The 122,585-nt window shown below is 42.7% G+C and overlaps 1 protein-coding gene across 6 annotated transcripts; it reads right to left on the bottom strand.

Moving 5' to 3' along the window:
• Positions 1–3,940: 3,940 nt before the first annotated feature.
• Positions 3,941–112,438, bottom strand: LOC108715283 (F-actin-monooxygenase mical2-like). Of its 6 annotated transcripts, XM_041560996.1 has the most exons (35): positions 112,264–112,438; positions 93,307–93,654; positions 82,653–82,860; positions 80,833–80,949; positions 78,246–78,347; positions 75,639–75,794; positions 73,340–73,440; positions 71,811–72,068; positions 71,504–71,619; positions 70,476–70,602; positions 69,444–69,534; positions 69,202–69,349; positions 67,730–67,929; positions 66,672–66,775; positions 59,447–59,515; positions 56,173–56,322; positions 54,411–54,629; positions 53,318–53,419; positions 52,222–52,359; positions 51,362–51,433; positions 45,950–46,051; positions 44,487–44,673; positions 43,841–43,923; positions 42,398–42,497; positions 26,667–26,832; positions 25,508–25,677; positions 25,009–25,083; positions 23,056–23,135; positions 21,652–22,660; positions 16,606–16,685; positions 14,075–14,167; positions 13,452–13,545; positions 7,582–7,681; positions 5,578–5,651; positions 3,941–5,322 (listed from the first exon to the last, which is right to left on the bottom strand). In XM_041560996.1, the coding sequence occupies exons 2-35, from the start codon at positions 93,568–93,570 to the stop codon at positions 5,087–5,089; spliced, it is 5,391 nt and encodes a 1,796-aa protein (XP_041416930.1). In that variant the 5' UTR covers positions 93,571–93,654; positions 112,264–112,438; the 3' UTR covers positions 3,941–5,086. The 6 variants fall into 6 exon arrangements, with proteins under 6 accessions (XP_041416930.1, XP_041416931.1, XP_041416932.1 ...); XM_041560997.1 differs by lacking the exons at positions 51,362–51,433; positions 52,222–52,359 and having other exon boundaries at positions 112,264–112,437; XM_041560998.1 differs by lacking the exons at positions 45,950–46,051; positions 51,362–51,433; positions 52,222–52,359; positions 53,318–53,419; positions 54,411–54,629 and having other exon boundaries at positions 112,264–112,435.
• Positions 112,439–122,585: the final 10,147 nt, after the last annotated feature.

Consider the following 122,585-nt stretch of genomic DNA (forward strand, 5'->3'; position numbering starts at 1 on the left):
TGAAGGTGAATTGCCCTTTAAACTGCGAGTCTTAGTTCTTATCTAAAACTGTTACAAAAGTATCTATGTATTCCGTGCTCTGCCAATTAAGTTAGAAATTTTGTATCTTTTTCTAGTTGTTCAGTACAGCGAATCAAAGAGAAACCTGGGACATTTCAGTACAAATCCGGGACTGCGGGTTGAGCTGTCAAAAGCGAGACTGTCCCGCTCAGAACAGGACAGTTTGGAGGTATGTACGCAGGAGACACAATACTTTTTTAAATTTACCAATCTCCATTGGTCCGGTCCTGATGATGAAAATTTGCGCGAATTAAGGGGAGGGGACAGTCATAGGAGCAATGAATGGCAGCAGGCCTAGGGGTGCCCACTATGTAAATCCGGCCCTTCATGTATTTCTATTTGCTCTCTGCAACAATAAAGTGGAGGAATAAAAGTCAAAGGTATCTGAAACCACCAAAGGAAAAATAAGCCAAACCGAAAACCTGTAAGAGAACAAATATGATTCCGACTCTGAGGAGGAAGAAGACCACCAGGTAAACTTTAAAGGAGAATTCAACCCTTTAAAAAATAAACCCGTACCCCCCGTGGAAATGCCCCATACTTTATACTTACCCCTTGGTGCAGTTTCTGGCATCCGAGTTCCACGCAGCCATCTTCCCGGATCTTCATCTTCTTCCGGAAGCATTCCAGTGCATGCGCAGTTGTCATAAACCTGCAAATTGCTCCAACTGCGCATTCGCCGACATGCCGATCTCCCACTCAGCTTTCTGAAGACCCAGAAGATGGCTGCGTGGAACTCTGATGCCAGAAACTGCACCAAGGGGGGGGTAAGTATAAAGTATGGGGCATTTCCTGGGGGGGGCAGTTAGGCAGGAGGGAGGGGGTTGACGTGGGGTGGGGGTATGGGTTTATTTCCTAAAGGGTTGAATTCTCCTTTAAAGGTAAGTTCTGCTGAGCACCAATGTTCTTTTTATCCTTAAAAAAAAAACCCTGGCCACCAATGTTTTTCCCTACTGGGCAACCCTCCTCCAGACCCCCCTACCTCTGTCATCACCCCCAGAGTCCCCAGCCACTAACCCCCTCCGAGCCCCCCCTTACCAATGCAGTAGCTGGTGCTGCGATTGGGGCTGGGGGGACGCAATAAGGGGTAGCGTGGGGCGTAGGCGGGTGGGGGTCTGGGTCAGTGGGACCCATGAGGTAGAGTCCTGCGTGGTACCAATTTATAAGACCCGAACCTGCAGCCCGCGACCCGAACTGCAACCCACATATTTAGCCACTTTGATCTGCTAAACCGACCTGGACCCGCAACCCACCGACCACTATCAAACTGGAAGTGATGTCATCAAAAGTAGGCGGGGACAGATAAAAGTTTTGGAAAACTTTAAAAGGAGTAAAATATAGCCGACCCGCTGCAGGACTCTACCACGAGGCCTAGGGGCCCACCGAGTTTTTACCTGGTGTTCCATCAGCCCAGTCTGACCCTGGGTAACATGCTCTGGGTGATGATAAAGTACCACAAAATAGTTTGACCTATGCCCTTAATTGACCAAACCACTTGCACACCCTCCCTAAACTCCTTACAAAGCAGCAGTGAGCTCTGGAACAAAGAGACCCTTGGCGGCCTCCAGCCACTTCTACTGACCATGAGCAATAAAACCAGAAGGTTGTGTGGACCTGTCACCCAGACACAAAAATCTGTATAATAAAAGTCCTTTTCAAATTAAACATGAAATCCAATTTCATTTTTTTATTAAAGCATTCATAGCTGTTGTAAACTCATTTAAAAATTTCAGCTGTCAATCAAGTATTGTCTGCCCCTCCTCTATGCCATGGGCATAGAGGCGGGGCAGATAATTACTTTCACTTTCCATTCAGCACTTCCTAGATGTCACTGCTCTCCACACATTCCCCTGTTCTCTTCATCATTTAATTGTGTAGCCAGGACATGGGGATGGACATCAGGTCCCTCATTCTGGTGCACAAACAAGATTCTGAGATGATGCAAGGCTTGCCTTAATAACAGTGTCCACAAAATGGCTGCTGCCTGCTTGCTATCATTTTGAATTCCCAGACTGAAGGAAACAAAATTCAAATAATTTACAGTATATAGTGTAATTAAAGTTCATTTTGCTTGACTAATGTGATAAAATAGGAATAATTTTTTTTGGGTGACGGGTCCCCTTTAAGGAGGGTGCAGGTGGGTGCTAGAGGGTATATACAGGCAAGTCAGGCAGAAGAGAAGTATAGGAATAATGTTGCCAATTCATTCCCTTAAACTGAATGCAAATAAAATACCAAGTTCATTCAGGGTATTAGTTTCCCATTACTGCCCCCCAAATAGCATTCGTATTTATTCAACTCTTTGCTCCTGGAACATTAAAATGTTTTTTGGAATCTCAATTCCTAGGCCTTTCACTACTGCTAAACACCTGCCCCTTCCAATTATTTTATGTCTGATCGTTTTCTGCCAGAATTGGCAATAAGCTTCCAAAGGAAGGTGGGCCCAAATATAGGATTATTGGTGTGTATAGGAATTGGAAGAGGCTGTCCCCATGGCTACACAGCAGCTTGTTTATATAAACTATAGTAGTACTTATCTGTTATCTACTGTGTATCCTGTGCTTGAATGGCTGTCCCCATGGCTACACAGCAGCTTGTTTATATAAACTATAGTAGTACCTATCTGTTATCTACTGTGTATCCTGTGCTTGAATGGCTGCCCCCATGGCTATACAGCAGCTTGTTTATATAAACTATAGTAGTACTTATCTGTTCTCTACTGTGTATCCTGTGCTTGAATGGCTGCCCCCATGGCTACACAGCAGCTTATTTATATAAACTATTGTGGAGTTTCTGAAGCAAACACACCAGTTGTACCACTGCAGCACAACACCACATTATATTGCCATTTCCTTTAAACACTTTCATTGTTGGTGTTACTGTTCCTTTGAATGCACTGTTTTAAAGACTATAAGCCACAGAGAGTCCACAGAACCTGATTACAGAACCACCTGTCTCCTCACCAAATACAGGTGTAACATATGTTTCGGTCAGGACATCAGCCGCTCTTTCTTCCATACAAAGCCCTCATTTATTGGATAGTGAAAAGGGCAGGGTACAGCCCACAAGCAGACACAGCCACATTGTACTCTTAACCCAAACAGACTCACGGTCAGTGGAGTCTTCCTACTTTCTTTTGTCCTTACTTATGGATCTGTTTGTAGCAGCCAGCAACTAACTAGGTTGTCAGGGCAACTGCACCCTTTTAGCAAGAGCATTGTTTCCAGGGAACACAGAGATTCTCCAACGAACAAATGACATGTCACAATAATATTTATTGCATAAATTAAAACAATTTCAGTGTTTTTTCTGAACTCGGCGGCTTATTGCCTGGTTCGAGTTCATTTGCTTTTGAGAGCATAAATTAAAATAAAACACACAAATTCTATTTTGTGTTCTAATGTGTTATGTAGGGGGAGGAGTGTGAAACAGAGAATGGGCACATAGAAGGAGTCATAGGCTGAATCGCTGTTTATTAGCACGTGTTTCTTTTAGGTTGGGGGGCTCAAGAAGCTGGCAGGGTATAGGCAGAGATGGGTGCTGGGTCTAGGGGAACCTAGCTAAAAGAGCTGCATAATGGGGTACAGAAGTAAGGGCCAATAGCTGCCCCCCTGGATTATACTGTGTCTGTCCTATCTGCTATGTAAATCTATACAGCCCAGTTTGGAGTGCAGTGGTGTAAACGTTTATTCACCTCTGTAAGGAGCTCCCACAGCGGCCAACATCAATGCATTTGCCCCCAGAATAACACACAAGTTAAACTGATTGTGATAAGGGGAAACGTGTTCCCATCAGTTAATGGTGCTGCTCCAGCAGAATACTACACTGAAATCCATTTTCAATTCATTTTTCAATTACATTTTTTTTTATAGATTTAGTATTGAAATTTGACATGTTTTCTAGGTGCCCTCAGTCATGTGACTTGTGCCGTGATAAACTTCAGTTACTCTTTCACTTCAGTTCTTACTCCTCATAAATTGCCACAGAGAGCAGGTCTTTGTGGCAATTGTTCCTCACCTTAAGAAACAGCAGCCCAGTTTAATAGCATGGAGTGCCAATGCAGGAATATACAGTGCACCAAGGTTCCTGTTTGGGTCTTCATACAATGCAATTTTCTGGAGTGATAGAAATGTAAATGTATCTGTTATTTTTTTTATCATTGAATTCCACCCATTCAACTGCCACAGGTGCCGAATACTGTTCCCCGAAGCTTGCAATCACAGTGCAATTATTACACAATAAATCAGAAATAGTCACATGATACAAACTTGGAAATGGCTTAAGTGAAGCTCAGCCTTAACACTGATGTCAAACATAGTAGGCACAACAAAACGTGCAGCAGCTTATCCACTGAGCTTAAATAGAGCTGAATAATACATAATTTACTGTATATATCACTGAAACTGATATTAATGTTATGGGGTGGGGTACTAAGTTAAGGTTCAGCATGAAACAATTACATTCATAAATTTGTAAAGATTAGTTTTCCAGCTTCTCAACTTTCCAAGTTCAGTCGCTAATGAACTACAATTCCCAGAAGACTTTTACATTGTCTCTTAGTTGCGGTTGATTTCCAACCAGTGGATTGTGTGGAGGCCATCCCCCTCTTCATTAATTAGGGATCCATTCAAGTACATCGTGGTGTATGCCTAATAACGATGCTGCAGTACTAAGAGACACACAATTGCATTGTGCTCAGGGCCGGATTTACATAGGGGATGCCCCTAGGCCCACTACCATTGGTCTTCCCTGTCCCCTCCAGTGGGACAGGAGCAATGGGGATTGGCGTTTCCACAGATCCGGGCCTGATTGTGCTTGACTCTTGTTCCAATGAAGTCCAATAAGGCAAACGGTTGGCCTTGACCAGATCTTACCTCAAACGCAAGGGTGTCTCCTGGATTCACATTGGTAGATATAGACAAAAGAAGGCAGGGGAACTTGGCCCAATTCTACCCAGACTCCCAAGCTTCTATCATTATGAAGACTTTTCAAGTCAAAGATTGCAGACCCCCCCGAATCCCTCATTTTAGTTTTCAGGAAATAACTCCTTATAAGTAGGCAATCTTTTCTTGTGAATAAGGCTCATTTTTAGCTCACGGTCTTTAGAAAGTTGAAGCCCTTGCAAGTTCCATTCCACCGAACGCTCCTGGACCCTTTGTTCTTCTATAGAAGTCACCAGCTGGTCCCTCTGCTCAATAATCTTCATCATCTCTGCAAAGAGCTCCTGCTCTTCCTCATTATCTGCTTCGTCTTTCAGTGCAGCTAGATTGAAATAAAGATAGACTAATTTTTCAGGTGCTTACAATCCATGCTATTTTTGTGTAGAAAGAATAAAGTATGAGGGAGGTGAAGGGTCTTTTAGTTTTTAGTCTTCATGCTGGTAGGAGACATCCCGAGACATGTGCTACATATGTATTGCGGAGTTTACAGATATGCCAATGAAAAGGAAACGGGATCTTGTGTGGTGTTGGTCTGTTTGAGAAGCTATAACAATAAGTTTTCCTTGTGGTCACTTACGGTCAGTCAGCATCTTCTCTCTGAGTATCTGCTCCAGTCTTCCTTGTTGATCTTCAAGCTCCAGTTCTCTGGCCCTGTTAGTTTATATTTAAATATAAAGACACATTAAATTACTAACAAATATAAGTTTAAGGGAAAAATTTCTAACACCTTCAGCACACAGATAGCAGTATAGACCAAGTGTCAGATCATTTCACTAATGTGCCCAAATATTACTGCTATGATTACTTGATTCCTGTAATTTAATGTTAATGGTTCAAAGAATGTCGGGCTGAATGGTCGGCCCACACACATTTTCACCTAACCAAATCTGGCCCTTGTTGCAAAAAGTTTGCAACGATATAGTGCAACACTCATTTTTTCCAATAGTCGGATCAGCATGGTCCCACCATAACCAAACTTTATTCCAGCATCACATCCCCCCTAGATTTCTATTTGCCAAAAACTGGCATTTTGAAGCTTTTGAACTTCTTTCTCCACCACTTCTCCCCTTCCTTGTGCTTCACTTTCTCCCATATTTTCATAATGTCCCGCACTCTCACCCTTCCGCCTCGTCATACGTTCCTCTTCTCTCCACACTGTTCTGCTGCTCTTCTCTGCTGTTCTGCATATTGTGCCCATCATCACTGTTGGAATGGGCCTCCAAGAGCCCACCAGAGAGCCTGACCTTGAGGGCCAACTCTCATAACACTTACATGTAGAAAGCTCTATGTTCTCTATATATAATGTTCATTGATTGATTTCTCCTAATATTCAGGAAGGAGGTGACACTTGTTCTGATCTAAAATGTCTGGTTTGGGGTTCTCCAATTCCATTGATTGAAACCAGAGACGGAACTAGGTGGGGGCGGGCCGGGGGCGGGCCGGGCCCCGCCCCCCACCCTCGCCCGTGCGGCGATGCAGCCGCTGCAGTGGGCGTGTGACTGCCGGAGGGCCCTGCGGGGGTGCGGGCCCTGGCCCAATTGCACCCCCTGCTCCCCCGGTAGTTACGCCACTGATTGAAACAGCTAATATTATACACATTAGACAAACATTGGTTGACCACAGCCCAGGGCACACCAGAGTTGAAATCTCAGGCCCCCCACTCTAGTCATTTACAGAATTCAAACCGACGCCAACCTGTTTCCTTGCCCACCCACCTGCTTGCACACCTTGCTTGCACTGGTGGGGTGGCAGAGGGACATCTACATTTCCCAGGAGCAGACCTGGGTCATCAGGGTCTACCTGTTGTTTTCCTGGTGTACCATTGGCCCTGGTTGACTAAATATATACAACTGCCCTATTAACATTGCAATTACAATTAGCAAATCTGGGAATAACCAAATGCTTGTCTAGAGTCCGATCTAGGTCAATCAATGATATGTTTCTCCAAAGTGATCATATCCCAGTAGTTAAAGATGACCGCCCAAACCATCAACGTGAAACACATCAATCAACAACCCTAAGTATAATGGCCAATTGCAATTATTTAGGCGACTCCTGTCTACAAATCTCTGTATGAGATTGCCCATAAACTACCCATGTTCAGAGCTGATGCCGGAAATAGAAAAGTTAAAACTGATCCCCCTGCTGTCAATTTCCATTTTCCTGATAGCAGGCCCGATAACAAATTCTCATTACACCCACTGCGTATGAGCTTGGAACAAGTCTTTCTCTGGCCTGGGAAGTTAAATGACAGCGCTCCTGTGGAATATTTATATATTTCTCCCTACCAGAAAACATGCGTCAAAACAGATTACAGGCCTGAGTTAAAGGCAACAAAGCATTAGCTGCCAACGGAGTGAACCTTTGGGGTCCTGCTATGCTAATGGCAATATGAGATGCAGGTGGAAACATCAATTTAAGCCAATCAAGGGATCTGCATGCAGGAAGCCAGACGGCTGCATATCTGGGCAATTAATAATTTCCTACATTTATTTCCCACATTCATCCCCTCCCCAGTCTGATCCCTACTGCTAAAATATATATATATATATATATATATATACACCGCATTTCAACTTACGTGAAGAGGAGCTCAGCCTCATAACGATTTAATTTATTCTTTTCCACTGCGATTTGGAACCATTCATGTAGAAGCTGTGACTCACTGTGTGCACCCGAATCTGTAGGAAGAAATAAATGCCTGTAATGTATGAAGCGACGAGTTCTGGTCGGCACCGCATTATACAAATGTTCAGCATTCAGATTGTTTCCAGTTCCAGCATAGGAATAACTGATCTTATTTCTACCCCACCTGGGGGAGTTTTACGGCTGGGTCCCTCAGCATCAGACAGGCCCCTTGAGGGTAAAAACACTAATGTAACAAGTACATTAAGTACATATTATGGTGATGTACTCAATAAAAATATAAGGATATTGGAAGACTGCAGCATTGTGCCTTTTTATGGTCACAGAACCCCTCAGTGATGTCTAATATCCTTATCATTTACAGTAGGGGGAACATTATCCCTTATAAAACATGAGTGATACTCAGAGTTCCCTGTATAACTCAGCCTGTAGCCTTGTGCCTTTATATGGTAACAGACCCACTCAGTGACTTTTAATATCCTTATCATTTACAGTAGGAGGTACATTATCCCTTATAATCTGAGTTCCCTGTATTACTCATCCTGCAGCCTTGTGCCATTATATGGTCACAGAACCCCTCAGTGACTTCTAATATCCTTATCATTTACAGTCGGGGGTACATTACAGAAACTGATAGCGGAGTCAGTAACAGGGTTATAGAAGCTAGGGGAAAGCACAGCAGGAATAAAGTCACTGTATTTTCACTCTGCTAGAGAAATAACACTGAATGCGCAGCCACATTATAAAAAAGACGGAGATGGATGTTATCGGTTTCTTGTGAGCTGCGCAGCGATGCCCCGGTGACCCCGCTCTCTGGAAACCATACTCTATATAAATGGCATTTTGGGGATGATTCCAAGATACAGCGCCAGTGTATAGGGACTATTGTGCGGCCTCATTGTGCCCCTGATACTTCACTGCACTCTGTTTCACCCACATACACTCATTCGGCTCCCTGCTTAATGAATAACGACAACGACAAAAGGCGACAAAAGGCCTATTCATTCCTCACTCCTATAATTATCCCGGCAGAATCGCATAAATGTCATAGAAGAGTTGTGTCATGAGCCCGCGCCTCCTATTTGCCTATTCACAGGCTCATTTCTTAGCTGATCATTTCCTAATTATCCCAGCATTACCTACTCGCCAATTGGAAATGTATCACTTGAGATAGCGGCAAAGCCTGATCTAATAAGGATCGGACAATGAGCCCAGCCGCCAGACCTTTTATGCATAATGATATAAAGAAAAGAGTCTTAACCCTTTGTGGTGCGTGGGCAGGAACGAAACAAAGGACCGTAGCAACCCAAGTATTTGTAATTAAGGGGAGCTAATGGTTCCAGCTTTTGCCTTCTTGCCTTGTTCTGTCCTACCTTGAACCTTTCCTCCTTATCCTTCCTTGTTCTGTTCCTGTCTGGTCTTTCCCTCCCAGTTCTGCTCCAGTTCTACCTTTCACCTTGCCTTAACCTATTTCAGCCTTGACCTGACCCCTGCCTGTTCCTGATTTCTGCTTCCTGTTCTACCCTGTACCTTTCCCTGACTTGACCTTGTACTTACCTTGCCTCGCCTGTTCCTGATTCTTGCTTTCTGACCCTGCCTTGTACCCACTCATCTCGCTCTGCATCTTGCCCTGCCTTTTCCAGTCCTCTCTTGCTATCCGGCTCTCCAGTCCTTTCCTGCTATCTGCTCTAGTCTCCTTCTGCACTCTATCTGATCTGATCTACGCCCGCACCGTCCTGTCCCATTCAGTCTGTTCCTGTCCTGAGTCTTCACCCTCTTCATCCTGCCTAGTCCAGTCCTGATCTTCGCCCTCTCCGTCCTGTTCTGCTCTGCACCTTATCCAGTCTGACTCTTCGCCCTCATCAACCTGTTCCTGCCTTCCCTAGGGCCCAAGGAGGACCGGATCACAATGCATCTGATACGGGCGGGCGGATCGCTGGTCTGCATACACGCACAGATATCAATCGGGAAAGCCCGTTGGATGGCCCCACACACAGACCAATAAGCTGCCGTCTCGGTCTGTCGGCAGCTTTTATCAGCATGGGGGCCTTAAAGGAAAACTATACCCACAAAATGAACACTTAAGCAACAGATAGTTCATATCATATTAAGTGGCATATTAAAGAATCTTACCAAACTGGAATATATATTTAAGTAAATATTGCCCTTGATGGTCTGTGTGCTGTCTCAGAGATCACCTGACCAGAAATACTTCAACTCTAACTGTAACAGGAAGAAGTGAGGAAGCAAAAGACACAACTCTGTCTGCTAATTGGCTCATGTGACCTAACATGTATGGTTTGTTGGTATGTTTGTGAGTACAGTGAATCCTACGATCCCAGGGGGCGGCCCTTATTTTTTAAAATGGCAATTTTCGATTTATGATTACCCAATGGCACATACTACTAGAAAAGTATATTATTATGAAAATTGTTTATTTACATGAAGCAGGATTTTACAAATGAGCTGTTTTATGCAATATCTTTTTATAGAGACCTACATTGTTGGGGGGGGGTATAGTTTTCCTTTAAGTTGCCCTTCTCTGTACCCTCTCTAGTACCATAATGTCCTGTTTGAGTACTGGAGACCAAAACTGTACAGCATATTCAAGATGGGGCCTCACCAGTGGTCTATAAAGTGGAAGAATGACCCCCTCCTCCCGTGAATCTATGCCCCTTTTAATACAGCTCAAGACCTTATTTGCCCTTGATGCTGCTGACTGGCATTGCTTTCTACAGCCAAGTTTATTATCTACAAGGACTCCAATGTCCTTTTCCATAAAGGATTTGCCTAGTGCAGTCCCATTAAGGGTATAAGTGGCTTGGATATTTTTACATCCCAGGTGCATGACTTTACATTTTTGAACATTGAATCTCATTTGCCACTTAGCTGCCCAGATTGCCAGTTTGTCAAGATCCTGTTGCAAGGATGCCACATCCTGGATGGAATTAATTGGGCTGGATAGTTTTGTGTCATCTGCAAACACTGATACATTACTTACAACACCCTCCCCTAAGTCATTAATGAACAAGTTAAATAAAAGTGGACCCAATACCAAGCCCTGAGGGACCCCACTTAAAACCTTACTCCATGTAGAATGTTAATGTTCCATTAACAACCCCCTCTGTACTCGATCCTGTAGCCAGTTTCCTATCCATGTGCAAACAACTTCATTAAGACCAACAGACCTTAGTTTAGAAAGCAGTCGTTTGTGGGGCATGGTATCAAACGCTTTTGCAAAATCCAAATAGATCACATTTACTTCCAAATAGGAAGTGACCAGTTTGAGTCACGAAATGCGTCAAGCCATGATCCCCCTGCCTGCAACATCCATGTGTTCATATCTTGTTTTTACTTGAACGTCTTGAATAAATTTGAAGTTTTATACACCCTTGTTCTATGGATCCAGTGACTATGGTTGGCTGTTAGTGTGCATTGGATATTTCGGCACATTTACTGCCCCCCCCACTGTCCAGCATCTTACTTACCTCATCATAAAAAGCAATCAAATTTGTCTGACATGACCTATCCTTCATAAAGCCATGCTGATCGCTGTTCATATTGCCATTCACTAGGACAAAATTGTGAATGTGATCCCTTACTGTCTCCATCTTGCCCTACTATCTCCATCTTGTCCTACTGTCTCCATCTTGTCCTACTGTCTCCATCTTGTCCTACTGTCTCCATCTTGCCCTACTGTCTCCTTTTTGCCTCACTGTTTCCATTGGTTCCTGATACCTCCATATTGTCCTACTGTCTACACCTTCTCCTACATTGTGCATTGGGTCCTAAATTATCCATCTTGTTCTGCAGTTTCCATCTTGTCCTACTGCCTCTATTGTTTCCTACTGTCTCTTCTTCAAATTCTCTCTATCCTGCCTCACAGTCTCCAACTTGCACTACTGCCTCCATTTTTTCTACTGTTTTTTTTATTTTCAAAGTGTCTTTCTCTTGTCCCTATCTTGCTCTGTTGTATCCATTGGTTCCTTTATTCTCCATCTTGCCTTACTGTCTCCATCTTGTCCTACTGTCTAAATCTTGAACTACTGTCTCCATCTTGCTCTACAATTTCCATCTTGCCCTACTGTTTCCACTTGTCCTACTGTCACTATCTTGTCATACTTTCTCCATCTTTTTTTATCTTGCCCTACTGTTTTCACCTTGCCGTACTGCCTCAATCTTGCCCTACTGTCTCCTCCTTGCCCTATTGTTTCCATCTTGCCCTGTTGTCTCCAAATTGCCCTACTGTCGCCATCTTGCCCTACTGTCACCAGATTGTCCTACTGTCACTTCCCTCAGCACCCAACTGTCACTTCCCCTCACTACGGGGTAACTTAAGCACCATATTTTCAATCGAAATACTTTTATTAATTGGTGCTATAACTTGTGAACACTGTATATTATGTCAATATGTATGAATGAATATATATATATATGTATATCCATTGTTGCTAAAAGAGTTACAACCGCAGTTTATTCTGACAGGGGCCATTCTCCATACAGATTGCATAATAACACATAAAGCCATTACAGCAGCCGCACAAGTAACCAATAATCTTTACTCAATTAGTAAATGATTGTTCTTAATTATTATACTCGCCATGAGTGAAGTATTTTCAGCCTGGGGTATTTTAAGGGGAATCATGATAATCTTTCAATAATATATAAAATGGCAATTTATGTGCAGGGGTGGGGGTGGGTCAGAACTTTCCAATGAAAATCACACATTCAATATTCCCATTTGCTCATAATTACACAGTGAAGTGAAAGGAATAGCCTTAATTTACTGATTTATGATTTAAACAAGAAAATGCAGATGGATTAAACTCCAGTGCGGAACAGACAAATTAGACCATTAAAACCATCTCATTGATCCAATAAATAGCTGGCCTTCTGCCTAAATATCATCCTCCATGTATCCCTCATTAATATTACAGCAAATTTCAGCTGCTGATGCCTTTTATTGAGCAATGTAACAGGGTTTGGTGGATGAGGTGCAAAGATTAGAAGAGATAATAGTTTCTGAAGGCAGGTCAGCTAAATCTCCAATGTGCTGCTAATTCAATTAGAGAAGGAAGGGACACAGTGCATTGTGCAATGTCTAGACCCCTAACTTCTCGACAACTATATATGTAGACCCCTTAAGTACCCCTGTACAGGTTAAGGTGCTTCTATGGTCAGACAGGGATAACATAAGTATTACCATGATTATTGGTGTAAGGGACTGAGACACAGTGTTGGAAGGGTTACTGCCTGCCCTGCTCTCATTTCCCTACAGAAATAGGGATTGGTAGTACTAGATAGGTACCTAATATATACTATAGGGACAGAAGCAAGAGGAAAGTGTTGGAAGGGTTACTGCCTGCTCTGCTCTCATTTTCCTACAGAAATAGGGATTGGTAGCATTAGCTAGGTACCTAATATATAAGGACAGACAATAGAAGAAGGTGTTGGACGGGCTTTCATTTTGGCTAAATAAATAGCGACTGGTGTCATATATAAAATGTTTTCTCTATTTCCTAGTGCTAGTGGGCACTATTACATTATACACTTATATATAACAGCAGAAATAATAATATTTAGGGTGTTCACTTAAAATTGTTTAACTACTTTGTTTGAGTCTAGCACAGGTGATAAAGGCCTCTCCTGTCTATAAGACATTAATGGCTTTCTTCCAGAAATAACAGTGTATTGTCTTTGATAAAGCTCCCAGCATGCTGAGATATAGGCCTGGGCATTCTGTTGAATAACACCCGGACAGACGCAGTTTGGTTCTTCTCTCAGAGCCGTATAAAGACACCATACCTGATTCCCCGCGCAGAGCCTTCTCCAACTTAACTCCCTGAATCTCCAGCGCCCGCAGTTTTTCTTCCGTTTCCTGAAGCTGCCGCTGTATCGTCTAAAGGAAAAATAAAATTACTGGATCTCCCTAACACAATAACGCTGTTTATTTCTGATACATCAGTGATGTTACACTGTCTGCAATTGTTAAAATGCCCCACTTGAATGATATCAGCAACCTTGTGCCTTTATATGGTCACAGAACCCCTCAGTAACCTCTAATATCCTTATTAGTGATGTGCGGGTCGGGTAGGTTCGGGCCGACCTCGCACCTCCAGTTGCGGGTGGCAGGCGGGTTGAGGCTGAGCCCTTTTTCCTGCTCTCCTCGTCCACCACCTTGCACTGTCTGTCTGCCGGCTTCCTTTTTTTATAGACATGTGCCTTATCGCCCCACCCCTTTTTGTGACATCATCGGCGCAGGTCTATAAAAGGAACCCCCAAAGTCGTGGGCGGGCGCAGGCTCAAGGAGGGCGGATTAGGGTCAGTTGCGGTTCAGGTAAAACTCGACCCGCACATCACTAATCCTTTTCATTTACAGTAGGGGGTACATTATCCCTTATGATACATACCAGTGGATGTCCCCTCACCTGAGCTTTGTGAAGTCTTTTCAACTCTTCTTGCTTTGCTTTCTTCTTGGCTTCTCGTTCCATTTTCCTCCTGTGCCTTAACTCCCGTGAGGCCTGGTGGAAAAGTAGAAGGCAGAATGCTATTGCAGCCATTTTCACTGTATTTAGCATAGATATAGCATCTTTTGTCTTCTCTTCATTTAAAAGAAATGTGCCTAAAACAAATTTATGTCCCTCATAGGTCATGTGATGCTTGAAGAAGACTCTTGTCTATAATAATAGCATAATAAATTTAATTCTAACCACAAAATTAGAGACAATGGGCATGAGGGAGATACTACCTGTTAAATGACAGTGCACGTGTGCTATTGCGCTGGTAGCCTATAGATGGCGTTGCTTAAGAGCTCCAGATGTTACACAAAAAGCCATTTGCGTTCCAGGACAGGTAAGAATATTTATCCTGATGTGGGTTCTGGGGTATTATACATGGAATTGGCCCTGTATTTATCCTGCTGTTGTTTATGGATATTATACATGGAACTGGTTCTGTATTTATCCTGCTGTGTGTTCTGGGATATTATACATAGAATTGGCCCTGTATTTATCCTGCTGTAGGTTATGGATAATATACATAGAACTGGCCTTGTATTTATGGGGTATTATTCATGGAATTGGCCCTGTATTTATCCTGCTGTTGTTTATGGATATTATACATGGAACTGGTTCTGTATTTATCCTGCTGTAGGTTATGGATAGTATACATAGAACTGGCCTTGTATTTATTGGGTATTATACATGGAATTGGCACTGTATTTATGCTGCTGTGTCTCACGGGGTATTAAACATGGAATTAGTGCTATATTTATCCTGCTGTGAGTTGTGGGTTATTAAATTGGCACTGTCAAGGAATATGTGTAGCAAATGAGGACAGAAGCCAACAACCCCACTTTCCCTGTTCCGTCCCCATTTCCCAGGCCCTACTACAGACACACTCCACCTGTTTCCTACTTTGCTGCTAATGGGAAGACCCAAGAAAGATGCATTTGCGAAGGGCCTTGAGGGAACTGGGAAGCAGCATGCACTTTCATCACAAAGCCACAATACACAAAGTGTTCGGGGTTAAAAAAATCATCGAAACTTTCCATCGCTGCAGAAGAAAGCATCACCCCTTTATTACAGGGATTATTAAAGGCAGCTGACGTCACAATGGATGAAAAGAAGAATGTGTTGATGGTTCTGTACATCTTGCACAATGTTATTTATCAAGCCATCCTTGAAGATGGGGAAAACTACAGTAAGTGCTTTTAAAACAACAATGGGGCTATTTTGTATAAAGAGTTGCCAGTGCTCCTTTCTTTTCTCCCGGTGCTTGGTTGCCATAACTTTCAGTGCTGCATTAACCGCGTTTGCCTCGCACATTGTTGCCCCCCCCTTTTACCATCTTTATACAAGCTCTGTTTTTATGCTGACAAGTCTATAGTCTTCTCGCATAAACGTTACATTATGTTAAATGCTTTCCTGATGGCTTCTAAGACATGTCAAGGTTACACTTAAAGTGATTGGGAAGTGCTTTCCTTGTAGGCCCCCCAGCACTGAGGCATTTAGCTTCACAATCTGTATATGTGTGTATATGGGGGGCAGAATTATTTTATAGTCTATTTAATAGCTGAATTAATCAAACTGACATCAATGGGAACTTATTTGTGGAAATCCACTGGTTACGGATCAACAGGGCGAGAAAACACCTGGACTTCTGCCCTGTGCTTTAGATTCTGTGTTCCTATAAAATGCAACGGGACGCTCAGTGACTGGGGCCCAGTAAATGTTTGCTCAGTCCCATTCAACCCACTACTGCACTGGTCCTGCAGTTATTCCTTGTTCCAGTCCCTCCATCCACTTTAAATGGATCAGTGATGAGCGCAGGACCCAGGGGTGTCCATGAATGGCAGGAGGGGCACGTGCAATGCCTGGAGGGTCCCAGACATGGTAAAGGGCCTGGGGGTCCCTAGTTAATGCCCTGATGTTTACTATATTTAAATGTTAGGAAATAGGGGTCATTAACCAGTGGCAGACCTGGGGAGGGGATGAGGGATACAGGGCTCATTTTGCTGAAAACTCGGAATGACGTTTAATGGAAGTGACGTCACATGCACCCATGTGTGTAACGTCACTTCAGTATGTTGGGGGTGATACTGATCCTAAATACAGCCCCAGGCCCGGACTGGCAATCTGTGGGTTCTGGCAAATGCCAGAGGGGCTGCTATAAGGTGCCATAGAAAGTCAGTATTTAGTGGGCTGGTAGGGCCTCTCATGGGCTGATTTGGCCTCTGTGTACCTGAAATACCCTGTACCTAGACCCCCTGTGTTTTACAGGTAGTTTTAAAGGGGTACAGTCACTACATACTGTAATCAGTCCCAGAAAGGAAGTGTAGGCAGGTGTGAGCCCCAGGAAATACATTCCCCCGTGCCAGTGCAACAGACTATAGAGCTCATATACAATACTAATGGCTGGCAAAGTGCAAAACCCAGACGTAAATATAATTCATATTTACCTTTCGGGAGTAGGAGTTGTTGGATGTTAGTTCATCCTCCGATGAGCTGGAATTCTCTGTTGCCTCCTTCAGCGCCAAACCTATGATATCAAATCAGAAAGCCATAAGCGCTCTCATTAGAGACAACCTGTCCATCAGTGCACCTGCCCGGCTTGCCATTAACTACACGTCTGAGACAGGCCCAATTTTGGATTGAGTCCAAGCCTCCAGGCTACGCCCCCAGCCCCCCCTCCGTCTCCCTATTTTATTTTTCCTGTAGATATCACGCCGGGACGGCTGAGTCCATAAACACCAATTAGGCAGCCTGACAGTTTATAAAGGCAAAGTCTCTAATTAAAAATACATGTCTTAAGTTCGTCATGTTTCATAAATAATTGTGCAAGGCTTAGCCGCTCCGACATAATTGAATGTTTAAAGGAAGGAGAGGGAATGCCCCCCGTGCCAACTCTTAAACAAATTACCCTCGTGTTCTCTGTACCATCTGGCGGCTTTTACTACATGACATCTGCTCAGTGTGAGACGAGTGGCGTCGGGCTGTCTGATGATATTGTACAAACACACGCACTCAATGTATCTAGAAGTATTCCGGGGAACAAGGTTTTTATCGCAACCGGCGCTACATAAATATTTCACTCACACAGTCCAAACAAATGTCACATTACGGGAATATCACGCCGTTGCACAGGGGGAAGCAGGGAATGCTGGTTATGAGATGATGCTACATGTCTCCTCCAGAGCAGTGATCCCCAACCAGTGGATTTTGAGGAACATGTTGCTCCCCAACCCCTTGGATGTTGTTCTCAGTTGCCTCAAATCAGGTGCTTATTTCTAAATTCCAAGGTTGGAGGCAACATTTGGTTTAATATGAAACAGTTGTCATGCCAAACAGAACCTCCTGTAGTCTCGAATAGACAGTCCACATAGGGGCTAAAAAATACCCCATCACAGGCGTAATTGGCATCCCTATTTTTCATGCTTGTGATGTTCAACTCACTAGAGAGAAGTGGTGGGACTAGGATTCAGCTGTCATTGGGGGCTGGGTGTTGTACTGGAACAACAACTAAAGGGCAACAGGTTTTTGGCCATCACTGATATAAAGAGGTATGGCCATTGTTTTGTCCTACTAGGGCTCAGTGTTGGACTGGGGGGGTCTGGGCCCACTGGGGCTGCCACATCAGGTCCCCCCCTGACCCAGCGGCAAATCCCTATGGGTCCCCTGCCCCAGCAAATCCCCCTCTGTCCTCCTTAAAACCCTCTTTACCAGTGCTTCCCTTCTTGCGCGTTACTTCTAATTGTGATCAGCGGGGAGGTCAGAAAGAAGCACAGGTAACAGCTGTAGGGAGAGGGTCTGGACCAGTCCGACCTTGCCTGGACTCATTTGCCCGTGGGCAGTAAGCCATAGCAACCATTTAGTGATTGACTTTTTCTTCAGCCAGCTGCAGGTAGAACAATGAATGCAACAATTTGATTGGTTGCCATGGGTTACTGCCTGGGGCAAATCATTTTGCTCTACTGTGACCCTAAATTTCTATAGTCACTTTCTTGCCTGCTGTCTCCAATATCCATAATTTCTTACTTTGTTTATCTTTCCCTGCGGTCTCCACCTTCTCAATCTCAATCTTCTTCTACTATCTTCTTCCTTCCCTACTGTCTCCATCTTGTCCTTGTGTGACCATCTCTCCATCTTGTCGTACTGTCTTCATCTTGGCCTCTGCACTCTATCTTGTCCTACTCTCACCATCTAGTCCTACTTTTCTTTGGCATACTGTCATACTGAATGGCCTTCATCTTACCCATCTATCTCCAACTTTTCTTTCTGTCACCATCTTGGCTTGCTTTCTTCAACTTTCTCTTGTGTCTCAATTTTGGTCTACTTACTCTATCTTGTCCTACTCTCACTATTTAGTTCTTCTTCTCATTATTGAACCCTACTGTCTCCACCTTGTCATGCCATCTTCATCTTTCCCTAGTGTCTCCATGTTGACCTACTCTCACCATTTAGTCCTACCTTTATTTATCTTTGCCCCCTGTTACCATATTGCCTCTCTATCATCTTGCCCTACTATCTACATCTTACCCTGCTGTCTCCATCTTGTCCTACTGTTATCATCATTCTCTACTGTTCCAATCTTGCCCTACTGTCATCATCTTGTCCTACAGTCTCCGTCTTACCCTACTGTCTCCATTTTGCTCTACTGTCATCATCTTGTCCTACTGTCTCTATCTTGTCCTACTATCTCCATCCTGCCCTACTGTCTCTATCCTAACCTACTGTTTCCATATTGTACTACTGTCATCACCTTGCCCTACTGTCCACATTTTGTAGTACTGTCCACACCTTGTCCTACTGTCACCATCTTGTTATGCTGTCATAATTTTGCCCTACTGTCATCACCTTACCCTACTATCTACATCTTGTCCTACTGTCCACATCTTGTCCTATTGTGTCCATCTTGTACTAAAACTAAAAGAGGGTGGTAATGTTATAAAAAATAAGGTTTCAACAAAGTCTAGTAAATAACTGCAGCCAATCAGAAGGTGGCTTTTACTGATCACCTATTTGTTTCATTGCAGGCAGCTTTCGCTACATTAACCACATAGTCAGGACATTCCAGGTTACCATTATTACATTATTAGTTTTGATGGAAAGGAAGTGACTGCAATTAAATAAATTGCTTGGGAGATGGAAAAACAAAAAAAAACTTCTGAAACCTTGTTTTTACAAAGAGAAACTCTTAACAAACTCCCCGCATGACTGCAACAATCCTTTTCATTTATTTACCAGCATTTAGTTACAGTCGCTTTATCTCTTTTACCGTGGGAACAACTGTGCCGACCTGCATGGACCTTTTTACTTCTGCATGCGAATAATTGATAGAAGTGACAAGGTCCGTGCAGCAAGGTCCCTGCGTTTTGTTCTTAAAGCACTTAACGTAACAATTAGATTGCTTCTCGCGTATAACAGTCGAGGCCGGAGCAGTGATATATTGTGCATTACATTTACATAAGCTCTCCCATAACAATATGATGATCTGAGGATTAGCTTTGCCTTTCTTTTTACCAGAGAAAAGAAGATTTAAACCCTTTCTCCAAAATACCTGTGAAGCTGCCTACATATAACTAAATCATTTCCTAAGGTCCCTGGGCTGATGTTCAGATCATGTTAGGTTTGTTGGGGGAGGGCAGCATCAAGGGGTTGAAGAGGTCCACATTCAACTGGATTTTTAAACTTACTCCATAGATACCTGCCTGTAGGCTTACAACCATACATGGACCAATAGTCTGCTGACTTGGTCTAGAGCCAGTAGTTTTTGTTCTAGTCCCACCCTGTACTTGAGTCACAGACTCAAGACAGACTCCTAGCCTTTCCCTCTGTAAGCTGCCATCAGTGTGTTTCAGTCCCACCCACTGCCTGGGTTACATAATCCCTTCCCCTCCCATGTAGGCTGCTATCAGAGTGTTCTAGTTCCACCCACTGCTTGGGTTACAGACTCATTGACCCTTCCCCTGTAAGCTGCCATCAGAGTTTTCTAGTCCCACCCACTGCTTCACTCACAGACTCCCTGTCCTTCCCCTGAAAGAGTGTTGCTGTTTTTGATCTAGTTCCACCCACTGTTTGAGTCACAGACTCACTCCATGCTTCCCTCTATAAGCCGGGACCAGAGTGTTCTGTGTTCAAGTTTTTTTTTAGAAAAGGTCAACTGAATTTCACATATAGTCATTCTTCCATCCCACCCCAGCTGTGCACCATTACATACTCTGCCAGTATCCCACATCCTTAAAGCCTTAATTTCTTCACGGCACTCATATCTGACCTTCAAGTCTCTTAGGAACCCCAGTGCCACTGATGGCCCCTGCCTAGAGTCCCCATCTGATGGCAGCCTTGGCTTCTGGAATCCTTAAACCATTGATAAGATGTAGGCCTATACTGGGATCTAACAATCTAATCAATGTCTAATAATATAAATATACTGTTGGACGAGGACTGCATGGGCCAGTTGATGCAGTGGCCTGCTTAGGCCTACTATTCATCTTGGGCCAAACAATCAGCTCCAGCACAACATGGCTACATCAAGCAAAGATCTGTTCATTTGGAGACCAGCCAAACTAGCAGATTTCATATGTATGGCCAGCTTAAGGCAGGCATTAGGACAATCCAGAGGCAATGAGCCAAATAAGAATTGTTTGATCAGAAGTCAATAATCAGATCACATAAGTGGTCTATGCATGGGCAATAGTGGGTGTTACTCAACAGGATTTTCCCAATATCTGACCCAGCTCTAACCAGAAATCTTTTAGGGATGCCATTGTTCTGGTCCCATATACAGTCCAGTTGGTTGGCCCATTTATGACCAACCAACTGGACTGGCATCTGGAAATGTTAAAGTAGCTCTCCAAAACCTAAACCCTGACTATATGAGCATGTTGCCAAGTAATCTAGGTACAGGCAGTGAGCAAATAGGATAGGGGTTATTCTAAAGGATTGTAATTGGTAAGGCTCCTATTTATATTATATAGAGAAGACAACCCACTGGAAGGATCAGACCGGGGTTCTTGGATTCCAGGGCCCATGCACAGCTGCTCTGAATTCTCACCTGACCGTGCAGAAGAAGGAACATTCGAAGCAACTCTGATCAGAAGTCAATAATCAGATCACATAAGTGGTCTATGCATGGGCAATAGTGGGTGTTACTCAACAGGATTTTCCCAATATCTGACCCATCTCTAACCAGAAATCTTTTAGGGATGCCATTTTTCTGGTCCCATATACAGTCCAGTTGGTTGGCCCATTTATTACCAACCAACTGGACCGGCATCTGGAAATGTTAAAGTAGCTCTCCAAAACCTAAACCCTGACTATACGAGCATGTTGCCAAGTAATCTAGGTACAGGCAGTGAGCAAATAGCCTAGGGGTTATTCTAAAGGATTGTAATTGGTTAAGTACCTATTTATGTTATATAGAGAAGACAACCCACTGGAAGGATCAGACAGGGGTTCTTGGATTCCAGGGCCCATGCACAGCTTTAACAGCTCTGAATTCTCACCTGACCGTGCAGAAGAAGGAAGATTCGAAGCAACTCTGGGTTCTTTATCACTCAGTTTCCTTCTAAAGCTCCCAAAAACACTCCATGTCTCATTGGACGAGGCATGCAGGGAGTCCTCTGAGGCCTTGCTCTTTAGCCGCAGTGATGAAAACAGAGAGTTTTTCCTGCTTCTATAAGATGCAATGCGACTTGTGCCATCATTCTGGTTCTCTTTAATACTGACGTTGGCCAACATTCTGGGTATGTCATCAAGTCTAACACTTGAGGGGTCATGGTGGATTTTTTGGGAATGCCTACTCTCCCATACTCTTCCTTCATCTTGACAATTAATTGTGTTGCTATGCATTGTGGAGGACAAGCAATCCATCTCTGTGCCATTGGTGCCATATTCAAAATTGCTGCAACCTCTTCTAAAAATTGAGCTGGGGAAGTCAAAATAATTGCCCTGTGACTCGGGCCTGACTTTTTGGGGTGATTTCTTGGGTGATTCTGGGGCAGAGCTGATTGATTTTGTGAATGATCTTTTGATTGCATTAGACAAAATAGCGAAAGTGGATTTTTTGTTCTCGGTTTCTCCACTTGGATTGCAATTGGTCTGTGAAGATGTTCGTTCTGTTCTGCTCCCCACAGGAGCTCTGGGTTCTGAGCAGCTCCACTCCAGAAGATCGGATTTCTCCTCCTTAGAAAGTACCAACTTTTTCAGTGTTGGGTTTTTGGTACTGGTCACCTCTAAATTCATGGGGTCTCCGTGGTACCTGTGGCCTGTTTGCTCTGCACCTTTAGATTCCCTTGAGCCATGTTGATTATATTCCCTGTAGGTATTAACCTCCCAGTTGTGATCTGGAACCTGCTGCTCAGCAGTTCCAGGCAACCCAATGCCATTATGTGCTGTCCTGTCCTGCTGCTCTTTATAATGAGGAACATAGGAAATTACTTCTGGGTTCCTCTCCTCCCTGCCCAGAGGATTTGAAGACTTCATATTCCCATTGGGCTCATTTCTCCCAAAAACCTGCAATGAATTAAAAAAATATGTATGTACAGTAGGTACCTCAGGATTGTAAATTACTACTGGTATCAGCTAGGATCTGTGCAGCCACTGGGACAGAATTCTCTCTTCTACAGATAGCTAGAATCTGAGCTGCCATAAAACAGGACAGGACTGCTGCTTCCAATGGGGATCAGATAGGATCTGTGCAGCCACTGGGACAGAATGCTCTATTATACAGATAGCTAGAATCTCAGCTGCCATAAAGCAGGGCAGGACTGCTGGTTTCAATGGGGATCAAATAGAATCTGTACATACTGCCAAATTTCTAGTTTGATGTCATCTCATCTAATGTGTAAGGTCTGAGACCCAAGTGATACATTATATCAAGCAGAACAGTGGAACCCATAACAAATTACCTCTTCGTCTGGAGAACTGCCCGGGCTGTAACTTTCCCTTGAGGCATGAGTTGACTTTTTGGCAATAATCAATGGAAAAGCTGAAAGGGGGAGAATGAAACAAGTAATGAAACAACACAGGAGTTTGTCTATCTAACAGATAAAGACCACGTATTTATTCAGTGATACAGAACAGCCAGAGCTGAGCCTCTTCGGCCCTCCCAGGATATCATTATGAAACAATGTTTCTTAGCCATAGTTACATTGTATCAGCAGCAAAATAGACATTTAACTGTGTTTTCTCCACTAGGGGGTTCCTCTGAATGCTTAAAGCCTCCAGGAGGTATATTCTACCCAGCAAGTGGTATTAAATCCCTAGGCCCAGTGTCAGGCCAATAATAAAGAGGGTAGGGTGGCAACACATGTTGTTGAGATACAACTCCCAGCCTCCTTCCATTGTCTGCTCAGTACTGCACCGATACTTGTTGGGGATGAATTGAACAATTTTGTGTGTCAGCAGGGGCCACAGTCACAAAACAGCCAACGTTCCAATTGTATCACATGTTTGGCTCTTTATAGAACACACTCAACCAGAAACGATACTTTGAAGAAGCCACTTCCATTCACTGTGCCACAGGAACTATGCTTGGGTGCTGTAGATAAACTCTCGTGAAAATACAAGTGGCTCCTTCAGACGTGACCTTTCCCAGGGTGCAGAAAAACTATTTCATGCAACATATTTCAGATTCTTTTGCTGGAGACTGCTTACAGATGCTCCAAAACTGAATTATCTGGGGGAGGAATTCTAGTAGATACTGAGCTCCCCCTTGTGGACATATTTTAGTTTGCTATAAATGGTGCACTGGCTGGCAACATTCCTTCTTCATATACCCCCCCCCCCCCCATGTTACAGGGGTCTGTGCACACCATCCAATTATCTTCCTTGAGACTTATTAGACTGTTTGTCTAAAATCTTCATATATATTCTTAGTATGTAAAATATCATAACTTAACAGCCAAATCTGTGCCTGCCCATGAACAGAGGCATAAACTGCAGCCCCGATTTGCACAGACACAAGAGACAGGAGCATTTTGTGATGAACCTGTAGCCTGAGCAGCAAACTCACAGGGAATTATTATTATGGGCAGCATTAGGGCAAAGAGCATATTGTTGCCAAGACTCTAGGAAAGTCACAAATACATCCATACACCATTATGAATACATTTCATGTGCAGACATAGGGGGAACCTTGTTAGAAAACTCTAGGTACCCAGGCTCCCTGGCATGATATGGGGCACTTTCTGGAAATCTCCCCCTAAGTGGACTTCAGGCTGGGTCCCTTTAGCTCATAACAAGGTTACAGATATATAGAAACATTGGGATAACAGTCACCCCACTATAATATCAGGGGTACCCAGGGTACAAATAAGCATCATCCCAAATCTCCCCCTATGTGGCCTTCAGGCTGGGCCCCCTTAGCTCATAACAAGGTTACAGATATATAGAAACATTGCGGTAACAGTCACCCTGCTGTAGTTCCAGGGGTACCAAGGCACAAATAAGCATCACCCCAAATCTCCCCCTATCTGGCCTTCAGGCTGGGCCCCCTTAGCTCATAACAAGGATACAGATATATAGAAACATTGGGGTAACAGTCACCCTGCTATAGTTCCAGGGGTACCCAGGGCACAAATAAGCACTCATCCCAAATCTCCCTCTACAGGCCTTCAGGCTGGGTCCCCTTTGCTCATAACAAGGTTCCAAATATATAGAAACATTGGGATAACAGTAACCCTTCTAAAGGTTTCAAGGGGGACCCAGGGCACGATTAAGCACTCACCCCAAATCTCCGCCTAACTGGCCTTCAAGAATATTCTATAAATGTGGCAACTGTCACGTCTATCACAAATCTATCACGTCTCTGTTCTATATGTACAATATGCGGCTGCAAACTGAGAGTTAATAGAACTTACTCGACTGAACCTTCTTTTTCCATCTGTGATGCTTGCTGGAAGCCACTGACTGGTTACTTTGTGCATGGACAGTTGCTACAAGGAAAAAAACAATTAAATAATAAGATAAAATAGCAAAGAGAAATTCAAGGAAACTGATGGAGAGGATTGGGAATTGCCTGCCCTGGCTGCTGAATGAGTGAACTGGTTGGTTATACTTCCCCTTTACAATTAGATCTCAGCAGTCTACATCCTTGTAACTGGCAGCCACAGCTGTCAGTTGAAAGTTATCTGGAAGCTGCAGGTATTTTAAAAAGTTGAAGAGATGGATAGAAATGTATTCTCCTGTTAATTAGAGAAGCAGGTATTCTCTATAATGTTATGACATCAAATAACCAGGAGGGGGCAATGCTGGCTAAAGAAAACCTCCTATATCCAATACAGTTGTAAGATTTCTGGTGGAGATTCTGCCCACTACAGACAGTCCCAGAGGTTGGGCACTCGGCTCATTCCGACTTACTGGTATATGGTGTTGACTGGTCGCTGTACTCCTGACTAGCATCATTCCTTGTTGCCGTGCCTTTGGCTTGGGTCAGCTGGTGGCCGGCAATGCAAAGGGATGGTATTCTCAAGGGTTCTTTACTGTGATGATTTGGGACATCTTCAAACACTTCACATTCTATGTCTGAACTAGAAATATGGGAAAAAAATTACTGAATTAGTCATCAATGGCTCCCAATGAGCTCACTGGCAGAAAAAAAGTTTTGGGGACAATTAATGTTCTTTTATTTTCATTCGTCAATATTAGACAGTAAGAAGTTTATCTGATCGAGCCTCCTCAGTGGGCAGAGATACAAAGCTGGCTGCAGTACTCACCTGTCTTCAGTCCCTGCTTATCTGTTCTACTTCCTGGTTCTGTGCTCAGCCTCTAGGGGGCACTGTTATGGGACCTTGACAATTAGCTCAAGCCAGAAGTGTTTGTGTTTCCACCTACTGGTGAGCACTGGGCATTACTACTGTAAGTCTCCATGACCAGGAAAGCAGGATAACAAGATTAAGGAGTTTTTTTTAGATATTTTAAAGATGAACTTTACATTCAAGCAAAGACTGGAGTCGCTGTAACCGTGTATAAACATCATGACCATTAATTATACATTTGGGCAGGTGCTGCCATATTATTCCCTTTAACAGTGGAGCTCTTGTAGATTGATTTTCAAGAATCTTTCCAAATTTTTACAGGATAAGTAAACCTTTAAAATAAGTGAATATAAAATTGGGCTATTCTAAGCACTTTTGTCATTTCCATTCATTATTTATTTTCTTTTAATTCCAAGATATTAAGGGATACATGTATTGTTAATATGAATGAATTTTGCTCCATCTAGAAACCTTTCTAACAACTTTCCTATGTAGAAGAACATCAGAGCAGCCTCCTTGACTACTTGTGGTCAGATTGGTGGGAAACTGACCAGCAGGTGGTGCTGTTGGAGCAAAATTCATTCATATTGCAGTACATGTTTCCCTTAATATCTTGGAATTAAAAGAAAATAAACAATGAATGTAAATTACAAAAGTGCTTAGAATAGCCCCTCATCAATTTTACATTCACTTATTTTACAGGTTTACTTATCCTTTAATAAATAGGCTTTTGTTTTTAAGACTTTTGGGGTGACCGGTACCTGCTCTCATCAGTCATGACCATGACCCGCTCGGCCAGAAGGTTGTGTCCTGCTCCTTCCACTTGAGAAGCGATCCGAACAGATTTCCACTCTACCGATGAGACTCTTCTTCTAAAGTCTTTAAACTGATGGTTCCCTCGGGACTTCTTAGGTGAAGTGGGTTCATCTGAGCATCAAAAATTATGATTAAGAGAAGAAATAATAAACTTATACCAATATTGCATTTAGCTGGTAATGGCAGAAAGGATGTCTCGCTACTATACCTGATATCTTACACTGTCCCGTCCAAGAGACTATTATTCCACTGTTACTATAGGCACCATCTCTCCCTACTATACTTGCTATCCCACAGTCACAATCCCTTCCTAGAGACTATTATCCCACTGTTACTATAGGCACCATCTCTCCCTACTATACCTGCTATCCCACAGTCACACTCCCTTCCCAGAGACTATTATCCCACTGTTACTATAGGCACCATCTCTCCCTACTATACCTGCTATCCCACAGTCACACTCCCTTCCCAGAGACTATTATCCACTGTTACTATAGGCACCATCTCTCCCTACTATACCTGCTATCCCACAGTCACACTCCCTTCCCAGAGACTATTATCCCACTGTTACTATAGGCACCATCTCTCCCTACTATTACCTGCTATCCCACAGTCACACTCCCTTCCCAGAGACTATTATCCACTGTTACTATAGGCACCATCTCTCCCTACTATACCTGCTATCCCACAGTCACACTCCCTTCCCAGAGACTATTATCCCACTGCTGCTAGAGGCACCATCTCTGCCAGTGCCTACTATACCTGCTATCCCATATCACACTCCCGTCCCAGAAACTATTATCCCACTGTTACTATAGGCACCATCTCTCCCTACTATACCTACTATCCCACAGTCACACTTCCTTCCCAGAGACTATTATCCCACTGTTACTATAGGCACCATCTCTCCCTACTATACCTGCTATCCCACAGCCACACTCCCTTCCCAGAGACTATTATCCACTGTTACTATAGGCACCATCTCCCCCTACTATACCTGCTATCCCACAGCCACACTCCCTTCCCAGAGACTATTATCCCACTGTTACTATAGGCACCATCTCTCCCTACTATACCTGCTATCCCACAGTCACACTCCCTTCCCAGAGACTATTATCCACTGTTACTATAGGCACCATCTCTCCCTACTATACCTGCTATCCCACAGTCACACTCCCTTCCCAGAGACTATTATCCACTGTTACTATAGGCACCATCTCTCCCTACTATACCTGCTATCGTGCAGTCTTCTAACACTACCTTCATGGGCATTGCTAGTATTCCTATACTATCATTGGCTACTATTATTTGGACACGCTGATATAGAAAACTATGGGAACATAACATGTCAAGCTGAGTCAAAGTTTATGCATGTCAGTGAATTACTTGTATTTTGTGACATCTATACATTGTTAATGGTTCCTTGGCAGGATGTGTAGGCTTTGTATAAATACGTGAAAGTACAGAGAAGCAGCGAGTTATTTGTGAACAATTTAGTTTTCAAATGAAAAGCAAAAAGATGTTTCCTTGTACTGAAGTCAGAGAGATGGAAGTGATTCATCCAGTTTGATTATTATGAATAGTCTGCACTAACTTGGCTTTGGTCAGATGCCATGCAGATAGGTTAGATGTGAAGTGTACCTAAAATATAAGTAGTGTGCAAATTTCATTTTATTTTCCCTCAGACAGTAATATATGAGGGTATAGCTTATTCTTTGCCCAGAACATTCCTTCTCTGTATATTTGTATTTATACATATGGGAGAAGGGAGGTGCCATATTGATTCCATTAGCCAGTACAGTATGAGGGTATAGCTTATTGTTTGCCCAGAACATTCCTTCTCTGTATATTTGTATTTATACATATGGGAGGAGGTGCCATATTGATTCCCTTAGGCAGTACAGTATGAGGCTATAGCTTATAGTGTGCCCAGAAAATTCCTTCTCTGTATATTTGTATATATCCTTTTTTGTACAAGTAAGCAGAATAGGAGGCTACAGGGAGTCTAGAAAAGGCTTTGGCCAAACTGTGAGGCAACAATGAAATCTTAGGCAAGGCTGAATCTGCAGCTACAGCTAATATGAAACAATCCAAAACGACCCAGCCACTTCTAAATGTTTCCATTTGCTCAGAGAAAAATTTTGGCTTATTTTGTTACCTACTTTTCAAGGCAACTAATATATATACTACAGCTAATATCTTGCATTTGAGACAACAGCACCACTTGCTGATCAGTTTGGCCAAATGGTTGTCTGAAAATGTTTTTCCTGAGAAAAGACTGGGTCATACTAGAGCTGCAACTTCAAGGGCCCTCCTTGCAACCCCAAGGACCCTCATCCCAATGCCCCCCAGCACCACATACTTCTTACCTCATTCCTTCTACTTCTTTTGCGGCTGGGATCATGGGAGAGGGGGCTGCCTAAGAGGGGGAGCAGTCCAGGGCTAATGTGGCCCATGCGTTGCTCTACTCAGAATATTATGTTATTGAGCAGAGAAGAGTCATCTGGTCAGTTCTAAGCGGCACAACATCACAGGACCTTTATTTTCTAAACTCGTTTTCAGCCAACTGGGTGGCACTGTTTTATCATTTATCTAGTAAACTAGACAACATTAATGTAAATTGCATACGTTCTTATAAGAGCCGTTTTGAGGGTTTACATTGCCTTTAAATATATGAAAGCTGTTTTCTATAGAGCTGTGCTAGTACTAGCACTGGATGTAACAGAAGCAGAATGATAGAACAGAATATATATTATAAATATGAATACATTCGCGGTAACTATAAGCAACGCCCCCAAGGAACCGTCTCCCAGTATAACTGGGAAATATATGTTTTAGGCTTAAGGATAACTAAAAGATAACTGCAATACGGTAGAGGCAGGTCAACTGGCTCCTGACAGAATTGACCCTAGTGTGTATGTGAATGTGATAGGGACGTTAGATTGTAAGCTCCACAGGGGCAGGGACTGATGTAATATAAAGGATACTAATACTAATAATTTTGCATTGCAGAGTGGAAGGTGAATATATTAGAAATAAATCAATTAATTGTACGTAGGCCAAAGCCTGGTGTCAGCGAATGCGGCTAACGTTTCCTACAGGTTAAGGGCCCTCAATGAGAGGAAGGTGCTAATCCAGAGGTGTGATCTACTAATCCCCTTGTAGCTAAACCATTAGTGGAGGGTACAGCTCATTCCCTCTCAGGGTCTAGTGGCAGCCAAAAAAACAAAAATAATTTCGGACTTTCTGTTCCTCATAAGGGAGGGGTCAATGTTTGAAGGTTCTCCAAACCAGTTTTGCTGGGGTGCCTAGTGAATACATAAGAAGCACAGCGACATCACCTCCCAGTATATTCACCCCGTCTCACCCAGACCACACCCTATTCCTCCCGAACCAGAATCCACCCAGACCATGCACCCTGTCCCACCCTTGCTGGGGTAGAAAAACAGATGACAAGTTTTCTGCAGTCAGTGAGTATTGCTTATTGAACATATCTGCTCCCTTCTCCATTTCTAAGCTTTAAAACTTTGTTCTCTACTCGCTGGCAACCACATAACCAGCAGTGACATCATCATACACAAGAAGAGTCATCATCCCCATACACAGGAAATTGTTATTAACAGAGAAGTCTCATCATCTGAATGTGGAGAAAGGTAGAGATTTTATAACTCCCAGCCTCTGCCATACAGCCGCCCCCTTATCAGCATATTATACCCACAACCAATACCAGGGTCAGACTGAGGTGTCCGGGGCTGAACTCAAGGGACTCCTCCTGGCATTTGCCCCGCACCCCCACCCCTGTGCATGACCCCCACCTATACCCTTTGCCTCCCTCCTCCTTAACTTTACATCTGACTGTCCAGGCAGGGGAGCGAGCTTGGGATCCAGGTGGGGTAGTGTGTTTGGGGTCCAGACAGGGGATCATGCTTGGGGTACAGGTGGGGAGAATGCTTGGGGTATAGGCAGGGGGTCATGCCTTGGGTCTGAGTGGGGAGAACAAGCTTGGGGTCCAGGCAGGGGATCATGTTTGGGTTCTGGGCGGGGAGCATGCTTGGGGTCCACAGGGGATCATGTTTGGGGTCCAGGCAGTAGATCATGTTAGTGTTCTGGGCAGGGGGAGCAAGCTTTGGATTTGGATGGGGGAGCAAGCTTGGAGTTCAGGTGTGGAGGGGGGGTCATCTTTGGAGTTCAGGTGAGGGAGGGGTCATGCTTGACATTCAGGTGGGGGGTCATGCTTAGGGTCTGAGCAGGGGTGAAGGCCTGGACCAGGTTTTTCCTGGTGTCCCGCCAGTCCTGTCTGACACTGACAATGGGGTCTTCGTAAGTGACCCCTTAACTGTTCCTGTCTGGCAGCTAGTGAATGGGACATTGTTTGCTGTGGTGATGCAGTTCCTGGTACTGAATCTATCACTGTATGACGAAGTATATACAATATATATATATATCTTTGCCTTTGTTTATAGAAGGATTTAAGCGTGCCCATTGCATGGAAGTGTGTATGTATATATATATATATATATATATATATATATATATATATATATATATACATACACACTTCCATGTAATGGCCATGCTTAAAGGAGAAGGAAAGGTTCAAACTAAGTAAGCCATATCAGAAAGGTCTATCTAAAAATACCAGTAAACCCCCAAAGTAATGTTGCTCTGAGTCCCCTGTCAAAAGAAACACAGCATTTCTTTCCTTCTATTGTGTACACATGGGCTTCTGTATCAGACTTCCTGCCTTCAGCTTAAACCTCATTGCCCTGGGCAAGAGCATGCTCAGTTTGCTCCTCTTCCCTCCACCCTCCCTTCTCTACTGTAATCTGAGCCCAGAGCAGGGAGAGACTCAGGCAGGAAGTGATGTCACACCACATTAATACTGCAGCCCCTATCCTAAACAAACAGAGAGTTTCTAGAGCTTTGTACTCAATAAAATGCCTCTGTAGCTTTCCTTCTCCTTTAAATCCTTCTGTAAACAAAGGCAAAGATGTGCATCCCAAGAGCCCTGTTACCCCCCCCCCCAGATCTGTACAAATAAAACACAGCTGGAAGGGGTCCCGTCATATACATCGTCCAATTATAGATATGGGAGATAAATCCTTCTATGAAGTATGAACATTACGGCACAAGCTGCACAGCTTCTATAGTTAAAAAGTAAGAACCAATCAACAGCAATGGTCTATTGATCCATTAGAATGATTAAAGTCAAGGTTTGATTGGCTGCTGTGGGTAATGGACACATTCACACATATGTCTTAAGAACAGTATCCTGACTGAAATGTTGACATATATAAATGTAAAAATATAAATATTTTCCTTATATATAAATCCCTCAGAGTGCAGCTAGCTTGACACTCCATTTATGCATACTGATGGACAATAGGTGCATATATTTAATTTATAGTTTTAATTTATTGCTTCATATTATGGGGAAGCACCGCTCTTTGTTTTATGCACCATGGTTAGATTGTTAGCTCAGCAGGGGAGGAAGGACCTCTGGTTGGAAAATTCCCACCTGCCGCAGTGTGTGTATAATTAGTAATGCTATATAAAAATAAGGATTAACTACCGCGTTTCACACTCTCCCCCTGTGATATTTCCATTGCCCATAAAGCTGCTGCTCCTTGGATTAGATCCATATGTTGCACCAGGATCTGCATTATAGGAGAGATCTTTCATTCTCACACTATAAAACCCAAAGGTCAGATGCTTATTTCAGACCTGGGAGTAAAGTTCAAGGGATTTCTTCTGTGTTTCATGTAATCTGACATGTTTGTTTCTATGTATAAACAAGGCTTAGAAATTCTTTTCCATAGGGGGCAAGAAGGCATCCAGTGAGTCTGGAGGAAAGGCGGTTTCACCATCAGAATAGGAAGGTTTCTTTGCAGTAAAGGCAATCGGATTGATTTAATATTAATGGGGTGGATGTTATGGAATTCTCTACTAAGAGAGTTGGGTAATTGAGTAAGAGGTAAACGAGTAAGAAATCATGGGAAGGGTATAATTCTGTCATCAGATTTTAATTTCCTGCCCTCCCCTAATTGGAGCAATGTTTTGGTACACTGGTACTGTAGGACCTGGAATAACTTGTTTCAGTAAATCTGAAATAAATGACAATTTTGACATTCCAAGTACAAAGCCTCCGCTGAAATGTTAATCTGAATTGGAACAAAGATAGTATTTTGTGTCTTAATTATATTTTAATTGCATTCTGTTACCCGATCTGTGCGAGGCAGGATATTAGAAATATAGGTATATATTACCTACCTTGTGCCCTGGAAAAGGATAAGGTTTAGAGAAAATAACACATAAATACTTATACAAGACAAGGTTTTAAAGCATAAGCAGATAAGCTGATAGAGAAGGGGTGCAGGAGATGAAAGGGTGGAGGCACATCAGGTCATCAGACAGACAAGACAAGAACAACATTAGGATGGTCGGACATAATGGAGCAATTTGTGTTGGTCTGGCATTAGTGGCGTGGGGATATCAAAGGGACTCAATTACATACAGACAGACATCAAAGCACAACAGCAAATGGGTATAAAGAACATTGATCATTATCTCCAGAGTATCTTCAAGCTTGTGGCTAAGGGCAAATACTCACCCGTTCCCCACCTTGATGCTTTCTCTGATTGAATCCAATAAAGTCTCTTTGCTGGAGCACGAGTGAATGCCACACGCAATATGGGGCTCCCTGTTGATGATAATCCAAGCAACTCAATCAATGGTGCAAGTGTGGTCATGCTCAATATGGGCAGATTTTGATGGTCTTCCTCTTGATTTTTTCTACTTTTCTCAGCCACTAGGGACTCTAGACTAGATTCCAAGACGGATGTCATCACCACTTTCTTATTTTTGTCTCAGTCATTGGGTCTTTTTGTCTCAGTCATTAATAGATAAGTGTATTATCTTAGACTTAACTGGGAGTTGAAACCCCCTAGGAGTCATCCATAACATAGTAACATAATAAGTTTGGTTGAAAAAAGACACACGTCCATCAAGTTCAACCCTTTAAGTCTATATATAACCTGCCTAACTGTTAGTTGATCCAGAGGAAGGCAAAACACCCTTTTGAAGCTTCTCCAATTTTCCTCACAGGGGGAAAATTCCTTCCTAACTCCAAAATGGTCCAAAAAAATGACCAGTCCCTGGATCAACTTGTAATATGAGCTATCTCCCATAACCCTGTATTCCCTCACTTGCTAAAAAGCAATCCAACCCCTTCTTAAAGCTATCTAATGTATCAGCCTGTACAACTGATTCAGGGAGAGAATTCCACATATTTACCTCTCTCACTGTAACAAACCCCTTCAGATTATTTAGTCGTAACCACCTTTCTTCTAAAAATAAGTGGGAGTTCTAATTACTTAAGGTGACTTACTTTACACTCATAGTAATTTTAGTTGCAATTGCCACCTTTAGGAATGTTGGTCCCCAGTTGACCCAAACCAGTACCAGTACCTCAAATCTGTTCCATACAGCTAGGCAACTGCTTGAGAGGTACCAAACCCCAGGATTAGCTTTAGGATTTAGTTTGATTTTTGGTTTGAAGTCAATATGCTCATTAGACTTAGAACTGTGCCAAAACATTGTGCCTTAACTCTAGACGGCATTGGCCATATTTAAAGGAACACTTTTGCATCCTTCACAAGTTTGCCCCAAAATTTTCAATAAATCTTGCCTTGGAGGGGGTAAAACATTCAGTGCTGCTTTTCCCTTGAGAGAACATGGCCTCATATAGACTATGAATAGATTTAGTTTCCCTTTAAACTAATGTTCCCAAGGTTCTGGGTAATCACATTTGTAGACCATTATCTCCACACCAAGATGAGGAACACAATAGAATACTGCTTTACTGCAACGTGTAGTTGAAATGTGCTCATCTAACGCTACAGTTCTCTAATGTTGAGCCAAGAGGGCATGGTTCCTCCTGCGGGTTGGACACAATTCCATACTGACCAAGCCAAAGCAAGAGATAAAACGAGAGGATGACGATTGAGCGTCCCAGCTGCAAGGCTTTCAACCCAGCATGATAGGTCATTCGTTTTGTTGTTTTAGCGCAACAAGATCCATCATCTGAAACCCACATTCCAAAGGGCCATTGTGTTTGGAAATATCAATCAGAACAAGCAATACTTTTACAAGCAATAATTTTTTTGTACATTATTTTTATTCCCTCCTGGGGTGAGAAGCAAAAAAAGAAAAGAGAGGAAAGTGGGCAGCAAGGAATGAGCGATTGCCCATTGCATCTCTTATGTTTGAGAAGTTCTAAGTTAGTGGGACACATGTATGTTATAAAGATCAATGTGATCCCTGCAGTGATAACGACCATTAAATCAGTTCAAGTTCTCCCTGCTGACAACTCTCTAATTTGTTTTGCTTTTCATGCTGAAACAAGTTACAGGTTTTAAACATTTACATGAGGTCCAACAACATTCTCTGTATTGATTTCAAGAGAATATTTAATGGAAAGCATCTTGGCTAGCAGGTATCTTTAGTTTTAATGTTATAAACAATAAATGTATCCCCTACTGTAAATGATAAATATTTTAGAAGTCACTGAGGGGTTCTATGACTATATAAAGGCACAAGGCTACAGGATGAGTTAAACGGGGAACTCTGAGTATCACTCATGTATTATAAGAAATAATGTACCCCATACTGTAAATGATAAGGATATTAGAAGTCACTGAGGGGTTCTGTGATCATATAAAGGCACAAAGCTGCAGGCTGAGTTATACAGGGAACTCTGAGTATCACTCATGTATTATAAGGGTTATTGTACCCCCTACTGTAAATTATAAGGATATTAGAAGTCACTGAGGGGTTCTGTGACCATATAAAGGCACAAGGCTGCAGGCTAAGTTATACAGGGAACTCTGAGTATCCCTCATGTATTATAAGGGATAATGTACCCCCTACTGTAAATTATAAGAATTGTATAAGTCACTTAGGGGTTCTGTGACCATATAAAGACACAAGGCTGCAGGTTGAGTTATACTGTATGGATTATAAGGGAAATAAATGTATGTATATGTTGATATTTGATTGGCAGATGGCAAATTAAGACATGTTGGTGAAGATGTTAATTAAGGTCAAATAGTAGAAATATGGACAGGAATGTAATAATTGTAGGTATTTGTACAAATTAATTAAAATGACAAAGGAAGAGAGGAAACAAACAGGGATTATAAACTAACATATTTATTTTTTTACAGATCAGTTTGTCATTGAGTTGAACAGAATCCAGCGTGCGCATGGTACATTGTCATCGGAATTAAAAAAGATTAAAAAAAAAAAGAAAAATATTCACTTCATATGATAAAACGTGAATTAAGATTGTAAAGAAAGGACTTTTCCCCAAAACCCAGAGAGAGATGAGAGGAAAAACAGTCCATATGGGAAAGAGTCTGTAACAGAGGAGACAAAAGTAGACAGAAAAATGAAGCCGGGACTGATGGATTGAAATGAAATGAGTTTCCTTCAATAACACGGCTATAAATCATGCAGATGCGTGGGAAACATTGTAGCACAAGCGACAGTCACGAGTACGGCTGTGGATACGAGAAGTGAAAAAATCAGCTGTTCTGATTGGTGGCTTTCTATTTGATTCATCCAATCAAAGCACAAAAAGGTGTTTGTTTTTCATTGGAGATTTAAATTTCTGCAGGTGGGACACACTGTGCACCTACCTAAGCAACGTAATGTGAAATGAATGAAACGTGAATCTCCAAGATGAAAGGAAACAACTTCACTATTAAAGATTGTGCAAACCAGTGAAATACAAGTAATTCTATAACTGCAGTGTCCCTTTAAGAGCTCTAACTGGGGGTCAATATAGTTTAGAAAAAGGCACAATAGACCGATTTTTATAACTGGAATTTTTTTTTCTTTTTCCATTAAGTATTTCTTCCAAGGATCAACTTTTATAGCAAGTTCATGGGTATCTCCTTTCCCTTCTACAGGGTGTGTCTGTCTGTTATACCCAAGTCATTTCTAACCCTGGGAACAATACTGTTTGTTTTAGGTTTGTTGCATTATGTACTGTATAAAGATTTCTTTTATTCTGTTGCTCGGCGAGACCATTGACTCTTGCCGAGACGTCGGTGCATGTCTGCCAACACACCGTCAATGTGATCAGAATGAGAAGGATCTTTACTAGCAGGTAATGTAAATACAACATATAATAACCCTCTTCTGTTCTCTCACTTGAACGTTAAAGGGATCCTGTCATCGGAAAACATGTTTTTTTTTCAAAACACATCAGTTAATAGTGCTACTCCAGCAGAATTCTGCACTGAAATCCATTTCTCAAAAGAGCAAACAGATTTTTTTATATTCAATTTTGAAATCTGACATGGGGCTAGACATTTTGTCATTTTCCCAGCTGCCCCTGGTCATGTGACTTGTGCCTGCACTTTAGGAGAGAAATGCTTTCTGGCAGGCTGCTGTTTTTCCTTCTCAATGTAACTGAATGTGTCTCAGTGAGACATGGGTTTTTACTATTGAGTGTTGTTCTTAGATCTACCAGGCAGCTGTTATCTTGTGTTAGGGAGCTGCTATCTGGTTACCTTCCCATTGTTCTTTTGTTTGGCTGCTGGGAGGGGGAAAAGGGGGGTGATATCACTCCAACTTGCAGTACAGCAGTAAAGAGTGATTGAAGTTTATCAGAGCACAAGTCACATGACTTGGGACAGCTGGGAAACTGACAAAATCTCTAGCCCCATGTCAGATTTCAAAATTGAATATAAAAAAATCTGTTAGCTCTTTTGAGAAATGGATTTCAGCGCAGAATTCTGCTGGAGCAGCACTAGTAACTGATTCATTTTGAAAAAAATGTTTTTTTCCATGACAGTATCCCTTTAAGGACATACTGACAGCTCCATAATAACAATCCTGGTTCTATTCTGCCCCCAGTACTGGTGGGTCTACAGTTGTGACTCTTGGCTTAGATTGGATCAAGGAAGCAAATCCTTCACAGCGTTGAATCGATGAGGGTGCTATTCTAAGAACTTTTGCAATTTTAATTCCAAGATATTAAGAGATACATGTACTGTTAATATGAATGCATTTTGTTCCAACAGCACCACCTGCTGGTCACTTTCCTACCAGTCTGACCAACAAGTAGTCAAGGAAGTGGTCAGACTGGTGGGAAACTGACTAGCAGGTGGAGCTGTTGTTACAAAATTCATTCATATTAACAGTACATGTATCCCTTAATATCTTGGAATTAAAAGAAAATAAATAATGAATGTAAATTGCAAAAGTGCTTAGAATAGCACTCCCGTCAATTTTACATTCACTTATTTTAAAGGTTTACTAATCCTTTAAGGGGGAATTTTGAGTAAAAATACCCAGTGGGGCCACAAGATAAGCAATGTTCACTGTTGAGGCAAGAGTTAGAGAGATACCATATGGTCCATTCTAGTACCTTTTGGGTAAAGGCATTCCTTTTCTTAAGGCAAGACCTCAGCCAAGGAAAATTCCCATGGGCCCTTGCTCATTCCCACCATAGGTCTATATGACACCTATTGGATTTATCACTATGTGGGACCTTGAGGTTAGGTTGTTGGGCCCTAGGAGGCCTAGTCTGACATTGGCTAAAGGAAAAGCTTGATTTTATCATAGTTGAGGATACAGCCATTCTGCTTGTTGAGAATATTCATAAACCATAGAGGACAACTCTTATATAGAGGGAAGCACAAAAAATAAAATGGACTCCCTCTCTATGTGTCTGTACCCATACAAGCCCAAAGAACCCAAAACCTGCCTGGTGATGATGCACTCAGAGCCTCCATTGGAGTATTAGAGTGGACAGCTCTTGTCAAGGGCCCTATGGCAGACAGATGTTCATATATGCAGGTTGAAAGTGGCAGGGTGGCAGGCTCACAAACAAATGGGTGGCAGGGTGTGGCTTGTATAGGTAAAGGGTATGACCAAGTGTGCCAAGTATGACCAATTTTACTTAGTTGGCACCACCTAGGGGCTAATATCTCTCAGACCTTGCTTACAAAGTAGCAGAGGACCCCTTGTAATTGGGTCTATATACTTCAGCAATAAAATTGGTTTGTTACCAGTGTCAGACTGGGAAACCAGGGGCCCACCAAGTAACCTTAGACCAGGGGCCCACTCTCACTACTATTATTCTTCCTCTCCTCGCTCAACCTCTATTTTCCTAGTCTCTTTTCTTTATATACTATTATACTATAATCTATTATTCCATCTATTAAGCCACTTAGTTCTCATTAAAATCAAGAATGGCCATGAAATAGGCCAAATGTCTAACAGCATGAGGGCCCACTGCTTGGTACCCAGACTCTTCCTGAAGGCCACATGGTTTATTTATTTTTACCTCACATGCTATGTTGCTACCTGCTGACATATGGTCTATATCTAATTGAGTAATATGGCTGAGGGTTAAAAAGCTACCCTATCTGCTTTGTGATAGGACCAGATTCTGCTGCAGGAGGAGAGCAGAATATGGAAAGGCACATGCAATTGGAGATACAGTAAGGATAATGTTACAATGTCCCCCTTATATTAAAGGTATCATTCATTGGTCTGTGTTGTAGCACTTAACTGGCTGCTTAACATAAGCCAGGTCAGGCCCTCACTTTCAATTAGTAGCACATGATGTTATATAAAGACAATAAACTATTGGTTGTTATGGGTGTCATTAGTAGAAACATGCAAAAAGTGAATTAAGGTTGCACAAATCGTCAAGCTTTGTTACATTATTGACTTGTTACACACCAGACAAAACACAAATTGCTCCAAATATGGTTAACAAACAAAACAAAGGTGTTAGTGGTGCATCAGATGCCCATTAAGGGGTTTATTAATTTGCAAATCACAAGACTTATGAGCGATCAAATCACCTGCGAGTGACAAGGCGTCAGCCAATGAGAGGATCTAATAGTGGAATGTTGAAAGGAACTAAAGGCAGTGGAGGGAAATAGAGAAATAGGGAAGATTTTGAGAGAGAGATTAGAAACTGAAAGATGAAAAGAAACAATGCAGAATATGGCAGTGATTCAGATAAATACAGACAGGATGGAAAATAACAGAAACATAGAAAATGCCCATTTTACCAACCTTATTGCAAATTTCCCAATTGCTGAAATGACTGAGCGATGAAATACAAATGGTAAGTACATAAACACATTGCTTGGCCATTGATCAAAGCCAGGACAAATGTCATTTTGAAAAGAAAAAATTGTTTGGATCCCCTTGAAATGTACAGTAAATAAATCAAAGGCAGCTGATTCTCATCCCAAGTCAACAACTAGATCCTGTTACAGCATCGGAGATTAAGGGGTCACGGACCTCATAGGGTTTCTATGCTTAAAGTTGTGAGTGAAGGAATGTTACAGTAACACAAGGAAACAATGTTGTAATGTTATTGATATTTCCCTTGTGTTTGCTGTAGTATTTCCTAAAGAGATACATTGCATCCCCATTTCCTTAGTTTAGTAATAGCGGTGCTATTTAGGTAAACTAAGGCAAAGTCCACCTTTCCAGCTGACAGTCTCCTGTCGGGGACTACCACAGGCGTCAGTGGAGGCAAGTTTGGGCGATTTGTCCCATTTACCCTTGTCAGTTCCCAAACTGAACATGGGAAATGTAACCTTCACCCTCTCCAAATTGTAAGACAAAAAAAGTTCAAACATTCTAAATATTATAGAATTGTCGAAATGTAATAGTAAAAAAAAAATAATAAAAGTAGGGGTTACCTTCATTTTTCCCATAAATCCATAATTTATGTAGAATGCCTTCGCAACGGAAGCAGTAGGGCAGCTCCAACCCATATAAAGGGCATATTTTCCCCTTAAGAAGGAGTCTGCAGTTTATGTCACATACTCCGAGGTATTGTATGTTTTGCAAGTGAGAAATGTTGAGACCACAAAAACAACACACAAATCCCATAGATTGCTCTCGACTTGTGAGGCATTAGGCTTGGGGGAGGGGGGGGGATAAAACTGCGTCCTAAGGTTCCTGCAGAACCAGAACTTTTCTACAATACCATATTTCAGAGTCTTTGCTGTTCCATATTCTTAATTTAGATTTAAATGTTACTCACTATTAATAGGTAACTCCACTCACATTATAAAAAAAAATATTTAGCATAATGAAAGAAACTCTGGTGGAGTTTCCCTTTAATTTACTCCTTTGGTTGCCGCTTGTTTAATATATATCTTATAATGAAGTATTAAAAATCATTAAAGTACAAGTGCATTGAAGTCCACTCAAGACTCTATAAACATATAGCAATACATAGGGGCTCAGTGGCGATGGTAGGGTGATCATTTCAGGAGAAGACCAGAGGATCATGGTCAGTCTATTTCAAAAATCTCCTAGACCAGTGCCGTCCAACTGTAACCATAGAGATGGACCAGTTGTTCCCTATGCTACGTGTTTGATGGCTGGATTTTAATAAAATGTTGATGTCCAAAGAGGTCAGTGGGATTGGAGATCATAAAATCTCATGGCCAATTTCAGACTAAAGTTCTCCAACTGGACCTAGACCATCATCTTCTGTCTGGCAATCAGTATTTTTACCGCAACAATGGATCACACCAGACTTTCATTACATTGTCCAATGCTCTGGCAAACTATTTGAGGGATGTTCAGAGAACCTAATTCCTTAGCTCAAACCCTCCAAATAACCCCTTATTTGACTATGATCATTGGGTAACTTGATCTTGGTGCTACTGGGGGTCATTTTAAGTTGTCAGTCCATGCCAGAAGGCCATCAAACCAAAACTACTATTGCCTTACATAGCCTTATCTTCCAGTTGAAGTGCGCTGGAGGAGTAAGGCTGGAGGTTTGTGTAGCATCACAGAGAACATTCTATGGAAAGTGTTGCCTGTTAACCTCAGTGATCTTTGGCTGATTCCATGAATGCTAGAAGCCCATCAAACCAAAATTAGTATTGGCAGCCTTTATTCCAGTTGATGTGCACTGGAGAAGTAAGGCTAGAGGTTTAAGGTGCATCACATAGAACTTTCTATGGAAAGTGTTGCCTGGTAACCGACAGTGATCTTTAGCTGATTCTGTGAATGTGGAAGCAAAGATAGAAACTTAAAAAAACACTTTTTTTGGTCAACCAAACTGTAAACCACTTGGTAGCAACCCAACATTTCTGAATGAGGCTGCTCCGTACAACAGCTTGGGGACATCCCTGTAAACCACAACAAGATGGCTTGGTGCATATGGCAAAGTGCAAACCTAAAACTTCTCTTCCCCTTAAAATCTGGCGAACGTGTCCAGAAACCTACAAAAGGTCACCATCACCAGAAATGTAAAGGAAAAGCCATTGTGCAGCGCAGCAGAAAGGCAACAGTCACAGGGGAGGCCCCTCTAGGAAGGTGGATTAAGTGTTTTTGGACCACAGTGTGCTCTGCACTTGCTGCACTATATCCTGAACAGAGGGGCCTGCCTCATGGTACATAAGGGTTAGTACCTCTAGCAGAGCATACATAAGCGGGACCCCCACGCTCATCAGTTCATACATGTAGGCATAGCTCTGCTCGTTGTTCCTGACATGGCGATTGGCATCTTGCAACACACCGCGCATCCAGTTTGACAAGCGGCTCGGAATGGCAAGCAGATCCCGTGTCACCATAAGCGGCCAGCATAGCGTTTTCCTACATAAGGAAGGAATGATACCTGGAGAGCTTTCCCCGGAACTGCTGCAGGCGCTGTATGCACTGTCTGTGGCCACTTCAGCAGCTTCTGCCTCACTGCTTTTCCACGTCTTGTCCTCCTCCTGTAAAGCAGATAGGGGAGATGCTCACAAGGGGGCACATCATGCAATAATACCATGTTCAATGTGGTAAGTGGTGTATAGGTGCCCCCTACCAAAAAGTCATGCCAACTCTCTAGTAGAACAGGTACCATTAGTAATCATGGACCCCCATACTATTAAATTAACAACCATTCCCCCAGGTGACCCCATTTAATATCTCACTGGTCAACAGGGGCCCCTGGGTGGTATGCAGAATGGGTTTTTGTTGGAGAATATTGCACCACAACATGTTTCGGGCTAGGCCCTTTATCAAGTGTTGAAACTTGATAAAGGGCCTAGCCCGAAACATGTTGTGGCCAATTTTCCCCAATAAAAACACTTTGCAGTCATAGTTACTGCCTTGGATTTGTCCTGCTTTCTACTATAATATATGACCGTGTCTTTTCGGGGTGTGGACACAGGACACCCCTGCAGGAAATTCCACCTGCATTCGTGAATGGTGAGCTACAGTATACTTTAATTAGTGTATGCAGTATGGGGTCCCAATGAAAAGTAAAATACCCCTTCAGGGTTGGACTGGGTTAGCAGGACACTGGGAGAAAAACTCAGTGGGCCCAGCCGACCAGGACCTGCTCCATGCTGGATACCAAGCCCGCTGGATACCGTGGATACCCACTCCCAATCACATCAAGGTAACCTAGGTAAGCATCCCCAGACCTTGGCAATTATGAAAAAACCCAACCCAATTATCCAACCAACCCCAGCCCACCCCTGTACATGCCCCCTCCCCATCTGACCCTTTTATCTCTTGGGGTCCCCTCTGCCACAGGGCACCTTACCAAAGTGTCCCTTAGAACTGTAATGTAAAACCCATTGAAAGTTCCCAGGCCAGCACAAAATAATAACATTTGCCAAGAAGTTGCCCAAAATAGAACAAGCTGCCCCTGTTTGCAGAAACATGGAAACAGGAGAAAGCTGCACATCCCAAATGGAGGAATCTGGGGGGCTATAAATGGCAACAGCTGTTTTGGAAAATTGCAGGGAACTATAAAAAGCAATAGATCAGCCGATTGGGTCACTGGGGCAAATAGTTTTATTGGTCGGGTTGTTAGAGCTAAATATAAAGCAGCCAAGGCCCAGGATTCTGCCCCAGCAAGGAGTAGCCCTACCCCCAGAAGGATGTAAGGGCTAAAGATATTGGTCAACTGCTTTGAAAGTTGATTGGTTGCTAAGGGTTACTAGACCTGCATGAATCCTTGTCTGCTATTATAATTTTATAGGGGTGTATGTCTGGCTAGAGAAAATCTCAGACCCCCTAGTACTTTACATTTTTACTTCCTTTACATTCTCTCTTCCAGTCTCACCTGCACCTTTGACTCTGTCCTGCGTTTCCGATGTTTGTTCTTGGAGAAAGAATGCATGAAGTGCGGCTGGCAATAAAATTTACCTGCAAAACATCGAAAGGAAATCCCTTTATAAAAGCATTGGCCATGCTATTGCTTGCCTATGTTACCCAGCATCCTCAGCATAACAGATATAGAGATTAGAACATCGGTTACTGCTTGACATCGGTGTTACAAAGATGATACATTGTACAGAGAAAAGGTGCATGAAAAATTATTTTCACATCACTCATACTAGGGTCCTCCTGCTCAAAGAAAGGAGTCACAATAATTAGTCCATTGGTCACCTGTGCCCCTGGATAGAGACTCCTGCCAACAAGTAGAATGGGACCCCAATGAAATAAAAGGCCATTAATACACAAACATGCGCTTTTAAGTATCTTGGTGCCCCCTACCCCCTTAGCAACGGCTAAAATGTCAGATAAAATTTACACCTCCTTGCATATAGAGTCTCTGGGTGAGAACACAGCTGAAGCAATATAACTCTCAGTCTGCTTATAGCACTCTCAGTTGCTACACTCCATAGGACAGTTCTCTGTAGGTTGGTCCTGGGCAAGCCAGAACATAATGCCTTTTCCCAGGTCCCCTATACAATATATGAGCTTACCTTCTTCTACATTGAAGACGTAATTCCCCAGCCGAATACTGGTGGAACAGAAGGCGCACTTGAAACACTCTCGGTGGAAAAAGTGCCCCTCGGCGCTCAGCCGTTCCACCACATAGACGCGCCTCTTGCAGAAATAGCAGGTGTCGCTCCCTCCAATATTGGCAGGAAACTCTTTTCGTAGTGACCCCTGTGAATACACATTAAACACAAGTTTATATTTAGGTTTATATTTCAGCCAAGGGACCCAATGAAAAGGGGAATGATCTAGCACAGGAGGAAAGGGGGGTTCATTTTGTCGTTCTTCATGCACCGACATCAGCACCCTCTATACCTACAGTATATAGTCATATGTCCATTTAAGCATTCCCTATTTTGGCAATAATGAACATATGCAAGTTTTATTCTTAAAAGCTGATGATATATCTTCTAGACTGTAAGCTTTAAGGATCAAAAGTCTGTGATTGGTGTTGATTGTGTGTGTATATATATATATATATATATATATATATATATATATATATATATATATATATATATATATATACATAGTGAATAAAGTACCCCCTCTTGTAAAATATAAGGATATTATAAGTTACCGAGGAGTTTCATGACCATATAAAAACACGAGGCCGAAGGCCGAGTGTTTTTATACAGGTCATGGAACTCCGAGGTAACTTATAATATCCTCATATTTTACAACTGGGGGTACTTTATTAATTATAATACACAAATTTTAGTGAGTCATGTGACAGAAATTACATCACTAGTCACCGTTTATAACTGATGACATCACTACTCACCGTTTATAAGGATATAATTTACAAGATATTCATGGCTTTTGTGTATTATATATATATATATATACACACCTGAGGAAGGCTCTAGTATTAGAGCCGAAACATTGTAATACATTTTTCTTTTTTTCACCTTTACAAGTCCTGTGAGTGCGGTTTTTCCAACATTGTGTTATATATATATATATATATATATATATATATATATATATATATATATATATATATATATATATATATATATATATATATATATATATATATATATATATATATATATACCATGAACCAATTGGATTATATGGTGCACAAGACAAAGTGGTAAGTGCAACTCTAACAACTGGTCTGAAAGTGGAAATCACAAGTGTAAATCGTGGTATATGTGATAATTAACCCCCAAGGTACGTGACTACCTGTAGTGTTGCTGTAAATGTGAGTGCAATAGTGGAGGCAACAACACTTATGGGAAGGGAGCTGAGTGCACCATAAAGGACTGTGCCGTTTATATGTCATTATAGAGCTGCTGTGTACGTTGCAATCTAAAGCAGCTTTATGCATGAATTTTAATCCACAGATTTTTGATAATGAGTTTTAACTACAGAGTTCCATTCATACAGGCAGAATGCTGCTGGGGTGGGGGCAATATACTCTCCCACATCTGCCTCTTACCGAATCAGGAGACTTAGGTTTAGGTTTGTGATCACACATATAAAGATTGACAAGAACTTCAGCCACAGCGCCGATTCCGCTGGAAACCTTTCCTACAGTCATCTACCCGGCAACAAGGAGAGGAAGGAAAAGAAATGACAGGAAGTTATGAAAAGACGGGAAGTAAAGAATAAAAGGAAGTCAAAATGTCAACAAAGAAAGGAAGGAAGCAAGGAAAGGACAGAAAGTTGGGTAATTAAAGGGAAGAAACAAAAGATTACACAAACATATGAGGAAGTCAGGATATGATAGGAAGTAAAGTAAAGCAGGAAATTCAGAAGGTAAGGAAGTAAAAAAGTAAATGAAAGAAAGACATAATAAAGACAGGGCAAGAAAAAAGAAAGGAAAAGGACTAAAAGCCAAAAAAAATACAAATAGTAAAAACAAGAGATAAAGAAAAAGCAGAAATTCAAAAAAGAAAGAAAGTATGAAGTAAAAGTAAAGGTAGTAGATCAAGAAAATGGAGAAGAAAAGAAAACGGAATCTAAAATATAAGGAAAGTTGGAATTAATATAAAGAAAGGAGGTCAGAAAAGTACAAACTGGAAGGATGAAGAAAAACAGAAAAAGAGGAAGACAAAAAAAATAAAAGGAGGATGAGAAATAACCAAAAACAAACCATACTATCAAAGTGTCTGGGCCTATGCTGTGGACACCAATATTGGGGTGTTGGCATAGCAGGCCCTGGTTATCACCACGTGGGGGTGTTTCATTGTCAAGTCATACCCCCCACCCCACAACCTACTGGAGGGCAATAGGATCGCCAACAATTAAAACTAATCTAGTAAGTTTGGACAGTGGGAAGGTATCAAGCAGGTAAAAGCAAAAGTGGCTAAAGGTGTGTGTCCATCACTATTGCAAAAAGAGTTTTCCATGCCGGGGCAAGAAAGCAGTCTGATTAATGGAAAACAAACACCAGAAACATTATTTTCCCTTTAAATGACAAATTGGAAAAACGGGACAAGCATGCAGCAAGCCTTAGAGTCAGGAACATTCTACTGGATTCCTGCCTTTCTACTGATCTTAAGTGGGGTCTAAATAAATTCTCAATTTGATAAGTAGCTCTACTTCATTACCCCAGTCTAAATATACCATTTATTAATAATGTACCCCCTACTGTAAATGATAAGGATATTAGAAGTCACTGAGGGTTTCTGTGACCATATAAAGGCACAAGGCTGCAGGCTGAGTTATACAGTTACATAGTTAGTTACATAGTTACATAGTTAAATTGGGTTGAAAAAAGACAAAGTCCATCAAGTTCAACCCCTCCAAATGAAAACCCAGCATCCATACACACACCCTTCCCTACTTTTAATTAAAATTCTATATACCTATACTAACTATAGAGTTTAGTATCACAATAGCCTTTGATATTATGTCTGTCCAAAAAATCATCAGGGAACTCTGAGTATAACTCATGTATTATAAGAGATAATGTACCCCCTACTGTAAATGATAAGGATATTAGAAGTCACTGAGGGGTTCTGTGACCATATAAAGGCACAAGGCTGCAGGCTGAGTTATACAGGGATCTCTGAGTATAACTCATGTATTATAAGAGATAATGTACCCCCTACTGTAAATGATAAGGATATTAGAAGTCACTGAGGGGTTCTGTGACCATATAAAGGCACAAGGCTGCAGGCTGAGTTATACAGGGAGCTGTGAGTATCACTCATGCATTATAAGAGATATGTACCCCCTACTGTAAATGATAAGGATATTAGAAGTCACTGAGGGGTTCTGTGACCATAAAAAGGCACAGGGCTGCAGGCTGAGTCCTAATTTCAGAGCTACCATGGGCTTTATCTACAAGGAGTTTGTATCAGTTTTTAGCTAATGATGAAACACATCCTAATGAATGAGTATTAAAGGAACCTAAGACGGTAAGCTCCACTTGGAAAGGGACTGAAGTGAATGAGAAACTATATCTGCAAAGAGGCTGCATTAAACTCTTGTTTAAATAAAGGATTATAATCGTAATATAGTGAGTAAATGACTATCACATTTTAACCACTAGGTGGAGCTCTGCATTTGCCACAGACACTTTTCTGTTGACTGGTGCATGCGGTATGGCAGCTCCTAAGAATGTTTATAGATACAAATATACAGAGAAGGAATGTTCTGGGCACACAGTAAACTACCCCCTCATATTGTAATGTTATCTAAGAAAATTGGAGATAACTCACTTTATGAATGGAGGCTACTATTCCTATACAGACCGCTCTAATAACACAATAGGCTAAAATCTAAATTTTTTCTGATTTCACTTCCTGGAGCCCAAGTCTGATGCACTTTCAGCTTCTCACTCATTTCCTCTGGCAAAATGTGCTACAATGAGGGGCATGTCTTGGAAAGGATCAACATTCCTCTCAAAACATTCTCAGAATGTTTGGATCCTGGTTACAGTAATTACGGAATATTCCAACATCCAGAAACCAAAACACTAGCCATGTTACACTCTACAGAACATCTGGGATCTGGGTTTTTATGTAACCTCACCTCCACGAGGTAGGAGGTGCCATATTGATTCACTTAAACAGTACAGTATGAGTGTATAGCTCATTGTGTGCCCAGAACATTCCTTCTCTGTATATTTGTATTTATACATATGGGAGGAGGGAGGTGTCATATTAATTTCCTTCAACAGTACAGTATGAGGGTATAGCTTATTGTGTGCCCAGAACATTCCTTTTCTGTATATTTGTATTTATACATATGGGAGGAGGGAGGTGCCATATTTATTCCCTTAGACAGTACAGTATGAGGGTATAGCCAATTGCGTGCCCAGAACATTCCTTCTCTGTATATTTGTATTAATACATATGAGAGAAGGTCGGTGCCATATTAATTTTCTTAGACAGTACAGTATGAGGGTATAGCTTATTGCGTGCCCAGAACATTCCTTCTCTGTATATTTGTATTTATACATATGGGAGGAGGGAGGTGCCATATTTATTCCCTTAGACAGTACAGTATGAGGGTATAGCTTATTGCGTGCCCAGAACATTCCTTCTCTGTATATTTGTATTTATACATATGGGAGGAGGGAGATGCCATATTAATTTTCTTAGACAGTACAGTATGAGGGTATAGCGTATGCATACCCAGAGCATTCCTTCTCTGTATATTTGTATTTATACATATGGGAGGAGGTGCCATATTAATTCCCTTAGACAGTATAGTATGAGGGTATAGCTTATTGTGTGCCCAGAATATTCCTTCTCTGTATATTTGTATTTATACATATGGGAGGAGGGAGGTGCCATATTAGTTTCCTTAGAGAGTACAGTATGATGGTATAGCTTATTGTGTACCCAGAACATTCTTTCTCTGTATATTTGTATTTATACATATGGGAGGAGGTGCCATATTAATTCCCTTAGACAGTACAGTATGAGGGTATAGCTTATTGTGTGCCCAGAACATTCCTTCTCTGTATATTTGTATTTATACATTTGGGAGGAGGGAGGTGCCATATTAGTTTTCTTAGACAATACAGTATGAGGGTTTTGCTTATTGTGTGCCCAGAACATTCCTTCTCTGTATATTTGTATTTATACAAATCCTAATCTTAACAAGTCTGGAGTAACTATCTATTTAGATACCTACAAAGGATTTTCCATGATCCATAAGCATACAGTAAATCCCACTCCCTTATGAGTGACAGCTGGGGGCTAGAGGTCAGAGACTCACCTTGCATCACAGGAAGAGCTGCCTGGATGTTCTTACTTTGAAGTAAGACTTATTGCTTTTGGGCAAAGTTCCCTCAAAGAATAAAGAGACAGTGGCCCTTTAATTGATGCCTCTGTAGCCTGTGCCTAATGGAACTAGTGAGCTAACCATGTTCATTATTATAATATTATGGGAGGGGGGTCCCCTAGCATCTATAAAGCAGGTGCAGGTTCTGCGTTGCCTCACAAAGCCATTGTTGCTCATAAACAGCAATATGGTCTAGTTATAATAAACAGAGACTATTGTATAATGGCAGCATCAGTCCCAGCAGCAGCTTCCCCGATTCAGATAAATTCAATGCAAGTGCACAGGAAGGAAAATGAAGGGACTGGTGTAGGAAGATAATCATTCCCAGGGTGCAGAACCGGTTAACAGAGCTGCTCAGGAATATAGAATCTGATATCTGGCACTGGGAAGGTCTGCAGTTGGGACATAAATGGATTTACCAGAGGCCAAAGGGAAAATCTCCCTCAGCAACAAAAATTCTGAGATCAGCAGGAATGAATCCCTAGGTGTTTATTGTACAGACCTTAACCTGGGAAGAGTCACTGCTGCTCTACTGAGCTACAACTGGCCACTGCACCACTGTAGGGCTGGTTTAGGATAGGGGCTCCCAGATACAGAGGGGGTGTTTCTGACCAGTAGCATGCTGGGAGTTGAAGCTGAGCAACAGATTGGTGGCCAACCCTTGAATGCAACCCTTGGCTGGGAGCTGCCATACTGTTTGTCTTAGAGAAGGCTATCTCGGGAAATCAGCAGAGCGACTCCATGGGAAAGTGGCTGCCCCTAAAACCCCAAGAGCGCGGGAAGTGTCCATTTGCGTGACTGCATCGCAGCCAGTCCCCATTACTCCCATTCCCAGCATTCAGGATGTGCATCAGTAGATTGCAGGAAAGAAAAGCTTCCTGATCAGATGAGCAAACCTGAGACCCGGAACACCAAGACCCCCTATAAAGCATACTAAACCTAGAATATTCTGCTTCCACAATAACCTATTCCCTTATTCTACCTACTCTCTGACAAAAGAAATAAATAAATGTGCGTGTTTCGCTTTAATTCTCATTTGCTTTACAAAACAACAGGGGGTTCGGGGAGATGTGCTGAATCTAGGGTTGCCACCTGGCCGGAATTTTACTGGCCTGGCCAGTAAAAATGATGGTTGATCCCAATGTTATTAATAGGGAAAAAAAAATATATAGGAAGGCTGGTATATTTTTCCAGAAAAGGTGGCAACCCTAGCTGAATCAGGGACTGTCAGGGTTATATACACCCTCCCTGGGGCACGTATGCAGGTGCGTCAGTTCATACAGGAGTGACTTGATAAAATCACTGTTGTTATGGTTGTTAAAGAGACAGTAACACACTAGCGGGTCCTGTGTCAAACTCAAGGCTCAAAAACAGCTGCTTAGTAAGCTTGTCTAGTTTAAGAGAAAAAAAAGATTACTTCCCCTTTAAAAATGACTTTGCCTCATTAATTATATAATGTTCAAGGTTTCCAAAATCTACTGGACCCTGTTACTCAGGAGCAGCGTTAGCAAGCACATATAACACACAGGCTTGGTTATAAAGGTGTCAATAGACTGTCTGGCCAGCAAACAGGTTAACCCACAAAATTCACTCCAGGCAAGACCAATACCTGTTCTGGATCAGGGAAAAACAGTCTCTGTTTAGCAGCTTGACTCTCAGTGTTACCCCCCAGCGCTATAATCTAGTGGAGAGACAGAGGAGATGTTGAAAAGACAAGCTGCAAATCTGGCTGGTGTTGGGAAAGGATCATGGGAAATGTGGGGCTTGTTTGGTAGGAGACACGGGGCAGACTTGGGCTTCTCTTAGCTCTGTGCCAAGGTGATTTCATGCATTACTGACAATCCCACAAAATGCAAGTAATGTAAAGCCTATCCTGCTAACTGTGCAGGTCCACTTATAGTCCGTTCCAAGCTGCTTTTATGGATCGTATTCTTTGCTGTTGAAGGAAGAATTGGCAGCTGTGACTTCTTATCTGTGTTCCAAAGATCTATCCTTAGCTACTTGCCCCCCATCCCATGCACCATCTAGGTGTGCTCTTGCATGTGCATGCAGTTGTGACATCTGAGCAACTCATTGTGACGTCAACTCCAACAAATGGCAGGAAGAAAGTGAACTCAGGGCTTAAGGTCCCCATACACAAGCAGATATAAGCTGTGACAGATTAAGTCTAGCTTTCCCAATCAATATCTGGCCAAAAATCGGGCAGATGTCGATCAGACAGGTTTAAAAATCTGTCCCGTATTCTGCTTATTGTGATCTGATCATTAGGTCCTAGGGCCCACGATTGGATCAGCACAATATTGCCCACCTCTAGGTGTGCATATCAGGGAGAGATCCGCTCATCCGCCAAACAAACGGATCTTTCTATGTATAGGCTTTACAGCATTATTGATTTCATAAATGGTTTAGTCATGGTGTTTGGGGAAAGGTTAGCCATGATAAGAAAAGAAACCCAGTGCATAGAGATACCTTTTTAGTAGGCACAGAAGAGGGGGATGATTCGGAAGCAGATGAAGATGAAAGAAGAGGAGGCGGATCGGGAGTTCGGGAGCTGTTGTAAGGGATTTGGGGTGAGTGATGGGATAAGCCATGGGAGGGAAGTTTATTCTGTTTGGAGCAGAAGGACAGGAAATATTAGGTGACGGGGTCAGAAGGATTTCCCCAAACTCAACAAAGGAACAAGCTGCATGTGAAATAGACTGAAATGTACATTCTGCCAGACTTCCCAATATTATTATATATTTATATATCCCTGTGTGTTTATGTCCAGAACCTCATTGTTCTGGCTGTTACGGACCCGCTCTATAAACAGCCTGACTGCAGCAGAACAAGATCCGTGCTCTGCTGCATCTCTCACCCCATGACTTCAAAGTCTCATTACGTAAATATCCCTGATCCCTCGGAGCGACGGAGCAATCGTAACAGAACACCAATTAAAGGGGAACTGTCACTAATATACATAGGCTGTGTTATGATGATACTTTATGATGTAGCCAATCATTTTCACAGTTTTTTAGCTTTTTATTCAGCAGCTCTCCAGTTTGCAATTTCAACTGGTTGCTAGGGTCCAAATTACCGTAGCAACCCTGCAATGATTGGAATAAGAGACTGGGACAGGCCTGAATAGAAAGATGAGGAAAAGTTACAAAAACAATACATTTGTAGCCTTACAGAGTATTTGTTTTTTTAGATGTGGCAAAAAAGAAAAGGCAAATTAAAAAAAAAAAATGTAAGAAATGAATAAAAGTTGCTTAGAATTAGCCATTCTAAAACATACTAAAAGTTGACTTAATGGTGAACCTCCCCTTTAATAAGGCTTGTGCCTCCCCTGGAAACATAAGATTAATTTCAAAATTCAGCAGGTAAAATGGATCTCGGTTGTCATGACCCAACCAATAATTTACTTGTCCAGTCAGAGAGATTAAAAACAGACCTTCTCAACGGTCAAAGTCTTTCGCATCTATATCAGGAATTCTCCACATTCCACGCTCAAGGGAAAGTAAACTGTATTTTGGATACATTTCAGACTTAGCAGCCGCGTCACTGTGGGCCTAAATTTATTCACCTTGGGCAAATCCACAGAGCTGAACAAGGAGGCCAGATGAGCAGCCTTCTCCTTTATGTTCTTTTTCTGAAACTCGCTGTTTAATAAATTCTGAGCCCGTTTCTGTAGCAACAGGGAGAGGGAAAGGAAGGAAGGAAAGAAAAGAGAAGAGAATTGTAGCACAGGAAAGAAGAATAACTACAATGAGAATAAAGATCAAAGCTACAGGAACGCTACTGCCAAGAGATGAGAGGCCGATACTTTACCTGACCAACGTGGAAAAACTGCCGAATGCAATATTAACGTATATTATATATGTGAAATTTGAGGGGTGCTTAACTCTCTGCCTTTAAGCTGAACTACAACTCCCAGCATCCAAACACAGCCTTTTCTTTTGGAGCACTAATACTAATACTGATCCCTGGGTTTAAGTATAAAGCAACAGAAACAGAGCCATCACAAAGGGAAAGTGCAACTCAATACGGAGCAACCAAAGCTTACTGCAGTTATCAGTGTACAGAGGGCTTGGGCCTGGACCTTCCTCACCGAACAGACCCAATATTCCTGCGTCCAACAAGAACCCCACCCCCAAGGAACAGCCCATAGCTTATACAGTAACAGATACCATAAAAATATGGCAGCATACCCATTCCCCTGTACTAAGGACAATTCAGCAGGAACAGCCCCTAAGTTTGCTCATAGCCTGTACAGAGAGATTCAATAAAACTAAGGCAGCATAGGTATCTCCCCTGTACTAAGCACAATTCAGCAGGAACAGCCCATAAGTTTGCTCATAGTCTACAGAGAGATCCCATAAAGCTATGATAGCATAAATATTCCCCTGTACGAAGTATAAGCAACAAAAAGGATGCTAGGATGTGTAGTTCATCCACAGCTGCAGAGATATAAGCCCTAGATAACACAAACACACATTGATTATCTCACGGTTGAGCCCCCTAGGGAATCCGATACAGAAGCATTATGACTTGCTAAGAGTTGTCGCTATGGGTGATATTATGGGGTTACACAGTATAATAGCAATGTGATTAAATGGCACAGAATTAGGAGACAAAGCAATGAATGAAGGCAAAGGGTGAGCTGGGGGGTTATTCACCTGCTGAGTTTTCTCTTCAAGATCTTGGAGGCGTTGGAGAATGTTAGAGAGGAGAAGAGCAGAGGGACAGGCAGAAGAGAAAGATTCACTCCTTTCCAGGTCATCTGGGTGGGATTCCACTCTCTGTACGACCCTCAGCTCACGAGTCAGTTTAGCCAGTGCAAGCCTAGACTGTACGGGTGGTCTGACCACCGGCTGTGTCCTACCTACTGTCTGGAACTAGGGAAGAAAGTGCAAGTGAATAAAAGGGATTGTGCAGGCCTTGGGAGGTCCAACACAGTGCAATAAGCATGCATGGGCATATAGGCCATTGACCCCTCCGGGGCTGCCACTTGGGGGGGGGCAATACTTCTATCAGGGGTATCAGTTGGTTTGTTGATTGGGCAGAATTTAAAAAGTCATCTGCCGATGCACCACTGTCCATTTAGCCCACAGTGTAGGGACTTATAGTTCCACTTAATGTGGCAGCTAGATGCACTAGGGGGGATACAGGGGTATAGGGGACATTCAGATCTCTATTGAAGCCCCAAATGATCTCATCATTCATGGAGCACTGCCCTCCACCATTAGAAAAGTCCTGCATGCATTAAAGTCGTACCTGCCTTTCAGGCCTGGACTGGCAATCTGTGAGTTCTGGCAAATGCCAGAGGGGCTGCTATAAGGTCCCATAGAAAGTCAGTATTTAATGGGCTGGTGGAGGCTGGTTGGGCCTCTATGTAACTGAAATGCCAGGGCCTATTTTAATTCTCAGTCCGGACCTGCAGTGCCTTTTAGTCTCAGGCTGCGGCGGGCTGGGGGTTGGATCCGGCTTAGCAAAACAAGGGTTAACGGGAGGAGGATCAGTAGGGGGGGTGATCTACATCAGAGAGGCTTAAAGACTCCTTCATGGATGGACAGTAAGGCAGAGAAACACATGATTAGCGAGAGCAGCAATGGTTAACTAGCAAACCTTTCAACGTTACTGAACTACAACTCCCAGCAAGGTTGGTGGGAGTTGTAGTTGGTAGCAGCCAGTTGACCAAGCCTTCGCAAAAGAGAGTACAAGAGAGATTAATATGAACAGAAAAAAGCAATGGAAAGCGACCCAACAAAGGCCAAGTTCTACCCTCTGAAATGTTCCATTAGAGTTGAACACAAACAATGTCTAATTATAAATTCCTCTGATTGCACTCAATGTAATTAAAATAATGAACTGTTGCTATGAACTGCATAACAACCAATCAGCAGCTAGGTCTAGGGCACTTAAAAGAACGAAAACAAGTCAACATCTGGTTGTTATTGGTTGCATAGTAACCAATAAGCAGTTAGGGTTTTTTTTTAGTGCAGATGGAATAATGAAAGTTAAAAACAGGTTGCTATGGATTACATTATGCATAGCAACCAGTAGGCAGTTATCTTTCTTTAGTTTAGTGCAGTTAGAATAATGGAAGCTATTGATTGGTTGCTATTGGGTGCATAACTCATTTTTAAATGTCTAGCACATTATAAGAATAAAGGGGGAATCTGATTGGTTGGTATAAACCCCCCAGTCTGTTATTCAACATCCCCATTCATTAAAATGTCGTTCTTGTCCATGGGAATGGCTGTACGGAAATGGGTTAATAAGTCCCAGAAACAGTAACAGGAAAACTACTTAAGCTCCATTTGCCAAATTAGATTGCTAGCTCTCTGGGACAAAGGTGAAATCTTCGTTGAAAGAAACATAAAAGGGATGAACATTGTAACTGGCAAACTGGGCTGGAGATGATCTCCCATCTCTTACCTGTCGCCGCAGTGACGTATTCGGGGCATTTTCCTCGAATTTGGCAAGTAGCTGCGTCGCCATGGACTTCACTTTGTTCTGATTGATGACCTCTTTGGTGTCGTTGCACTCGTTTCCCGAATTCACATTTCTGCTTGGGATATTGGGGGGCTGCAAAACATATAGCAGAAGGGTTGCACTTAACTAGTGGGTATTTTGTCATCCTCAGTTGCTACGTTCCTGTGTGAAAGGAGGTTCCTGTTCTCCTACTTTGTTCTTAAAGAGGAACAGCTGAAAATGAAAATAAACTCACAACAATGGCAAGTGAATCTGGAGCAGCTCCTGCAACCTTGGGTGGGGTAACCTGAGTCCACCTGTGCTGCTGTGTTTACAGATTCATGGTGCCTATCAGGGGCAGGCAGCATGAGCCCTATGGTAGAACTGGGAAACCAGTCATGAGGTTGAGGGAACATTATAAACCTAGTTGCCAAAAAAATCCACAAAGGAAGAGTCAGATCTACAGTAGAGATATCGATTTCCCAAATCAAAGCGTGCAGATTTGGGAGGGCCCATAACTCCAATGTGCTATCCCCACTTTATGATGTGAATGTGAAGCCTTTACGAGGGTCTTTGATCCCAGGCATAAAACAGGGACCTTAAGGAATTCTAAACACAATAATTTCTTGGCTTCTGCGAATCCATTGCAGGCCAGTAAATAAGCCCTTTCACAGTAAGCTCTGATTCCTGCTCTTTATCAGGGGTAGACAGCATGAGTCATTGGGAAGCACTAGGGAGAAACACTCTAAGGTTAGAGGAACATCATTTAATATATATATAATACACAAAAGCCATGAATATTCTGTTAATTATATAGTGAATAAAGTACCCCCACTTGTAAAATATAAGGATATTATAAGTTACAGAGGAGTTTCATGACCATATAAAAACACGAGGCCGAAGGTAACTTCTAATATCCTCATATTTTACAACTGGGGGTACTTTATTTATTATAATACAAAAATTTCAGTGAGTCATAATTTCACAGCCTCGCCGCACCCCCACCTAATGGTTTTAAAAACTAGTGGTGAGCACAACTTTCCCTTGTTTGTTATAGTTATACAGGAGCAGTGACCAGCTCCATGTTGTAGCTCCCACCCTCTCCAACTACAGTCAGGTGATCCCACTGGTGTCTAATAAAAGGGCAGCCAAGTTTGGGAGTTTTACTTTGAAAGCAGCTAGTAAGTTGCAGGTAAAACATAGTCGTCCCTTTGTAAAATATATAATGAAACTATAGAATTCTTAATGAATCAGATGAAAATTAAGTGTAGGACTGGCCAGATATGGGATGACAGTGACGTAGTTGGCCAGCTTAAATATATTGCAATATATGGACAAACAATCCCTGTTTTGTTTAAAGGGTAAGGCATTTTTCAGTAGCAGTATGCACAAAATGTCTCTGTCTTAAATATATTGATAATGGGTTGAGTGCTGAGGACTTTTGTAATTGTCTATATATATATATATATATCTATATATATCTATATATATCTATATATATCTATATATATATATATATATCTATATATATATATATATATATATATATATATATATATGTATAAAAAAGTATTTAGTGAATGCTAGTGTGTTTAGAGAAGAAATGATCCCCACCTATTCCCAAAATGCGCCTAAACACTGCAAGTGTTGAACGATAGAATTTCGTGCTGTCTGAGAATAAAGCAATAGCCTGTTGATAAATATTCACTGGGTACAGGATTATTTCTCCTTCATTACATATGAAAACGTGACTGAGATAATAACATCAACGTAGTGTGATAAACATCATGAACCCCTCTATTCACCCGCTGAAGGAAGGATACGCTTGATGCCAATTTATTCTCTTTATATAAGGAGATCTCTTTGCCTTTATAAATAATACAGTATGAGGGTTTAGCTTATTGCTTACCCAGAACATTCCTTCTCTGTAAATTTGTATTTATACATATGGGGGAGGTGCCATATTGATTCCCTTTTAGACAGTACAGTATGAGGGTATAGCTTATTGTGTGCCCAGAACATTCCTTCTCTGTATATTTGTATTTATACATATGGGAGGAGGTGCCATATTGATTCCCTTAGAGTAGACAGTACAGTTGAGGGTATAGCTTATTGTGTGCCCAGAGCATTTCCTCTTTGTATATTTGTATTCATACATAGGGTAGGAGGTATGGCATTAGGATACTTGTGTCAAATTGTGATGCTCAGAATGTTTACAGTAGCAGTGAAATTCCAAAGCTCAGCACAAAATCGAGGAGCAGCTGTCATATGGTTTCGTGCAAAGGAATAAGGATTCAGGGAGTGCTATAAAGGCCCTGGTGTTGTCTTCCTAAATATTTCCAGTGGTTTAGGATGAATGAAATCCTGGATAAAGTTACAGTTCCTACAAAAAATCAGGTCTGCACACTCAAACACGAATCTTTAGACTCAGGTGGTAAGATTGAAATATGTTTTACTAGTTAAAAAGAACAAGCAAACAAAAAGCATAATGTTTAACAAAAACAAAAAACATTTCACATGATGCTAATATACATACCACCCTTAAGGTACAAGCAAGGCAGAAAAGAAGACTACAAGGAGCGAATACACCTGCCAAAATGAGAACAACCCCAACGTTTCGGCAAATAGCCTTTGTCAAGGGGATTTGAGTGTGCAGACCTGTTTTTTTGTATGTACTATATTTGGTTGCTCTGTAGGGGTGACCTAAAGGTTATTTTGCACCTCCCACTGCATTGTTTTCTTTTGTATATTTTGAATAAGGTGTGCCCTCCATTTATCTGTATTTCCATAAAGTTACAGTTCCGAAAGCAGTGAGCTGGTGTAACAGAATTCAGCTGCCGCCTCTTGCTGGGCTTTGTTTTTACATGTTACAGCGGAGAAATCCAATGCAGAATATTCTGGTGCATGCTGGGTTAAGCTGTGAGAGAAGCTCACCTTTGAATTAATTGTTAGTGTCACAGATGGTAAGTTTTGTGGTTGCAGCAGCCAGAAACTGATTATGTGCTTTATGGCTAAGATTCTAGCTATCTGTATAACAGAGCATTCTGTCCCAGTGGCTGCACAGATCCTATTTGATCCCCATTGGAAGCAGCAGTCCTGCCCTGCTTTATGGCAACTGAGATTCTAGCTATCTGTATCACAAAGCATGCTGTCCCAGTGACACAGAAACAATTTGGATCACAGTATTTTTGTTAAAGAAAAACTGTAGTTTGTCACATCACTATTCAGATGCACCAACCTCTTCAAAGCAACGGAAGATTGTCCTTCTTCTCTTGTTCAGTTCACTGTCTTCTGACGTCTTTTCATCCTGGGCAGCAAACAGAGGACTTGCATTAATATTATATAAATTATATATATCTGTCATCTATGTATCTCCTCATACAGATCTGAGCTCAGTTTACACTGAAATTATCCCTGGTGCTAATCACTTCTCTCTGCTTTCCAATACTCCTGTCCCAGGCTCTTCTAAGCACACTGGGAGCGTGTAAGGATACACAATGCTGACACCAATGCAAAAGTTGGTCCAATGTGCATTTCAGTACCAAAAAGCAAGATAAAAAATTATCTGCAAGAACCCAGTGTGTATTTAGTTCTTACTTTGAAGTTCCTCATGAATTTTCCTTCCCACAAAGTTTTACTAATCTTTCTTCCCCCTTATCTGTAACTGTAACCCTTTTATGAGCTAAGGGAGCTCTTACCAAGGGTTTGACCTGCATGGTGCACTTGAAAAGAATAGCAACCACTATACTAGACCCACCTGATTCAGATCAGAACATTAGAACCTTCACTAGGTGTATTTAACCAATAGCCAGTCAGTGCAGTATAATATCCAAAGGGCAAAACTTGAAGTCAACCAGAACATTGGAAACTTCACATAACAAGACTATACTGTAGACTACATAAGTACTTGAATATTCACAGGATGGCCAACCTGTAGCCAACAAAGAACTCTAGATGATATTCAGAGCTACACTGGACTCTATCCAACCAAATCATTAAAATTCACATGTCTAGGCCAACCTACATCCATACATAGCATTAGAATAATGACAAAGCTAGACCAACCTCCAGCAACCCAAGAATCAATTGAGAGAGCATTATAACCTTCATGGAATCATCCCAAAGCATGTTCTAGCCAGCTAGAGCCTTCACATTTCAATATTCATCATACAGACAGTGGTCAACCACAAGAGGAGAAGGCAGATAAAAAGAGTGCAAAGAACATCTTCAGCTCTATGTGCTGGCATCACTCTAAAGGTACCCTAGAAGGAACCACCCAAGAAGATACATTCCTGGAGGTACACGACAGATGCAAAGTGCCATTAGTGCATTATCTCTAGCATGAGCTAGGCGTTTGGTGATTGGGTTTATGTTGAGATCTCTACAAGTCATTCGGGGAGAGCACCTCCCACTGTTTTTGGTTAAGGAAGCTAATAGCCTCAACTAGATGGCACGGCCTGAGTGGCCTATACTGTTTATGAACACGTCATATACATTTACCATCGGAGGCTAAGAAAGCAAATTAGGAATAGTCGTAAAATGAGATCACCCTTATCTGCCGCATGTGCACTTCCTTGTATGGAGATATAAACCAATTTGTTTTTGTTGCCATGGCAATCAATGGTCTGATCACAATGTCAGGATGCCTATAGGTCTTTCAGTGTGAAGTAACTCAAGATGTAAGATCAAAGGTGTAATGGAGTCTACTGACCTGCTCCAAGATGGCGTCCAAAATGGCGATTCCTCTTCCCTGCACATGGCTCCGGGTGGTCGCAATCATCCTGCATCATCTCCTTCTTGCCCTGTGATTGGTCGCCGGCGACGGAACGGACGCCGGCGTCAGAATCGGGCGCCGGCGTCAAGGCGTCAGCGTGGGGACGCTGGCGTCTGCGTCTGACGCCAGCGCGTCAATTTTGGCGCCAATAGACTGGACTATAAAGACCCTCATTTCCATCCTGACCTTGCCCAATTATAGGTCTATTTCATATAGTTCCTGGGTGCGATATATTCTGTTTTGCTTATCCGTGTTTGAACCTTGCCTGTTATCGACTTTGAATCTGTACTGCCTGTCTTGACCATTCTGCCTGTTTTACGACCATTCTTTGATAAACCCTTTTCTGTACCGCGAACTTGGATTGTTGCCTTCTCTTTGGTCCTTACTTCAACTGCGCCTTCGGGCATTACAGTATAATTGGGCCATGGACCCCTCGGAGGAGGCCCAAGTACCCCTCGATGTCGGAGGGGCCATTCGGGGATTGGCTTCTCGCATGAAATCCTATGAAGCCCAGCAGTCTCAAATTGGCCAGGCAATTGATGTTATCCTGGAGAAATTGACTGCCATGTCTCCAGCGGCTCCTGCGGCTGTGCCTGTTCCTGCCATTCCTGCTCCTCTCCAGGTGTCTGAACCTCGTGTTCCCGCTCCACCTCTTTTCAGCGGAGACCCAAAAGCTTGTCGTGGTTTTATTAACCAATGTGAAATTCAATTCACTCTGCAGCCAGGCCAGTTCGTCTCCGAGCAAGCCAAGGTTGGTTTTGTCATCTCCCGTCTGCAGGGGAAGGCTCTGGAATGGGCGTCTCCCCTTTGGGAGAAGAGAGACCCGCTGATCGACAACGCCGGGGCCTTTCTCCAAGAACTCCGGACGGTGTTTGACGCTCCTGGTCGTACTACTGCAGCCTCGGCTCGACTGTTCCAGCTTCAACAAGGCACTCGCTCAGTTCCCGAGTATGCCATTGAATTTCGTACCCTGGTGGCAGAGACCTCCTGGAATAACGATGGTTACCACGCGGCCTTTTACAACGGCTTGGCTATACGCATTAAGAATGACCTCGTTTCCCGGGAAATTCCTTCTCGGTGGGAGGATCTGGTGGCCTTGGCGGTGAAGGTGGATACCCGGCAGAGGGAGTTCCAGCTTGAACTCGACCGAGAGCGTACAAAGAGGTACCCCCGGTTCCAACCTTCTTTGGCCCCCCGCTTCCAGAGACCCCTGCTTTTCAATCCTGTTCCCCCTGAGCTTCCTCCTGCTCCTATGGATTCTGCTTCTTCCTCCTTGCCGGCTGAAGAACCCATGCAGATTGGGCGGGCCCGCCTGTCCGAACAGGAGAAACTCCGGAGAAGGGCTGCCGGCCTGTGCCTCTACTGTGGGGGTAAAGCCCACTTTGCCCAGGAGTGTCCAGTGAAGCCGGGAAACGCCAAAGCCTAGGTAAGCTCGGGGAGACTTACCTGGGTGGGATTTGTCATTCTCCCCATTCTTCTACTCTACGTTTCCTTCTTCCGGTGCAGATCCAGTTTGGCTCTTTAAAGTTTTCCTCACAAGCCTTTCTAGATTCCGGTGCTGCAGGAAACTTCATGGATCGATCCTTTGCAAGACGTCATTCCATCCCTCTCCAACCCTTGGCAGTTCCTCTTCGTGTCCTGGCGATTGATGATCGTCCTCTGTCGTCTGCCTTCGTCTCGCATTCTACTCAGGAACTTTCTTTTAAGGTGGGCACCTTGCATTTGGAGAGATTATCCTTCCTCCTCATTGATTGCCCTTCCACTCCGGTTGTCCTGGGACTGCCATGGTTATGTGCACATAATCCAGTCATTGACTGGTCCACATTGCAAGTTTCCAGATGGAGTCCTTTTTGTTTACAGAACTGCCTACCCACTGTTCCGGTTGTCAAAATTTCCTCTGTGTCCTCTAATTCTTCTCTTCCCTCTGTATACCAAGCATTTGCCGATGTGTTTAACAAGTCTTCTGCTGAGATTCTTCCTCCCCATCGGCCTTACGATTGCCCAGTGGAACTTCTATCCGGCTCTATGCCCCCCAGGGGCCGCACCTACCCTCTCTCTCCTTCGGAAACTTCTGCTATGAAGTTATACATCCAGGAGAATCTTCAGAGAGGATTCATCCGTCCTTCCACCTCCCCTGCCGGTGCAGGTTTCTTCTTTGTTGAGAAAAAGGATGGTAGTTTGCGGCCCTGCATCGACTACAGAGGACTCAACAAGATCACAGTTAAAAACAGGTACCCTCTTCCTCTTATTTCTGAACTGTTTGATCAACTTAGGGGTGCCAATATCTTTACAAAGCTGGATCTTCGGGGGGCATACAATCTTATCCGGATCCGTGAAGGGGACGAGTGGAAGACCGCCTTTAATACCCGTGATGGACATTATGAGTATTTGGTCATGCCCTTTGGTCTCTGTAATGCTCCTGCGGTCTTCCAGGAGTTTGTTAATGATATTTTTCGGGATTTGTTGGGTCTATGTGTGGTCGTTTATCTGGATGACATTCTTGTTTTTTTCTAAAGATCTTTTGGAACATCGTGCCCAAGTACGTGAAGTCCTCTCCAGACTAAGGAAGAACAATCTCTTTGCTAAATTGGAGAAATGCACTTTTGAAGTCTCGTCTATTCCTTTCCTTGGCTATATCATTTCTCCTCTAGGTTTCAAGATGGATCCTGCCAAGGTGTCTGCAATCCTGGACTGGCCTCTTCCTACTAGTGTCAAAGCCATTCAGAGGTTTGTCGGCTTTGCCAATTATTACAGACAGTTTATAAAAAATTTTTCTTCTAGACTTTCTCCAATTCTGGCCCTGATTCGTAAGGGGGGCAAACCTCAACACTGGTCTCCTCAAGCCCTGGAATCCTTCAAGTCCCTCAAAGAGGCCTTTTCTTCCGCTCCAATTCTTCGGCACCCAGAACCTCTACATCCCTTCTTCATGGAAGTCGACGCCTCTGATGTCGGAGCTGGAGCAGTTTTATCACAGAGATCCATTTCTGACGGTAAACTCCATCCTTGTGCGTTCTTTTCTAAAAAATTTTCTGCCCCAGAACAGAACTATGATGTGGGGAATCGTGAACTACTTGCCATCAAATTAGCCTTGGAGGAATGGAGACACTTACTGGAGGGTTCTTCGGTTCCTGTGACGATTTTTACCGACCATAAGAATCTTGAGTTCATCCAAACCCTCAAACGCCTGAATCCCCGGCAAGCCAGGTGGGCACTTTTCTTTTCCCGTTTTAATTTTGTCATTACTTTTCGTCCTGGCTCCAGAAACAGGAAGGCCGATGCCTTATCCAGAAGCTTTATTCCCGAAGATTCTGTGTCCGAGGAACCTGAACCTGTGGTACCCTCCATCAAGATTATTGCTGCCTTGTTCCCTTCCTGTGCCTCCCAATTGTTGTCCGCTCAAGATTCTGCTCCTGCGGAAACTCCTCTTGGTGTTGCTTTTGTCCCTCCAGAATTTCGTCTTGCTATTTTGTCTCAGTCTCATAGTTCCAAACAGGCCAGACATCCTGGAATTCAGAAGACGACCGAGCTCTTATCTCGTCTAGTATGGTGGCCAACCTTAAGAAAGGACGTTAAAGATTTTGTCTCCTCATGTTCCACGTGTGCTGTGTCTAAATCCGGACATTCTCCTCCAAGGGTTTTCTTCTTCCACTGCCCATCCCATCTCGACCCTGGACTCACCTCGCCATGGACTTTATTGTCGATTTGCCCATTTCCTCCGGCCACACTGTCATTTGGGTTGTTATCGACAGATTCAGTAAGATGGCTCATTTCACTCCTCTCCGCAAACTGCCTTCTGCTCCTGAACTTTCAGAACTGTTTATTAAACATATTTTTCGCCTCCATGGCTTCCCAGCAGAAATTGTGTCCGACCGTGGTCCCCAATTTGTGTCTAAATTTTGGAGGTCACTGTGTAATGCTTTAAATATCTCTCTTCAATTTTCTTCTTCTTATCATCCCCAGTCCAATGGTGCCGCTGAACGTGTTAACCAGGCCTTGGAGCAATTTCTTCGTTGCCATGTGTCTTTGTGTCAAGACGACTGGTCGGACCTTCTTCCCTGGGCGGAGTTTGCCCATAACAATTCTTTACATTCTTCTTCCCAGAAATCTCCTTTCTTCTGTGTGTATGGCCGGAACCCATTGGCATTCCCTCAGGATCTCTTACTCACAAATGTTCCTGCTGCTAATGATCAAGCCGCTCATATGCTGGCCATCTGGCAGGCCACCACTGCTAATCTGGAAAAGAGTTCATCCTCTCAAAAGAAGTTTGCCGACAGGAAGAGAATTGCCGCCCCACCCTATGCTCCTGGTGACAAGGTCTGGTTGTCTACACGGAATATTCGCCTCAAGATTCCCACTCCTAAGCTTGGTCCCAAATTCATCGGTCCCTTTCCCATCATCGAGGTCATCAACCCTGTGGCAGTTCGTCTTCTTCTTCCTCCCGAGATGCGGATCCCTAATGCCTTTCATGTGTCTCTCCTTAAACCTGCAGTGTCTTCCCCCTCTTCTTCTTCCACAGCTCCTGTTGTTATCGATGACCATTTAGAATTTGAAGTCAGCAGGATTCTGGACTCTCGTTTTTCCAGGGGCGCTCTCCAGTACCTTGTTGAATGGAAGGGTTTCGGTCCCGAGGAATGCTCTTGGGTGAAAAAGTCGGATGTCCATGCCCCCATCCTTGTTCGCAGGTTTCATAGGCAGTTTCCTTCCCGTCCTGGTCCCGGTGGTCCTGAGGCCCCCCCTAAGGAAGGGGGTACTGTAATGGAGTCTACTGACCTGCTCCAAGATGGCGTCCAAAATGGCGATTCCTCTTCCCTGCACATGGCTCCGGGTGGTCGCAATCATCCTGCATCATCTCCTTCTTGCCCTGTGATTGGTCGCCGGCGACGGAACGGACGCCGGCGTCAGAATCGGGCGCCGGCGTCAAGGCGTCAGCGTGGGGACGCTGGCGTCTGCGTCTGACGCCAGCGCGTCAATTTTGGCGCCAATAGACTGGACTATAAAGACCCTCATTTCCATCCTGACCTTGCCCAATTATAGGTCTATTTCATATAGTTCCTGGGTGCGATATATTCTGTTTTGCTTATCCGTGTTTGAACCTTGCCTGTTATCGACTTTGAATCTGTACTGCCTGTCTTGACCATTCTGCCTGTTTTACGACCATTCTTTGATAAACCCTTTTCTGTACCGCGAACTTGGATTGTTGCCTTCTCTTTGGTCCTTACTTCAACTGCGCCTTCGGGCATTACAAAAGGAGCCCGAGTTCCTTTCTGCGTATCGTTTTCTCCAGGAGAAATGATCTTTGCTGGGAGTTTTGTGTCTTTAACAAGGGGAGACGTGTGAAAGTAACGTAAGGAGACATTACATCAGAATGTAGGTTTAGGGAACAACTTGGGTTCCCAAGGCGGACTAACTGATCTGTAATAATGAATTTACACAAAAGCTGGCTTTTTGCCACCAACGGCATAAGAATATGTTCAGTTACAGTACATCTGTCTGGCACATTTCATTTTGGAATATACAACACGTAATGTTTATGGCACTGTGTCTGCTACTTTTTAGAACCCTCCTCTCCAAAAGTGGCATCAAAATGTCCAGGATCTTCTCTACTGCCCAACTGCTATACACAAACTCCATCATGGACTTCATTCTTATGCACCATCGCAGGCAGACCTTAAAATTAAGAGAGCCCCACCTTTGGAACCCGCTTTCTTGGTAGCGTTAAGTTGAGGTAATTGTTCACTATTAGATTGGATGGCTTGGATGATCGGGTGTCCCCGTTATCTCTGCTCATTGTATCTGCAAAGACAAGGATACAGATATTATTACAGCTTCCATCTTGGTTCTGGTTTACAAGACAAGTTTCATTTGGTCACATCTTAATTTGTAGCTCATTGGAGAGTCAGTCCCCTATTTTCCATATTTTGATTTGTATGTCCTAAGTCTAGAAGAGGACATGACTAGAACTTGACTTAAGATGACTTTCTTTCTACTGGCTGACCATTGAAGGATACACAAATGTCTGTCACCCAAGTGAGAATCGTTATACAACACCAGTGTCAATCTAGACCTCCTCCACCTAAGGTGCACTCTATGCACCATTGGATATACTAAATGGGAGTTGATGGGATTGGGACATTCCCTGGTATTAATAGAGTCCAGTCCGACCATGTACATTTGTTAAGGAGGATGCTGGGAACAGTTGGAACCCAATCAATAGGTTGTATGTTGCTTGAATATACCCCACAAGGATCAAGATTTAACACAAACCCCTTCCCACATGGCTCTACTTGTAGGGGTTGCTTGCACAGTTTGGGTCCTCTCAATCAGACCCATGTACAATAACTGCTGCAGTCATTTGCTGCCATGATAATCCAGACTGATCAGTAATAGTAATAGATCTGATCCTCACTTCTTCCATAGGGCAGTCAAGTTCTGTGGGCCCCAACCTTGGGCTGATATTGGGTCAACTTGGTTGGCTTGTAAGTTTGGAAACAGTGTTACCTGACCTTAGTGCAAATTATATTTCAATCACAAAGTCTTCTATGGAACCCTTGAACAAGCTGGGAGCCATACAACTTCCATGGAAGGTCAACTCTGGCCTATGATTTCTAGACTCCTGGGCAGAACAATGCCTAGGATTATTTTACAGAGACACCAGCCTTGATGTCTAAACTCATTTATAAACTGATTATTCAGTCCAAAAAGCCCTTTGATGTCATTTCAAAAGAAGACCACTAATCAGTTACATACCGACTGTCCTTAGAGGTGCGCCCCTAAATAATTCATAGAACTTGGAGAGGTAGAGCACCATGCTGAGCTTATCTGGCTCCTCCGTGGCCACCATCTCTTTGCCTGTTGTCATGGGAGAGATTCCAAATTCTCTCTCTGCGATATCAAATGCCAGCTGGTTGTTCCCCACCATGTCTTCTTCATTCAATGAGTTGAAGTCACTGAAAAAGAAAGAGAATCACAGTCAGACAGTAAAGAGCCTGCTATCCCCTGGTGTAAACGGATCCATTTGAGCAAAATAAACAAGTGACTACATGAAAGGCTGGAAGGGCTACTAAATCCCCTGCAGTCTATTAGTGTAGCTGTTTGTAGTAATAATGAGGAATTATATGGGTCTTTGCCCCTGGCATGGAACATGCTATGGGATGATTCAGTGCAGAACTGTATAAGTGGGAGATCCTGGGGGGGGGGGGGTTAAGGAAGTTAAAATGTCACAGGGATAAGTCTTCTACAGGAACACAGGAACTACTCAAACATTCCTGAAAATGTTTTCCAATCTTAATCTCTAATCTTAATAAGATCTGGACTGGAATCTGTATATTCTGGCTAAAACCAAAGGTGCTATTTCACATGCCATGGAAATTTTTTATATGACCCATGGGTGTTGTTTGGACCCTATTTTATCAACGATGCCAAGGTTTATTCTGATACTATCGGTATTCCCCTGTACTAAGCACAATTCAGCAGGAAAAGTCCCCTAAATGTGCTCATAGTTTGTACAGAGAGATCCCATAAAACTTTGGCAACATAGATATTTCCCTGTACTAAGTACAATTCAGCAGGAACAGCCCCTAAGTTTACTCATAGCCTATACAGAGAGATCCAATAAAACTATGGCATCATAGGTATTCCCCCATACTAAGCACAATTCAGCAGGATAAGCCCCCTAAGTTTGCTCATAGCCTGTATAGAGATATCCCATAAAACTATGGCAGCATAGGTATTCCTTTGTACTCAGCACAATTCAGCAGGAACAGCCCTTAAGTTTGCTCATAGCCTGTACAGAAAGATGCTATAAAACTATGGCAGCATAGGTATTCCTCTGTACTAAGCACAATTCAGCAGGAACAGCCCCCTAAGTTTGCTCAAAGCCTGTATAGAGATGTCCCATAAAACTATGGCAGCATAGGTATTCCCCTGTACTAAGCACAATTCAGCAGGAACAGCCCCCTAAGTTTGCTCATAGCCTGTATAGAGATGTCCCATAAAACTATGGCAGCATAGGTATTCCCCTGTACTAAGCACAATTCAGCAGGAACAGCCCCCTAAGTTTGCTCATAGCCTGTATAGAGATGTCCCATAAAACTATGGCAGCATAGGTATTCCCCTGTACTAAGCACAATTCAGCAGGAACAGCCCCTAAGTTTGTTCATAGCCTGTACAGAGAGATACCATAAAACTAAAATCCTTGGTACGAGAAAGAGAGTACTTACACAAGTTCTGGGCGGAACCGGTGAATAAGGGCGCACAACGCAAGGCCGCTTTTCCACGAGCTGGTGAGGTTGGCGACGCTGACATTTCTATATCCCGCCGTTTGCTTCTGACACCAGACCAGAAGTTTGTTGGGTCTGACATCAGACTCTGCAGAAGAGACATGTTGAATAGTAAAAAATAAATTAATTTGTCAGCTTTTCTATATGGAAATAGTGTGGGTGAGTGGTTACACCCCACATACCGTGCCTGGTGACTCCAACCGACCGCCTGATAGAACTCGCTCTCTCCAGGGAACAAGTCTGGAGTTCATTGGTGATGAACAAATGTTTGACCTGCAGGAGAACGAGATAATGATGTCATAGTCTGCGCAATTCTACAGAGTATCGGCTCATTACTTTTATCCACTCCAACTGTCTCCAGGCAAAATTCCCAAGTGCTGATGTCAAATGATGTGACAACCTTAGTGCAAGGGATGGGATCCAGACATCTGGGTGGCAGGGTTGCAAGATATATAACTGTATAGCTTATTGTGTGCCCAGAACATTCCTTCTCTGTATATTTGTATTTATACATATGGGAGGAGGGAGATGCCATATTGATTCCATTAGAAAGTGCAGTATGAGGGTATGGCTTATTGTGTGCCCAGAACATTCCTTCTCTGTATATCTGTATTTATACATATGGGAGGAGGGAGGTGTCATATTGATTCCCTTAGACAGTACAGTATGAGGGTATAGCTTATTGTGTGCCCTGAACATTCCTTCTCTCTATATTTGTATTTATACATATGGGAGGAGGTGCCATATTGATTGCCTTAGACAGTACAGTATGAGGGTATAGCTTATTGTGTGCCCAGAACATTCCTTCTCTGTATATTTGTATTTATACATATGGGACCCCCGGTAGTTCAGCCACCTCACACTGACACTGAAGGCAGGGAGTCAGCGGTCAATAGAGAGGCTTTTAATACACCCATGGGGCAGATAGAAAATTAATGAATTAAGGACACTTGTGTTTTTGTCTCTTACAAATGGTCTGTGAATCCAGGAAAGATCCGCAGCACTTACAGCCTTTCCCTGCTGGTGGTATTACAGGTAGAGCTTTATTAGTATTAACCCTGTAATATCCAACTCAGAGCCAACCACTACCATTCTGCTGATTTCAGCTTTCGCTCATTATCGGGGGGGGGGTTAATCGGTACTTGTATGTTTGCTGTGTACGCGCTTCTGCTGTACAACGTTACGGAATATGTTGGTGATTTATAAATACTGACCTGGTGCGTTCGAACGCAGTTTGAGTTGAGGTTCGGATAGCGAGTCCCAGGATCGATGGTGTACTGGTCAAAATTCTTACTGATGTTTTCTGGGGTCGTTTGGGGGAGCAGTCGATACAGACTCTCACTGGGGGGAAGAATACATTGTTACATTCTCACTCACATCCTCCCTCTGTCAGCACCCCCCACCCTGGTGCTTATTCTCTCCCTCTCTAGCTCACCGCAAATTTTTTTGGATTTAGGAAACTGCCAAGTCAACCTGTGGTTTGAGGAATCATGAAGACAGGCGGCGTCGGCTGGAGCCGAGTGATTTATGGGGACACATGGAACAAGCTATGAAGTCATCCCTCCTATCACCCCATCATTCCCGCCCCCCCCGGAGGTATCATTATTTCCCGGAGTCATGGCGCAGTGATGTCATCGCTCATCAAAAATTACAGAGGAAAAAAGAAATAAAAATACAAGTGGTTCTGTTAGAATTCTGTGATGTTCAGACTCAATAAACCCAGACGAGAGGGTCAGAACCGGATCCGTGAAACCCCCGGACGTTTCAGGTGGGAATTATTCTTTTTGGAGAACTAGACCAAATGGAAGACTTCAGATTTAAAGGGACAGTTACTCAGTGACGTATTTTTCAGGTCCCCAAAAAGTTTTGGATTTGAATATAAATGAGGGCGTCATAGGGGCCCCTGTACCTCCTGCCCCCCCCCCACTGCTTCCTCTGTAGTTACAAAGTATATAAGTTAGTGATGCTCCAAATCCACTATTTGGGATTTGGCTGAATCCCCCAATCAAATCCAAATAATAATTTGCATATGTAAATTAGGAGCGGGAAAGGAAAAAGTGAAAACATTCTTTTACTTCCTTTTTTTACATCCTTGTTTTGTGATGAAAACTCATGTGATTTCCCTTCCCAACCTTAATTTACATATGCAAATTAGGATTGATCCTACTCCTGCTGAAAAACTCTGGGCGAATCCTAAACTGAATCCTGGATTCGTAAATCCTTAATATAGGTTTGTTCTTACCGTTCTGCTAGGAGTTCTAATGGTGGGGCCCCTTGAGCCCAACTTCGTACCATCCAGGCGGTGTCAAAGGCAGCAAGGAAACCTCTTGCACAGCCCGTCCCCATTGGCCAAAACGGCTGAAAGTAAAGCAGGAGATGTGGTGATGTCACAGCATTATGGTTTCATAAGGGGTACCCCATTGTACATGCTATTATATTAATACAAGAAGCATCCTTTCTCAATCTACTTTTGTATCATAACTGAGTTTTGATTAGGGAGTTTAAAGTCCTGGAGAAGGGGTGGGGTCTATAAATATAAATATACTTACCTCCAGCAAACTATCGCCAACAAGAGCCACCAAGAGTTGATGCCCGTGCCGCTCACGGACAAGGGCTGCGTTTTCAGAGGCGTACATGGAGGTGAAATCAAACATGGCCACATCTGGCTGTCCATAATGGTTAATGGCAAAGTCTAAGGATGGAAGCTGGTAGTTCGTGGCGAAGTCGGCTGCCTCGCGGGCATAAGATTGCAGATTGTCCTGGTCGACGTTCTCTGTGCATAGAAGCATTTCTGCGTCCGCGTAGTCCTATATGGGCATCAGAGGGAAAGAGAATCATGTCAGTAATAGTGTCCCCCGCGTGCAACTGTCTCAGGGGTGAGTGAGAACTTTGGAAGTACCAATTCCTTTTAAGTGAAGAGCTGACACTGTATCATGGGATTTGTAGTCTTTCTGTAGGTTAAAGGTATAGTAACACAAAGTGTTATAAAGTAATGACAATATAATGTAGTGTTGTTCTGCACTGGTAAAATTGGTGTGCTCTTTTCAGATAGACTACAATAGTTTATATAAAACAAGCTGCTGTGTAGCCATGGGGGCAAACATTCAAGCACAGGATACACAGTAGATAACAGATAAGTACTACTATAGTTTATATAAACAAGCTGCTGTGTAGCCATGGGGGCAGCCATTCAAGCACAGGATACACAGTAGATAACAGATAAGTACTACTATAGTTTATATAAACAAGCTGCTGTGTAGCCATGGGGGCAGCCATTCAAGCACAAGATACACAGTAGATAACAGATAAGTACTACTATAGTTTATATAAACAAACTGCTGTGTAGCAATGGAGGCAGCCATTCAAGCACAGGATACACAGTAGATAACAGATAAGTACTACTATAGTTTATATAAACTAGCTTCTGTGCAGCCATAGGGGCAGCCATTCAAGCACAGGATACACAGTAGATAACAGATAAGTACTACTATAGTTTATATAAACAAGCTGCTGTGTAGCCATGGGGGCAGCCATTCAAGCACAAGATACACAGTAGATAACAGATAAGTACTACTATAGTTTATATAAACTAGCTTCTGTGTAGCCATAGGGGCAGCCATTCAAGCACAGGATACACAGTAGATAACAGATAAGTACTACTATAGTTTATATAAACAAACTGCTGTGTAGCCATGGAGGCAGCCATTCAAGCACATCATGCACAGTATATAACAGATAAATATTACTATAGTTTATATAAACAAGTAGAGTATAGTAGAGTAACAAATATAGTAGAGTTTCTGAAGCAAACACACCAGTTTTACCAGTGCAGGGCAACAGAAAATTATATTGTCATAGAGCTGACACTAGGGCATGGCATTTGGAGTCTTTCTGCAAGTGAAGAGCTGACAATGTATCAAGGGATTTGTAGTTTTTCTGCAGCTGACAGTGATACTGTATCATGGAATATTCACAGTCTTTCCCCACATTAAAGCAAAGTGACAATGGCAACAGATCTTTGCTTCACGGCCCCTTTTTGAACCGAAGGAACGAGCTGTTCGGCGGCCGCTTTACCTACATTTATAATGACGCCTTTGTCCAAGAGACTTTGTTTCTTTGCCGTCATGACAAAGTAGTGGGTGCTGTCCTTGTAATACACAATATTTTCCAGATCAATCCCTGGAAAAAGAAGAAAAATCTGATTATTGTCTGGAATTCTTTCCCCGTGATAAAGGTGCCAGAGGAACACCAGCTGAGCAAGGTAGGGCTGATTTCTGGTCTAGTTGCTGATTACAGGGAGGTTATGGTTTAATAACACACTCGATTCATTCCAGCTGTAGCTGTGGGATAGGGTATATAGTTTTGGTGGCCCCCGTTAGTAGTATAGGGCCCGTGTTTCTGCTGGTAGTACCTCAGGGCCACCATAAGAATTTGCTGGGGCCCATACAACAAAATTTCGGGGCCCCCTATAAGTAGAAAAAAACATTGGTGGCATGGCCCCCTACAAGTTAAAAAAAAAAAGAATTGGTGGCCAGGGACCAGTACAAGCATACCTCCCAACTGTCCCGTTTTTAGAGGTACAGTCCTTCTTTTGACAGCTCAACCTGCAGTCCCTCATTTGCACTGAACAGCCAGAAAAAGAAACAAAGTTTCTAACTTAATTGGCTTTTGGCAGAGAGAGCCCAGAACAGCTACAGCAAGAGATAAGATACTTTTGTAACAACTTTGAGATAAGGAAATAGTAACTGTAACAATATAAGATAACAGGTCCCTTGGGAAAAGTTAGACTCACAGCTTAAGGGCAATTCACCTTCATTAGCAAAACTGTAATAATTAAAAAAAAAACACAGAAATATGTTCAAACTTTCAGAACCTGCCAAATTTTGTAAAATGAACATGGTAATTAGGGGTTGTGGCCACAGAAATGGGCGTGGTCAAAAAAAATTGCCGCAATACGCACATCAACTTTTTTGTCCCTCTTTTATTTCCAAACAGTTAGGAGGTATGTACAAGTAAAAAATAAAAGATTGGGCAGCCCCTCACCCCCAAGTTAAAAAGAAAAGCATTTGTGGCCGGAGTCCCCCCATGTGAAAAAAACCCATCAGCGGCCAGGGACCCCCAAGTTCTAAAGAAACATCAGCAGCCAAGTTTAAAAAAAAAAGAGTGCCCAAAGGTTTAAAAAAAAATTGGTGTTCAGCATGGCTTGGCTCAGCATGGCTTGGCTCCTACTTCTGTGCAACTTGGCTCCTACTTCGGCAGTTCAAGGGGGACGGCTAATCCAGGAAAGGCAGAATGGCTGGGCCCCCTTAACATATAGAAGCCATGGGGCCTGGGACAATTGTGCCCCCCTGATGGCAGCCCTGCAGTACCTAATAGTGCAGGGTAATATGTATAATAAGGGGGAAAGCTGAAAGAAACGGGGCTCCTCAACTTGCATTACAATTCCTATCAAGCACAACTGCAATTCCATGGAGGACTGCTGGGAGTTGTAGTTGCAATGATGCAGGTTGGAAGATGGGAGATGCGCCCACATTGTGATGCTGCCACCAGTACAAGAGAACTTTGCAGAACCCTGGGAATGTGTATTATCTTGGCATCAACCCCACAGGCAGCAGGGCAAGGGCACAGAGCTGCAACATGGACTCTGAACAATCTCCCCAGTGTGAATGAGGTGGGTAGGCGGGTAGCTAGTTCCCACGCACAGTTGGGTCCCACTTAACCTACAACCTACTTATTCCTATTGGTAACATTGTAGCAACTGACTTTCTCCAGCTAAACAGAATCCTGCTCTTAAAGCGACACTGCACTGACCAATGATACAAAAAGAAAAGTATCACAATAATCATATAATTCATGAGTTGCAAAAGGAGGGAAGGACCAGTAAGCTTAGTCCTATGGGGTCCCATGATTACTGACGATGGCCCTTGCTGATTGGATGAGCATAAAACTTCTGCTCTCAGGCTGGAATGAGGAGGAGCACATTGCTAGTCATAGAGCCAATTGTAAGACCTAAATTTGGCTTTTACCCTCCCCTGGTTAAGGGTTTTTTGAGGGAAGGGCATCTTGCATGAGTGACTACTTATACCCTTTAAATTACAACTGAAGTGACAGATAAGAAAGCTTGGCAGCAGCAGGGCAAACAAAAACACTTTTATATACTTTAATAAACTGAATCTCTTATATAACAGAAGGAAAATTGGGATGGGTGGCCTGCGACTATATCTCCCACACATTTATCTCTATTCTGGTAGTGGGGTGTAATGTATTAGTCTAATAAGGAAAGCACAGTGGAATCCAGCAGGCAGGCGCCCTTAAATGCACAGCTCAGGTGAACAGTTTAAACAGCTCAGGATAGAAGTGCAGCAGGCGGGACACACCTGTCTCTTCTTTCAGGTCCTGGAAGAATTTCTGATTAAAGATAAACGCCACGCCGCTGATTTCCTCCACCTTCGCCTCTGCCGTGGTGTTTCTATTGATGAAATTGGCAGTGATGGCAATGGCTAATTTCCCCCGGAATTCTTTTCTCCGGAATCCTGCAAGGGAGGAATTGGCTTACTGAGTGACTGTGCTGTTATGAAGTTATTATAAAGGTTTATATTAAAGGGGAAATAACCCCAAATATCTCATTCTGGCTCATGAAATAAAATGTCATTCTAAGCAAATTCCCATTATACAGTCATTGCACATTGTCACTGGTTTTATAGTTTGTGTGTTAATGTAATTGCAACTGAAAGCAGTGTCCGTCTCACTATATTTATTCTCTTTCCTGCTGGTTCTCACTTCGGATCAATGTATCAGAAGCAGCTGAAGAGAAGAGCAGGGGTGAATGATACGGCTTGGGACTTGGGACCCAATGGAACCTCGGCTGCAGCTGATTTGGGCCCATTGTGCAGCTGCAACAAAAAACCAATGGCAGATACTGGCTGTTTTAGTTAAAAAAAAAAAAAGAATCAAAATCCCTTTTAGGGTCTGGCGACACGAGCAGATTCGGCGAGATTAGTCGCCCCAGCGGCAATTCACACACGACGCTTCGTTTTCCGAAGTCGTCTGAAGTTTCCTCTTGGGGCAACTTTGAGCGACTTCGGAAAACGAAGCGCCACGTGTGCATTGCCACAGGCGTTTTTAATTTTAGCTGGCGGAGGGCCGGAGGAAGGCAGTTCCGGAAGATTGTTGCCCCGAAGAAGAGGCGATTTGTCGCTGGGGCGACTAACCTCCCCGAATCTGCTTGTGTGGACTGACCCTAAAAAGGGCTGATTATGGGAATTTAGGAGAAGGCCGAATGGAAAAACCTAACCTGGATCCGAAATAGGAATTGGGAAGAATCACTGTATTGTCAGTTAACCAAAACCTTATATTTTGATCCCACCTAAGTGTCTCCCCTCCACCCACTTCCAAAACTGCATCTCATGCTCCAAACATGATGGCAAGATGGTGCTGTCTGACTTGTGGCTGTTAAACTACAACTCCCTGAATCCACTGGCAATAAATTAAATAAATATCACTGCAGCTCGAATTTATTCCAGCCTAAATATCTATGAATGAATATTATGACAAACGCGTCAGGGAAACAGAAGAGGCTTTCTGGCAGGTAAATGAAGTGATGACGTTGTGTCAGGAGTAAGAAATGTCAAGGTGTGCAGCGGCTCTGGGCTGGGGTGTTTGTGCTCAGAGCAAAAATAGCTCTGCGTAATCAGTGACTGGTAAGGCAAACATCTTCCCCATCAATCACTAACCTGCAGGGTATCACTGTATACAGTATGTCTCACACAGGCCTCCGAGTCTAAGGGAGTATAATCTGCCCCCCGCAAATTTATAAGCAACTCGTGACTATAATATAAACAGCCCCAAAACCACATATTTAATCTTTCCTTACAGGGTCAAGGTTAAATCCTTTCTTGCTTTTCTTTCCCTTACTTAAGCTAAATAAATATATTACTGCCCAGCACAGGTATTCCCCTGTACTGACCACAATTCAGCAGGAATAGCCCCTAAATTTGCTCATAGGGGCAAATTTACTAACGGGTGAAATTCGCCAGCGTGACATCATTTTGTCACTTTGCCAATTTACTAATGGGTGCTGGCATAAATTCGCTAGCGAAGTGGACCTACTCTAGCGCTACTTCGCACCCTTACGCCAGGCGAAGTTGCACTCCGATGAAGGGACGTAACTACGCTAATTCACTAAGTTGCGGATTTTCGTGAACTTTACCTCTTTCACCAGACTTTACTTCGCCACCTCAGACCAGACGAAGTGCAATAGAGTAGATAGGGATTAGTCCCAAAAAAGTTGAAATTTGAAGTTCCAAAAAAACGCTGGTGTCTTTTACTTTTTATAGGGTGATAGGCTGAAAATGAGCGAATTTTTTTTTAGGGTACCCTACTTCCTACCTACATTTGATAACATGTGGCACCTAAACTATACAGCGGGCACATGTGTAGGGCATTAGAACACATTTATTAAGGTTCCCTGGCCTTGTGTAGTGTAATGTGTTTCTTGCTGCATAATACGGCCAAATCTACATCTGGCGAAGTGCGGCGAAGCCAACGATGGCGCAACTTCGGAGGTAAGTAAATTTGCCCCATAGTCTGTACAGAGAGATACCATAAAACTATGGCAGCATAGGTATTCCCCTGTACTAAGCACAATTCAGCAGGAACAGTCCCTAAGTTTGTTCATAGTCTGTACAGAGAGATACCATAAAACTATGGCAGCATAGGTATTCCCCTGTACTAAGCACAGGTAAAGTTGCTGTACCGTGTTAGCCAGTAAAAATGTTACAGGGCAACCCTTTTTGAAATAAAAAAAATAACAAAAGTGGTATAAAGGTGTTACCTTTATTGGCTAACTAATATAATCATAGCAAGTAGCATAGGTATTCCCCCGTACTAAGCACAATTCAGCAGGGACAGGCCCCTAAGTTTGCAGGAACATTCAACCTTTTAAACTAAGCAAGAGAGCACCTGCCAGTAATAAGTATTCTCACCTTCCAGCGTGTTTCTGCGCCCGTCAGCACCAATGATGACATCAAATTCATAATCAGATAGAGGGTAATCCTGAGGAAGGAACTCTGCTCTCCAGCCAGTTTCTGAAGATACAGGAGGATAGAGACTCAATTAATAAATAAGATTTACATAGACCATAAACAAACAGTAGAATAAGTTAAACTGTTAAATTATATTTATAATTGTTGTATACATCTGGCTTAGCTTATACAAATGTGAAAGATATTTATAGAAACGCTGGGTAACAGTCACCCTGCTATAGTTCCAGGGGTACCCAGGGCAGAAATAAGCACTCAACCCAAATCTCCCCCTAACTGGCCTTCAGGCTGGGCCCCCTTAGCTCATAACAAGGTTACAGATATAAAGAAACATTGGGGTAACAGTCACCCTGCTATAGTTCCAGGGGCAGTGGCGTAACTAGATATTACTGGGCCCCACAACAAATTATTTTTCAGGCCCCCAAAATGTTTAGAGGTTGACTTGTTTCTCCAATATTTATTGAAATTGTATATGAATTAGGGCCTCATGGGGCCCCTATACCTCCTGGGCCCCCCTGCAGCCGCAGGGTCTGCTTCCTCTATAGTTACGCCTCTGTCCAGGGGTACCCAGGACACAAATAAGCACTCACCCCAAATCTCCCCCTAACTGGCCTTCAGGCTGGGCCTCCTTAGCTCATAACAAGGTTACAGATATATGGGACAGGCAGGGTTGGGTTTCAGCGCCAATGTCACGGTTACTGTTATATTACGAATGGTAAATGCTTGTGCCACTAAACACTCCACATATCACATTCAGTTCCAGCTCATTGGAGTTCCATTACAATGTTTATATCAATGTTGTGTCAAGGATAAGACCAACCAGGTTGAAACTGAAGGATCTCCTTGGTGCCATGCCTGATGTCCATTTTCCCTCATAAGTTACGGGTGAAAAATATCACTAAAAATTCCTCTTTGTCAACACTTTTTGATCTGCCCGTGAAATTTTACTTACCATGGGTGCCACTAAAATGATCTTGTCTAAACAGTTTGTGTGGGACGCGGCTTAATTACAGCGCATACACGGGTACATACTGGCAGCCATCGGCAGATACTGAAAGGAATGGGCAGCAGACCTGTTCCAAGTTCATCAGCTGCGTGACCCACATTGCTTCATCACTGGCAAATGCCCAAACCATCCAAAGTATCCGCATGTGTCCCCTCTCCACTGTGCGTGGCTGCTGCTTCAGATATGCCTCAAAAATGGTCCCCAAGCTACAAACTGGGTCCCCAGAATGGAGGGGCCTCACCTGGAAAGTCCGATTACACCTTCATTCATCTGCACTTTTCCCCTCCCTTCCCTCTGCTAGGATTTCATCCTCTCTTCTCTGCCCCCTTCTCTCCTGTTCCCTTTCTTTTCCCTCCTTTTAGCCTAAATATGTATTTCTCTTCTTCTCTTGTTTTGGCCTTATTCTGCCCCAATCCTCTCCCTTTCTTCTGTCCCCTTCTATATTTCTCATCTCCATTTGTCTCTCAACTCCCTGACTCCATTTCCCTTCTTTCCTTCTGTCTCTCATCCCCTCTCCTTTCCTTTTCTTCCCCAAATGTTTGGCCTTACTCTCCCCCATCCTCATTTTTCTCTCCCCTTCTATATGTCTCCTCTCCATTTGTCTCTCTACTCCCTAACCCCCTATCCCTTCTCCTGTCTCCTTCTGTCTCTCATTCCATCTCCTTTCCTTTTCTCCCCCAACTGTTTGGCTTGCTCTCCCCCATCCTCCCTCTTCTCTCCCCTTCTATATTTCTCCTCTCCATTTGTCTCTTTACTCCCTAGCCCCCTTTCCCTTCTCTCTCCTTCTGTCTCTCATCCCCTCTCCTTTCCTTTTCTCCCCCAACTGTTTAGCCTTACTCTCCCCATCCTCCCTCTTCTCTCCCCTTCTATATTTCTCATCTCCATTTGTCTCTCTACTCCCTAACTCCATTTCCCTTCTCTCCTTCTGTCTCTCATCCCCTCTCCTTTCCTTTTCTCCCCCAACTGTTTGGCCTTACTCTCCCCCATCCTCCCACTTCTCTCCCCTTCTATATTCATCCTCCCCATTTGTCTCTCTACTCCCTAACCCCCTTTCCCTTCTCACCTTCTTTCTCTCATCCCCTCTCCTTGCCTTTTCTATTCTCCCCCAACTGTTTGGCCTTACTCTTTTCCATCCTCCCTCTTCTCTCCCCTTCTATATTTCTCCTCCCCACTTGTCTCTCTTTCTCTACTCCCTAACCCCCTTTCCATTCCTCTCACTCTCTCTGGGTAGATGCAAATCATACTGTGATTGGAAAGGGGATCCAGCTGTGCCATATCGGCAACTGTCTGGGAAGACTAAGGGGCCCAATAAAGTCTGAGTTCTCCTGATATGTATTTAGACTCTGGCAGTAAACAGGCATTCCCTATACAAACAGGTGTGACACTGACCAGCACCCAGATTGTCAGCTCTGCAGGACAGTATATAGTTGAACATATGAATACATGAGTTTAGCACATGCACCTGTGCAGCAGTCAGGGTGGTTATAGAAACCTGTTTATTGGTGTTAGGACTTCTCTACTCACTCTGGTTCTCTTGATCCTCCAGAGGTTCCAGCAGCTTCATAAATTCCACATTCACATGAATCTCGATGCCGTGCAACAGGGCGACCTTAAAGAGCATCAGCTGGAGCTGCCAAATGCCTGGAAGAGAAAAGTTTCTTTAAGTGGTGCCCTGAGCTCTGTACAGGGGGGGGGGGGGCAGCAGAACAGGGACTTTTTTTGCTATTTGCCAACTGAGAGATAATTTGGTATTTTATTCACTGATGCACTCATGGGCCCTGTGTCCACATTTGAGGGGCCCCATATGCTTATGTTTCCCAGGTACTGCATCCTTCTGCAATTTACTGTATTACTTGTTCTGTTCAATCAGTATCCAGCTTTGAACAAAGTCGGACCTAAAGTTAATGAAGGGGAAACTGTAACTCCCAAAGTGCTACTTTACATTATAAACACTACAGTAGCTTCATCCTCAGGCTGAAAAGACTCCCAGTGGCCAGTGAAACCAACACATTTTACAGAAGTCTCTCCGGAACCAGTCAAACAGGTCGGGTTAATCCGCATCTCCTCTAGGAGTTGGAGACAGAACTAGAGCTCGGTGATATCACCCTAAATTGTTATTCATATATGCGGTTTGTGGTTATCTTATTTTACTGCGCGTATCTTATTTTACTCTAATAAATCCTGAGATTAAATGTAACACTGACACTTTTTCAGTCATCAGAACCTTTATGGCTTTATCTTCAGCCTGTGCCACACAGTGGCTAGATAGTGATAGACAGACAGACAGACAGACAGACAGACAGACAGACAGATAGATAGATAGATAGATAGATAGATGATTGATGGATAGTGATAGATAGATAGATAGATAGATAGATAGATAGATAGATAGATAGATAGATAGATAGATAGATAGATAGATAGATAGATAGATAGATAGATAGATGATAGATAGATGGTAATAGATGGATAGATAGATTGATAGATGGTAATAGATGGATAGATAGATAGATAGATAGATAGATAGATAGATAGATAGATAGATAGATAGATAGATAGACAGATAGTAATAGATGGATAGATAGATAGATAGATAGATAGATAGTAATAGATGGATAGATAGATAGATAGATAGATAGATAGATAGATAGATAGTAATAGATGGATAGATAGATAGATAGATAGATAGATAGATAGATAGTAATAGATGGATAGATAGATAGATAGATAGATAGATGATAGATAGATGGTAATAGATGGATAGATAGATAGATAGATAGTAATAGATGGATAGATAGATAGATAGATAGATAGATAGATAGATTGATAGATGGTAATAGATGGATAGATAGATAGATAGATAGACAGATAGTAATAGATGGATAGATAGATAGATAGATAGACAGATAGTAATAGATGGATAGATAGATAGATAGATAGATAGATAGATAGATAGATAGATAGTAATAGATGGATAGATAGATAGATAGATAGATAGATAGATAGTAATAGATGGATAGATAGATAGATAGATAGATAGATAGATTTTTTGTTAATCCAATAAACTTTATGTCACTGCTGAAATACTACTGTTCCCATAAGGCATGTTATATATTAAAAGGAAGTTGCTACTTTGAAAGCTCAGCCAATGATAAACAAAACTTCAAAGAATTAAGAGGGGTTCCCAATATGATATATGATATATTCATTTGACTGTATGTAACTAACTATGTAACTATGTAACAGATAGATAAAGCATAAATAAAGAATGGATGAACAGATATATAAAAGAAAATTATTCATTTGCTCCTGCCAATACCCATGGCTAAAATAGGGGCACTTACTAATATGGTCGATGGCTCCCGCACAGAACTTCCCATAGAACTTCTTAGCTCCGAGGTACCGGAGGTCGTGAATGGTGTAAGGCCAGAGGTGAAGGACATTATTCCGTGAGAAGGTGTCTCTCTTCTCCACCACCACCACTTTGGCTCCTAAGCAGGAAAGCTCTATAGCAGTGCGAAGGCCACACGGACCCCCTCCAATTATTAAACACTGCGGCAAAGGAAGGAAGAGGTTAAGTATCAAGATACAGCAAAAAATCGATTCATAGCGTTAAAATGTTCGGCCATTCATATTATTAATTGAGGAGCAGTAACAATGCGTAAAAGTCTCTGAAGTTCAGGCTTAGATTGTAAGCTCAATGGGTTGGGGGCTTCCTTCCTCCTACCGCTCTTAGCATGTGGCTCCTTATAAATGTTTATATTGTATTTATTGCCCTATCTGTGCTATTAATGTATTATTGCAAATAAATGTCTCAATAAAACAATAAACAGTATATGGTCACATAAGAGTATACACATTAACCCCGAGCTGACTCTCTCTCTGCACCTTCATGTCTGGCTCATACAATTACAGCTCATAATTTCCCCAACTTCTATTTCTAGATAAGTTGCCCTTAAAAAGCAGTTTGTGCCAGATTTTTGACACAGACCACTCAGTCCTATACATTACTAATCTCTCCCAGTGCCGTGAGAGCCACGGCCGCACATTCCAGCCACATTAGAACAAAAAATGATTTTTGCATGGTTTCTGCATGTTCTCCTCTGGGCGCCATGAGCTAATGGGTGACAATGAAATATCTGAAAGATTGAATCACTTATGAATTAATGTAGGGGCCCCGCAAAGAACAAGGGAATCACAAACAGTTACAATAAAGACCAATTGTACATACTGGTAACTATTTTTATTGTATCCTATCTGATCCCTATTGAAAGCAGCAGTTCTGCCCTGCTTTATGGCTGAGATTCTAGATATCTGTATAACAGAGCATTATGTCCCAGTGACTACACAGATCCTATCTGATCCCCATTGGAAGCAGCAATCCTGCCTTGCTTTATGGCAGCTGAGATTCTAGCTATCTGTATAACAGAGCATTCTGTACCAGTGGCTCCACAGATCCTAACTGATCCCCATTGTAAGCAGCAATCCTGCCCTGCTTTATGGCAGCTGAGATTCTAGCTATCTGTATAACAGAGCATTCTGTCCCAGTGGCTGCACAGATCATATCTGATCCCCATTGGAAGCAGCAGTCCTGTCCTGCTTTATGGAAACCAGTATTGTTACTCTAGTCTAGACCTTCTGTCTATTAGTTGATGTGCTTTATACTATGGGAAGATACAGAGCACTTGGAGAATGTATTATGGGAAGGTAATACTGCATGACTAATGGGCCAAGTTAAATTTATTTATTGCCTTACATTTCTTGCCTTTTTTGGGAGCCTTAGGGGATGACTAAAATCCCTCCCAAGTTATGACAACAAACATCACACGCTGAAGGAGAAGTCATCAATGGAACCAAACGGTTTGTTAATACATTCTCCATGTTCCACAGACAATCCTTCTTATTCCTAAAAATAGTTACACCAGCCCAAAATCACACACATGGGGTAATTTCCTTTATAAACTCACAAAGAACTAACTATTAAGATCAAATGTAGACCAGATGTTATTAGAATAGAGGAAGGGGATGTTGGCAGAGAAGGGTCACTCTTCTGTGATCTGATTGATATGGGAACGGGGTGTTCTGACAAGTGTCGCCAAGTGTGTCCCAGAGCTTCAGTCACAGTGTATAATTGGCTCCAAACAAAACCCCCAGCAAAGTCCTGACAGGTTGACTGATACATTGTGCCAAAAAGAACACTGAATCCTCTATTCTCCTGATCCAGGTAGATAGATTATGTTTTATCTGTTAAATGGTAGGACCTACCCTATTATTATCCAAGAGACTGTTATCCCCACTGTTACTATAGGCACCATCTCTCCCTACTATACCTGCTATCCTACACTCACATTCCCTTCCCAGAGACTATTATCCCACTTTTACTATAGGCACCATCTCCCCCTACTATACCTGCTATCCCACAGTCACACTCCCTTCCCAGAGACTATTATCCCACTGTTACTACAGGCACCATCTCTCCCTACTATATCTGCTATCCCACAGTCACACTCCTTTCCCAGAGACTATTATCCCACTTTTACTATAGGCACCATCTCCCCCTACTATACCTGCTATCCCACAGTCACACTCCCTTCCCAGAGACTATTATCCCACTGTTACTATAGGCACCATCTCTCCCTACTATACCTGCTATCCCACAGTGACACTCCTTTCCCAGAGACTGTTATCCCACTGTTACTATAGACCAGAGGCGGGCCAAACAGGCCGGGCTCCCTAGGCAGCCCAGCCCGCCTGCTCGCCCCTTCCTTTCTCCCGTTCCCAGCGTGCATGCGCAGTAAACACGTTCCCAGTGCGCATGCGCAGTAAAGGCGGTCCAGCGCGCATGCGCATTAAAGAAATTCACGTTCGCTTCAGCGTGCGGCGCTTACTGCAAACAGATTTCCAGGTGGGTTCAGTCTAGGGGTAGGCAGAAGAGGTAGCTGCCCAGCGCCCCCTAATCATTGCGCCCTAGGCAGCTGCCTCTTCTGCCTACCTCTAGTTCCGGCCCTGCTATAGACACCATCTCTCCCTACTATACCTGCTATACCACAGTCACACTCCCTTCCCAGAGACTATTATCCACTGTTACTATAGGCACCATCTCTCCCTACTATACCTGCTATCCCACAGTCACACTCCCTTCCCAGAGACTATTATCCACTGTTACTATAGGCACCATCTCTCCTACTATACCTGCTATCCCACAGTCACACTCCCTTCCCAGAAACTATTATCCACTGTTACTATAGGCACCATCTCTCCCTACTATACCTGCTATCCCACAGTCACACTCCCTTCCCAACACTCCCTTCCCAGAGACTATTAACCCACTCTTACTATAGGCACCATCTCTCCCTACTATACCTGCTATCCCACAGTCACACTCCCTTCCCAGAGACTATTATCCACTGTTACTATAGACACCATCTCTCCCTACTATACCTGCTATCCCACAGTCACACTCCCTTCCCAGAGACTATTATCCCACTGTTACTATAGGCACCATCTCTCCCTACTATACCTGCTATCCCACAGTCACACTCCCTTCCCACAGACTATTATCCCACTGTTAGTATAGACACCATCTCTCCCTACTATACCTGTTATCCCACAGTCACACTCCCTTCCCAGAGACTATTATCCCACTGCTACTAATAGGTATATTAATAAAGATATGAATATAAGAAATTAATAGTGCATAAAATAGGCTACATAGGCCCCATACCTTCTGTTTTAGGCTAAAATAAATTAACCGCAAACCCTACATAATAACGTGTATTTGCCATGAATTCATTTCGCACCATTACTCTGATACACTGACAGAGTGGAATTCTTGGTTTTGATGACTCTGCTCATACACACATAATCCTAAAGAATGTTCCGGACACTGGAGTGAAACATCTCCACCTACACAATAAAACACTTCTCAATCTACAATACAGCTTCATTACTTGAATCTCTTTGCTGTATCTCTCTGTACAGTATGAGGGTATTACTTATATATAACAAGTTGTTTTTGGGTCTATATTGTACATTTGTTGCATGTTATGAGCCTGAGTGGAAACTGTGACCTGTCGCATATACCAGACCCTCCCTCGGGTCCTGCTGGTGAAGCCAATGCTGAACAGAATATTAAGAACAAGATGTTCTGGACACTGGTTTTATATAGGCTGGAAAAGAATAAAAGAGATGGAACAGAGGGAAAGTCTGAAATGACAAAGAAAATATGAATGTAGCACGCTCAATAATATGGAAAATATTTCATGTCACTGCCCCCATACAGTCTCATCACATTTATATATTTACTCATAAACTGTACATAGAGATTCCATATGGCAGCATAGGTATTCCCCTGTACTGAGCACAATCCAGCACAGTGTCGGACTGGAATCTTCTTACTATATTACACTTATTATCATTATTACACTTTTTGTTTTCCATAAAGAAATAGGGAATGACCATGAAATAGTCTAAATGGTTAGAAGCAAGAGGCCCACTGACACCTGGGCCCACCGAGAGTTTTCCTGTTATCCCGGTGGGCCGGGTCCGACACTGATTCAGCAGGAACAGCCCCCTAAGTTTGCTTTCAAGCCTACATGGGAAGCGATTCAGTCTGGAAATCCAAAAAATATATATTTAGAACTTTTTAACAATAAAACATTACTTAGAGAATATGTTTTTAACAATTAAAAGAACAGTAACGTCAAAAAATAAAAGTGTTTTAAAGTAATAAAAATATAATACAGTGTTGCCCTGCACTGCTAAAACAGTGTTGCCCTGTACTACTGTTTATATAAATAAGCTGCTGTGTAGCAATGGGGCAGCCATTCAAAGGAGAGCAGACTCAGGTTACACAGCAAATAAGCTCTGTCTGTCTAATGGTGTTATCTATTAGTTAACCTGTGCCATATAGCCGTTTTTCAATTTCCGCCATTGCTCCACAGCATCTTCTTTATATGAACTATAGTAGTGTTTCGGAAGCAAACAGATCAGTTTTACCAGTGCAGGGCAACAGTTCATGATATTTTCATTACTTTAAAACACTTACATTTTTGGTGTTACTGTTCCTTTAAGCAGCCGGCACCATCAGCACCCGGTATCCTGGATGATCCACAGCTGCTTTGAAAACTAAAGATGAAAAGCAAACAGGAGTTTAAGTGGGGATGTTCTCTCTTCCATTCCAATAACACTTTTCATTTATCCAACATGGAAGCAATGAAGCAATTCTTAGGAGGTCTAGAACGTGTCAGATGAACTACAGTGCATCAAACTAAGCCTACAGAAGCCCATCCCTTCCTTATAACTGGACACAAAGAGATTTCAACCTTTGCAATAACTTAGCCGGCGGTCTTGTGCCTTTATATGGTCACAGAACCCCTCAGTGAATATCCTTATAATTTCAGTAGGGGGTACATTATCCTTTATAATACATGAGTGATACTCAGAGTTCCCTGTATAACTCAGCCTGCAGCCTTGCGCCTTTATATGTTCACAGAACAACCCCTCAATTCTAATATCCTTATCATTTACAGTAGGGGGTACATTATCCCTTATAAAACATGAGTGATACTCAAAGTTCCCTGTATAACTCAGCCTGCAGCCTTGTGCCTTTATATGGTCACAAAACACCTCAGTGACGTCTAATATCCTTATCATTTACAGTAGGGGGTACATTATCCCTTATAATACATGAGTGATACTCAGAGTTCCCTGTATAAATCAGCCTGCAGCCTTGTGCCTTTATATGGTCACAAAACCCCTCAGTGACGTCTAATATCCTTATCATTTACAGTAGGGGGTACATTACCCCTTATAATACATGAGTGATACTCAGAGTTCCCTGTATAACTCAGCCTGTAGCCTTGTGCCTTTATTTGGTCACAGAACCCCTCAATGACTTCTAATATCCTTATTATTTACAGTAGGGGGTACATAATCCCTTATAATACATGAGATATAAAGGATTCTCTATATAACAACACACACCAATACAGGGGGCCCCATATCACCACCCAGGTTATCCCAAATAGGAGGTGAGTTTAATTAATGTGCAGCCAGTAGGTAACTGCATTCGGCCTGATACATAAGTTGTGAATAGACAGATTCTCTCTGAGTGACAAGAGCTTCCAATTTCCTTACTTATTGGAATGAAAATACAAATGTTTTCCAACAACCAATCAGCAGAATGTTGTGAGTACCGAGAGCTGCCTATAGGCACAACTAATGTATTTATTAGCGGATATATTGCATGAGGTCACTGCTGTAATACAGATTAACCCGTAAGGCAACAGAGCAGCTTCAGGATCTAAGCAGATATAAATATCTTTGTCCCCCTCACACTTTTATATTCAATTTAATTGTGTTTATAAAAAGGCTCTATTTTCCCTGGCACCAGTTTAACATAAAATCCTGTGAAATGGACACACAAATAACATTTAGAACCTGCAACTCAGGGGGCAGCAGACTTGCAGGGGCTCTAATCCCGCCAATGACACTACTCATTGCGTCTGGTAAAACATATGATGTCAGTGTAGCTCCAGGGACATGAGATAAGGATTCGTGCCCATTACGGCTCCTGATAAATGTTAAGAGACGTGTTTGGGCACTGCTTGCGTTGCTAAACTCTTAGAGACCCAAGAGTTTGAGTTCAGACTTAGGTGTTTGTGTTGGCGGGATTTAAGCACTTAATATTATATTACTGACCTCTCTGTTCTCAGTTTGTCACTGTGTAACTATGTATCAGACTCTGGGAATAGCTATTGTGTAATGAGGTTCATTTCAAATGTAATGAGGTTTCAATTCAGCATTTAGTTTCCTTTTTTTTTCTTTTTCTTTTTTTAATCTTGGAGAAAATGGAAGGAAGATTCAGGGGTGAAGCATAGAGGTAAGTCCTATGGCACATGTGTACTTACATGATATATGGAATTGTGCCAATTCCATATATAATACCCAGAGGGGTAATTACATTTATAATAGCCAGAACCCACTGTGTGATAAATACAGGGCCAGTTCCATGTGTAATGTCCCAGAACACATGGCAGTAAAAATAAAGTGCCAATGCTATGTATAATGCCCCAGAACACACAGCAAAATAAATACAGTGCCAATTCAATGTATAATACCCCAGAAGCCACAGCAGAATAAATAAAGCGCCAATTCCATGTATAATACCTCAGCACACAAAGCAGGAAAAGTACATGTCCAGTTCCATGTATAATATCCCAGAACACAGGGTGGCAATGTCAGTTACCTGTATAATGCCCCAGGACACACAGCAGGATAAATGCATTGTCAATTCCATGAATAATTCCCCAGAACACAGGACATGATAAACACAGTGCCAATTACATGTATTATACCCCAGAACACATAGCAGAATAAATACAGGGCCAATTCTATGTATATTACCCCAGAGCACATAGCAGGATAAATACAGTGTAAATAACGTGTATAATACCCCAGAACACACAGCAGTATAAATACAGTGCCAATTCCATGTATAATACCCAGAACACACAGCAGGATAAATACAGGGACAATTCCATATATACAGTAATACCCAGAACACAGAAAATGGTCTGAACCAGTGATGGCACATGACTCCTGCAACCTATGACATTTATAACACATCAATCCCAGATCACTGAACACTGAGTAGCCTGTATAGGGTATGGTCCACCCATTAGCATGAGAAGAAAGAGTGACTTGTGCATAGCACAGAGCGTGTGTCGGCTGCTTTCTACATGACACAGACCTGCACGGTCAAAGCAGACAGCATTAGAATGATGTTATTGCAGAACTATGTCCTGCAGATCCCTCACACTACATCGGCTGTCAGAAACATGGCCGCCCATCCTCAGCCGTGCTTACTCACTTATCCTTTGGCTCAGTGCTGAAATGTTTGTTGGTCGTTGGAGTTGAAACATTTGGCACAGAGTAAAACAATTTCTTTGTTGAACGAAGAGCCAGAGATGGATGTAATGTACCTCGGTTCATCTTTAGTGCAGAATAATGTTTGAGAGCGACAGAGAGAGAGAGAGAGAACACAATGAAACATAATAGCAGCAGAATCACTGTCAAAATCAGCTCCAGGCAGAACTGGAATCAAAATGATAAACAGCTCCAATATGTGACTGCTAGTCCCTCGGTTTCCTCGTTATTCCATTATTGGAGATGAGGGAATGTTTTCATGTGTCAGGACTGGAGTCTTCATTCTTCAGGCAGGTATGGAGTGGCCCCAGTTGCTTGGCCCTTATCTTTCAGCAGAGTCAGTCATACCTTCTACAAGTGACAATGGCAAGAGCAAACTATGGATATACAGTACAGTATATGTGTAAGATACATTAACATTATGAATTTAAGGTTCCTTCCTACTGTCACTGTCTTGTCCTACAGTCTCCATCCTGCCTAATTATCTCCAACTTGCCCTACTGTCTTCATCTTACCCAAATGTCTCCATCTTCCCAAACATCTCCATCTTGCACTAGTACCTCCAATTTGCTCAATGTCTCCATCTTGTCCTACTGTCACCAGTTAGGGTGTATCTTACTGTCTTCATCTTACACAAATGTCTCCAACTCGCCCAAATGTCTCCATATTTTCTTACTGTCTCCATCTTGTCCTTAGGGTTGGACTGGGCCAACAGGACACTGGGAAAAACCCAGTGGGCCCCTCCAACCTAAACCCACTACGTACTTGAGACATGCCTTCCTACTGACCTCCCCCCTGTCTCTGATTGCAGCCGCAAGTAGCAGTGCACAGTGCTCTGTGGGCCGATATGCCGGAGGGGAGTTGTAGCTAGGCTGGGGGGCCTGATTTGGAAGTCTGATTGGTCCTGATCCCCCAGTCCAGTGCTACTTGTTCTACTGTCTCTATCCTGCCCAGCTGTCTCTCCATCTTGCCCTGGTATCTCCATCTTGCCCTACTGTCACTATCTTGTCCTACAGTCTCCGTCTTGCCTTACTGTCACTATCTTGTCCTAGTGTCTCCATCTTCCCCTACTGTCACTATCTTTTCCTACAGTCTCCGTCTTGCTTTACTGTCATTATCTTGCCCTACAGTCTCCATCTTACCCTACTGTTACTATTTTGTCCTACTGTCTCCATCTTGTCCTACTGTCTCCATCTTGTCCTACCATCTCCTTCTTGCCTTACTGTGCCTCAGTCATATACCTAGACCAGCAACCAGTAGAGTTCAAAAGGTACCCATGGCAATTATACCTAGTTACACCCCCTACAAAAATCTATTACTATGTGTGGTAGAAGCACCTAGGGAATAGGATTATGTTGACTGTGTTGTCTTAAAATATTTTGAAAATTCTGGACTACAATTTGATTTCAACTCCTGACTGTGTAACGCTATTGTTTACACAAGAGGAAACTTTGACAAGAACCTTCACAAATACACCCAGACGAGTTGTTCTACTGTCGCACTCATCGCATAATAATGTGCATGAGACACCAGCCTCTGCAACAACCAACATCAAGGTGAAACTGATCCATGTAACAGATCTGGTTTCATGTTCTGCAACAATTGTCTTAAAAATCCGCTGACAGTGCAAAAAGGAAAAGTCCTTCCTATAAGCAAGGGGTTCAAGAGGCAGAGAGCTTTTCTCATAAAGAAGCAGATAGGAGGCAATGTGGTTACTGCGTCTGACATGTAAATATATTCCCCACCCCTTTAAATGCAAGGAAAGTAGTTTTGGTTTTACAAATAGTAATATGTCATTGTCTGCGCAGAACAGTGTCATTGAGAAGATTCTTAGGAAAGATTACATTGTCATTAAAGCAATATTTATTCCAAGAAAGAACTCAGAGTTTCAAGGCTAATACTTTGCTCTGCTGTCTCCCAAATGTAATGAACGATGCATTTCTGTAGCAGACCCAAACGCATTATTTTAATCAGAATCAGAATATTTGAATGGATAGAGTTCGTATTGTTATCAGCTTAAAGGATTACTCCATTTCACATTATTTAAATTCAGTGAACAGGAGCCTGACATCCGATTATGTGAATACCAGGGAGTCCGAAACAAGAATCTAGCAGAACCTGCAGAAAATCAGCCTATGGAAGTAAATAACATTTGTTTTCATGAAGGTATAAGAAAATCAATATAACCCTAACAATTCTACTACCTCTGATCCAAAGTCACGTGAGCCAAACTGGCACCAGAACAGACAGAGCGCTTGCCCAGAAGCTTTTCCTATAAACAGACTCTGGGAACAGATGACAAGGCTGATAAATTATCTCGCTGAATGAGGTTTCTTTTTTTTATCAGCTCAAATGCGTTTCCTGGATTCTGATTGGCTAACTTCCCTGTCACCCAGTCGAAATGCAGTCATAGAATTTCCATTATTGGAAGCAAAATAAGGTTCAACGAGCTCCATATTAAAAAAAAACCTCTTTATGAGATGTGAATATATTATTTAACTGTGCAGTGTTTCTTTCTACACGTCAAACCCATCTTTGGTAAGATGTTACTTGAATAGTATAAACTGCATTGTATAGTATTACATAAATCAGTAAGTCGCTTTTACATTGCGGGGGCGCCATCAATTATCATCGGATCCCATACAACTAAGATAGCAGAGCCCCCTCCCCTCATGGAGCCACAGTTGTTGGTGCATGGGTCATCGGGGCCCCACGGGCAGTGTACTTGCCAAGAAGTACAATGCGGCCTAAAGTATAAAAATGCCCACATTCAGGCATGATCACCCATCTTATCTTCCCCCTTCATGCCCTATTACACCCTATCCCCTCCTACAATCCCCCAAATCCTACCAATCTCCCTACAAATCTCCACCATGATCCACAAGTCCCATACACTTCACAACTTTTAAATTTCTTGAGTCCCATCTCTTCTTTGGGGCTGCTGACTAGTGCACCCACTTTACCCCTCTGATGGCAGATTATTTACCCCTCTATCCCACTCTATGTGTAGCCCTATCAAATGCCTTTAAATCCCAACATACAATACAAATTAAGAAGATGCCTCATTACCTTGGTGCCTATACAAGCTTTGCCTTTCTTGTACTCTTTCTGGCCATGCTTCTTATCCAGCTTGTTCCACAAGGCTTTGGCTTTCCAGCTGGTGACTTTAGACTTCAGCTTGGTGTAGAAGTGCCGGTGGTCCTGAGGATCAAGTTCCAACTGGCGGGTGAGAATGTTGAAGGCCTGCAGGGTTCCTTTACAAGTCGTGGCCTGGATGAAGTTTTCAAACAGTTGACCAGCTTGGCCATGCTTGTCATCTTCATTTTCTCCCATGTTGCTTATGAAGATCCAGGAGCTAAGCTTAGATACCAACTACCTGGGTTTGTAGGTCACTTGCTTCTCATTTCTATGTGACGGCTGGAAAGAGAGAAAGAGAGGTTATGAAGTTTCATCTCCAAGTACCCAATGTTTGCTCCTAGCTCCAAACTTAGCTCAGATACCACCAAACTTAATTCAAGACAAGAAAAGACATTTCAGATGGCCAAGGCAACTTTCCTTATACTCCGTCAAGTGTGTGCATTACCCAATATCCATAAGTTTATCATCAATAAATCAATTAATCTGCAATTAAACCTGAGGAGAACCTGCATTTATAATTGGAACCTCCAAACATGTAGATACAAGCCTTCAAACATCAAAACTTGGGTTGCTTTCCTAACTAACTAAAGAACACTTTAGGAGGTTGGGTGCTCTCTACTTGGTAGGAACCCCTCAGAAAGTTGGGTTGCTTCGTACTCCAACCCAACTTCGTAAAGTGCTAAATGTACAGACATCTGGCTACCTTCAGTAAGAAGCAAACTATGTTGGGTTGCTACTCATCAAAGAGCACTTTAGGGAGCTGAAAAATGTATAGAGCAAAGCAACTCCTTTACTGAGTTGGGTAAGGAAGTACAGACCGTTAAAGTGGGAATAGGGGATGACATACCCAATGGGATTTTAAAGACATTTAAAAATTAACATGTTGGTATCCCTTTAATGGTTGTAAGGGGGTGAGCATATTTTTTTTTTTTTAGAGGTTATTACTTACTACAGAGGTAATTATTCTCAATATGATTGTTTAACAGGCAATCACAACAGCATATATATATATATATATATATATATATATATATATATATATATATATATATATATATATATATATATATATATGAACACTATGGCTGCTGTCGCTTTGCACTCTGTGGGGAATGCCTTTGCTAGTATAAAGAATACACCCCCACACACCCATAAATAAATACAGATACCACTATACACAGAAGGAATCAAGTGTGCCCATATGGTTCATGACTGTTTAAAGGGGAACTTCAATCAAAAACTGCTTTAAGGGGGGGGGGTGGGCTTTGCACCCCTTTAGTGCTCTGGCTGTTCTGTCTTAAAACCAGTGAAACTGTTTAAATGAATCTATTTGGAAAGCTGTATTTTTTTAAGTTTGCAAAAAAAACCTTTTGGGGGGAAGGTTTCTCCCTTTAATTTAGTTGCACTGGATAGTGTGATGAGAAGCAGAAGCTGCTCTGCACCTGCTCTGTCTCTGCCCGATCCCTTATGATGTGGGGAAGCCTCCCTGTTTTTAGAGCTGTTCCTTCGTGTTCATCCAAAAAGGAACAAAAATAACCTCTTTCTGCTTCCTCCCAGCACTTCTACTCCAAACCACAGTCGGACCCTCCTAGCGACAACAGAACCGACTCCCACCCTGGTCGGCTTCCCTGCCCTGTTATTTGCTTGGAACCTGCATTTTTGGGTGATTACAGTAGCAGCTGTCCTTAGGGAGACCCCACAATCTGCGGCTTTCGTCCCATGTAAACACTTTCCTTTTCTCTCCCCTTCCTATAAACAGTCATTTTATTTGAAACATTGTATCAAATGTTTCCTTCCACAATTTGAGAAAAGGAAAGTGAAGTTATGTCACAGTTTCTGTGTATATTATTTTAGATTGTAAGCTTTTAGCCAGTGCTCTCGTTTGTCTGTGTTAATAATGAACCCTTATGTACAGCGATGCGGAATATTTTGGCATATAAATAAAGGCAATAATAATAACAATGATAATATACCGATTTCATAAATCTTTTAGAATGCCAGTGTTTCCTTAGAGATGCTAAACCAGTCTTAATGTAGTCCCTCCTGCTAATTATTCTTCAAACACCTGCATGGAATATAAAGAAGACCAATTGTAAAGAAGACCAACTGCATAATTGCACTAAAAGCTGATGCAAAGCAACGACCTCCATGAAATGCTTCTGGGCTGCTCTCCCTTTCCTTCCCACGTGTCAAACAGAGGCAGGTTTTTTCCATTAAATGTACTGAATAACACAAGTGAATCCGACCATTAAAAGCAATTAAATAAGACAAACAGATTCAGGATTAGGGCAAAAGCTCTTTTTAATGGAATTCTAAACTCCGAGCTGAACCAGCACAAGCACAGGGCCCACACCCAGCACTGGAACCCACACACCAGAGACACAGACTGGCAGAACACAGGAAGAAGGTTATTGCTGATGGCAGCTGCGTTATGTCTCTCTCTGCATCTGGGAGACTTTTAGCCTTTTAATCAGGAAATCAGTAGCTGGGTACTTCAGAAAACCATCTACATTTAAGTGCAATAGGACAGCAAGTGATTTATATCTTGGAGATGTAAAGGGAAACTAGACCCTGGCAGCAACCAGTCCCTATTTCTGAAGTGGAAATGAGAGCAGAGCAGGCAGTAACCCTTCCAACACTATCCTCTTGTCTCTGTGTTAGTCTAAATTATGTTCATATTCTGTTGTAAAGTTTTCAATAAAAAAAACATAAAAACCCTATATATTAGGTACCTATCTAGTGCTACCAATCCCTATTTCTGTAGGGAAATGAGAGCAGAGCAGGCAGTAACCCTTCCAACACTTTGCTCTTGTCTCTGTTCCTAAATATTAGGTACCTATCTAGTGCTACCAATCCATATTTCTTTATGGGGAAAATCAGAACAGTCTGCAGCATGTGTCTATTCAACCAAACAGCACATTACTTCCATCTGTTAACACTCCTAAAGGGATGGGTTGGCCAAGTTACCCTGGTAATTCCTGCAGACTATTGGTGCCCATTTCCTTGGGCTGAACTGATGCTGATTGGTTGGTTTGCCTCTCTGTACACCAGGCTTGGTGCAGCTCTATCAACTATATTTACAGTGTTGGAGACCTGTTTGTGTTTTGTCAAAAGCTCTTGGAAATGCAGAAACAAAGCCTTGTCTACATGGAAGTGAAAGTCACAGCAAATGCACAACAAACGCTATTAAGATCTGTATGGGCAGCCAAAGGTTAGTCCATTCTTATGAACACGCATGACTTGATGTGTACAGGTGCATGAATGGACCCACAGGGCGTAAAATAAAGGCCATTTAAGCGCCTATGTTGGTATCAAAGCCAAGGGCTGCTGTACAACTTACACTAACAGAAAGCAGCTTTATGCAGCTTCAGGAGTAACACCCGCTTGGTTTCTCCCAATTCAATTTTGGCTGACTCCAGTGCAGCCCACGGCCTCCCTTTGGCAGAGAGATAGAAACTGTTTTACACCCTATAGATTTAGGTTCAATCTATGGGTATTTGCATCATGTCACCAAAGAATGGGGGGGGGCTGGGTGTAGTGGCTGACAGTTGCTGTTCCTCCACTAGCCTTTTCTTGTACTTTAAATGATCGGAGCTTTGCCTAGGGGTTTTTTTTGGTTACCTTCCAATGCCAGGTGAGGGCATTATGAGAATTCCTTGGCACCAAGCCTGGTGTACAAAGCTGACGGGCAGCAGATACAGTGGGTCTGTGCCAGTGAATCTCCCCGTGCAAAAGAAAATCAGCCCTGATACAAGGCAGGAGGTGTCAGACTGAATATGAATAATCCCACAACCTGCAGGGAACATTCTGTGCTCAAGGTGAGGGCCCCGTTATAGGAACACGCCATCCACTCATCATATTCTGGCTGCTGGGCCGGAACCAACTCCTTCTCCTCTGCTCTTTTTTATGTTGAGTCAGATACTATTTCTCATAATATTGCTCTGCACTGAGGTCATGTCCTCACAGCACTACCATCTCCCATTATCTTTATTATTATTATTATTATGCCCTGGGAATATCAGCATGACAAGCGTATGACTCTCTGTATGTACAGCAGGCTGTTCCTGCTGAATTGTGCTTAGTACAGGGGAATACCTATGCTGCCATATTTTTATGGGATCTCTTAGGGGGCTGTTCCTGCTGAATTGTGCTTAGTACAGGGGAATACCTATGCTGCCATATTTTTATGGGATCTTTCTGTACAAGCTGTGAGCAAACTTAGGGGGCTGTTCCTGCTGAATTGTGCTTAGTACAGGGGAATACCTATGCTGTCATATTTTTATGGGATCTCTCTGTACAGGCTATGAGCAAACTTAAGGGGCTGTTCCTGCTGAATTGTGCTTAGTACAGGGGAATATCTATGCTGCCATATTTTTATGGGATCCCTCTGTACAGACTATGAGCAAACATGGGAGGCTGTTTCTGCTGAATTGTGCTTAGTACAGGGGAATACCTATGAATTATGCTTAGTACAGGAAAAAACATAATGCTTGCTTTGAAATATAGAATTAATACCAAGCCAAGCCTTGGTTATCAGCTTATTAGCCCTTCCCATAACTAAAGGGAACATAACTTTTGCTGCTGCCTGTAAGTGTAGTTAAAGACAAAAGTAATGTTGGATTGTCCCTGGGTGGACTTCCACTCCCCATTTATCATGTGTTATTATTACTCAATGTCCCTTCTATGGTGTAAACAATAAAGGCTGTGTAAATTATAGAAATGGGAGGATCAATGACTATAAGGAAATAGAATCTCATTGCATCTGATAACATAAATAAATAACACTTTTAAAATTAAACAAACATGTTTTCCCCAACATTATTACTCTGGTGCTACTGAGATAAAATGCTGCTGTATTAACAATGTTTCTTCCTATAGGGTATAGGTTACTCTGGACTGTCTGGGAACCATGAAAGGAACTACTGCCATACCAGTTCTTCTGACCCAGTGGACTTGGGCTGAAAAACTAGTCACGTAGTATCTAGGGTTGAAAAAGGACACACGTCCATCAAGTAGTGGGACTATAAATTCAGAGACACAAAGCTGCTGGCTGGAGTCAGTAACACAGCAGCCCCCCTGCCATACCACCAATAAAAATAGCAGATATTTTGTTGACCTTTCGCTTGCCCTTTAACTTTGACTTCCTGTGCGTTATGCCATTATATTAGAGTTTGCTGGTGGTAGCTGCCATACTGTCTAAAGCAGGCCCATGCCATGAATTGTACAGAGAGGCAGGAACATAGGAGGGAGAAATCCATGGGCAAGGGAGGGGTAGGTTGGCACTTCTATGTGCAATCAGGAAATTTTGATTATTTTTGCTCCAGGGAATGCTCTCACTTACACAATAAGAGGGCCCCGTGCATTAAAGGGGTTGTTCGCCTTTGAGTTAACTTCGGTATGATGTAGAGGGTGATATTGCATAATTTGCAATTAGTTTTCATTTTTTATTATTTAAGGTTTTTGAGTTATTTAGCTTTTTATTCAGCAACTCTTCAATTAGCATTTTAAGAAATCTGGTAGCTAGGGTCCAAATTACCCTAGCATCCATGCATTGACTTGAATAATAGACTGGATTATGAATAGGAGAGACCTGAATAGAAAGACGAGTAATAAAAAGTAGCAATAACAATACATTTGTAGCCTTACAGAGCATTTGTCTTTCAAAAGGGGTCAGCGACGCCCATTGGAAAGCTGCAAAGAGTCAGAAGAAAAAAGGCAAATAATTCAAAAACTATAAAAAATAAATAATGAAAACCAATTAATACGTTGATTAGAATTGGCCATTCTATAACATACTAAAAGTTACCTAAAAGGTGAACCAACCCTTTAAGTTTAACCCTAATCCCGCACTCAATATGGCAGGTCCTACCCCTAGGAACTTCATGTTATATTCTTACACAAGTTAAATCAATTATTTCCTGGTCCCTTGATACAATGTATCACATCCAAATACAAAGGTTTCCTGATCACCTCGCATCCCCCCTGCTGGGATCCTCCTGGTACCAACCGGTAGGTTCCAAGATAACAAACTTTTTTTTATATTTTAAGAATAATTTATCATCAAGCAAGTATTTTGGCTCTGTACCTTATTAAAAACAGACTATTTTTCTCTCTCTGCCTTTAGAAAATGTTATTTTTCCAGGAAACTGCCCAGACTAATAGAATTTGGCCATGTATGGATCTCAAGAGGAGGTGCGGCCCCATCGGGCACCTAGACGGTTGCAGCTATCAGACTCTTTTGGAATGCGAGATATCTGAAGTATGAGACTTTTTTTTGGACAAGTACAACTCTGCCCCCCCAGTCCTTAAAGATCCTAAACATAGGGGCAGCAGGCTGAGTGCTCTGGTCTCTTGGTGTAACATTGCTCTCACTGCAGGTTGGGTTAATGACTGGAGGAACTCACTGTGCTTCATAGGTACGGCGTTGTGAATAAAGGGAAAATGTACCACTGAAATGATATAAAGGCACAAACGGTCATAACGGTTTAGTATTTTCAGTATTTACATCACAAAGCGTTTACTCTTTGTCTGTCATAGGAAGCAGCAGCCATACTATTTCATATTGAAGGAGGATTCCAAGTCTCCCAAGGCTGCAATTCATCTTTATTTGTCTCCCACGGACAATAGAAGCCAAAGGAACCACATGGGCCTCTGGAGATGATCTCAGGCCAAGGTGTGAACTATATCTACAATGAAAGGTGATTTGGTCATGGGCTTTAAGAAGGAACTGGTACTTAATAAAGATGTATGTACCCAATGATAGGGCAGGTCCAGCTAACTGGATCTCAGCTGCCATAAAGCAGGGCAGGACTGCTGCTTCCAATGGGGATCAAATAGGATCTGTGCAGCCACTGGGACAGAATGCTCTGTTACACAGATAGCTAGAATCTCAGCCATAAAGCAGGGCAGGACTGCTGCTTACAATGGGGATCAGATAGGATCTGTGTAGCCACTAGGACATTTTTTAATCGGGACATGTTGAAGGGCATCAGAGGATTCTAAAAGTAGTAGTAGAATCACATTATCTCAGTGCGAGACTAATGGAAGGGATTTGTTGTTGAGTTCAGTCTCTGGACAATATCCTTGGGAATCCTGAGAATATTCACACAGAAGAGATTTATCTTGGCAATAACTTTCCCTTCCAAACTATTAAGTAGAGCTAAATATTCTCACACTCGTGTTAAAGAGCAAAGAGGCCACAGTCTCCCATCTGAAACTACAATTCCCAGGATCCTCAGCTAACTGCAAGATAATGTAAATACACTCCCATGGAAAGTTGCTACACGTTGCTACATAACTGCCCGTACACATATACATATTATAGATAATGGGGGTTCTGGACAGCAAGGCTATGGGGCAGCGTAGGGCAGAAGTTTCACCCAGTGCACTTGACCCCACCTGCCTGGTTTGTCAGAGCATTTGTGGGAGGAGCAGGTATTTAAAAAGATTGTCCTTCCCAGGTAATCCCCTTTCCTAGAGAAACTAGCAGCAATTGGGGAACAGGGTGGGATTCGTTATCTTATTATCTCTCTTTAAGCCAACTCAGCTGATCCCAGGACGAGGGTGGGGTTGGTACATGATGTAAATCCAACACCTGCACATATTTACTGGGACACAAGGCTCCTTTTCCCCAAATAAAAGGGAATTTTAATGAACTTTGGGTTTAACACAATAATTGTTTATAGTTTTTGGCCACATTGCCAATTACAACATGTGCATGTCATTAGTCTCACTAACACCATTGTTGTGTTTGGAGCTAATTTATTTATGACGCCAGAAAAACAGGATAAAGGGCAGGCTAATGTAGGCAACGATTTATGTTCAAATCCAAATATAGTAACCAAGGCCGTTGGGTCTCTGGAGGGGGGTCTTGAAGAATTTTAGGGTACTGTGAGGGACAAGTTTTTTTTTTTTTAGTCCCGTGTATGGTATCTGAATTATTTAAGTTCTTGTTCTGTGGCCCTCCTGCCTGGTTGCTAGGGTCCCACTTGCCATAGCAACTAGGCAGTGGTTAGAATGAAAGACTGGAAGATGACTAGTAAAGAGTCTGCGAAAAAAAAAATATATATATATTTTGAGAAAGGCCTTAGGGTAGGCCAAAACGTTAGACTTTAGCTTTTTAATAAATTGTTTTTTTTCATTTTCTAAGACCTGTGAGTGTGGATCTTTCTTGATGGATATATGTATATTTATAAGTGGGACCATAGCAACTATATATATATATATATATATATATATATATATATATATATATATATATATACATATATATATATATATATATTTATATATATATATATATATATATATACAGTATATATATATATATATATATATATATATGTATATAGTGTATATATATATATATATATATATATATATATATATATATATATATATATATATATATATATATATATATATATGGGATGTTCTTTCTGGTCACAAGGTGTCATAACCCTAATATGAACCATAGTACCCCAAAAACAGCCCAAAGAGAGGCAGATCTTGCAATTACCCATGGGCTGCTTTCTGCATCTAGAACTGTTATCAGGAAAGTGGAGGAGGTCCAAGGACAATAGAAGCCACTTATTAGCATGCTGGAGTGGCCCCAAAATTTTCTACAAACATAAGGACCAAATAGCAAATGTAAGGCTGCGGGGGTGAGTGGCCATGGAGAATTACATTTAAAATCCCCATGTGCCTTGGGCCTGAGCGTGTGACCAAGGACTTAGCATATGGATCTCAAATCTGAAAGTCTTGGGAAGAAGGGAAGGCAACTCAACAGCTGCAGGGATCCTATCCGACTCCCAAACTTTCTTAGAAGGTGATTGGTGTTAACCCAAATCAGCAGGTCATTCTTCTTATGAATCCATTGGAGAGATGATCTGTTCCATTCGAAACCCCTAGCAACAAGACTCCCACGTCCATCAGAGGGCATTATATCGCACAAAATGACTCGGAAAGACTTGACTTTTCTTTCTATTTTTCATCTTCCTGGTAAAGCCCAGAATATAGTAACTTCCTAAAAATAAAATCTGCATTCCCAACCGGCGCCATGACCTCCTTTCTGCGCTTTGAGATTTTTGAACAAATGAGGTCAGCCGAGTGCACGTATATTATGCTTTCTGGCAGTTGGGACATGGATCAGAACATTAACAGAAACTTTAAAGATGAATAAATGATTTAGAGAGATAAAAAGGGACCTCCCATTGCAGCTGCTTCTATTGGGGCTAAAGGCTGCCAAATCCATCTCCAAAAATTGGGAAATTTCTAAAGAGATGGGGAAATGCCATTTATCAGCCTGGAGATCCGTTCCCTCTGCTGCAGAACCCAATGGCCTTGCCTTTACACCAGTGCAGCCAACACTTGGCATCACACATGTGAATTTTGTTTTGTTTGCCTCTGATCCCCCATAAAAAAGCCCCCCACTCCCTACAGTGCTGCCACTGCCCCTGGAGAAAGTAGAGCACTGAACTGGCAGTTGGGACATGGCGTTTAAGCTTTGTATCCTGGTGTGTAATATCAAGTACACAGGTTTATAGAGCCTTGAATATTAGGATTATATAAACAGGATGAAAACACTGTGTATTGTGTTAGATTAAGGGGCAGACACGCTAAGGCAATAATCTCTGGGGGTTAAGAACTTTATCTCTTTCCAAGAAAACCATAACATTCATTTATTAAGAAAGAATCTATTGTTTGTGTCCCCGGATCCTGGCGGCATTAGGGCCGCAGATTTGCCGTTGCCTGAAAAACAGTTTGTCCAACTCAGCACGTCAGGCTTCTTTCTCTGAAATGTGGAGATATCCAATCCCAAGTTATTAGTGTATATAAACAGACATCTAACGAGGCATAAAGCAAAGAAGCAAAGATAAACTGTCACTTGGGGATAAACTGTCAGTTCGCCAGTGGAACAGCAAATGAAACGTGTCTGGCACAGTTAAGTTGCCTCCATCCTTTTCACATCAGACGCAAACAAATCCTCCCAGTAATCAGTAATCTCCTGCCATTCCTTTCCTTACTTATGCTGTGTGTCTGCCCCTTTCTGTTCTCTGGTTCTGACTCTTGAAACAATGTAGCAGCTGTCAGTTGTCCTCCGCTACACTGCTTCTGTAGTTAGAACCTGCAGTGCAGAGAACAGCCAAAGAGATACTGCTTTCTGTAACAGTAAAGCCAGCAAACATGTGTGATAGATTTATAATGGGGAGTTACTTAGAATAACTTTTTTGAAATATAATTTTCTTTCATTATAGGCAAAAACAGTTTTGAGCCGAGTTCCCCTTCAAAGCTCTTCTGTGGCTGGGTGGCACACACCGCACTGTGCAATATTCCCACCACAGAGATTATTTGATACAGTCAATTAAAGTTTAAATGCAATTCTTTCTGCACTTTCCCCATCCTTGTCTCTGGAACTGTTTCGTTGCCGACTCCCTTGGTGACAATGTTCGGAGATTTCAGTGTTTGAAGTGCTAAAATGTTCCAGATTTTGGTTTCCAGCAGCGTTCCATGAGGAATCTTACTCTGCTCATAAAAAACATCTTAAAACCAGAAGGGATGCTCCAAATCCGTTTGATATAGGGTCCTTTTAAATGCAAATATACAGAAGGAATGTTCTGGGCACACTATAAGCTTTACCTTCATACTGTACTGTCTAAGGGAATCAACATGTAACCTCCCTCCTCCCATATGTATAAATACAAATATACAGAGAAGGAATGTTCTGGGCACACAATAAGCTATTCCCTCATACTGTACTGTCTAAGGCTGTGATCACCAACCAGAAGCTCGTGAGCAACATGTTGCTCCCCAATCTCTTGGATGTTGCTCCCAGTGGCCTCAAATCAGGTGCTTATTTTTAAATTCCAGGCTTGGAGGCAGGTTTTAGTTGCATAAAAACCAGATGTACTGCCAAATAGAGTCTCCTGTAGGCTGCCAGTCCACATACAGTAGGGGCCATCAATAGCCAATCACAGCCCTTATTTGGCATCACCCAGGAACTTATTTCATGCTTGTGTTGCTCCCCAACTCTTTTTACATCTGAATGTTGCTCACGGATGAAAAAGGTTGGGGACCCCTGGTCTAAGGGTATCAATATGGCACCTCCTCCCATATGTATAAATACAAATATGCAGAGAAAGAATGTTCTGGGCACACTATAAGCTATACCCTCATACTGTACTGTATACTGTCAGTAGAACAAAGGGCCAGGGGCAGATGAGCCACAGAATGTATTAATTTTACATGTGTATTTGCATTCGGTGATGTTGAACTCCAGGCGATCTCAGATTACGCTGCATTCGCTCAGAGGGCTGCAGATTCAATGCGTCGCTTCCTACCATTCCAATATATCCCCCCTAGGGCACCAGCAATAAAATAACGATCCTGCCGTAATCAATAGAGAAATCTATAGTGATGCGGAGCATAAGTCGGGGGCACGTGACGCCAATAAGATAATGAGGGGCATGTGGCTTTAAAGTCACTGGTTTAGAGCAACGGGACACAAGGAGAGTAATAGAATTTGGCCCCCTGAGAGTTTCTAGCTTGGTAGGCAAGGGGCAAAACACATGACACTGCCCTCCATGTTGACTTAATGGTAAATTCTCTGCTGCACTGCCTATTCAATGGTGTAAACAATAGAAAGCCGAGTCTTTCAGATTTAACTCATTGACTCATTATCTGGTTTATAAAGTTACGGCTCCTGTCGGGAACCACAGGAATTCCAGGAGAAACTCCTCTCTAACGTACTAACGCATTTCCCAATGGGCACATAAATGGCCACTCAGGTTCCTCGCTACCTGTGCAGCCCTGGCGATTACACAAATAATTGGCGCTAATGTTTTCCAACAAGATGAATTCTGCACAGTCTTTCCTTCCTCAACCAAGGAAGGTGTGGGGGGGAAGCTGGCAGATAATATGGGAGGTGCCCGCTGGGTGCAGGGCGTCGTTGATGAAACCAGGTTGTTTACACCTTAGTTAATGTGAGACACGTGGGCGGGAAGTGTCACGTGTGGCTTTATTGATGATGTTTTTATCATTTGATTTTGTACTGGGCTGGTTGGGCTGAGCATCACCGCGCCTTACTATACACACTCTCCCATATATACAGCCCCTTCTACTGGCACTGTCATTGGCACTGGCAAGCCTTCCTATAGCCACTACAGTAACAGCCACTAACATGCACCCATCAGCGCTCATGTAAAATAGGAAACTAACACCACTAAACCAATACTAAGAGTGTTCCCGCCCACAAACCTCAGCAGCCAATTGGGAATCAGCTTTCACTAGTCAAGAGCAGTTAGACTGTTGAAAGGGAACACCTGATTCGTCAGATTGAACAGGGAGGCGTCTACATGAGTATTATCCTGTAAGTGCCAGGGAAGAGGATTAAACTACTTTGATGCCCCCCTCTGTAATTGTAGCCCATGTAATGAGATGCACACCCTGCAGGGTTGATTAGTAATCTAGTGCATGCTGCAGGCTGCACTGGTTTGACCTTGCACCCCCTTTAACTTTTTCTGATTTGCAGCACTCAAGCTCAGCGGTTAAACTGTTCCCTGGTTGCTAGGATGACTGACCATAGTAACCAGGCACCAAGTGGCAGAATCACATCCGAACAAACCAACAATGAACTAGAATAACATTGGCTACTTCTGCCCAAGACATTCATTCTCTTGTTATAGATGGCAAGCCTTTTTGCCACAAAAAAATACCCACTCACTTTTATCGGCCAATCATAAGGAGCCTGCCTGAATCTCAATAGGAACAATATCAGGGTCAAAGAGGGGTACCTGGGCCAAAATGCAGCATAAGCCTTAGACATTTTCTTTGTTTTCCCTTGAGATTTCTGCTTCTCATATGGAACGAGGGCAGTAAAAGCTACAAAAGTCCAGAGGAGGGGTGTGGCCCTAAACTGGCCCTGTAGGTGGGAGGGGCCCAGCTATGATTGCAAAGGGTGGAGTGTGGGAACAGAAGAAATATATGACCGAGAGGGTAATGACAGCATGTAATAAGCCACAAGCTGCTGCTATAGCTATATTAGCTGTCTACTGCTACATTATTTTAGTCAGAACCAGCAGTGCATGGATTAGTGAAAAGTCTGACAGATACCAGTTGCAATAGAAAATACAATTACAAACAACATTAAATTAATTTCATTCATGAATGAAAGAATATTAGAAAATCGCTTACATTTGAATCTGCTTTTTTATGCAAAATGTTACAGTTGGGTTTACATCCCCCGTAAGCGCCTATCGCCCATAACTGGACCTTTGTGAAGTTACGCAATTCTCACTGCCTCTAGACATCTGTGGGATGGACTAAAACATCCAGAATGCCTTTACCTTGATGTAGTGGAGGATCCTGGGAGTTGTAGTCCAAGGTTAAGAAACTATTAGTCAGTGTAATGTCCCTTTAAAATTCCACAGCAGAACCCTGACCAAACTAACCCTATCCGACAAGAACCCCTACCAAGGATTTAAAAGGCCAGCGTTCTATTTCATGTGTCCTTATATGTCGCTCAGTAGCAGCTTGTACCCACTCACTGACTTGACTCGGCTCCAGGCCGGTGTTTACAGTTGGCAGCCGTAGCTTCCGCGAGCTCCACCTCGACTAATGTGGGCAGATTTTGCAATCTGGCATTAAATACTGAAATGGGAAGGGTAAATAAACCAAGGTGGTTTAACGTGCACTTTTCAGACACCGTTTCTGATTTTACAGAATCTCTGCTACATTGTTTCTGTAGTCAGGCAAAGCTGAGAATGGAACAGCAAAGAAACTGCTCAAGGTGAAACCCCTGATACGCTGCAAAGTTACATTGTTACATGTGCCATCGGGCCTGTGGCTCAGGTGATCCTGGGATTTGTAGCAACCCGAAAAATATCAGTGTTTACACTCTGAGAGCAAACAAAAGTGCAAAGTTGGCAGTTTGGCCCCAGAGAGACATACTTGGTGATGATTTAATCACAAGTCACTGTTTGCTGTTTAATAGCAAGGTCTAAAGTTCCTTCCTTTTTCCTCAGTCGCCAACCTGTTATTTGCACAGGTGGCCGGGAGTTGCTTGGCACTTCACTGTCATATAAGGCTTCAGTATGTAACTCCCTGCAGCTCGGTGTCAGGCCTAGTGCAATGGCAACGGCACCCCCGGGCCAAGAAAGCTTAGCATCCTGCAGGGGGGCAAGCATATGGGTCTAACTGGGCCCAACTGACCCCTGGCACAAGGACAAAGTCCTATATAAATATACATATGCTGTATATAGGCAGCTCCCAGCATGCTCTGTGGCACAGCCTTGCATTGTATGTGCTAATTGGTTTTACCAGGGTGAATAAGGAACTGGCTGCAGTGAAAGGAAATTTGTATAAAGCAAACAAAATAAACACTTGATTCGCAGAGATGAGAACAAATCAAATCCCATGAATATTTCCTAGAGAAGCCAAAGCAGTTACTTCTGATTAAAGGGAACATAAACCCCATTCTGATATCTTGAAAATGCTTTGCCTTAGGCCTCTGACGTGGAAAGCCTGTTGTGCTGGGGCAATTTGCAGCATTAGGGGCAACACACACCAGCACCCACATAATGCTGCACATGCTCCCCCCATTGTTTCCAATGATAAACACCTCTAGACTGGGTTATCAGATACCATGCAGAACCACAATACTGTAGAACCTTTCATTGCCGCATCTTCGCCCGGGAATGTTTGCTTTGCGTACACGATTTTTGCAAAGAGATCACCTGATGTAACGCTTGGCCCACGATGGGGCCACGGGGGGCTCTGCATGATCAATTCAACCTCATTTAGTAATGGGACGGGTGCAAGTTCTTCAACTTTGGTTCCTTTTGTGGCTTCGGGTCTTTTTATGGTTTCGGGACTTCAACTTCGGGTCTTTTCCCAGCTTTGGCTCCCTTCGCGGCTTCGGGACTTTTGCTTTTGGGGCTTTTCAGGACTTCAGAGCTTCGGCACTATCAAGGGGGGCCTGCCTATTTTGAAAAGTGGAGCACAGCCGGGCCCCACTTTAGGCCCAGGCCCAATACAACAGTACCCCCTGTGCCCCCCAATGGCAGTCCTGGCCACGTCAGCAAAAAAAAAACACAAGTCCAATTCTGGGTTGAGAACTCATGGCACAATGATAAAGCAGATGCCCTATATGGGGAAGTGTTTATAGTGATTTACATGAGTCTTATTTCAACCTCAACATCGCTGCACCCTCACTTCCGCTTTCCTGTAAAGCCACAACAAGAACAAAGCAGTCATGCCATCAGAGTAAACAGTCAGTTGTTTTGGCACTGCCAGTCACATTTGCGGTACATGGGGGTGGGGGGGTAAATACTATTCTAAAAACCCCAGCGCCAAGCTCATTGTGGAATCATCTCCGTGACCTAATCTGAGGTCATGAAATCATTTGTCTCTGAACTTCCTGACACTGATCAGAAGCCAAAAGAAATAGGAGGCTCTGCAGGTTTGAGGGTCGGATGCTGCCAATAACATTGTTCTAATGGGAACGACACACAGTAACTATCTCCAGGGAAAGGAATGGCCTATACTCTAGGTTGCCGCACTGATTCTCATGTACGGCAGCCCTGTGGGGAATATGTTATAGCCCTCATCTCGCTTGGTGGCAAACGCAAGAACATGTTCTCAAAAGTATTGTTCCTTTTTCATTGTTTGTTTCTTTCTGTAGGGGGTTCTGGTTTCAAACATATCATTATCTCAATCCCAGAAAACAAAATGGGTTGATAATCTCACACAAACACACACCCCGTCTCTCTGACTTTCTCTGACTTGCTGGCTCCCAGCCACAAGGCCGATCTCGGTAACATAAATATATCATAAACAGAGGGCAGAATTAGGTGAGAGAAAAAGATAATGAGTAAGTGTTGAATCAGAAGGGAGAGCGACACTCTAACTGGTTTCTTATGGGCATAGGGAAACAATATTACACTTCCCTCCTCCCATATGTATAGATACAAATATACAGAGAAGGAATGTTCTGGGCACACAATAAGCTATACCCTCATACTATACTGTCTAAGGGAATCAATATGGCACCTCCTACCCATATGTATAAATACAAATATACAGAGAAGGAATGTTCTGGGCACACAATAAGCTATACCCTCATGCTGTTCTGTCTAAGGGAATCAATATGGCACCTCCTACCCATATGTATAAATACAAATATACAGAGAAGGAATGTTCTGGGCACACAATAAGCTATACCCTCATGCTGTTCTGTCTAAGGGAATCAATATGGCACCTCCTACCCATATGTATAAATACAAATATACAGAGAAGGAATGTTCTGGGCACACAATAAGCTATACCCTCATACTGTACTGTCTAAGGGAATCAATATGACACCTCTTACCCATATGTATAAATACAAATATAAAAAGAAGTAATGTTCTGGGCACAAGCTATACAACTATACACTTATATTATACTGTCTAAGGCAGGGATCCCCAACCTTTAGAAACTGTGAGCAACATTCAGAAGTTAAAGGTGTTGGGGAGCAACACAAGCAAGAAAAATGTTCCTGTGGTCCCAAATAAGGGCTGTGATTGGCCATTTAGTAGTCCCTATGTGGACAACCTACATTGAGGCTCTATTTGGCAGTACATCTGTTTTTTATACAACCAAAACTTGCCTCCAAGCCTGGAGTTCAAAAATAAGCACCTGCTTTGAGGCCACTGAGAGCAACATCCAAGGGGTTGGTGAGCAACATGTTGCTCACAAGCTACTGGTTGGGGATCACTGGTCTAAGGGAATCAATATGGCACCTCCCTCCTCCCATATGTATAAATACAAATATACAGAGAAGGAATGTTCTGGGCACACAATAAGCTATACCCTCATACTGTACTGTCTAACGGAATCAATATGGCACCTTCCATATGTATAAATACAAATATACAGTGAAGGAATGTTCTGGGCACACAATAAAATATACCCGCACACTGTACTGTCTAAGGGAATCAATATGGCACCTCCCATATGTATAAAAACAAATATACAGAGAAATAATGCTCTGGGCACACAAGCTATACCCTCATACTGTACTGTTTAAGGCAGGGGTCCCCAACATTTTTTTTTTACCAGTGAGCAACATGCAGATGTACAAGGAGTTTGAGAGCAACACAAGAATAAATAATGTTCCTGGGGGTGCCAAATAAGTGCTGTAATTGGCCATTTGGCAGCCCCTATGTGGTCTGGAAACCTATAGGAAGCTGTTTGGCAGTGCACCTGTTTTTTATGCAACCAACAGGGGATGGAGAAACTCGTGTCAGACGGCAGCTCCCCCCTGTTTGCCAGGGGCGGCAAAAATGCCACTCCTCGTAACTAAGAGCCGAATTTCAGTTTTTTCAACCTGGAAATCGGCTCTTCTAGTCCAGAGAGCGCAACTGCTGTCTCTGCACTAGCGACGTGGACGCCCCCCGACCCCCTCTGGCACTGAAGATATGCGTGCCATGGGGAGGCGGCAGAACGAAGGCCGCCTCGGGCAACAAAATGCACAGGATCGCCCCTGGCAACCAAAACTTGCCTCCAAGTGAGAAATTCAAAAATAAGCACCTGCTTGCGGCCACTGGGAGCAACATCCAAGGGGTTGGAAGGCAATATGTTACTCACGAGCTACTGGTTGGGGATCACTGGTCTAAGGAAATCAATATGGCACCTCCTACCCATATGTATAAATATAAAAATACAGAGAAGGAATGCTCTGGGCACACAATAAGCTATACCCTCATACCAGTATGCAGCTGTTCTGAGCACACAGTGAATAGAAAATAGCATGTGTTGTTCCACTTTAACATGAGGCTTAAAGTCATTAAAGCATTGTGTGATACACTGCAACATTTCTGGCAGACACGAGGCTTTACATAATATTAAAATGAAGCATTTATAGACTGGCGCTGAGGAACCATAACATCTGCCTTTATATAACATTCTCATGTTCTGCAGAGAATTAACCACAATAAACAGATATTGAAACTTCTCTCTCCTTTCCCCACATTTCTGTCCCTTTAACAGGCTGCCCCCCCCCCACCCCAGGGAAGCAGAAAAACAATAATAATAATATATGAATTCAACCCAGAGATACCGGCATGTGCTGGGCTTGAGTCACTGCGTACAGAGCCGAGCAACTTGCTTCCTTGAACAAAGGTGTGTACAGTAAAGGGCAATGAGGGTTAAAATGTGCCCTTTGCCCAGATTACGCAGGAAACAACAGGACATCATCAGAATTAGGGGGGTCATTAATTAAGTGGATACATGAACCAAACTGAAGTTGTAGCTGTCCTACGACTCTGACAACCTTTGTCTGGGAATTGTAGTTCAATCGCTGTTTGGAAGCTGCAGGTGGCATAACCCTTATATAAATCTATGGACTTTCTTGACGTTTCCTCTGTGGGGGCCCCCAGGTCCCTGAATGTGCCCCCACTTAAATGAAACCCCAAGACCGGTGCTCGCCCACCTCCCTGATACAGAGGGTCAATCAATTCTATTTTGGTCAGTGACTGGGCGCAGGGGAAGTGGCAATTACTCATTACAGACCAGACAAGAGCCTAAATAAAGAGGAAGACACACAGGGCCCCATGTGAAGAAGAGACATTAGAAGAATAGACCAATGTGGGGAGTCACATGCCCATTTGTCCCCTGGCATTTATAGGGTCACCCATTGCTGCTAAGAAGTTCCTAGTAGAAGAAATGCCCCTGTTATAATAACAGGGGCACAAGCAGCAGCAGCAACATGGCACATACTGGTACATTATTTATTGGCACCTGTGTAATCGGATCTTGTTTAGCTATAAATACCCAGAGACAGCAGGTACCAAGGCTCCTGTTACTGGATCAGCACTGGGCACATACACTGGCCATGGAGATGGCACTTACCATGTGAAGCTTCTTCCCAGGGTCCCATAGAGGGCTGGCACAGGGCACAGGGGACTTAGCAGCTGCCCCCCATACAGCAACTCCCAGCACCAGCGAGTGTCCCAGTCTGACAGCCGGGGATCACATTGCTCAGCGCTGAGCGCTCTGTTGGGAGTGGAACAGCTGGGAGTGTCAGGAGGGGGCGGGGACTCGGCTGACGGGCAGGGGCGTGGCCCCGCCCTTAGGCACTGACTGCCAGTTGTCTTTGTGCTGCTTGTCTGACACCTTTGTGCTGGTGTCATAATGGCACGCTGGGGAAGCTGGGAAATGTAGGAGGATGAAAGTAAGCAAAGGGGTGAAATCCTGTCTCAGTTTTAATAATATAATTCCTCCTAAAACCCACACACAAGTGCCTGTCCCAAAGTCTAACCCCTTCCCTGTATTCCACTGCCCCCCTGTATTGTCTCTGCTCCTTGAAATGATCAGGAGGCTCTGTCATAGTCACTGCCTCTCTCTCGCTGGTGAACACCATTTAGATTGTAAGCTCTTCTGCACACAATTGGGGTGCTTAATACTTAACCTTCCTTCCTGCCCACCTGTGCCCCAGTACTAAAATATTCTAACCTCATTCAGGGAGGGGCTGTTTTCAGTTGGGATTAATAGGGTGTAACATGGGACCCTGGGGAGGGGAAGGAAAGGTAAAAGTAAATTTTGGGCAGCAGATATTTTCAGTATATAGAGCAGTGTTCCTCCTCAGATAGGGGTGCATCCCTCTTGCATAGAACCCCCCTTCTTTTCTATTTCCAGTAATTATTTGTGCTCAGTGAGAAAGTCCCATATGCTGAGAATAGTAAGCAGTGAGGGGGAACTAAAGACCATTACACAAAAATTAGGAGCAGGTTGTGATTCATTGCCTCCCATTTCCCGCACCCTGTCGCTACATGTATTTACCAGTATTGCAAGGCTGACACTGTGACTGCTGGGGGGGGGGGGCAGGAGGTCTAGGGGACCCAATATAGATGGGCCCTTAAATAAATTTGCTATGGGGCCCTGTAACTACAAGTTCTGCCAACTATAAATTGAACTAAAATAAAAATAATCCGGCAGAGCTTCCACCTGTACTGGTAGTGGCAATGGAAGGACAGATATTGCCCTAATTTTATAAATCTCTTAATCAGGGGAAGATGGTCCCTAGGGGGAGCCACTAATGACTCATTAAGAGAGGATGGTGGGATCCAGGGAAAGGAAAATTCTCACCACCGCACTCCTGTGTATTTACTCCTCTGCTTCCAGTGGTGCTGGGTCTCCGTGAACCCGGCCAGGTCCCTGTAGTCAAATGAAGTGAATTACGGATCCGCACACACTATATCTTCAAGCAGATGGGGATTGACCCCAGTTTATTGTGCAACCACAAAGATCAACGTTTCGGGGGGTTACTGATGAAGGGTGGGTAACCCCCCGAAACGTTGATCTTTGTGGTTGCACAATAAACTGGGGTCAATCCCCATCTGCTTGAAGATATAGTGTGTGCGGATCCGTAATTCACTTCATGGGATCCAGGGAAAAACATACTGTATGAAACATTCCATTAGCTCTGAAGACCCGATGCTTCACAGAAAGGGGCACATGTTGGCACCATCCAGAGGCTCTGGGTTGGGCTCATGTAGAACAGAATAATACCAGGTGCCAGGGTTACATATATAACCCAAGGGAAGATTTGTTTTAAAAAGATGCTACAAAGCTCCGGACCAGATGTTTCAGCAGAGCACAAAGCACACTGGAAATAAAATGCCTCTTCCGGGGCAACTTATTGGAAGCACTGGGAGATCTGGCAGGTGTTTTCCCTCTACCCCAAACTCACGGAATGGGCTCAGTTGTGCTGCAACTTTGTTGCTCTTACTATTAAAGGTGGACCTGATAACTTCAAATCTTCTCATACTCTGATTAGATCCAGCCAGAGCGAGACCTGACAACATTGTGAAGTTCTGATTCACAGGTTGGTCTTGCCTTCCGAAAACTTTTTTGCTCTGTTTGGCAACAGGTTTAAGCTCTCCTTAGGGTTCCAAATTTTGGTCAGGGCTCATAACAACGTTACAGATATCTACAAGCATTGGGGTAATAGTCACCCTGCTATAGTTCCAGGGGTACCCAGGGCACACATAAGCACTCACCCCAAATCTTCCCCTAACTGACCTTAAGGCTGTGCTCCTTTAGCTCATAACAAGGTTACAGATATATAAAAACATTGGGGTAACAGCCACCCTGCTATAGTTCCAGGGGTACCCAGGGCACAAATAATCACTCACCCCAAATCTCCCCCTAACTGACCTTAAGGCTGTGCTCCTTTGCTTATAAAATCATTAAAACAATAAACATATAAAACATTAAATAATATTTTTGTTCAGGAAAGAATGGTATTTCTACTTTAATTCCCACAAGAAAAACAAATGCGAGTGTCAGTAAATCAATACTCGCAGCGCAACTTTGTTTCATGTGACTTCAGAGAATGTTACAAACACAACAATGAGCTGTTAGTCCATGTTATTGTTACACAAAACTTGTATTTTCTGCCTTTAAACACACAAACTTTCTCCTTGGAGAGGTATTTATAGGGCAAGTTATAACAGTGTCACAACATTCCTTGCCCCAAAGGTATAACCCAGAATTTTCCCCCAACCAATGGCCCTTGTGTGGAACATTACTGTTACTCTGCACTCGTTCTTCTTTATTCTGATTGGTTGCTTCCCAAGCACTGAATAATCTGATTTGTCTGTGTGCCTGGGGAATTCATTAGGGGTCTTTTATTACTCCCAGGGCAGGGTGACTGTTACTCCAATGTTTCTATATATCTGTAACCTTGTTATGAGCTAAGGGGGCCCAGCCTGAAGGTCAGTTAGGGGGAGATTTGGGGTGAGTGTTTATTTGTGACCTGGGTACCCCTGGAACTATAGCAGGGTGACTGTTACCCCAATGTTTCTATATATCTGTAACCTTGTTATGAGCTAAGGGGGCCCAGCCTGAAGACCAGTTAGGGGGAGATTTGGGGTGAGTGCTTATTTGTGACCTGGGTACCCCTGGAACTATAGCAGGGTGACTGTTACCCCAATGTTTCTATATATCTGTAACCTTGTTATGAGCTAAGGGGGCCCAGTCTGAAGACCAGTAAGGGCGAGATTTGGGGTGAGTCCTTATTTGTGCCATGGGTACCCCTTACATATACATGTAACCTTGTTATGAGCTATCCCCTTTAATAAGGGAAGGGGTAATGTACCCAATATGAAACATGAGAGGCTCAATGGCAGAACACACATGGGCAAAGTTTATTTGTGCTTTCAGACAGAGCAATTAAATGTGCAAAAATTACCGCTGTGGCAGTTATTCGGGTTGGTTAAATTCATTACAGTAACACGTAACACATGTTTCATATAATTCTGATTAGATTTAGGGAAAATGGATATTTCTGGCAAATCAGTTAGACTCCCACAATCCCATGCACAGGCAGGAAAACAGGAAAATAGTTTCCACCTTAGCCCCCATGTCTTGCGATACATGAGCAAGTTGCTCCCCTCTCCATCTTCTGCCAAATCTGTCCCAGTCAAGAACCTCAACCCAACTGAACCCCTGTGGGGTGAATTGTAACCCGTGACTATGAGCCTGATCCCCAACATCAGTGCCCAACTTCACTAATGTTCTTGTGGCTGAAGGGAAGCAACTCCCAGCAACAACTCCCAGCAACAATGTTCCAACATCTAGTGAGAACCTTCCCAAAAGCACCGGGGCAGTTTTAGCAGCAAAGGGAGGGGCAACTTCATATTACCCCTCTTGGTTTGGGAATGAGATAATTATAATAATAATGTCAGAACCCAAGAAATCTAGCACTTACTGAGGTCCAGGTGACATTTCTGTCTCCACTGGGCACCGGCCCCAACAGATCCTATTAGGTAACTTTAGTAGATTCCCTATTTATAAAATCCGACGTGTTATAGTGGTTGCTATGGAAACAATGATGTATTCCTACAGATATGCATTAATGGAGATTTCTGAGCAAATGTTTCATAAATGAGTGACTCCCCGGAGCCCCAGGCAGGTGTCGTCACCATAAAAGGAGTTGAAACATGTAACAATTAAGGAGTTACGGTCACATGACCATCTATGGGCTTGTACTATACCTTTGTATTAAAGGTCAGTCTGTGTTTTTATGTGGCCTTCCAATCTGAAGCATGAAGATGTCATTATGCAATAATTTGCATCATTCAACCAAACTTCTATGTTAGTGAGTTGCAGCTTCAGCCTTGCCTAGGCCTTCATTATTCTCTGGCAGCCTTTCAACAATCTACATGATTACGTTGCATAGTGCTTCTGTTGTGTTATAATCTCCTTACAGGAACTAAACTGGGGGCATGACCAAATGTCATTAATGGTGGGTAATGGAATATGGCAGGCGTAACTTTAGGAAAAGTTAATTATGCTTAGGTAAGTGCATGAATTATGCATGATTCAACAGCCTGTATCCAGAGATACCTTAAACCTATACCAGCATTAGTGTCCCCACCACTAAGCACAATTCAGCAGGAACAGCCCCCTAAGTTTGCTCATAGTCTGTACAGAGAGATCCCATAAAACTATGGCAGCATAGGTATTCCCCTGTACTAAGCACAATTCAGCAGGAACAGCCCCCTAAGTTTGCTCATAGCCTGTACAGGAGATCCCATAAAACTATGGCAGCATAGGTATTCCCATGTACTAAGCACAATTCAGCAGGAACAGCCCCCGAAGTTTGCTCATAGTCTGTACAGAGAGATTCCATAAAACTATAGCAGCATAGGTGTTCCCGTATACTAAGCACAATTCAGCAGGAACAGCCCCCTAAGTTTGCTCATAGCCTGTACAGGAGATCCCATAAAACTATTGCAGCATAGGTATTCCCCTGTACTAAGCACAATTGAGCAGGAACAGCTCCCCAAGTTTTCTCATAGTCTGTACAGAGAGATCCCATAAAACTATTCTAGGTATTGTCTTGTATTAAATTCATATCATGTATTATATTGTAATATGTACAGCATAATCAAAGGGAAATCAGTATCTTTTCTCATAAAATGGTTGGGAATGTTACCCTTTAAAGTACAGGTGAATCTCCCACAATAAGAAGTCATTATCTTTACCACTGAAAACTTTGCTTTTTGTTTACCATGATGTTATACTCAGAAGCAAGAAAATTGCATAGAAGTGTGAGAGCGTGTCCTATCTATATAAGTACCAGAACCTTCTGTCTAATGATTTACTGAGTGAGGGTTTTTTTATCTTTGCAGAACTGACTGCTGGTAAAATATTTTTATCCCCGAGATCATCCCCAGATCTGAAACAGCCTCATAAATAGCTGCTTCTATCTGTGGCTGAGATCATATTAATAAATAACAAATGACACTTGCAAGGCAGCTTGAGAACCTTTATTACTACAATGTCAGAAATATTTATTTAAGGCACCTTCTATGTCATACAGATAGCTAGAATCTCAGCTGCCATAAAGCAGGATAGGACTACTGCTTCCAATGGGGATCAGATAGAATCTGTGCAGCCACTGGGACAGAATGTTCTGTTATACAGATAGCTAGAATCTCAGCTGCCATAAAGCAGGGCTGGACTGCTGCTTACAGGTCAAACTACAGCCCCCAGCACTCCTGGTGAAATATGAAGTTATTTAATAAATTAATTAATTGCACTTTGAGGACAGTTGGGTTATGTTGGTGATTAGTTGCAGTGAGATGGGTCATATACACAGTCTCCTCTCATGGGACTGGTGAATATATAACGGGTATATGAGCAGATATTTTCTTCCAACTGGATGTTTCTGGTTACAGGGAGTCATGCTGCTAATTGGTCCAGTTTATACAGAATTCTGTGTATTTTACACTGATCGTGTTACTACTGTACTGATTGTAGAAAGCTACGACACAGATCCCAGAATATTCCCTTGATTTCCTCTTTATAGGGATCATGTTCCCTTCAGATTGTGAGTTCAGAACATACTTTCTGGGAATTGTCTCATTCTGTCCTGTGCCCTGAGCCAGCGCTTAGTCACTAGTGAGAGAGGAGCCGACTCACTCCCTGAACCTCACGCAACGTCTTGTCAGGATGTGTCCTGAGGAAGTTAGAGAGAATCCTTATAGGAACATTTAAATGGGGAGAAAAAACAATGTTGCATGACGATGAAAGAGATGAGAGATGGATAGACAGACAAATAAACAGAGAGAGAAATAGATAGACAGACAGGCAGATAGATGATAGATAGATAGATAGATAGATAGATAGATAGAAGATAGATGGATAGATAGATAGATAGATAGATAGATAGATAGATAGATAGAAGATAGATGGATAGATACAGACAGATGGATAGACATACAGACAGACAGGTAGACAGACAGACAGACAGATAGATAGATACATAGATAGCCAAATAGAGAGACAGACATACAGGCAGAGAGAAGATAGATGGATAGATACATGGACAGACAGATGAATAGATAGAGATAGATAGGGAGAAAGAGAGATAGAATGATAAACAGGCAGACAGCTGGACATGGGATAGAGAGACGGAAGTAGAGGTGTGTGTTTCCAGGTTGGGACTTCCTCAGGCACCAGACAATCTCCCAGTAGCCCCGGTCCAAGTAAATTCCCATTAGCTCTTTTTTAACTGTTACCCAGTTATGATGGGCCTCATACTACTCAGTTTAGCCTGGCTCTGCCCTGAGGGGCCCCAATTATTAGTCCACTGGTCAGATGGGCCCTCTTTGTGGTCGGAACTGCCAACAACTAAAATGGGGCCCCAATTAAAAAAAATGCCCTTTGTATGCACATCCCTGCCCTCAAACCATCCCAACTACTCCTCAATTAAATCCAAATTCCACCCACAATCCACTCAACTCCCAGCTCTCATCTACTACTACTCTCACATTTTGCTTTTCCATCATAGGGCCTCTAATTGCAGTATCCCTGTTTCACCTCAGATGGCAGCACTGAGAATAGTGATGTGAGGCTCACACATTTCCCAACACTCAACCTAACCCTACTCCTTGCCTCCTTAGGCCCAAGGATGAGAAAGGACTCTAACACCCCTGATGATGTCAAATATGATGTCAGAGGTAGGGGCGGTCTCTGGGAACTCTATCCCACCAATGACAAGGTGAGCACTGACCTGCAACCAATAAACGCATAAGTATACCAGGAAGGAAAATATGTTGGATATCTGGAGTCGCCTGCACCGGGTGTTAGAGCCACTAAGCATTGTATGGAACCTGATTATAGTCCAAGTAGCATAACCACAGTAAAATTACCCATAATCTCCGGAGCCTCTGCTGAAAAGGATTTCAGAGGGAGGACCCCTGGCTAAAGCAGATAAGGCAAAGTGGAGTGTTTAGGGATCAATGGGAGAAAATATATTAATAATTACATTAATGGCCCCTGTGGGATGTCACATGGGGGGAGGGCAACCAACTTCATTCCCCAGGCCCTCAGTAACTTTTCATTTAATATTACTGCCTATCTAATGAATTTGATACAACAGCACCACCTGCTGGTCCATTGAGCTGCCTAAATTTCCTGAGAAAAGAAACGTTTAGCGATGCTACTCTGCTTAGAACTGACCAGGGAAACATCACATGACTCTTCTCTGCTCACTGACTTCATCATCTGACTTCAGTTGACTGCAGAAATGCCCAAACAATTTCCAAAACAAGGCCTGTATAGTATATTAGGCTCACATTGACCTCGGGGTACATATCTCCCACTTTAAAGGTAATATCACTATGTTTGTGCGACTCCTAATTCTCCCCTTTCCCTACTGAAATGTCAACTGTTTCCCAGCAGCGCAGAACTCATCGGCACGGACTTGCAATGGCAGCAAATTCACTTCTATATAAATATAGATATACATAAAAATAAACTGGCAATTTCTCACATGTACAGACTATGCACTGCTGTCTCTGACTCCTGATACAACTTCTTAATATCCATTCATTCCTCATTCTCACTGGGTTTATAGTTCTGTGTAACTGTCATTGTGTCTGTCCCTTTTTCTGCACTGCTGCCTCTGACTCCTGATACAACTTCTTAATATCCATTCGTTCCTCATTCTCACTGGGTTTATAGTTCTCTGTAAAAGTCACTGCTACTGAAACAATGTGTCACAACTTCTTCTTCTTCATTGTCTTTTAATCAGCTGGCTTCTGCTCCATTGTATCAGGAGTCAGCACCAGGGAACAGACAGTGACAGACAATAGCAATGACAGTTACACATATAAATCCAGTAAGAAGGAGCAATGACTGAATAATGCAAGTTGCTTAGAATTAGATTATCTTTCAATAGGCAAAATGTTATTTTTGGGTTCATGTCCCCTTTAAATAGGAAAGTAACAGTCAAAGGAGTAATAACTGTTCAGTAGGTACATGTTGGGTAACTGACAGTGCAAAAGGCAATATATGGAGAGAGTCGGACCGGTGGTGCTGCTCACAAAGAGGCAGAAGGAGCCTGGAGAGCGGGGGCTCTGGGGGCAGATGGGATTTTGGGAAGAGCTGACGATATTGACACTGTGTCTTTAATTTAGAATTCAAAGAAGTACAATTAGATGAGAGGAGTCTTTTAGTGTAACCAGATAACCAAATGGGCTTCACCACCATGTTATGCCTTTAACACCAGCTGAATGTGGAACCCAGATGCTGCGCAGACCAATGCTTTTCAAGCAAAATGCACCTTCCGTAGTAATCTGCCCTGTACAGTCTGTATTATATGGGGGAGATACCAACGCTAGGATTTTGGGGAAATGGCAGGGTGTGCCTAGGATGAAAATGCCCCGCCCATACCCCAAATTGCAACATGGCCTTCTCTCTTGTGCCCCCATATGATCCCTTTAGGCTGTGGCACAGGTCAACATTGAAGTCTCAAGTCCTACAGTGTTAAAGGGGTGGTTCACCTTTAAGTTAACTTTTAGTATGTTATAGAATGGCCAATTCTCAGCAACTTTTCAATTGGTTTCATTAGTTATTTTTTGTCCCTTTTGATTTATTTAGCTTCTCTTGGCTCTTTCCAACTTTCAAATGGCCCCATCGAAGAAGAAAAATGTGCTGTAAGGCTAAAAATATATTGTTATTGCTGCTTTTTAATGCTCATCATTCTAGTCAGGCCTCTCCTATTCAGATTCCAGTCTCTTATTCAAATCAATGCATGGTTGCTATGCTAATTAGGGCACTGGCAACCAGATCATGTAAACTGGGGAGCTGGGGATCCCTCTCTACATCATACTAAAGCTGAACACCCCATTTAGAGCAGTTGTTTTACCTTATCATTTGGTGCCACCTACTGGCCACTTGTAAAGCTGCAGCTAAATTAAACATCCAATAGTGAATTTCAAGGTGATAAAGTAACATAACACTGGTCTACTGACCCACAGCAGCCAATCAGCAGCTAGAATTTGCGGCCAGCAGTTTAGACACAAACAGTTGCTATGGGTTACTGGACTTTCTGCATGTTAATTCTCGGCACTTCTGGTTCTGACTCCTAAAACAATGTAGCAGGAGCAAGTTGATTTACAGACCTGGGGGACAACTGAGCTGCTGGTTCCTTACACACATTTTCTTCCTATGAGCAGCTGGAGGCTTAATACAGACTGTAGAGAAATATAGGCTGGTGACACTTTTAAGTTTTATATTTGGGTTTATATGATTACGGGGTAGAGGTATGGGGCGCACTTATTTTTTCCACTGCTTTATATCAGGTTATGGGAGTTGATGGGGGCAGTAGCAAAGTCATTTTTGCAGGAAAAATGGATTCGGAGAAATTGTTCTTTCATGCGAGGAACTTTATTTGATCTTATGGAGCTACATTGCTGTGCTGAGTCACAACACTCAGAGATTATTATCCAGACTGGTGGGAAACTGACCAGCAGTTGGCGCTGCTGGAACAAAATGCCTTCATATTAACAGTACATGTATCCCTTAATATCTTGGAATTAAAAGAAAATAAATAATAAATGTAAATTGGAAAAGTTCTTGGAATAGCGCCCTCGTCAATTTTATATTCACTTATTTTAAAGATTAACTTATACTTTATTATGAATTAGTTTTGTTACAGTGCCACCTGCTGGTCAGTCTCCAGTTTACATTTTAATGGTGTCATAGAATGACCCAATGAGGCAGCTTTTTTATTTGGTTTATTTAACTGAAATCTTTTCTGCTGTGCCTGAAACTAAAAACACTGTCTGGTTGTCAGGGTCAGTGATCCCAGCAACCAAAAAAAGCCTCCAATTGTCACTTGTCCAGAGCTTTAAAGTCAAATGACTTTAAAGGTT

Source organism: Xenopus laevis, chromosome 4S (genome assembly GCF_017654675.1).
Source record: "Xenopus laevis strain J_2021 chromosome 4S, Xenopus_laevis_v10.1, whole genome shotgun sequence".
In the NCBI taxonomy this organism is placed as follows: Eukaryota; Metazoa; Chordata; class Amphibia; order Anura; family Pipidae; genus Xenopus; species Xenopus laevis.

Coding starts and splice junctions, on each gene's coding strand:
- LOC108715283 (XM_041560996.1), bottom strand. CDS start 93,570: ATGGGAGAAAATGAAGATGACAAGCATGGCCAAGCTGGTCAACTGTTT. Junction 78,348..80,832: donor GGAGGATCAAGAGAACCAGA/GTGAGTAGAGAA, acceptor CTGTATCTTCAG/AAACTGGCTGGAGAGCAGAG. Junction 16,686..21,651: donor TCCTTCTTCTGCACGGTCAG/GTGAGAATTCAG, acceptor TTGATATCATAG/GTTTGGCGCTGAAGGAGGCA.